At 45.6% G+C, this 144,179-nt stretch overlaps 2 protein-coding genes and 1 non-coding gene across 3 annotated transcripts; 2 read left to right on the top strand and 1 right to left on the bottom strand.

Moving 5' to 3' along the window:
- Window positions 1–19,955: 19,955 nt before the first annotated feature.
- On the bottom strand, window positions 19,956–20,028 carry Trnal-uaa. The gene has a single exon. It is a non-coding gene; the product is annotated as a tRNA-Ser (tRNA).
- A 26,580-nt stretch (window positions 20,029–46,608) lies between these two features.
- Window positions 46,609–88,362, top strand: LOC8032161 (3 beta-hydroxysteroid dehydrogenase type 7). The gene is made up of 6 exons (XM_029970338.4): window positions 46,609–46,744; window positions 49,370–49,510; window positions 50,085–50,249; window positions 66,248–66,445; window positions 87,069–87,208; window positions 87,688–88,362. The coding sequence occupies exons 1-6, from the start codon at window positions 46,711–46,713 to the stop codon at window positions 88,096–88,098; spliced, it is 1,089 nt and encodes a 362-aa protein (XP_029826198.2). The 5' UTR covers window positions 46,609–46,710; the 3' UTR covers window positions 88,099–88,362.
- Window positions 88,363–124,483: 36,121 nt separating this feature from the next.
- Window positions 124,484–142,361, top strand: LOC8032160 (NADPH-dependent 3-keto-steroid reductase Hsd3b4-like). The gene is made up of 5 exons (XM_029970392.3): window positions 124,484–124,626; window positions 125,435–125,599; window positions 127,763–127,960; window positions 129,089–129,225; window positions 140,392–142,361. Exons 2-5 carry the CDS (start codon window positions 125,455–125,457, stop codon window positions 140,800–140,802), a joined length of 891 nt encoding a protein of 296 aa, XP_029826252.2. The 5' UTR covers window positions 124,484–124,626; window positions 125,435–125,454; the 3' UTR covers window positions 140,803–142,361.
- Window positions 142,362–144,179: the final 1,818 nt, after the last annotated feature.

Here is a 144,179-nt window from a genome sequence, read left to right as displayed (position 1 = left end):
CGCTGCTCAAAATGCGGAACCCTCGCCCCAGAGGGAAGCCACGAATGTACGATGCGCTGCGCAATATGCGGTGGGGAGCATATGTCTGGTTCGAAAGCGTGCCAACACCGCTTCCACGCCCCACAGAGGGCCGCACGCAGGCAACAAACTGCAAACGAAGAAGCTACAGCACCCACTTCAAGACCTAGCATCGGAAGGCAAAGCCGCTCCAAGGACCGGCGCTCTGCCGCTGAATCAGCATACGCAAGTCAAGGGACCTCTCGCAGTCGCAGTGCGCGAAGACGTAGTCAGAGTGCGCGTGGCAGCAGTCGCAGTGCCGGCGGTGGGCGAGGACTGATCGGGCAGAAAACTGATCGAGGTGACAGTAACTCCGGCGGCGGCGAGGAAAACCAGAGACCCTCCAGAGGCTCAACAACCACTAAGGTGACCTGGGCATCGGTAACTGATCCCTCTACTGACCAACGAGCTAATAGAGATAATGAAAATCAAATGCTACGCGCAGAAATCATGCAGCTCCGACAAATGTTACAGCGACAAAATGCTCTAATTGAGCAACTTCAACGCGAACGTCAACCATTGGCATCCCCAAATCCTGTACAAGTTAACGCACCGGCAGATAGAGAACAGATGGACGTTCCGAGGTCAGCCCCTAAACGCAAAGCGGTAGAGACAGCCGAAGGGCCACATGAAAACCCGAACACTACTGCTCCACACACAGAACTTGCACCCGCTGTGAAACCACAGGACATAGCGAGACTGGAAACTATGATACAAAACATAATGACAGCCATCCAGACTCAGCATCGAGAAAATACTGTCCGGCATCAAGAAACGACAGCGCAGTTGCAAACGCTTACCGGTAACACTCTCGACCTAGAAAAGAACATGAAGAAACTTGAAACGCGTCTCACGCCACTAGAAGGGACTGTGCAGCAGATACAGCAGCAATGCCGTCCGTCTCGTTTCGAGTCGCCCTCCCGAAGTACAACACCACAAGGCATGGACCCCATGAGGCTATCGGAACCTATGTACTCCACCAGAAATATATCCCACCAAGATGACCAACGATAAATATACGGTCTGGCAGTGGAATTGCCGAAGCTACCAACGGAAAAGAGGAAACCTGCAACAACACTTAATCTCCCAACAAACTCCACCCGCCATCATCTGCCTACAGGAAACTGGGGGGACACCTAAACTCGCCAGTTACAAAACGTACCAGGGCGCAATGCCAGATAGTTGTACGGCCACCCTCGTACACCGGAACTCTATTGCTCTTCGACATGACATCGCACAATCAGAAATCGATCACGTCTTACTAGAAATTGTCCCACGCAGACCAGCGGAGCCGAGCCTATTTGTGCTTAATATATACAGTAGCCCCAAGTTCAAACAGCATCGGTTTCACTCACTCTTCCATGATACGCTACTCCGGGCTAAGCAGAACCCCTTGCTAATTGTGGGAGATTTTAACGCCGCCCATGCTGCCTGGGGGTATCGCACCGAAACACCCAAAGGAAGGCATCTATGGATGGCGATACAACAGGAAGGGCTTACCCTCCTAACGGATCCACAACACTCCACGAGAATAGGTAACAGTATTAGTGCTGACACATGTCCAGACCTCACTCTTGTTAAAAACATGGCAAGTTGCGAGTGGTTTAACACTCAGGCGTGTCTCGGCAGCGACCATTATATATTAAGCACGACAATCCCAACCTCGGGATACAAACATAAGAAAAGAGGCGTGCGGATCACGGAATGGGATCGCTTGCGTAAAATCCGACAGGAAATAGCGCCCACCACCATCGATAATATCGAGGAGTGGACGCAGCAACTGCAGGACGACGTTGAAACGTATACACAGGATATCCCAGAGGAAGCGGGTATTACGGAAATTGACAATCGACTGCTACATATGTGGCAGGCAAGACAGAGCCTCCACAACCGATGGCTACGACAAAAGCATAACCGAACGCTCAAACTTAGAATAGCGAGACTAGATCAAGATATTGAGGAGTACGCGACAAACCTCACCCATCAACAATGGCATCAAATATGCGACAACATGCAGGGTAGCTTGGGAATGGCCAAGACCTGGCACCTTCTCAAACACCTGCTTGACCAAGAAAATACGAAGGCAGAACATCGCCGCAACATGAGCCGTCTCATACATCACCATCGCGGTGACATGGACGCATTCCTACAAGAACTGCAAACCCGGTACATAGGGAACCAGATACCCACCACCGTCCCCGATTACTGTGGATCACCTAATGAAGAACTCGACTCCCCGATACTAGAATACGAGGTAAGAGCCGCCCTTCAGAAGCTCAAAACCACCTCGGCACCGGGAGCCGATGGAGTGCGAAACAAGACTCTACGGAACCTCGACGACAACTCGATAGAGGCGTTAACCCAATACTTTAACCAGTGCTGGGAGGAAGGCACTCTTCCTGAGCAATGGAAGCATGGCACAGTGGTGTTCATACCCAAGCCGGGGAAACCTCTGCAACTTGAAAATCTAAGGCCCATATCCCTCACATCGTGCATCGGAAAGTTATTTGAACATATCATACTCGCTCGCCTGCACGCCTATGTCGATGATCAAGACCTCCTCCCACACACCATGATAGGATTCAGGCCGGGGTTATCCACTCAAGACGTCCTCCTTCAAATACATCATCAAGCAATTTGCACGCTCAACCAACAGAACTACCGAGCAGTAGTGGGCCTAGACATTAAAAAAGCCTTCGACAACGTGTCCCATATGGCTATCATGGAAAATCTTGAATATCTCCAAGTCGGACCGAAGACCTATAATTACGTGAAGGCGTTTCTGACAGGTCGTACAGCCACACTAAGGGTCGGAGACACCACCTCTCAGACGATATTCATGGGTGGCCGAGGCACCCCCCAGGGGGCAGTCCTCTCCCCCTTCCTGTTTAACGTTGCTCTCTGTCGATTGCCAGAGCAGTTAAATCAAATACCCGGGCTCAAACACAGTCTCTACGCCGATGACGTCACACTTTGGGCGGAGGCAGGCACGGCTGGAAGTCTCGAAGGTATATTGCAAGAAGGCATTGACGCTGTACAAAAGTACGCAGGCATCCGAGACATGGCCTGCTCCACAGAGAAGTCGGAGTACATGGTGCTCAGCCCAGTACGGAGAGGCAAAGCGACGCGTGAACAACCTTGCAGACTGAAGCTGACTCTACAAGGCACAGAAATAAATGAGGTCGACACCATTCGCATTTTGGGTATGTTGTTCCAGGACAACGGTCATAACAGCGAAATGATCCGCAAACTGGATAGTGTCACACATCAAACATCCCGCCTCATCAAGCGAATATCAAACAAGCATCACGGAATGAAGGAAAATGATTTAATTCGGCTCGTACAAGCTTTTGTGCTTAGTCGCATCAACTACGTCGCCCCATACATGAAACCCTACGCAGTGGAACGCAACAAATTAAACACGATCATCCGAGGAGCGTACAAGACGGCCTTAGGGCTCCCTATTGGCACATCCACTGACAAACTACGAGCGCTCGGAGTTCATAACACCGTGGAAGAACTCATTGAAGGACACCTTCACTCTCAATATACTCGCCTTACCACCACGGCGACGGGCCGACATATTCTTGCCGCGCTAGGCATTCAACATGAGGGAACGACGCAGCCCAAAATGAACCTCCCAAGGGAAGTCCGGAAGCACCTTCTGGTCTCCCCACTGCCGAAAAACATGCACCCGGAATACCACGATGCACGTCGCCGAGACCGCTGCAAGCATCTTCACGAACGATACCATCAGGATCTCGGTGCAGTTTATACGGACGCGGCCGACCATGCCACGAATCCGGCAATGACGATGGTCGTCACGAACTCCCAGGGGGTACTTCTCAGCGGTGGATCCATCGCCACCACCAGTACTGAAGATGCGGAAGAGACAGCCATAGCTCTAGCCCTCACGCTACCTAACGCTACCACCATCATTTCGGACTCCAAGCGCGCAGTTCAAAATTACGCCCGGGGCCGCATATCGAGGTTCGCGGCCAGGATCCTCCGAGACATCGTCCCTACTGACACGGTCAGCATTGTCTGGGCACCCGCCCACTCCTCTCTCCCAGGCAACGACTTTGCCCACAACACCGCCCGAGAACTTGCCTACCGGGCACCGGGAGATAGGGAAAGTGGTTTGACCCTCCACAAGGATGTACTGACCACGTATCAGGAAATTACGCAGGCATACCGTCTCGCTCGCAAACGATACCCCGCCGGCCACAAATCCTTAAGCAAGGCCCAGGAACATACCTGGCGCCGATTGCAGACAAACACATATCCTCATCCCACAATATATTCGCACATTTATCCCGATAGGTACACGGGCATATGCAAATTCTGTCCTCAGCCAGCCAACCTCACCCACATGATGTGGGGGTGCCCCAACCTCCCGAAGAGATATGGAAACGTCGAAACTATGGAGCAGTGGGACGCAATGATGTGTAGCTCAGATCCGGTCGTTCAAGCGGCGGCCTGTGAATGGGCTGCGGAGGCCGCCGGGGCCCAAGGGCTCCCGGTCGCCTGATCCCATCATTTTTCCCTTCTGAATGTACGAATAAAGTTTTCAACAACAACAACAACATGCTCATAAGCGGATGACGCGAGGCCTGTACATTCGGGGGGTCAGCACGACGCGACGTAGGAATGGAACACAAGACCTACGTAAGCGTTTATTTCTAATAACTCAGATTCAGTCAATCTGTGGGCGCCACACAATCGGCTTTAAAGCACTTTGGTGTATAGAATTTTCTCGAGGCATCTGAGTGGGTTGGACCTTTGTTCTGAAGGCAAGTTCTTGGTCACCATCAAACTGAAAGTGATCGAGAAAGAGCTCACACTGAACAATTCCTCGCGTTCCGTTGACTTGCGAAAGTGACGGTGCCGATACAAGTTCATTTCAGCCATTGATATGGCAAAACCTAAACTGCTTTACGAACCATCAGATGGCACTGAATTTCGAAAAGGGTCTATTGTGTAATTTGGCCAAATCCCCCCCTTGCGTAATGTCTAGAAACGAACTTTTAAGGTATTATTAATTTTTTTTTGTTCACGTTTTGTTTTTATTGATGCCCTCACCACCTTGATCTTAGATCATTTGTGGGAGGAGATGAGCGATGGGGATGATGTCGGATGAAAATATGTTAAAATAGATGGCGAATGCCTGCCTCCCGGATGAATTTCAGGAGGGACTGAAGCACTGCCTCTCTGTCTGCTTGTTCGCCGTTGCGACTCGTCCATTCTTGGAAGTTTGTAGGACGAAGCTGATGTGATAGTCCGCGGATGACACTTCGGCGAATATGCTCTGTCGCTGTGCATCCCCAGACAAAATGCTCCCCCCCCCCCCCCCCCCCCCCCAGCGTAGCTTGCTGTCCGGACTTACACTGGTCGCACTCCTTTGTGACAACGGGTGGCGGGTCGTCTGGGTGTCCTCGCCGTCTTGTGAGGCCAAACGTATACCGAAGAGCCAGAGTCATGGCGGTGCGGGTTCTAATACGCCGCAGGATTACCCTATCGGCCCGACTGAAGCGTGTCGGTAGGGTTCCTTGAGGGTCTCGTGGTATTTGGGCAGCGAGGGTTTCCCTTCGATGCTTCCTTTTAAGGGACAGAAATGCGTCTGGGTTGAAGGGTAGGACATTATTTCCTCCTTCACGACTGACACCCGTTGGTCCTGATTTGGAAGCACCGGCGCAGATTCTAGCGCTGCTTTGGCCGCGTTGTGGGCCTCTTCGTTTCCGTGGATGCCGGAATGACCCGGCACCCACCCAACTTGAAGTGTTCGCCCATCGAGTGCGAGGAGCTGAGCGAGTGTCCTCAGCTGGCGGACCGTCGTGTTGTATGAGCTGACGTCCTGGCACTCAGCGTAGGCGTCTCTGGAATCGGTGAAGACCCATATAAAATCGAACGGAAGGTATTATGAATAACTAAATAAAAGTGTAGCGGCTGTTGACGTCTTTTCGTGACGCAGTCATCTGGCACAATGATAATGATAATAATAATGATAATATTTATTTGCACTCAAGTAGAGATGCTGGTAACAGCAGAAAAAAAAACCGCTTGGAGGCGCTCCAGTTCCATACGTCTTCCAGGTGGAAAGCTCCTCGACTTAATGCGAAAGCATTAGCCATCCCATGGAGCCGAGCTCGCGGCCTTATTAACCGCCAAAGAACGCGCAAGAAGGGGGGGGGGGGGGTGCTGCAGCCGCTTTTGCTCTTCTCGGTGCCGAGGAACATGGCGGCGCCTTAGGCATCTACATCGTCAGCGGCCGCAACCTCGGCAGTAGCGAAATGTGGCCGTCCACGCCAATGCATTGCAGACGAACTATGGGAGCGGAAGAACGACATTCATGCTGTCGCATTCACAACTCATAAGTGCTAAAGTGTCCTCGGATTTTTTTTAGTGGTTGGGAGCATAGAGTTATTACAATAAACGCTAGAGGCTCAGCTGGCGCTAGTGTCTACGGGACTTCCGGTTGCAAATTGAAGCAGACAGCATGCAGTCTACTTTTCCAGCCTCCCTGTGTATTCCCATGGGAAAACGCGCGTGATGTTTGTCTCTTCACAGGAAAATAACATGAATAACTTTTGTTTTTTCGGTTGTGCCGGATAGTACGTACCTTTATTGGTATTGTGAAAGTGTAATGCGGAGGGCAAGTTCGTCTGGTTCTTGCGCAGGGGGTAGCAGGGACGTCAGAACGCCGAGCGCTGATTGGCTGATCGCGCCCCCCTATCTAAGCGTCGTCTGCTCCTTTGCAACGTCGTCTGCGTCTGTCTTACCTTTCCTGCGACTTTCGGAATGTAGAGGCTAGATTCACGAAACGATCTTACGCCAAAAATCTGCGTAATACATAACTTAATAACAAATTCGTATTCACGAAACGAAATTTTCGTAAGTTTTGCGCAGGTTACGACGAAATCCTACGACAGCTCCGAAGCTGTCTTACGCACTTCTTACGAACAAATCAGCATGGCCGACAGCGTCGCGGTCGCGACGACCCACGGACTTTTATTTTTCTACGTGCGCTTCTCACGCGTCCCGACTTCAAGCAGCAAGAAAAAAGTAAAAAGTACTTGAAACAGACCACGACGAACAAGAACGCTGGATCCATAAACACCCGGGAAAAGCTCCAACGTCCACGATTCCACCGAACGTGACCAAGCGAGCTTTGCAGTTAGGCCTAGCAGACAGCTCCGCGACTCGGCGACCGTCTGCCCACGACCGGCTGGCGTGCTGAATGGAATATGCCAGCGCGACCCTTGTGAACCTTTCCCGTATTATACCTTGATCGCTTACCTCAATTTTAGAATAAGAGGTCAATTTCTTCCTCTTTTTGTCTCCTCGTTTCCCGAGGCAACGGTGACTCTCGCCGGTGAAAAAGCGGTGAATCTCCGACAGACGCAGGAAAGGTAAAGCAGCCATCGCTTTGACTAGCAGACGTAAAACAGACGACGTTAACCGCGCCAACCCGCCGACGCCGTTAAAGAATGAGGGGTCTCGCCGCACAGGAAAGGAGGGAAAAAGTATTTGGAAGGGAACTTGCGGACACTAACACGCTCACTCTCGGTTCTTAGCAAACAAACCTCGGCGCCTCGGGACACTTCGCCAGTGAGTCCTTTGACTTCTCTCCTTGATGCGCGTCTGCTAGTTGTTAGACAAAAACAACGTACTGCTCGAGTTATTTCGTCTGCCCTCTCTGAAAGGCGAAGTCGAGCTCGCTCGTAAAGACCTGCACTTCGGAAAGTCGCAGGAAAGGTAAGACAGACGCGGACGACGTTGCGAGCAGACGACGTTGCAAAGGAGCAGACGACGCTGAGAGGGGGGGTCGCGATCAGCCAATCAGGGCTCGGCGTTCTGACGTCACCGCTACTTCCTTTCTCATGCGCAGAAGACGAAAATGAGCCCACTTGCGAGGCGTATTGCGTTAGTTACAACATTTTTCTTTACCACTGAACGATGTTTAGTGGTCCAAAGCTCTGTTGCAAGGAGGGTATGTAAAAACGAGCGACGATTCTAAGAAAACTAATGATCGAAAGGAATGTAGAGTGTGTTCAAGGCTCGCCAGCATTTCGGTGGTGCTTATATATTGCTAATATGCCCGTCCTGTCATTGGATTAAAATGAGTCCGTCGTGCATCTTTACGATCGGTTAAAAAACATTCGAACGCAAAAAATAAAGCACGTGAGCTACGAAAGGTGTGTCTTTTTATTATTACCTATGTCGGGCAGTTTTTATCGGGCACCTGCACTCTGACTTCTCCCTATTCGCAAAGATTTGGAGCGTGCGGGTGATGATTTGAACCCAAAACAAGCATCTTCGCACATATTCATGAGCAGAAAGAATAAAGCAGCACTTATTTATTGCAAATCTGACTATATTACGTGGCTTTCAATTTATTTTGATCGTCTGCATGCACAAGGAGTTACTTATCCAGTGTTACTGCGTAGTTCTCGCCGTCTCTCTTGGTTTTCCACATGCCCTCGTTCGTTTGGCACGTATATCCCTCATGCTGGAAAGCGCCGACGCCGCGTTCGCGCTAACAGTATCCGACAGTGCACATAAATACACGTACGAAGCGGTTTTAGCACCGTTTTTCTTGCCACGAATTTCAAATAAAATTGCTATAACTGACCAATTATTTCGTATGCGTGACTGGGAAATGTTCTAATGTGCCTAGTACGTAAAAATTACTCGTGATATCTGCTGTTATAATCGAGCGCAGAGAGAAAATGCAGTCGCTTTTTTTCCTAGAAATGCATTACCGGAAGTCAATTTCTGACTGCTTGCTGTCTGCTTCAAAATGCAACAGCACACTAGCGCCACCTGAACCTCTAGCGTTAATTGTAATGACTGTATGGTTGGGAGTAGGAAAGTTTTTTCTTTGTATTTTTTTTCTTCCTTGAAAAATGGGTGTATTAGCACTCCTTTTTTCATCAGCTTTTGCTGTTGGCGCTCCCTGCTTGTCCTAAACCCGAGCTCGCAACTGCTACATCGCTGAAGCAGGCTTCTAGAAAAAAAAAACATTTTTTCGAAGACCAATGGTGCCAACCAATGGTGCCAAGGCGGATCCTGGGCTCAAGACCGTGAAGCAACTGAGCAAGAGGCAGTACTGTGGTTGAGTGCGGGGTAGATTTATATAGTACACCCAAGTAGTCCACGACTGCTTCTTTCGGCGGCCGTTTCTCCAGAACTGAATCCTGAATCGAATCCTTAAGACTCCGTTCTTTTTTAAATTTATTTCACGCCTACCAGAGGGCCTCATAGTAGGAAAGGGGGGGGGGGGGGGGGGTTGAAGAATATGTCATACGCCAAAGACACCATAGAAAACATTCAACATTAAAAAATGCAGACCTATACAAAAGTTAAGTGAAAACTTCACGACAACATTATTTTATTAAAAAAAGAGTAAGCATAGGGTAGCTGTACCAATAGAGAGTTTTAGTAGATCGTTCCCATGACTCCGATAACGATACCCGATACTCCGCCATCGCCTCCCTTGTGCATGCATAGTATCGTTATCGGGGCTATCGGAGGTATCGGAACGATCTACTAAAACTCTCTATTGAATCGGGCGGTACCACGGTGGAAGAAACACATTTAGGTGGTGACGCTGGCCGTTCTTCCCACGGGGAGCGAGCGTGCGTGTGGTGTCGTTTTGTGTTTGTCCCCTGTCCGTATCCCCAGTCTCGGGTATACAACTATGTTCAATTTACACCAGCTAGCCTGCACCCTCACCATTGCTTCATTATCAGTTCGTGTTCGGAGCTAGCCTCGAACCAGAAGTAGTTAGTTCCGTGCCACCGCGGAGGGCGCTGAGCTATGAGGTCAGTAAAGGTTCGTCCCTTGGTTGGATAGATGATGACTGCCCGGCGGTGTCTTGCGGGGCCAATCGTTTGATGAGCCTTGATCGGTGGGTGATCAGAAGAGTGCGACAGATGCGGGAGGACTTCGTCTAAACTGTTTATTTAGACGTGACGAGCTATTGTACACAGTATATTCAAAGCAAAGGGAATTCCCGTCCTCCAAATAAGTCCAAGTCCAAGCCAGAAAGGGGCTTCTCTCTCCCCCGTCGCGGGCTTTTGAAGACGCTGACCCCCTCACTCTCGGGCGAGGACCAACCAATCATTTCAAAGCTTTGCTGGAGCCACGTGATATCCACCATCCAATAGTTGGCAATGCGTCGATACACATTCGTTAACTTGCCAACGGACTACAGCCGACAGCTCCGTAACTTCGTCCATGCATCCCGTTGCAGACATAGCGGCGCCTCTCCGGAACCCCCAGGTTGAAACCCAAGAAGCCCCGTAGAATGCGCAAGCCTTCCAGATTCAAAATAAAAGAACAACATCTCTTCCCGAGGGGTCATCCCGATGGGGGAGACACAGGAAGACGCTCTCCAGGGGGCCGCGTAGGCAGAAAGGTCCACGCGGTCCCCCGTTAGAAAAGCAAAACCACACAAAACGACCGGGGAGGGAGCATCATACACGCCGCCGGTCAAGACGACCGTCGCCCGGCCGATCGAGAAACCAGCCGTCTTTTCCAGAACCCTTAAGGGCCGCCCACACTAGCGAGAAAACGCGCGTGGCACGCCGATCGCGGCAAGTAACAAAATGTCGCCGAAGCACAGTCAGCGCCACGAGCGCGTGCAGAGACACGCCCTTTATCTTCCCGCTTAACCGATTTATCGGCGCGCCGGGCGCGTTTTCTCGCTAGTGTGGGCGGCCCTTTACAAGGTCCCTCCTCGGCGGTCACGGTGTTAGCGATGTAGCGTCCTGCGGTGTAGTGCATGGTGATGGCGTGCGGTCAGTGGCTGGCCTCGTGTTTTGCTTTGGTGCTGTGTCGATCGCAGCAGGTGCCACCATCGTGCACAAAGCTGAGCCTTAACCCGAAGAAGAAGAAGAAGAAGTAGGAAGAGAACATAGATTTATGGACTCTGGCACTTGGTGGCGGCGTGGCGGCGGTGAGGTACAACAAGAAGTGGTGAACGAGGGAATGGTGGTATCACCGCTGGTAGAAACAACCGGAGCGGTCGGTTTGGGAGGGACGCCGTACTTGGGTGCCATCTACACTCTAAAAAGAACGGTATCACCTTACACCCCTTTGTCCCATATAATACACCCCAAAACTTCAAATCGACGTCAGCGCCCGTGCATAGTCGAACATACGGCCCCAAATTTTACGAGGGGCTTGATAACGGTGCGGTATAACTTTTTAACTGTACGTATCAAAGACCACACAAAGGAAACGCTGAGTTTTTGTAGTAGGGCTAAGAAAACCCCGATTTTCGTTTAGTCAGTAACACGTACATTAGCAATTTCAATAAGTTGTTTTTAATTTAAAATTAAAGTTTTAATAAGATAGAGGTCAGTGCTCACATCCGATAATTCTGGCCCTGATGTCGACGCTAGGAAGTATAAAAGAACGTCACTGAACCTGCCTGCACACTACGAGCCACGCACAAGCCTCTCGCTTGAAAGTCTGTCATGGCCACTTGGGAGTTCATGGAACGTGAACCGTTTTAGTATCAGAACTTCTAAAACCATTATTTCGAAAATTGCACGCTGTGCTGTTACTCGTCATCGCTTAGTTAGAATGCCTCTAAGCAGGGACGTCAAAACAGAGGGCAAGGGGCGTAAAGGGGCAAGGGGGCGGGGGGGGGGGGGAGGCAACCGCCCAGCCCCAGAACATAGCCTCCAAGGCGGCGAGATGTTTTGGTGGCGCCCCTCCTGTGGTTCCGCGTCCTGACATCATTACCTTCCGAACAACAAGTTCGCTGATGTATGTAATTATAAAGAAATATTTTTTATAGCATGGTGGAAGCTAGAGCCACTAAATGAGCTGTGCTTAGAGTATCGGCACTCTGTTTCCTGACATTGTTGTGGGTGCCGCCATTTTGGTGCTTGTGCATAGCAGACGCAACTGCCGATCGTCATGATTCAAAAGTGCGACTTCCTCAGCATTAGATTCGGTGTCGGGAAGCTCATGTAACATTGCTTTGGTTTGTCGCGAACTCTTTAAACATGTATGGTAGACGGAAAAGTGTTTCCTGTGATTTCAGATAAAGCTTCAGATAACTAGCGACCATGATTTTAAGCCACAATATAGGTAAGTGTCGTCACTCTGAAGTGTAGCTCATTTAGTGACACTGGAGGAAGCCTGAAATCATTACGCTCTGAAGCCAGCACTGCCAACACCGTGAAAATTGAAGTTCTTGCATTACTCTTATTTGCGTCGATTAGAAATTCTTTTCTGACGTCACCGACACCACTCGGCCAATCGTGGCAGGCCGACAACAGGGACGCTTCCAGTCCCTCACCTCGCCCATAGTGCCCAGATGTTTAAAAAACATGTAATAAAAATAAAACAATCGGGGGAAGGGTATCCCCTTCTTCTAGGCCATCACCCCTCCCCCCATGCACACACACACACACCCCTCTCTCCCGAACCTTTTCTACGGTACTCTCTGACCCCTATTTTATTTCTTTGTGTGTGTGTTGGTCGTGCCTCTTATATTTCCCTTCCCCGGCTTTTTCTTGCCATTCCCCGTCGCCCCTTTCATTCCTCAGCCACTACCAACGTCACTACACACACCGCCTCTGGGTGACCACGGCAGCGTTGTTGAGAGTGGCGGAAGATAATCAACTCTGAAGCCACGTACAATGCGCACAACTCCACAATATCAGGAAGTTCAATCTTCGCCTCGATTTCGAAGCGAACAATTCGGCCTCAAATAAGGCCTTCCCAAAGTTGTGAAACGTAACTTTGTCGTCCCCAATAACTTCCACAAACTACGATCTTGCGACGAGAGAGGTCAGAGTATTCACAGCCCGCTCAGGTGCAATCTAGACAGCATTAACGCGGCATAGGGATGTAGAGACAAGGGTGCGCAACGTCATGAGTGCAGCCGTTCAATCGGCTGGCCACACGGTGTTGCTCGCGCGCGCTCCGATGAAACCAACGATGGATGAAACTCCCTACGACTTTCTCTTTCACAATCTCGTTGGAATATTAACATGGAGAGAGTTTGGACGAGTGACATATCGTCCCGCGTAAGGCCATCGTTGCGATAGTTCAATCAGCACGCTGTACGAACTTCGACCCCAACTTTGTGTTTGACGACTTCAGCGACCCGTTATGAATCGCCCCTACGTGATGCACATTATAGACCAGGCTGGCTTAGACAGCACTGTTTTCTTACTTTACGAAGCTTGCGTAAGCTTTCGTCAAGGTACGACCGCAACTCATTTGTACATCTGTGCTTCGTATTGCGCGTGGCAAGGCCAACGCTTCGTACTAAGCACGGACTTGCCGCTGCCGGTGAGTGTCGGTCATATCTCAACGTACGCGCACGTAAGCTTCGTAACGTTTTTTTACGTAACGAAGTTTACGAAGTTACGAAGCTGGGCGAACGAGCCTTAGCTGTCGTACTGGAGATCTAAGTTAGAAACTCGGCGAGAAAGTCGGCGAGGTCGCCGTCTACCGCGATTCGCCAAAGCCGCACTTGACCTTGGCGCTGGCTAGTAGCATCGCTGCGCTGGCCAATCACGGCACTCAGTGATGTCGCCGACTTTAAGGTCAAGCGTCTAGCTGAGAGCTACATTATTCGCTAAATCCCCCATTACAGCGTGTAACAGTGTCCCTAAAGCCTGGCAAATCAAGGTCACGATGCTCAACATTTAATTACTCACTTTTTTACAGTTTCCCCTAGATCGTGTCCGTTTCTAAATGACCTGATGACACTGAATTCTAGATAGCTACCGCCATCGCTCATAGATGGCGGCAACTTTTCGAGCCTTTCTAGAGTGCCTACCTACACACGCGCGCTTTTGCTTGAGTAGTGACATCTCAGCAATTTTTCCGCCCAATCGTTGTTTTATGAATTTTGAAGTGCGTGCAATCCGGTGTCACTCAGCTCGAGCGCGTAGCTCTGGCTAATGCATAGACGCCATTTTACCACCCAAGTCACGCACCGAATGCGCTAGAGCGTCACGCGCTGGCACATTCAGGGCAACAATTAATGTCTTCACCCTGAGACAGACAGACATGTAGGCACCCTAAAGCCTTTCCACTCTGGCTTGCCGACTTGCGGCCGGCCATTACTTCATTCCCACCATAGTATACAGTTTGGCTGCTCTTCCTTCTTCACGAGAGCGGAAACGCTGAAAGTTTCTTTTTACTTTTGTTTTTTTTCTAAAGGCGAAGATAATTGACACTGTGTTCTTGTGGTTTCCGGTATCTTTTTTTTAAATATTTACTTACCCGAGGAGGGGGTTGTTAAGATCCGCAAAGAAGTAGACGAAGAAGAAGCCGGCCATGAAAAGCGACAAGATCGAAAGCGGGTCTATCTCCGCACCAGAGCCTGCTGAATTCTACAAGATCAAGCCTTGGTGGGTGAACATCCTGGCCGGCGTAGCGTTGGTCATGTGCTTCGTCACCATCGCGAACGTCGCTTGGCGCTATACCAGGGAAGCCTCGAGAGTCGCCGAAGACCAGAACGAGATGTCGGAGCCGCCCTACTGCCCGATTCCCGATCTGCACGAGCGGCCCGTCGTATGCTTCGTCAATTATGAGTACCACCGGCCCAACTTCTCCCATCGAAACATACCGGCCCAGTTGTGCCGGCATGTCGTACTCTGCTGCCTCACCAGCACGACCGAGCAGTCCACAGATCTGGCGGTGGCTCATGGAATCGAACTGAAGGCGGCGCTGAAGAGGACGGCGCTCTACATAGGCTTCGGGGGGCCCCATGTCAACTACACGGCAGTGAACATGTGGTTCAGCGACAGCACGTGCGTGGAAACGCTACTAAACCACATAGTGTACCTCGTGTTGCGTCTTCAGTTCGCGGGTGCGTCTGTCATGTTGACAGACTGGATGCTGCTCAAAGACCGCGTGATGCTCGTCAATTTCACCGACACGCTGCGACGAAGGCTGGAGGATAAAGGCGATTACTCGATCGTGATCCTGCTGCCGCCGAGGCCGATTGCCGTGTACTCCATGTACTATCCAAGCGATTTCATGCACGGCAGCGTTATACCTATAGCGCTGAGTCATGTGACGGACGTCGACAAGCCGCACATGGGGTTCTTGAGCTGTCTGACGCCCACCCAATTTGCGGGCGCCATGTCCTTTGGGTTCAACGTGTCTCTGGAAAGCATGTACGAGGGCCTCCAGAAGCAATACGGGCTCTCCTGGAAGAGCATGAGCAAAGAAATGGGCTTCTCGTTTTCGCTCGCCTGGACGTACTATAGTCAGTACGACGTATACAACAGGACGGCGGGAGCCAAGGCTCACTACCTGGGACTTGTTACGTACAACAACGCATGCACCATAGACCTGGGGTAAGTGCTACCCACTTAACTGATGGAGGCAGTTCTTTGTCAATTTCGCGCTTCAATGCTTCATTCTGCTCATACGTGTATACTACAAAGCAACGATTAAGAACGTTTGTTCTAAACATTTTATATAAAATAGTTTAACTTTAACTCGTAAATGAGAAGAAAAAGAAAACATACACAGGTTCAAGTGCGGGACAGAAAGAATGAATTATGTCATATTGTTGAAGCTGCTTCGCAGTGATCGACAGACTCGCTGTTTCCTGCGGCGGAAAATGCTAGGCCGACGAGCTTAAAAGAAAAAAAAGAAAGAAATCAAAATAACAATTGAGTTTCGACAAGACAAAACGCGCGTTCAAAGCGCGGAAACCACACGAGGACAACAAGAAAGGGGACCAAACAGGGCCCTGTTTTCGTCCCTTGTCTCATTGTCCTTGTGTCGTTTCCGCGTCTTTAGCGAAAAAACACTTCGTAGTTTTCCCCGTACACATGCACAGAATTGGCGAGCTTACCAAAGACCTCAGTCTTCTCATACAGCGACGAAGGGTCGAAATCGAAATGCCCCTGGCTCTAGGCTACGAGGCTCCGACTCCAAAGTTTCCGCGCCGTATAGTTTCCCCGGACACATCATAGGTTAGTCGAAGTTCGTAGCTTGGTATATTGCCGCGCGCGCAGCTGCCCAAGTAGGCAGCGCGCGCGTGGCCTAAGGGTTATCGCGCCTGCGTCCCACATGAAAAGACAGGGTTCGATTCCTGGGAGCGACGCATCGTTCGTTATTCCTGCAATTTAGTTTTGTGGTAAATTCGAGAACCCTGTTGCTTGTTCGAGGTCCGAATGTTCTACGCTTCGAACATTCTACGCCGACTATTCCAAAAGCTCACTCGTGTTCATGGGGCTTCGCGTAGCAAGCGAGGGTCAGTTTCGCCCAAGCTTTCGACTCTGCTCTTTCGCCGACCGCGACGCTCTGCAGTTATCTTTTGCTCCCTTTTTATTTTTAGGCACCAGTTCGCCCACATTAAACGTTTCAGTTTCCCCAGTTGTTCTTTCTTTCATTTGTTCATTCGTGACAATATAGTTGGGCTAGTTGGTGCATGTCTAATAGGGGGAAAAAATGCAATATAAACAAGGCACAAGAAGCACAGTGCTGTGTCTGTTTACTTCTCGTTCTTGTACCTCGTTTATTTTGTGCTGTTTTTTTTTTTTGTTTTTTTTTCTTTCACGTTCGCATTTCGCACGTGGCTTGTGTAGCGATCCGATGCAGCATTGTAAAGGGAAGAATATTTCGCAGCATTCTTATACCATCTCAATGGACCTTTTCCAAAATTTAACACTATCTGGGGGCTCAAATGCTGTTTCAGTTAATAATGGTGTTCAAGCGAATGTATCTCATCGGTCACCAGCACTTTCGAAAGTCAATGGCAGTTGAAAATTGGTTATTCGATCACCTCATAATTTTATCTTGGTTTTGTTCAGTTTCTATGGAATGAACATAACAACTAACCAGTAAAAAGCGGCGACACACAAACCCCTTGATTACATTTTTGCCATCAAAAGGCTTAAGAGCTGGTCTCCAAAACGTTTGACTAGGAGACGGATTAGGGATCTGTCACAATTTGGAGGGCCGGAAAATATATCTATATAAATGAGCAAATAGCAAATAAATTGACCTAAATTATAACTTAACTTTGCAAATTTAAACCTGAGAAAAATATGTAAGGTGGATAAATACACATATTAAGAAAAGTCGCTAATTATGACATTATAATAACTGATCTAGAAGCCACTCCTGGGAGAAACCAAAGCGCATAAGAACTTTGACATATTCACACATGGCAGAAGAGTAATTAATATGGTAGATCTGATAATGTTTATAAGAAATAGTTGCGACACAAGACACTAATCATGATATACATGAAAACGCAAAGGAATTTTAAAATAGAGACGTCAAAGTTGGGACTACTAACAGTAATTGTGGTGATGACAATGCACAATTAATAATATGGTGAGGGAACTCGCGTTTTGATGGGTTCTCTTTCAGTCCTTCTGATATCTTCGGAAGATCCTCATTTTGAGTGCACTTAGTCGCGCAGTGAAACAGCTTCCAGGGGTGAGAGCTCGCTCTCTTGGCGATGTCTGTGTTCCCGATCAGATGTGCAGATCAGGTTCTCACCTGCTGAATGACCAAGACAGAAAGGCCATAGAAATGACCCGACAAATAAAAGGAAGAATCCACATTGGCCTCTATTTTTTTGTCCGTCACTGCCGTGAGGACTATAACTGGAAACGAGCTTTCACGACGCTTCTGTGAGTTGCACTCAGACCACCAAGTCATCTAACCGACGAGGAGTACAAGTTTCCACTGAGAATCCACTAGCGAAGACAGGGCTTAAAAAATTAAACACGTTTTCAATTCTCTGTAGTGCCGAATTAGAGCGCAGCTCTTGAAGAGGAGGAGGGGAGGGTACGCCCCTCCTTCCCCTTCCCTCCTTCTCTTCTGCTCCCCTCCCATTTAGCGGAAAATTTTCGCTAAATTTCCCGCTAAATTTATCGGGGAAATTTTTTTGCTAAGCATAACGGGGAATTTTTTTAGGTAATAAATTGTTTCCCTAAACTTAACGGGGAATTTTTTTTTTTTTTAATTTAGAGTGGAATTTTTGCCGCTAAACTTAGCGGGGAAATTTTTTCGCTGAACCTAGCAGGGAGATTTCTCCTCCAAATTTAGCGGGGGAAATTTCTACGCTAAACTTAACGTGTGATTTTTTCCGCTAAATTGAGCTGGGGAATTTTTTCACTCACTTTAGCGAGGAAATTTTTCGCTAAATTTAGTAGGGACATTTTCCCGCTAAATTTAACGGGGAAATATTTCCGCTAAATTACGTCGACGCCGCTCAAGCCGGAAACGGGCGCTTAAGCGCGAGACTCGTGCACGTCAAAACTGTCCGATTCGACGCGCAAGCTGCCGGAACGAAGTTCGGAGGCGAGGGTTTTCGTCGCACCGGATCGTCGGACGGGGGCTCCGTCCGGCACCGGCATGCGACCAACTCGCCAGATATTCGCCGCACTGCTGTCCGATTTTCGAAGGGCTGCAGCCAATGGCAGTACGGATGGCGTGAGCGTCATTTTGTCACGTGACTTTTGAACCGAGTGAGAGAGGAGGTGCTACGTGGCCCGGGGAAGCGGACGTGGCAGTGCGCGGTGCGTCACGCAGGCTGCACGCGAGTCGTCGTTGTGAAGGAAACAGACGCCGTCGAGTTCTCCCGCGCGCACAAGACCAGTTGCTGATTTCGGGCGCCATAGCAAGCCGGTCTTCTGAAACTGATCGAGATTGTCGAAACCCGAATCTACTCCGCTTCACCTTACGGTGGACACTAGCGGACGCTACGAGCCATACCAATGCCGTGTGAGCCCCGTGTGAGCGTCACATGAACTTCGGGAGAGACGCAGCAATGTGCGGGTTGCGTATCACGTGATTTGTACGCAGTGCTTGCTTCGCTGGGATGGCTCTTGAGGCCCGCTGTAGCCCATCGTGATTAAGGGATCTTGAGCAGAAAAGTAACCTCACGGAAAATGTTCAGACACGCACACTTCAATGGAATAGCATAAAAATGTTGTGTTTGTTTTAAAGTCAGAAAAAACACGATGAGCGAGGGGAGTATTTCAGGTTTCTTAGCTAGGTGGCGCGAGCTACAGCCCGTTATATATACAGCCATTACCATTCATCCATCGATCCGGCAGAAAGATACCTGAAACTGGACGAAGCTGAACGGAACGACGCCATGACGCGTCGGATGCATACGTGTCTCGAACTCTTTAGTGCCGCGAGTTGGAGCAGCCATCGTTCTGACAGTAAGCACGTCGGATCAGAGTTTAAACGCGAATGTGTATCGCGCTCAAGAGCTGGGCTCTAAAATTGAGCAAAAAATGCGAAACGCGCAGACAGCCTAGATTAGGTCTCGTGATTTGAAGACTTCCAAAGCTTATGGGGAATAGAAATCAACGTCGTTTAGATGAAGGGAAGCGGAGTTAAATGGCGACTGACTTTCTTATCGGCAGGTCACACCGCAAGACGTACCGGGACTACCTGACGGATTGCCAGGTCATCTCGGACGGCGGCTACAGGTGGTTCTCCGGTTTGGGCGAGGAGTCCACTCAGTTCATCAGGGCGCATCGGGACATCCGGGCCATCGGCATCTTCGACCTCGAGTACGACGACGTGGACGGGGTCTGTCACGGTTTCAAGTTCCCACAATTGCAGGCGCTGCACGACGTGTTCCGACAATCCTGACGACTGTTGCAGGCGGAACGCGTATACAATCTAAATAAAGTTTTTGCGAAGACAACTTACAACCGAGGGTTGCTTATTTTGGGTCGTTTTAAAGCGACTCAACAAGTATCGTACTTTCAGATGATACCGCTCAGAATAAATCTTTGACGACCATCTAAGCTACGAAACACGCGTTGCTTTTTCTGAAAATAAACCCTGGAGAAGGGGAACAGGAGGGACAAAGAACAAACACAAAGCTCCAAACACAGCTAGGGGACTGGTGCGCGACCGAAAAAATCCGCCTGGTCCGAGTATCGAACCCGGGACCTCCATTTCAAGTGGAGCGCTCTATACCAACTGAGCTAACCAGGGGTTAGACGTCAGCAGAGCAAACAGGTTTTATCAGCTGCCACCAGTGTAACACCAACAAGGGTGAAAGGCTTGCATTTTAAGGTTATGATTATAATGCAATTGAACGCAAAAGTGCAAGCGAGCTGGACAAGAATGACGAGAATAATCCCCTTCTACGGGGATTATTTTCGTCATTCTTGTCCAGCTCGCTCGCACCTTTGCATTTAATTACATTATAATAATTATTTTTTTCCCTCTGCGCAATTGACTCCGTAAGTGTGACGTCATGGGTCCAAACAAACCGTTGCTAGGGTCGTTGTTATGGACAAATACATGAGGCCAGGTTTCGCTACGAAAACCCGACCGTTCAAAAATCGGGAGTAGGATTTAAACTTATAAAAATTGCAGATATAGAAAGCTTGAATGTCATATATGTTTCGACAGAAGTGTGCCGGTAATCGCTTGTTTCTTAAATATTTACGACTGCAACTTCCGGTCCTCAAGATGCCTGCAGCAGACGACGAATGCAAGAAGAATGCCTTCTGCCACACGGCCGCCGACCAAGCCGGCGCCGGCGTCTGAATCGGGTAAATAAAAACGATATTCTGATATTGCATCTCTTGGAAATATAATCATTTTCAGTAACTTAAAAGAATTCATAGTGTGGTGCGATGCAAAATATGGTTCATCTAAAGTCCGGGAGTCAATCGAGATGATTGTCTGCTAAAAGACCGCAATGCACCCGTGGGAAAAGCATTTCAGGTGATCGGTAGAGATCCGATATTTTGTTTGCGGACTCGCGCTATGGGAGAGTGCTTCGTACCTGGTTGTAACCATCGCGTGGAGAAAGATTCTTGCAGTTTCTTCAGATTTCCGCAAAACCCCAAAACGTGAAAGAACTGGATAAAAACATAAGGTGAGTTTATTACAGATTGTACTCTCATTGCGGGTTCGACGAAAATCTTCACCAAAAGAGCAAAAAAAAAATTGCGAAATTGCGAATTTGCGATAGACATGCAATATTTTAATAACCTGACAACCTCAATAATAATAATAACAAACGACTTACCTCGACGGCGTACGATTTGTTTCTCATGCTGGCCTTCACTACGCCGGTAATGCACTTCAGGTCGTCGTCGTAACTGATCTGCATGACGTGGTTTGATTTTACGGAATTTTCGCCCCTCTGAACAAAGCTGGCTTCTTCACAGAAAAAAACGCACATTGCGGAGGCCTCTGCGGCCATGGCGATGCACTTGCATGTGTTGCTCGTTTACCGACGCAATTCAATGAAGACGCCCGCTGCAACAGAGGGCAGCAAATCTATCGTGTCGTCTGCTACCAAAGCAAAGCGGAGTAGAATACTTCAGAAATGGCTTTCATCGTTGCAATACGACGCTGAGATGACAAGAACATCTTCATAATTAGATATCAAGAAGTTAGGTTGCTTACAAAAAATGATTTAGTTACTTATAAGCGAAAATCTTGCCTCGTGTGGAGTCTCCATGCATTAGTCCATAGCAACGCCCCTAGCAACGGTTTGTTTGGACCCAGACGCCAGGTTGTGACGTCATCACTTACGGAGTCAATGGCAGCCACATAAAAAAGCATAAACGCCTTTAAGCAGCTGAGCATGCGCTCCACCGTAACCGACCTTCTTTTTTTTTTTTTTTTTTATTCCGTTTATTTCACTTCATTATTACCATACCAAGACAGATTATTTCCATCTTAGATTTTACTGTGTCTTTCTGCCCAGCATTGGAGCCTCTTCAACGGCCGTTTCAATGGCTCAGTATCTTGGTAATACAAGAGAAGGTCAACAGTGGCGGCTCTAATCTTGGGCGTGTTTAAAGGGACCCTGGCATGGTGTTTATGCTCGCCAAGGTTTTCATTAGAATTTGCGGCTCGAAATTCATTTTCTTTCCGCCCGAAAACCGCCGATCGAAAAATGGCCAGTTTGAGTCGTGGTCCTTCTCTCCTCCGTGGTCACGTGCCGTTCTCTATGGTTTAGACACAACCGCCAAATACAATCAAAGTCGTGGGTCATCCAAAGCACACACTCAATAAAAAAAAAATATATATATATATATGGTGCACGTAAGAAAAACTCAGGCTAGCAGTTGTACTGCACTGGCTAAATTGCTCATCTACAGCGAGTGGCTCGTCGCATTTGAAATGGTTGACCAACTACACGCTGTCTAAATATCTCCGCAACCCCAATTACTGTTATTATTAGAAAAAAATATGATACATGTTTTTTTTTTCAAAAAACTGCAAATACGCTGAATGAAAAAAAAACTTTCAGCCTTTCCATTTTGGTGAAGGAGGAAGAGCAGCGGAGCTGAGGCTTCTGTTCTCGGCGGTGGCTTTCCAAGCGAGCGATCTGCTCGGTCTGCTCGCAAGGGAATCTGACGCGCTCGACGCAGTGGAACTTTAGGCGATAGCGGCCTCGCGGCGGTTGCGGAGCCATTCGCGCTGCTGCGCACATCGCCGCTGATTAGTTTCCGCTCTTCTTCCTCCGAAGAAATATTGCCGCAATCTATGAGCGACGGCAACAACTAGTTGCCTGGTTGCCGAGGCTGGAAAGGTTGCCGTGATCTATGAGCGACGGCGGCAAGCAGACAAACGGCAAACACAACCCTCTAGACAGCTATCGCCAACTATGAACGACGGCGACAACCAGGGTGTTGTGTCGATTACGGATGCTGACATTTGTTCGGTACCGGACACGATCCTGGGTAAACTAGCCGTTAACAGCTCCGCTGTAAAAATCAACAACAACAAAAAACAGTTGCCCAGCCACGTGACTTCCGGCAACTCTCTGCTCCCCTGTATTTCTTCTTCCTCCCCAGCCTAGTTGCGGTTTTAGTTTCAAGCAGTCGTGTTTGTTTACTGCCTAAAAATATACCTCATGCAGTAGTAACATATGGATTGGATAGTCCTTCTAACCCAGCAAGAAATCACCTGGCAAAACATATAAATAAAAGTGTTCGTGTACTTTTAAAAAATAATGCAACGAAATTTCGGCGCTTATTCCTTGGTCTATACGTGCTCATGGAAGCTGTATTACATCGGACAAACCAATCTATTGTTGAAAAAGACACAAAAAGAAATTTCAAAACCAATTAAACGATTAGCGAAGGCGCCTGGGCCCGTTTGCTCGAAGCGCTAACCGCGGCTAAAGTTAGCCGCAGTACCTAGGAGAGGGATTTTGAAATCACGTGACTGGCTTGGTAAGGATGCGGGGAAACATGGGCGGTGCCCCGGTGAGTGAGCGCCGCTCGCTTCTGGAACAAATATGTCGTTGTAGCTGCAATATCGGGCGCGTTAGTCAGCAATGAATGGTGCAGGAGGCTTTCGCTTTGCCTTACCTCACTTGAATCACAAAGCATGAGCAATGACCTCGCCGCATTTTTTAGATAGTTTTTCGATTTTGGCCATTCTAAGCCTAAATGAACGTGATAATTGTCGCCATGATAACGTCTTTGGAAAGTGGATTGCCTTGGCTCATTCGGCCGGGTATTCATAGCACACATTAGCCTCATTAAAATTTTCTTCCAAGTTCGAAAGAGGACGACGAATTTAAGTCCTAGAAAGGACAAGGAAGAAGTGAGCAGTGAAAGGCGGGTGGTACACCGGCAGTATGGTTGGCCAGCATGTAAGAACTGTATATAACACCATCATAAATTAAAAAACCTGTAATTCCGCTCCAGTGAAAACAGACATATTTGTAAATTATACCCCTGTCAGACGGGCTAGTTTAGTGTCACTACAAGCGAGTGCATTTTGCCCTTAGTGTCATTTCTGTAGTGTGCCACACGGCTCCTTCCTGAGGAACACACTTGGCTTGGAGTGAGTTTGACGAACTCACTTCGCTCGATCGAGTGCGTGGCATCAAAAGGAGTGTTTCCACAGTAAAACATAACAACACAAAAACCAAAAGCGTGGCGTAAGTTTTATTTTATAAAGAAAAATAAATTCGTGAAAGATACGACATGTAGAAGAGTGGCATTGCAAAAAAAGAATAGTGGGGTGGACTTGGAGTTTAGGCTGATCTGAATCAAGATTACCGGAGCGCTGAATTGATAAAAGACGACGACAAAGTCAGTCATTCATTGCTATCTTGGTTAGCAGAGAATGATAGAACCTACTTTTGTTTCAGCATGTAACTATTCGAGACAACACGATAATTATGATCTGATTAGGCAGTGTCAAGGCCTCCTCGTAGACTTCCGTAGAACGAAGCGGAACACCGAAGTTGGATATGCTTCGTTCTTTATCTTGGCTTGCGATGATCGATCAGAATCATCCAATTGGCATAAAAATCGTTCATTAGTGTAGCGTTTTTTTAGAGCACAGCCCCTAGGCACCCGTTTCTGGGTTGAGCGGCGTCGGCGTAACCGCGCGTTGCATTAAGGACTGTTCCCAAAATTACGTCACACGTGACGTCACGTGTGTCGTCACGTGTGTCGTCACGTGTGACGTCATGAGGGTAAAATTTTCCCGCTAAATTTTGCGGTAAAAGATTTCGCTAAGTTTGGCGGAAACTTTTTCCGCTAAATTTAGAGGAAAACTTTTACCCGTGTGACGTCACGCGACGTCACACTTAAAATTTCAGATGACGTGCCATGTGACATACATGTCAATTCAGCGGGAAATTTTCCCGGCTAAATTTAGCGGGAAATTTAGCGAAATTTTTACGCTAAGCGGGATGGGAACAGGAGAGGAGGGTGGGAGGGTACAGAGGGAGAGGAGCTGGTATACCCTCCCCTTCGTACCCTTCCTCCCTCCTCCTCAAGAGCCGCGCTCCAATTCGGCATTACAGAGAATTGTAAACGTCAAATTTTTTTAACGTGTCTTTATTAAGGGGTATTGGTGGCCGAGTGGGCTAGCGCCCACCTGATCGAAGTATGTGGAGAGAAAGCTCGCGCTGGAGGAGAACCCAGTGATCCTGAGCTCAATCCCCAGCCCTGCCTGAAGAGCACACTTCCAATGAAGTGAGTTCGGGGAGCACACTACGCTCGCTCCGGTAGATTAAGTGTGTAATCTCGATAGCAGTGTTCAAGGAGTTAAAATAATAGAAGAAATTAACGCTGCGTAAAATTAGTATTATTTTGATAGGAGTAATATTAGATGCGCACTTGTTTCCTGTAGGCAGGAAAGTGGTGCATTGTAGAAAAACAAGCGGCTAATCTAGTTTTCAGCCTTGGCCCCTGCGCGACGGCCGACGAAGGCCAGGAGGCACCTGCACGACTCCACCAGGAATCTGAAGGTGGCAGGAGAGACGCGAAAGGCTTGCTTGAAACAGAACTCGCCCAAATGGGGCAAGGTGTCTTCGAACCACCGTTCGTGCCTCTGGAAAGTCCACCGTTCTCGACTAATTACGGGTAGGTTGTCGGTCATGAGAGCGGCTATGGTGAAGGCATTGGCCTGCAGCTGCTGATGGATGTCACTTGAAATTCTTGCCTGTGCGTCGGCATCCAGGTCCAGCTGCTTCTTATCTGAAAGGCGTTGGGCTCTCACGGAGAAAAGTGCCCCAACCATGCGCTTCCACTGTCCAACATCGCGGATATCGCCCTCCAGCTCGTCCTCCACAGACTCCATGATGTTTCATTGTGGCGAGTGGCGAGTGGCCGAGTGGGCTCGCGCACACCAGCTCGGAGCACGCGGAACGAAAGCTCGCGCTGCAGAACCCAGGAATCCTGGGTTCAATCCCTACTTCTGCTCGTTTCGGTCTATACTCCGTTTCACCTTATGTTGTACCGCAGACAAGGCTAGATTCGCGAGCTCATAGCGTTGGAAGCTACTCTTAAAGCACGAGAGCTCGTGCCGCCTTGATGTGCACTAGAGCAAGGAGCTCGCGCTTGTAGCCTTTTCTGCGGTACATCATAAGGTGAAACAGAGTATCATACCGGCGTGCGGAGATGTATCACTGGCTTGAAATCACTGATCTTAATGATCAAATTGGATTTAAATTTGGATTCAAACTCGTGATTTAGCGCAACAATGTGTGGTAACGTGTTTCTGATAAGACGACGAAGTTATTTATAAACAAATGCGTATGCACTGTAATATGTTGCGTGCCCATTACTTACCCATCGTTATTGCCATCGTTTTGAAGTGACACTAAGTTTTCCCGTGTAGCACCAACATACTTAGAGTGTGTTTCGACGGGTTGAAGTGCACTCGCTTGTAGTGACACTAAACTAGCCCGCCTGACAGGAGTATTACCCAAGCATTGAGGAGAACGCTGGAAGGGTAATTCTACGGTTCGCGCGCGCTGGCCTTCCTCTTATAAAAGATACGAAGTAAATAATCATAATAAGGCTTTGACGAGCGCGCGTGCAAGACAAAATTTGTTTTAGACTTTTTGCTTTAGAACAATTACTACTGCTGACGCCAGCACGTGCAACGCGTGCAACTACACTCGTAGCATGCATCTCGGTGCTTGGGAAATTTAGAAAAAGGTTTATTGGGAGGCTGCCTGCTTTTGTGTGCTATCAATACCCGGCCGATTGAATCAAGGCAATCCACTTTCCAAAGACGTTGCCATGCCGACAATTATCGCTTTAATTTAGGCTTAGAAATGGCCAGAATCAAAAGACTATCTAAAAAATGCGGCGAGGTCATTGCTCATGCTTTTCGATTTAAGTGAGGTAAGGCAAAGCGAAAGCCTCCTGCACTATTCATTGGTGACTAACGCGCCCGATATTGCAGCTACAACGACATATTAGTTTTAAAGCGAGCGGCGCTCAGACACCGGGGCACCGCCATGTTTTCCCGCATCCCTACCGAGCCAGTCACGTGATTTCAATATCCCTGTCCTAGATACTGGGGCTAACTTTAGCCGCGGTTAGCGCTTCGAGCAAACGGGCCCTGGTGTATGTCGCTAAAGCCTGGTTTGTAATGCCCGTCTAGGAATCATGACAGGTGTTGGCAATAACTGTCTCGCCTAGAACTATATATACACGCTTTGATCCTGACGTTTTCCCGCCAGCTCTCCGGCCATCCCGAGAAAAAAAGGGAATGAGGAACTCCGCTCTCACCGGGACTCTTTTTTCTTTGTTTTAGACGTCTCTATTGTACTCCTACGAGTTTATACAAGATTAACCCGTCACTCAAAATTCGTACAAAAGCAGCTTTAGGGTTAGTTGGGGTGCCCCGATCGCTGGCGTGCTTCGGTTGCTTTGGTGGCTGGAACGGCTAGAGTATCCTGTGGACCTCAGCCTTGCCGTAGCTTCGCTCGTCTCGAGACAATCTACGTCACGATTGCGCCGGATATCACGTGCTCTCCGCTGGCTGCTCGCTCGCCATAGCGGGCGTGTATAACGAAAAATACAGCCATCAGGCTCAAAATACAAACGTGCGACTGTCATTTACGGATATTGTGGATCGTATTCAACCTATTTTCGAACACGACGGGTATATTTCAAATTTCGTTGAAGTATCCCTTTAAAGCGTTTGCATAAAAACGTTCAGCCTTTCCACTCAGGTGAAAAAGGAGGACCAGCGAAGCTGTACCGGGGTGGGAATGAAGTAATGGATGGCCGCAAGTTGACAAGCCAGAGTGGAAAGGCTGGAAAGGTTGGCGCCATCTATGAGCGACGGCGGAAACAGGACAAGGCAGCGAACACAACACTCTGGACAGCTAGCGCCATATTTGAGCTACGGCGGCAACCAGGTAACCGGGTTGCCGCCGTCGCTCATAGATGGCGGTAGCTTTTCAGAGAGAGTGTTGTGTCGACATATGTTGAGGTGGCGGACATAATCCTGGGGAAACTAGCTCTTAACACCTCCGCTGTAAAAAACGAGAAGCGTTTACCGCCTCAACTCGCAGCCAGAACAAGCGGCCATATGAGCATGTCCTGATTATTGGCGACTCCAGAGAAGTCAATGGCACCAGGCGGCTAGCAGAGAAAGCTGCGGCGGCAGATTCGCTCGCCAGCCCTCTAGAGCGAATTCCATATCCCCAGCGCCTGGCGGCCTAAAGTAGGTTCTGTGCCGTGGAAGTAGGTTCAAAAACACGTGATGAAAATCGTCAATAAGCCGACAATGTTCATCATACCCACGTGATCAGTTTGGCAAAAAACAAAACAGGTGCTGAGTAGTTTTTTTTTTTTTCGCACCGTAATGAGGGGGTTTGACAATATAGTCCCGCCATTGCAACGATTGGACGTGATCCACTACCCGCTTGCTTATCAAAGAATCGATTATGAACTGCTCATGCATTGCCCGTGTCGAATTCGTGAGCCGCCACTACAGAGTGATGCACGTTAAAGACCCCAGGCTAGCGGTTGTGCTCCACTGGCTAAATTTCTCATCTGCATCTGGGAACAAGTCCCTCGTTGAGGGTGACTAAGTTTTAGGCTGTATAAACATACACACACCCCAATTATTTTTATTCCATGAGCCCCATTTGACTATTGTCACGAATGCGTAATAACCCCGTAACCATGTCATTAAGTTCTGCATGAAGAGAGTAAAGAAAATCATTGCTAATCCCATAATGCAACACAAAAAGCGCGCACACTAAAAATGCTATGCCGCGACGGATACTTTGCATTTGATTGGATCAATTGCAGGTGACACATTCACATAGAAACACGAACATTGCGGATATCTATAGCACATTCTTAGAAGCTTGATTGGCCCCATTTGCTCATAGCTTTAGTAGCACTCGGAAATAAAATGAAAACGAAAGTGGTCAATCCCAAGGTGCCTCTGCTCTCTCCGCTGTACGTGAGAAATTCAGCCAGTGCAGAACGACTGCCAGCCTGGGATCTTTAACGTGCATCACGCAATAGGAGGTATTCACTGGACGTCATATTTGAGGGGGATGTTTAGAGCGCATGCCCAGAACGAGCTCACATTAATAGCCTGCTAAGACCGGCAACCTTCATGGTGCTAAAGGCACGCTCCAAGAGGACTGCGGCAGCTCGCCGTCAGCACGCGCTCAACAGCCGCGCACACAGATATGGCCGCCAGTGAATACTCCCTATAGTTAAGCACGGCCTCATGCTGGTACAAAGCTCACCCATGCGGAAACGGGCAGGGGTGGAGACTGAACACATGATCCCCGGGTTCTCACGCGAGCTTTTGCAAGGAAAGACCAGGAAAGACCCGTGCTCATCGATCTCTCCTACAGTCGGAAGATATATACACAGAAAGAGCAGTATGTCCTCAGTTGCGTTGGATGTTCATTAATGAGATTTTATAAACCGGGGAGTCACGTTAAATATGGCGGACAATTTATCTCGCCTACCAAATTTTTGAAAACACTGACCCAAATAGACCTGTTTAGAAGACTGCAGATTCAGCCGTAATGCCGAAAAAAAATGCGGAAACAGTCAGTACATAATTGTTATCACGGAAATTGCCATGACCACCAGTGCATAACCGTTATCGGTTCTACACTGGGGATACACTGGAGACCACGTCATCAAAATTCGAGGAAGAAAGGATAAAAAAAGAAAAGCTAATTTGTATTTTTTTCCAAAATTGCACCGCTGCAGAAAAAGAAGCCGGGAAACCTAGGGGCAGGGTATGCAAAATGGAGATAATTTTAATTCCGTTTCGTGAGAGGATACCTAGCTTTCGCTCTCGCTCTCGCGGTTATGGGGCACAACTTAGCCGTCGTACTACAATGGTGAAATCGTTTATGTACAGCGGAAACACTGTACACAGCCATAAGGCACTATATACGTTGACGTAGTGCGGCCGCCAGATCGTTCATGTACAACGGAAATACTATACGCTATCGTAAGCTTCTCGCTGTGTGAACCTCTATAAAGCAAGCTTGTACGTCCCTTATAATCCGAGATATTGAAACAGAATAGTGTCATGAAAGTGCCCGAAACTGAGTTGAAAGAAAAGCAGAAAGTTTAGAGCCTAAAAGCAGAAACACTGGAAGAGGAGACATTCCCCTTTTCATTTCTCCTTCGACTCCAAACTTTTTTTTTTTGTCAACTGTCTGTGGCAGTTACATAAAATGATAAATTTCCACCTACTTTCCCGCGTTCTTACCGTATTTTTTTTAATTAAAAATGATCCTGCAATTTCTGAAGGTACAACAACGGACCACTTCCTGATCACGTTACAAAAACTAACCCAGAGTGTTTTTTTTTTTTTGTTTTTTTTCGATGTTGGTTGAACAGAAGGGGATTTTCGTCAGAGACGACATTTCGTCCACCATGTTGCAGACCTGCGCGTAGCTAAGCTTATCTTCTTAGGGCGTCTACGTACAGACGCGACCGAGGCAACCCAAATATCCGACTGCATCTATTTTTTATTTATTTTTTTGTTACACGATCAGCTCTGTTGCTCCCAGGATTTACCATGTCACGACGCGGAAAAGTGTCCAAAACATGGCTGTACGGTGTCACGCGAATGACGATCTTTGAATACCTGAAAGGCGCCGTGGCCCTCCTGAGCCAAAAATAAATACTGCTATCACTAGCACCAACGGATACAACTAAGGTTGATGGTCGCCGTGGAAAGCGCCGACCCTTCGTAAATTACAATGTGTTTGCGGCTTTCAAGTATCATCCTACCCCAGGGTTGAACGGGATAGGCCTTTTAAAAGCTAAGGACCGAAATTCCTCTTAGGAAAAAGCAAATTTACCTGTTGCTGGTGTGCTTATTGCTCTGCCGTCCTGACACAACATCTAAACTTCTTATATCTGGAATATTTGGTTTGCAAATTAAGGTAACAAACACGCAAATATAAATATATATATATATATATATATATATATATATATATATAAATAAATATATATACCCTTAGCGAAAACTAATACGTTTGAAATATACCACATTCTAATTTGAGTGTGTTTGAAATACAGTTCATAATTGTAAGTAGACGAAAAATATACCGAAAATATAAACTTCTTTTTTTTTTACTTAGTACTAAAATATACTTCTAGAAATCATTTTAAAATACCTTTACTTAAACTACATTTGAAGTTCCCTTCATGCGTTTTGAAATATGTAAATACTAAATTAATAGGCACAAAATACCTTTCACATATATTTCTTGAAATATTTATTTAATTCATGCAAAATATACTCCAACCCTAAAAAATGGAGCAATCACAAATACGTGCAGAATACTCTTAAAATACCTGAAAATCGTAAATACTGTTGTGTTATACTCCAAGTACCTTTTGACTGCAATACTTTGGTAGTTTGACTTAAACTACCAAAATATTGAAAAGCTCCCCTTCTGAAGTTCACTTCAAGCAGATACAACATTTGATTAGTTTGTCAATTGAATTGCGCAGCATCGCACTGATAAATCAGCCAAGTTTATGTTATTGTTTCCTTTTTTCTATCAAGAAAACACCTGATCAGTTCCTTGCACACCAATCACAAACGGGGTTCGGGAACTACAACCACAACATTTGCTGATGCTGGAAAGCTTCAGCAGGTGCTGTGAACAGATACGTTTGGCGTGGTTTTGTTAGCACAATGTTAGTTCACTGAACGTGTACACTCACCATTGTACGTGATGTGAATAGTGACTTTAATACAGTGACATTAACTACCATATTAAATAGTCAACTACTAAAAAGGAAAGGCAAAACAACTACTGTAAAATATTTATTTTTCGCGGGCTCAATATTTCGCGATTTAGGTCAAAGTTGGAGTTTTGGAATAATTCGTAAATTCTAATTTTCGCGACGCGCTGGGATCGCAATATAGATTTTAATGTTTTTACATTTTGCTGGAATTGTTCACGGGACCTATTTTTTTGGAATTGTAGGCGATTCGCGAACTTTGCGAGAATTAGGTCCTCACGAAAATAAAGTCGTTTACAGTATTTTAAAGTGAAGAAACTGCCTTGATTCGCTTCGTCCTGAGTGGTGCTACGCAGAGAAGCAATAACATGTATTTTATGAGCCGTTTGTGTGGATATTGTTTTAGGGACTGTGCCGAATTGTTATTAGTTGTACAAATGCCTTTTTTGTAAGAGATATCGTCCACGAACTTCAAAACACTGTTTCCCCTTTGACAGACTCCCGAGGAGAAGATCGAATACTTGGAACCTTAATAAGCGCATAGGTGGTCACCGAAAAAATGATTACCTTCAATGTGTAGGCTATATAAGGCTCTAGAGCAGTCAACGAGACTGTGAATGAACTGTTCAGTGCGTCATGGCGTTTGTGTTTGTGTTCGTTTCTAATGTAGCTTTGTGAGATGTATTTAGTAGTGCCTTCAAATACCACAGGGACACCATTTGCTGACAAAATCAAAAATAAAAAAAATCGTGTAACCGGTTTTTAATGCACAAATGGCATCTTGAGTGTGAAGGAATAATATTTTTGGTATATCTAAAATATTTTTTGATTCATATTTATAATGTATTTTGAATACATTACTCGCGTATTTCGAATGCGGCCAAAATAATACAGAATAAATACAAAATGAATATTCGTACTAAATATATTTCAACTTCGTTTGAAGTACGGCCTCTTTTTGCTAAGGGTATATATATATAAAACTGAGAAGAAAAAAACCCTTAGTGAAAAACAGCAACAACGGACGATTTAATCTTCGACGTTTCGTCCGGAGGCCGGCCTTCGTCAGGAAGCCAATATATATATATATATATATATTGGCAAAGAACATGACATCCATGCTTCTTTTCATCTTCCGTCCTAGCGGGTTTAAAAAAAACGAGCTGCAACACATATACAAACGCACAGACTTAAATAACGAGGCCACCTACGACGTATCCTTTGCTCTTGATATGATAAGTTGGCCGTGAAACACGAAACATGCCGTGATCTAGCGCTTTTTGCAGAACTCAATTGGCTCTATTGACTCGAAGCGTTGGTAGCGCTCGGACTTATAAACAAAGCTCAGTCGACTGTGTTCCTTGCGATACCCGCATCCGTCACGGTAGCCAGCGCAGCAATAGTTGTGACTTTGAACAATCGCATTGCGTGCCTTTTTTTTTCGAGGAACTTTAGTGGCAACGTCACTGCCAGGAGTGCTGATTTTCGCTGAACATGCTCGACATTTGGTTCGGTATCAGTCCAAATCACAACGTCTCAGTGGGGCGGTTTCCCCAGCGGGCCATTGCGCTTGCGCGAAGGTTACTATAAAAAGCGGCTATCTTCGCGCCAGGCTGACACTAGTAAGAGCCTCTGTCCCTGCCCTCCAGCAAACGTCGAGAGAAATGAGCCCAACCAAGATGTTCGTCCTCCTGACCACGTTCGCTGCAGCCGTGCTCATCCGGAGCCAAGCGGCAGCCCTCCCAAAGACAACCCCAGGGGCTGTCCTCAGCACCACGCAACAGCCGATGAGACCCTTCTGGGGTATCTGGAAACGCGACCTCAACGCAATCACCAGCACCATCGAGCTCCAGACTCTAGCTTCAGCAACGGCTGACTCCGTCCACAAGCGTGACGCCTTGGATACAATCGGCACCTCTGTCCCCTTCCGGACTTTTGTTACTCGTGACGTCGAGAAGCGGGAAGTCGCATCTTCTACGGGTACTACCGTGGAAGACGTCAGATCGACTGCTGTATTGTCTACAGCTCCCGGCGTATCCCTTGCCCCACGTGAAGCTGACGAAGAGGACGACGAGGCGGCAACCAAGGCTTCCTCGGGCAAAAGCAGTACCAAGGAGGTGTCTGAACGTGATGACGAAGACGCCTCTGAAGCGCAGTCTTCAACTAGTGAGGCATCCACCTCCGTGGTCACCCTGCCCACAGTCATGGCCACACATCTCCAGCAAGGTGCTGTCACTCGTGGTAATGTTGCCGAGGCTTCGACTGCGGCATTCGTAGCCACTGCGTCGGAATCCGCAAGTTTGAAACCTTCTAAAGTTACATCCCCCTGAGCAATATTTACCTGTCACCAGCCGTCCTTCCGTATGCTTTTATGACAATGCTGCTTCTTGTAGATTACGTTTTAAGAGCTGCTGGCCTCCAGCTGCGGCCAACTGGTGTCAATAAAAAAAAAAAGACGTCCTTTCACCTTGCTTTTGCTCAGTTTTGTTTCTTCTGCCGGGCGCAAATACTTCCAGTGATCGGTATGCTAAGAAGTTCCCCGACGGCGTGCCTTGTAGAGGCACCCCTTCTTGTGGCACACTGTCGACTGTTCCGTCGATAAGAGTTGTCAAATTCGCTTCGTCGTGCGGTGCTATTTTCTTTTACAGCTGTCTTGCGCTCTTCGACTACTCCAGTGTGTGTTTGGTAGGCATATTCGAGAGGTATTAAGGTCATACTTAGCTGGCTGCGTTTTATTATAATCGCGCCGCAGCCTGCTTCGAAATGCTTGAATGAATTGTATGTGATCTTTAAACGTTTTAATTATCCGGTCGTGAAATATGTTTTACTCGAATAAGAACTCGGCTGGTCCTCAAGAGCTGCGACGGACTTCTACAATTGTAGGAATATTATTGGGCTAACCATATTGCCGTCGTAAAAAAGCTTATCACGAGATAGCAGGCAGACAGGGCGTTTTGCAGTCTGGAACGCCAGTATTAGATAGCATATCAATAGTCTTACTAACTATATTCGGGTTGATGCGTTCTTTCTATCGTCCTACGCCGTGCACGACCTCGGCTCGAGTGGAAACGTGGCATGCATATCAAGATGTTTTGAGCGAATGCTTCAGGTGATATCCCGTCGCCAGTGATATCACGAAGAGACAAGGAAGGAACAATCCTTTTCCAAGAAATACGCTTTTTTATATTTTAGCAGCACCTTATTTTTAAAATATTTCATGTTTGGCGTCGAACTAAACTATTAAACGATAAACCGGACTTAGTCGGTACCTTATTTGAGAGGACTAACTCCGAAACGGTGCGAGGATTCCGAGCGGCGCGCCTCTGAGGGCGTCGGACGAGCCACATACCGAATTAAAGGGCAACTCCGGCCAAAACTCAAAATGAATTAAATTACTGGTATCGCTTTAGTGACACAAAATACGACCCCAGCCAAAATTTCACGTCCGTGGGACGCCGCAATCTTAACTAATGCCGATAATAAAAACGCGAGCCGCCGCTCCTTAGCGGGCGGCCAGCGGGTTGCCGATCGCTAAAGCAACATTGGGCCGTGATGTCAACATCGTTCTCTTTACTCCGTTCCCGAAGGGAGCACGGCGCAGCCGTCGCGCGCGCTTCTTTGTGCCGCTACCACCGCTACTTCGGCTTGTAATTGCGTGTTTAGCCGTTGCTTTTACCTGTAGCCCGTGTAGCTTCGGTATAGCCTTTTGTTTATTTGCTTGTGAGGTCTCCTAGACTCGTTTTAGCGAGCAACTCGGTGCGCCCTAGACTGCCCAGCTGTTCCTCGAAAGATGCCGAGTACAACTTAAAGCGCTGTGGGCTGCTCAAACAAGCCGCTGCGCAACCCGGAGGTGCTTTTTCACAAGTTTCCAACGGATCGGAAATCGGAGAAGGTGTGGGTGAACGCTGTTCGACGAGTGGACTTTGGAAAGCCTTGGACGTCGACCCCCAGATCGAAGCTCTGCTCCGATCATTTTTCGCCGGAGAGTTACGAACGAAACCTACGGGTGTTGGTTGCTTGTGGCTTGTCAGCGAAGGGGTCGAGGCTTAAAAAGGATGCCGTGCCGTCGCTCTTTGCCCATCGTACATGTACAGAAAAGGTAAACATGATAAAAGTATCCTGATCAATAAATAAAACAGTCATTGTCAAGTGCAGTGTTGAAGATTGAGCATTCATGCTCCATTGAATGTCTGTTGAATGGGGAATGGTGGGCATCTAGAGTACAACCACGAACTAGCTCCAAACACTGAAGCTTGTAATGAAAACGAAAACAATGTTCTGCTTTGCGTCACTGCTTGTTTACTACGCAATCTCGTGCGTAGTATTCAGGTCCGTAACGACTACTAGCGAACAGCCGGCGCGTGAAGCTCATGCGATATAAACATTCGCCTCCCAATCGTTCCAACCCGTTACGCAGCAGTATTAATTAACATTGTGCTTGTGAATACCACAAAGGACTTGAAAGAAATCGCGAAAGTTCGGATTTGTAAGTTACAACTCTCTAATTTGCCCGAGTTCGGCTGGAGGTAAATATAATATTTAAAAATGCAAAAAAAAAAAAAAAAGTCTTAGTCAAAAGTTACGAAAGAAAACTTAAAATCCTATGTATTCTAATAAAAAAAAATTGTTGTGCGGGGGGGGGGGGGGGAATGCGGAAGGGAAAGAAAGTGTTCTCACTTTGCTAACGTTCTCTGTTTTCCTTTATCACTCACAAAAACTTTTGCTAGCTTTAAAAAGAAAATGACTGCCCACAGAACTTTTTTTTTTTTTTTTTTTTTTTTTTTAGTGCGGCAAGTTTTTTTTTATTTGTACAAAGATTTACTACCTGGACGAACTTATATGGTGAATTAGTGTCGTAGCTTACAATTTCAGCTTTTACGCGCCTGAGGAAAAAAATAACGAAAAAAACAGACGTCTACAGCTTGACACACGTCCGTTCGGTTGTTGCGGAACGCGCCGGAGAGCCTCAAAGCTTCGTGTCTGGGACTGACCCGCCGCGCGAAAGCGCCAGCACTGTACGTCACTGGCAGCGCGGCGTAGAGCAACGCCGCTCCGTCCACGGAGCCCCGATGACAATTTAGGCCTAGCGACGAGTGCGGGAGACCGCACGCACGCCGACAGGTGCCGAGTACGGCACCGAACGAGTTCACTCGTTTTCTAGTCGCTAGCTTTTGGGTATATACAAGCAACGAGTACGGCACGGCATAGCGCACGCGCGGCGGCGGCCGCCCAGTACGCCATCGAACGAGTTGACGGGTTTTCCAGTCGCTAGCTTTTGGGTATACGCACTAACTCTTGCTACATATGCTGGATAACTACCACCTATACAGAATTAAAACAAAATCAGTTTACCTTCTATCTTTAGACGACTAGCGCAACAGAGGTAGGTGCCGCTTGGACTGTGTACTCGCTGAACGAGAACGATCTTGGCGTCACGTCCACATAGCGGCTGATTTCCAGTGTTGCCGGAACCTCGAGCGGCTAGTTTCGGTTTTGTCGGCCGTGCCCCAAACAAAACTTTGAGACGTCGATATCTTTAAAACTACGCACAATAACGAGAAAAAAATTCCACCTTGCAACTCAGGGGCGCTAACTGCACTAAAAACAGCCATAATCCCAAAATCGAAAGTATGGACCGGAGTTGCCCTTTAAGAAAGGGGTCAGGTGTGTGTGTGTGATAGAGGGGGGGGGGGGGGGGGGGGCTCATTTGTACACATAAAGGTAGATCTTTCCTGGCGTCATTGATTGACTGCAGTTATCACACTATCTTTATTATTGGGACCATTATCATTACTCGCTCATAAAGTAACCAAGTACGTTATACGTTACTGAGATTAAAGAGTAACACGTTACTCGAGTTCAAGAAGTAACGAGTTGGTTTCTTGTTACTCTGGACGTGACGTTTTCTCAAGCAGTAGCCAAGTTCTCGTTTTCTTTTTTTTTTTTTGAATGCATCAAGGATCATCTTTTTGTGTTCTTGCTAGTGCTATCTTGAAGTAAAGTCACAGTTGCGAGCTTGGGTGAAAATCGAATAAGGCAACTTGCGTTGTGCACTTCCCTCTCCAGAAATAACTTAATACCGTTACTTGGTGCTCCATCGAAAATAACGAAAATACGTTTCGGAGTAAAACAGCGAAAAGGAACAAGGACGAAGTAATGACGAGACGCGGCGCTGCGTACTGTCACGCCGGCACTTCGTCCGTGTACCATTGCGCTGTTTTACCCCGAAGTGTTCATCAACCTACTAGCCCAAAGACACCTTTTTAGAAAAATACATTATTCGTTCCTTCTCTCGCTAAGTTCGTTACTTAGTTACTATAAAAAAAGTAACTCCATAGAAGTAACGCGGTGAGCCCGATTCACGTGGTGCTATTTTGCTTGCGAATTGGCAGCTGCGACGTCGGGCACCGTAGCTTCCCCCGGGCTTTTCTTGTCGCACGAGAGACGTCGTATGGCAATATCGCAAGTAAAATCGCACCATGTGACTCGGGCTTTACTTGTAACGCGTTAAGGTCGGTTCACACAGGGGCGTTTGCGTACGATTTCTTACGTTACGTGATGATTCACCGGGACTTTCGTGTTTCTTTTGTCGCGTGCAAAGCTGCTCCTGGAACCGGTCGCCATGCTTCATTTGAAGCACGGATGTCCCCATGATTCATGATGTAAGCGGTCGTAATGGAACGTAATGTAGGGAAACGACCATGTGTAAACCGATTTTTACGTACATGCTTGAATGATCACTACATCGGCTCGTTGTTTCGAACATCTGCTTCAGTCACAAACAAGCCGAAAATTAGTGTGGATGTCAATCTTGCATAAGCCCAAGACTAGTGTGCCTATGTTTACAGCCTGAACGTAATCTGCCTCAACGGGTGACTTGTCTCTCAGTCGTAAATAAGTAAGTTAACCAGTGGGGTACAACCACTAGGCTGCGGTCTTGAACGTGCACCACGCAGTAGTGATACATGACCGCACGCCTGTATGATGCTCATTCAGATCAAAACGGGGAGGGATGAGGATTGAACCTAGAATTTCTGGGTTCTGCAGCGCGAGCTTTCGGTCCACGTGCTCCGAGCTGGTGTACTCTAGAGCCACTCGATATGGCAGCGTAGCTGCCAAAGTAGCGCCACGCTTTTCCCTGTGCCGCCTCTCACCGCGATTGGTCACACGCAGTACCATAGCAACGAGCCGAGCTGGCTCGGTTCCCGTAGCAACCGAGTGACGACTCGTCACGTGACTTCTCAAGAGCCGTGATGTCATCGGTAAGATGGCAGCGCCCAGAGATGGTGGATGCGAGTTTGTTCGGTGCCCATAGTCGTGATGTGCCGCAGCTTGCCGACGATTTAGGGCTTCTTCGTGCTTTCTGGCCTAGGTATAACGTGAAGATCTGAAAGAGTGCTACTTTATACCCCTTCTGTGCAAGATCGCACTGGATATTAGCACCTGTGCGACAGAATCATTAATATCGCCTTACCTGTGCTCGGGCTTCCGGACGTGTTTGAGGATCGATAAGACATTTAGCATGCAATTTTCGCATTCTCTTAGCTTTATTTGAACGTTAGAGTGTCTGAGAATCTATGCGTCTCATGTTGGGTCTTGGGAAATTTGTTTTTGCCTTAGGTAACCGCATGATCACAAAGTTCTAGCGAGGAAGCTTTTGTGATGTTTACGTTTTGTACTAATGAACCATGGAACCTGGGTTCAATCACCATCCTTGCCCGTTTCGATCTGGATGAGCATCGTACCGGCCTGCGGTTGTGTATCACTACTGCGTGGTGCACGTTAAAGACATATACACCCCGGCCAGGCTAGCGGTTATACTGCATTGGCTAAATTGCTCATCTACAGCGAGTGACTCGTCGCAACTTTGAAATGGCTGACCAACTACACGCTGTATAAATATTCACACAGCTCCCAAGTAGGCAACGATTTTACGATATCGCAGCGTAAGCGCAACCACCTCTTTTAGTAGGGGTTGTGGTAACGTCAGAACGCCGAGCTCTGATTGGTTCTGAATACAGAATAGTGGGTAGACCTCAAGGCAGCTTGCTTTTAGGTCTACCCACTATCCTTTAATCGGAGCCACTCAGATCTCGGCGTTCTGACGTCACCACAACCCCTGCAAAAAGAAGCAGACGAACTTGGGCTCCACATAGTTTTTAGGATAAAATTTTCGCATTTTTTTAGCTTCCTTTGAAAGTCTGAATTTCTGAGAATCATAACGAAAGGTATACGGCACGTGTAGGGCCTAGGGGAAATTGTTTCAGTCCTGGGTCACCGAATAATCACAGCATTTCTTAGCGAGGAAGCTCCTGCGATCTTTAACCTTTTTTACTAATCGCCAATTTTACGAATTGGCAGTTCTGCAGATTTTGCTATAACTTGCTTTCGTTGCAATAGCTTGCATTTGATCGCAGTGTTTTTTGGTTTGTTTTTCAAGTGAAAAACTGGCGTTTGCTCAAGTGACGTATGTGAAATGTCCTGCTATATGACAATGCATCAACACATACTATTAAACTTAGATGCTCAGAGGTGTGTTCGTCTTTGTAATTAACAAGTTACAGACGTATCTATTTCTTACGAGTGTAATATTTATTTTCTGTAGCTGGGCCCGTTTTGTGCTCCTTAATATCAGTGTGCTCTGACGTTATCATCATGTGTGTATGGTTCTAAATATCCTCTTTACAATGCCTACAAAGGCCAAAATGACGTCAGCCGACCCCAACTCACGCATTGGACGCGAAAACTGCGTCGCTCGGATGTATGCGCTCGTCAGCAATCGATTCGTCCATGGATATTTGAATTCGCGTTCCTGGCAAATGAATGCCCTAACGGAACTTATTATCACTTGCGAATGCCAAGTTCTACGGTGTGCTTAAGAAGCACGGTGAAAGCTTGGGGTCATCGCACCGGTGCCCTAGCATGTCACGACTGCGTGATTTCACAGTTCTCTTCTGAGTTGAGGATTACAGGTAAGGAAGAAGAAGTTTAAAAATAATTTCGTGGCCCCTTTAACACGGATATGTGTGCTACACCACATAAAAATATTGACCTTTCGAATGCCGGTAAACATTCGAACGACAATCTAGCCTGTCGGCAAGACCATCTCATATCCGGCGTCCGTCTCCTTTGATGGCGTCAACAGTTCCCTAGAGACCACCATGCAGTCCTTCTTGGTTGAACCCCATCGACGTCGCTCCTCACCAGTCGGTGAGAAAATCTCATCTTGAAGGGATGATCGGGTCTTGAAGAAGTAGGATGCTAAACATATATACTCGCTCACTATGGGGCAGTCGAGCAGCAGTCATGTTTCGAGCCAATCGTCCTGTCGTGGCCGGCGCAATCGGATTTTGTTCCATCGGAGCGAAGTCCGAAAGTACTAGGACGGTACGTTCGTCCCATGAAGCGGCCGCCATCCCGGCGGCACTGAAAACCACTCGCCTTGTCCGTGCACGTACAATACCATAGCAGCTCTCGTCGCCCGACAGTCCCCGGGCTGCAAATCGTCTCATTTTTCAGAAAAAAACAGGCACCGTTCCTCCAGAGGTTCTTGCCGTACCGCGATGCCAAGCGTTTTACACCACTTTTAAATGAACGAATGGAGATATCAACTAGACTACAAAGGTTGCCCCCCGACGTCGCTAGAAGCACGGTTACCATGGCAACCTCCCAGGCCCAAAATGGAGATCACTATCAGCGCTTCTGACGTCGTGCATCTAGATGATTTTGCGTCGTGTCGCTACTCTGGCAGCTACGCTGCCACATAGAGTGGCTCTAATCTGCTCTAGCCCACTTTGCAACCGAGCCCTCTATTACACAAACCGAAGATCGTGTACATATTTAGCGGTACTACATTACGATGCCCTCTCGCGCTTGAAAAATATAGTTAAACGTGAAGCTGCGAAAAAGCCAACAAACGGATGGTTGGACTACAGCCCGATTCACATGGTGCATTTTTGCTTCCGAATTCGCAGTGCCACGTCGGGCACCTCAGCTTCCCCCCAGGTTTTTCTTTATTTTTTTTATTTCCCGCACGAGCGACGTCGCAACTACGAAATCGCCAGTAAAATGTGTGAATCACCCCACAAGGCGGCTGTCGTCGTAGCAAACAACGCCGTACCACCGGGACAACTCGCTGCCCGTGGGCGGAGACCTGCGCGAACAACCAATCCTACAGACCAGAAGCCCGTCAGCTCAAAGGAACCGCAGCGCCTACTACGAGCCAGTCCAAGCCAGTCCAACGCCGTGTGAGTGTCACGGGATACTCAGAAGTACTATGGTGCCTGGAACGCGTCTCCGACTGGTGTGTTTACCGCGGCCAAAAAAGTGGTCCCTCGATTTCCGCCTGATGACGTCATAAAAATGTCATTCTGTCGCCGGTCGCGACCCTGGCGGCGCCCCAACAGTTGTGGTAAAAGTGGCAGACGCCTGTTCTGCTGCAGGTCGCTTTCCACTGTGACAGTTCACGGAAGCTGGAGCAGCCGGAAGTTGGGACGCCTAAAGGTACGCCGTGACGAAAGCGACACTCGCGTTCGCTCGTGCTTTTCGCCAGCATTTCTACGGCCAACCGCCAGGATCACGACAGGCAACAGCATGACACTCGCGTCATTTGTTGCCACATTGGGACCACTTTTGATGTATGGGCGGGATAGGGCGCTAAACACACCAGTCGAAGACGCGATCGAGGCACCATAGAAGTACTCAGAAGGAAGCAACATTACTATACTCTGTTTCACCTTGTGTTGTACCGCAGGAAAGGCTACAAGCGCGAGCTCCTTGTTCTAGGGCGCATCTCGGCGGCACAAGCTCTCGTGCACCAAGGGCAACTGCCGACGCTATGAGCTCGCGCTTCAAGCCTTCACTGCGGTACAACATCAGGTGAAACGGAGTATAGACAATTGCAAGCATGGCGCCACAAGTGGTGCCCCATGCGTGCAAGCGCGTGCAACGCGCAGGTGAACGTAGCTTTGGCAAGCTCGTAATCGCACGGGCGTGCCTGCTCGAGCAGAGACATGGCGGCGGCCAGTCGCCCAGCTTGCAATCGTCTATAGAACCGCTCAGTTGGGAAACTGCCACAGAGCTTGCTCTGAAAAAGTGGCACCGATCCGTACTCGAGAACCGAGCTAATGTAAAGCCCCTCCTGGGAAAAGTGACGCCTTTTATTGCCATGGAAATGCTCGAGACACGTGCCGCGCGCCACTTTTGGGAAGAACATGGCGTCTGAAATCTATACTTCGTTTCACCCAGAGCCTTTTATACTGGGGGAGTTCGGCGGTTCTTTGATCCAGCCGCCAGTCTGGCAGCACTGATCAAACAGTCTGGCAACTGTGCGCATCCGCCATGATGTGCCTTGCCGTCTAGCTTGATTGCACCTTTGCATTTAATTGCATTATAATTTTAACCTTAAATTGCAAGTTTCGACCCTACCGAAAAGTCCGGTATAACTTTTCACTATCCGGATTATGGAACCGGAAATTTGTTTCTGGAAACCCAAAATTCAAATTGCTGACAAAGGAATAATCTCTGAAAAACTAAATTCCAGATAGAATCCGAATAGATTCCAGATAGATTTCCGGTTCCATAATCCGGATAGCGAAAAGTTATACCGGATTTTTCGGTAGGGTCACCCTTGTTTGGTGTGAGGCTGGTGGCGGCTGATAAAACCCGTTTGCCCTACTGACTCGAGCCGGCAGTCGGCTCGCTAGAGTCCATGGAGCGAGAGACGACGATGAAAATGATCGTTCTGCGCTGCGCTCTGCCAGACGTTAGATGAAAAAGAAATGGGGGGCTGCAGTGCCGTTGGGTGCTCGAACAACGCGAAAAAGGGGTTCAGGATGTACCGGTTCCCGCAAGGAAAAGAAAACCGCGCAAGGCACAAGATCTGGGAAACCAAACCAAGAAGGGCTGACTGGAAGCCGAGTTCTCGATTGTGCGAGGTAAGTTTAGGATTAACGTATGATTAACGTAACAAAATGCGTGATTTTTCGACTTTCTCCTTACGCCAACAAAAGCGCAAACGGCAAAACCTACACGCGTATACATCGCATGTCAATGGGGACCCACTCGCCGGGAGGCACATCATGGCGGAAGCGGCGCCCGCTGAGTCCGCTAGATCTAGCGGGCCGTAAGCCCCTCCCACCCGCCGAACTTATGTTGTACCGCAGCGAAGGCTAGAAGCGCGAGCTCATAGCGTTGGCAGCTGCCCTTAAGTCACGAGAGCTTGTGCCGCCGAGATGTGCCCCAGAGCAAGGAGCTCGCGCTTGTAGCCTACAGTGCGGGACACATTTGCCCGCGCACTGTAGTAGGTCTGCAAATGCGAGCCACGCTTCGGTGATACCAAGATTCTCGGTAGAAGCAGAATTCAAAGGGCACGCGAACTGCAAGAGGCATATTCTATCAAGAAGAGGGGACCCCAGTGCGTCAGCGACACGTCAATAGCATTGTATAACGCTGAGATTCGTTTTTTCGATAAATACATGTAAACGGTTTTATGCTCTTGTATCTCGCGCATGAGTAGCATGGGTGACGATAAGTGTATCAGATATATATATATATATATATATACAACACGGGCACTTCACGTCATCGTACGTGGTCTCCGAGGAGGATATGAACGAATATGTGCAGATGAATGAACCGTACTTAATCCAATGAATTAAAGAATCCAAGTTTTCAGGAACCCGCCGAAAGCCGAAAATTGGCTGAGCCAGGATTTGAACTCTGGGCCTCCCAATGTCCGGTCGGTGTGTGTAGTGGTTAGCACACCCGACCGGACATTGGGAGGCCCAGAGTTCAAATCCTGGCTCCGCCAATTTTTGGCTTTCGGCGGGTTCCTGAAAACTTGGATTCTTTAATTCATTGGATTAAGTACGGTTCATTCATCTGCACATATTCGTTCATATATATATATATATATATATATATATATATATATATATATATATATATATATATATATATATATATATATATATATATATATATATGTAGTTCCATCTTCCTTTCCCAATACAGTTGTGAGTAGCGCCCGTGTTTGTCTTCTTTCTTGTGTACGTCTTTTTTAGCGCTTTTAACCATGGTCCAATTCAGTCAACACCAACTAGCCCAACAACAAGTTCTTTTTGTAGCCTTTCCTGCGGTACATCATAAAGTGAAACAGAGTATAGCACTGTGCTGCGCTGTGCCGCCATGATCTTCCTAGAGCCACTAAATAAGCTACGCTTATTCAGTGGCTCTAGATCTTTCCAAAGGGCTGTACGTCGCACGTGCCTCGTGCATCGACGCATCTTGCGCTACTTTTAAAGCATGAAGGGGCATTAAGCTAATGGCGATCGCAACGCCACCATTTCTCCCCCAGCGGTCACTCGAGGAACTGCACGCGACTTCGATTTTGGCTTTAATCGTCTATTTTGACGGAACATATGGGAGAAGGGGTTTGAGGGGTGCCACCCCGTCTCCTAAGCGGACGCGCGCAAATTACTTCCGAAATTTGGATGCGCCTATACTCCGTTTCACCTGAGGTCCGAGCGCGGATGATGTTATCAGACGAAGGGCCAATCAAACAGTGCGAAAAGCGCAACGTCATGGCGTGCTCTCTGTGCTTAATAGGACTAGCCGGCGGAGGATCATGCAAAGAGAGCCTGCGAATACCGGCTAGTCCTATCAATTACAGAGTATACGCCATGACGTTGTGCTTCTTTCGCTGTTTGATTGGCCTTTCGGCTTATAACATCGGCCGCGCTCGGACCGAAGCTGAAACGAAATATAGGTCGGGACGCGCTGCCTGAAATCACCGCTGAGACAGGATTTTATAAAAACAATATTAATTGTGCCGCAAAACCTTGCAAACGAAAGATATTAGAAAACATCACGCGCCCCTTATTTTGTATAAAACTCTAATAAAAGTTACTACAAAAATAGTTTTTTTTTTCTTTTGGTTTTTACGCAACAACATGCTTTCTAAAAGCTCAAGGTGAACGCAGTAAAGACAAAAGACTAAGAGTGGCGCTGTTGTTGTATTCAGCTCGGTCTCGGTGGACGCCAGCTGCCCAAGTCTCAATGGTGAGTTTCCCAACTGAGTGTTCTAGAAACATTGGAAGGAACGGACGCAACCACACACGGAACGCGCAGCCATGTGATGCGTTCCCAGCGTCGGATTGGCTTGGAATGGCTCGTCCGCTGCTATCCACCCGGCCTCCGACGTCACGCCGCCGTGGTGGCGCTACTGTCGGCTCGACGCTTCTATTCACGCGAATGTAATTTGTGCGCACGGGCAGTGAATATTCTTGGTGTGAGCAAACGTTGTTTGGAAATCGCTCGTTGGTCTATAAAGTGGCATATATGGAGGTCCCGAAAATAGCTACCCTTTCCGTAAAAGCGCCGCAGGGAGTTAATCGTAATTGTTTTATGTGTATGTTTAGACAGCCGAAAGTTAGTTGGCCGTCACGGGCATCTGGTGTCTCAGCTGTAGATGAGACGTTTAGCCAGTGCAGTGCCACTGGGGTCTTTAACGTGTACCACGCATTGGTGATACACGACTACACGCCGGTACGACGCTCATCTGGATCGAAGCGGGCAGGGGTGGGGATCGAACACAGGACCCCTGGGTTCTGCAGCGCGAGGTTTCGCTCCACGTGGTCGGATCCGTGGTGCGCTAACACACTCGGTTACCGGTTCCCCGCACAGCGTAAGGACCTCGCTGAATCTTCAACTTTGGGATTCCTGCAGCGCTAAATCGTCATAAAAACCATGACGTGATCAAGCTCTGAAGGCCTCCCTAAAAACGACCGGAAGTCTCTTCTAAGGCAAGAAAGGGACTGCCCGTGTTTGTAAAGATGGAAAGGTAGCGGAACCGTGGTCGAAGCGGCCAGCGCCCGCAATGACCCGACTCGACGACTGTCCCACGTACGTCGTAGAGCACCCACCTGGAAAGCGCGGAAGGTGCGTGCGCCCTTGAGCCGAAAGGAAAGTCTACATTGAAACGTGGTCTGGGCGTGATCGGGGCTTTTAATAGTTCGAAGGAGCTTGCCCTCGCTGTTGACGGGGACGACTCGCCGATAAAAACCGGTCGACCTCGCGCGACGCCTCAAAGTACCGTCGCGCTTATCGGTGTCGAAGCGGCGTTTACTGCCTCGTCGGAGGCGCGCAGTCTCTACTCAAAGCGGGATCGTGAGCGCGCGGTACAATGACCGGAGGAGCGGCGGAGTGCCTTCCTTTGGGTAAGCCTTTCGTGTGTCCTGCTGCGGACTATAAGGCGGACAATTTCGCCTGCTCTTCGCGCACCTCGTGCCTTTGTTTACCAGCCAGATGCCCCCATCCGAACTCGACCAACACCACCTAGAGACTGATCGCTAGCATTGTGCGCAAGAATTTTGACGTCATCACCGTGAGATCGAGCGAAGACACCGATTGGATACGAGTGCTCCGTCACTGCTCGGCTGGGCTGCATGGCCAATTAACGCCTCGACGGACGCTCGGGCTCGGGCTCGGGCTCGGGCTCGGGCTCGGGCTCGGGCTCGGGCTCGGGCTCAATTGCTGAGCTGTCACCATCCGAATGTTATGACGCTCCATACAGGAAGAGAGGGGAGTCCGGAGGCCTTCAGTATTCTGGAATGGGTGGTGTTGCCCCGACCCGACCTCGATCAATGACGGCGCGCGTTGGCTGCCTCGTCATCGTGCGTTCCCTGTGCGCTCTCTATGGGTTGGTGTGCTCCTCCGCCTTGCGTTCCGATCTGCCAAAGACGCCTTTTTGAACACCTGCATAGAACAATATTTTTGCTTTTTACAGCACTTTATGCATTCGGTGGATTTGTTGGGGCTTCGTGACTGCATTTCTGACTTTCTTGCATTACGAAATGTGCGAAGGTTTCTAAAAAAATGAACTCTCGCAAACAACGCAGCCCCCTTACTCTGTCATGCCGTAAGCATAAGCACACATGAGGGTGCCCGTGAAACAGAGCAGACACTGGTCTATAGACCCCCTTAAAAAATTTCGTGCTTTTACGGTCGATCCAAAAAGGCTGTAAAGTGGCGTGCGCCAAAGACACCATAAAAATGAAGTGAGTATTACACCCGTTCCAGACGACACTTTGCAGTATTTTCACATCGATCGTAAGAGGGCATTCTTTTTGAACGTGTATATTGGCTTTTGTGCTCTGCCATTTTCGTGGCTGTGGAACGGTTCTGGGCATGCGCAGAGCCTCTCTTCTGCGGCAGCTGCTGATGCTTAAAACGCCTTCCTGCAGCCTTGTAAACGACTATAGAAGCGGGCAAAAGCTGAGTATTGGAGTGTGGTATGGACAGCCGCCATATTTATTTCTGACATAGCTTGGTCGGGGCGAAGTTCCAAACAACTTAATTTTGCCGCCCAAAAGACGTCACACTAGTAGTTTTTGGAATCTCTGCATTCGCGCATCTACAGCGCCTATCAAAGCTATGCACCCACACTCTTAGTATTTTGTTTTAAATGGTCAAAAGTAGGCGTCATGACTGGTTTCAGTGCGTGGGAATACACCTGACAACCATGCAATTGCACGCGCTGTCCACAAGACCGACACGCGCTTGGCGGCTCAAAAATCCTTGTATGATGTCACGAATGGTCAAAGGTTTTTTATGTTTTTTTTTTCTTTTTTTTTTTGTTTAGTTACGTCTTCGAACAAAACGATCACTGATATTCAGATTCACGGGATACAAATACGCCATAATTCACCTCTAACTAGTTTTTTTTTTTTTTTTTTTTTTCATAAAGTGTTTTATTTTTTTTTTTTTAACTTTGTGTAAGTAATGCGACGTGCGGCGATTCATTTCGCGTGTGAACGCTCTAGAATGGACGCCACAGCATAATTTTGATTATGAGATTCCGCTCGCTATTTTCAGTAGTGACATCGCTCGAGCTTCAAAAGCGGTGACGGTAGCTGCGATACTCGATGTCGATACTGAAAATCGCAAGCAGGATTGAACCAAGTGAATCACGCATAACACGTCGGTGATGGCCAATGGTAAAAAACGATCAACATCTCCTTATATCTACTGCTCACACCGAGCCTACTTAACCCAACCTCCAAACTTAAAAAAAATAAATAAATAAATAATGATTTGAGGCCCGCACTTTTTATTACAATTTCCGGGTCAACATTTGGTCTACGGGTCGCTGTTGTTTGAACGAGGAGACGACAGTTTGAACAAGCAGACGAGAATTTGAACGGTCAGACGGTCGTCTGAACGTGAAGACGCACTGAACGTAGTCTGCAGGTGTTCCGTACAACTTGACGGTTTTTCCACGTTCATGTTGGAACAAAACAAGTAAATCTGACGACCAAGAAGTATCTGAGAATTCAACCGAGAGTGCTTCCCGCACGAGAAATTGCAGTTCGACGGTGTTTGGTCTTCCCTTTTTGCGACACCTATCTACGTTCTTGAACGAACCGATCAGGTAGAAAACAGATGAAAACGGATCTTCACAAACTTCCCGTTTTTTTTTTTTTTTTTTTGTTATAACCCCAGTCGCAGCTTTTTGACGAGAAGGAAGGTTTTATTCTGGTGTCTTCCAAAGCAACAAAGGAATGCCCGTCCCACATAACGACTTCTTCCAACGCTCCCAGACCGGAAGTGCGCCCGAAGCGCCACCACCACCGCGGTGTGAAATCACACTCTTTTGTCGTTAGAACGCTTTCGAAGGCTTGTCCTTTGTTGACAAAGAGGAAGGGGTCTGTTTAAAAATCTAACCAAAAACGTCACCAGAGATAATGTGTACATTCAAATCCGTTCATTGGCAATAGATGATGGTTTAAAGCTGTGACGTGGCAAAAGTGTGACCGCCTATCCGACATTCGATGCGCTTTCAGGAGGACGTCCAGTTACAGTCGTCCTCGTGACCGGTTCCAGTGGCTTCCTGGGCCAACACGTCGTGAGGCTCCTGCAGGAGGACCAGTCCAAGGTCAGGGAAATCCGACTCTTTGACGCCAGGCCCTACAAGAACAATCTGGGTGAGATCCTTTTCGTATCATCAGCTCCTATCGGAAAGCCGCTCAATGACGCGTAGCCGACGCTACGAGGTAATGGTGCCAATCAAGCACCGTCAAAAGCGCAAGTCACTAGGCATTTTCTGCTTATGATTGGTTCAGCGATAATGGAACACGTAACATGACGAAAACCATGATGGTGGCCGCTGTCTGATTGGTACCATCAGCTCGTACGTCGGCTGCGTTTGGACCTAAGGTGAAATGAATTAAGTGCGGCACCTTGCCCAAAATTTTATAAAAACAATATGCGTCTTCAGGAGCCATCCAATCTTCTACGGAGCTCTGTGAAATTTCGTCCTCCAATCTCCACACGACACCAGAAATGCACCGTGAGACTCATGAAAACATAGACATGGCTTGCACTGACGTCATATCAGAGGTCATTGTTGTGGCTTTGCTGTTAAGCGCGTACCTTCTGTTGTGATCATTTCGCATTGTCGAATTCGCTTTCCTTCGTACTGGTAAGTAGAAATGACCACAATAACGTCAAGATATCGTCACGTGCAAGTCGTGTTTTGACGTAATGCTAAATTCGCAGGACACCGCACCGACAAGCCAATGAGGGAGATCGTAGGCACTATCTGCGACGCGGAGGCAGTGGCGCAAGCGTTCTCCGGAGTGGAGTGCGTTATCCACTGCGCGTCCCTTATAGACGTCAACTTTTTCAAGAACGTCGAAGCTATGGAAAGGGTCAACGTCCAAGGTATGCGGTCAGCGCCATTCTCATTCTCTATGATCCTTTCCTATATTTTGTTTCCAAAAAAACTGTCAAGCCCTGGCTTGGGTAAAATGACAGCGTTATGCCCTAGTCCCACTAGAGCGACAAACAGAAACCACCGACACCCACAAGCCCCCAACACGTGCAGCGTGCGCACGATGGTACCTTTGGTAGGCTTGCGGTATTTCGGCGCTCGTGAAGCAAGCACGAGTGATTCCAAGCTTTAGAAAGCGCGCTTATACTGCACGTGATGGAGGCATGTCGGTGTCGGTGGTTTCCGTTCGTCGCTCTAATGGGAACCGGGCATTAGGAAGGCGAAACGGCACCAACTCACATAAACTGTAAAAAGAAAGCAGCGCCCTGACGGAAGTGTCTTCTGACCGAAATCGATTAATCGATCAACTAACCAATCAAATAGACTAATCGAACTAACTCGGCGAAAGTATATGTTTACATGACCGTCGCATACGCACAATACCGACCACACTCTTCACTGGCTAAACCCATTCGATAGAAATGATTCGTAGGCGTCTTATTGGCATGCAGGCTTCCATTGTAGCTGTGCGCATGTCTATGTATGTTCCTTATTACTGTGCTTCTTTTCTCAGCAGAGTAGCCTCTCAGAGCATTAAGCTTATGCCAAACTCTTTTCGGAATTCTGTTGCGATATTCGTAAAGACCGCTTTTTTTAAATATTTTTATTGCAGTTGAGGATTGCCTTTGCGGAGCCGTGGGGTGACGCCAGCACCGGCTGGATTCAGATGTATCGTACTGCCCTTCCGTTCGTGCCCGCCGTACAAACAAGCGGAGATGTCTTATCTGTGTTTTGACACGACGATACTATTAAACATTGCCGGTAAATATAGGAGCCGAAACTTGAGACCTAAAGTCAGAGTCAGCGAATGAGAGGGGCAAAGATGAAGTGATGTCAGATCTAACAAAACGCGTTACAGCCCGTTGCTACACTTGAGTTTGGCTGTAGGAGCTGTTCTTGCGATGTCTTATGGCGAGAGAACACTAGCGAGCCTGTGTTACGAACAGAGTCCTACTGCTCGATCAAGGTCACGTGGTTTACGGGTCGCGTTTGCAATACGAGCGGCGAGGGCAAAAGGGTTGATCGTCTGCTAACGTCTCCGCCTTTCCGCCGGTTTTCCTCCTCGCCACGCGACAACGCAGCGCATGCACACTTGCGACCGATCCCCGCCGGAGGCATACGCCATTAAATCGGAAACTCACCCCGTGGATTCAGACGGACCCCATCTTTAATCTAGGCTGTCAAGAGGACACACTGGCATGCTGGTGCCACCCGTGAGGAGACCCTGGAACTGCATTTCACTAGAGCGAAGGTTTTTGCGGTATTTGCGAGATCGAATGTGCCTACGATCTATGAGAATTGGTCGTTTAGATCATTCTCAAACGTCCCGTATATTTCCTCTTTCGTGGCTCAAAAATATTTTGGCAATGTTAGAATCGACCATTTCTCACAGGTAGTACGCACATTTGACCACGCAAATACCGCAAAACCTTCGCTGTAGTGAAATGCAGTTCTAGCGTCAGCGCATGGATGGCGCCAGCGTATACCACCAGGGTTGGGCAGAAGTACTAAAAAATGTATTTGGAAATACAAATACTGGGATACATTAAAATAGTAGCTAAAATACTGATACTGAAATATATCTGTGAAGGTGTATCGCGATACGTATCGGAATACATATTAAATAGAGGCAAAGAGTCTTTGGAAATACAAAAACAGGAATACATTTTAGGGAGGGCAGAAATACAAGTACACAAATACTGATACTGCAATACATTTTTCATATATGTTTGAGACGCTAGATGAGATGAAGTTTAAAGTCAGAAGTGGAAGTTTGGGATCCGGGAATTACTTTCCCGTAGGCTTGGCACTTTGCCTTGAAGGTAGTGGTTTCAGACGACGAGGAGTCTTCAATAGGCTCAAAAAAACGTTCCACCAAGGACTGACCGCGGTCTCTTCCCTGACATCGACCTCTAAATAAATTCTACGTCATCCCAAATCCCATCAAAACATCACCACGCCCCTGTCCAATAAGGACGTCACTGTCAACATTAATCACATGACGTGACGGTGAAAAGAACTGGTATTCTTGATCTGTAGTTGTGGCCTTGAACATGCAACTTTACTATGCTGCTGTATGAAAGTTGAAGATCGTGCAGGCGGTGGCATTTTGAATCTTCGAGAATAGTGGACCACCTAAAGCATTCTGGAACGCATTTCTTATCTTCTTTTATGGTTGAAAAAACGTTCCGGTGGCATCCCCGTTGTGAAGATCCTTCCTGCCGACCCTCCGTCACCGACGCATGAATTTCAGTCCTCCAGTTTCGCCTATCATCATCCAAACAGAGGCCTCGTGGATTGCAACCTGATATTGCCGGCGCAGTTGCGAGCTCTCCGAGAAATAGCGCGCTCGAGACGAGTCGCAGGTGTACGAAGTCTGGGTCGGGACAGCGATGCCACGTCTCGCCTCCTTCCTGAGTTTTGGATCACCAGAGCAGAGGGTCAACGTTCACGTCGGCTGATGACGTACCCTTGAGCCGTGCAATATTACGGGCGCAGCCGCAGACGCATTCTAATATGTGTTGAACTTCACTGCTGAGTCATCCTACTATTTGAAGTCAACCCCCGCCAGGCTCGTTCTGCAACGGACTGTGACTCAGCTTTGCCGGCTGGGTGTACTGTCGCTGTGTTTGCTAAGGGGAGAGAGACGGTTAGCAGTGGGCACTGGATGCCAGCAAACAATGACTCAAGAAATCCCTACCTAATTACCTGCGGCAAAAGATGCTCTGACTCCACTTGTGGCACGCCACCTGGTTCGAGTCCCCGACGCAACCTTACTCAGAAGAGAAAAGAGGACGAATAGAAAAATAGTTCGGAGAATCGGAAAGAGCTTTGGTCAGCATAGTAACCATACCCCAGCATCTCCTTAACCCTACTGCCCACAGAAATAAAAAATAAAAAAAGTTCAGGTTTTTTTTTTTTTTTTTTTTTTGGGGGGGGGGGGGGGGGGAGGTGTATTTTCAAGAAATGTAACGAAATACATTTCACCTTGATTGTTTCGCGATACAAAGAAACAATCCAAATGTATTTCGATACAGGAATACAGATACTGGTGAAACAAAATAATTCGCGATACAGAAATACAGATAAAAAATGTATTTCTGAAACACTGTCGCGATACATTTGTAACGCGACACTGCCCAACCCTGCGTACCATTGTGTTCTCTCGCAAGAGATTTTAAGAGGTTCTAAGGCACTCGGTTCTAGGGAGTCGCAAGTGTGTAAACGGGCCTGAAGCCGTTGCACGTGCGTGAACCAGCCTTCACAGGAAAATGATCTCAGCCTCAAGCGCTCTTTTTTATGTGTAGTGTTTTCTAAAAAGAGCGGCACGAATGCAGGGCTATTTGAAGGGGCACTTTAGTGCTTTTTGTAGAAGCGTGATTTTGATGGCATATTGTTTGGTGGGCTTTAGTGAAAACTGGCCAGTTCTGGATGGCGAGTTTTCCTATTAAATTCACAGCAATAGCATCACACGAGCAGTATTTTCTCTTGGGGCGGGGGAGACATCCTCGGGTCTTCATTACCTCCATAAAAGTTTGCCAATGAAAATGGTTAATTGACTTCGTAAGTGATGACGTCACAACATGGCGCTCCGCTCAAAACAAACCGTTTCTAGGGCCGTTGCTATGGACAAATGTATGGGGCTCGACGTGAGGTTAGACATCGTCTGATATAAAAGTAAATAATTTCTTGTAAGCATTGCGCCTCCTTGAAATCTAATCTTGAAGACATTTTCTACCGTTTCAGTACCATAAAGCGATGACAAAAGCTCATAATAAAGTTTCACTACCTTGCCAGCAGACGACACCATGGCTTCCTGTGTTGGGTGGTTCTTTCCAGGGAAGTGCGCGACTGCATTCAAATAAGCTGGTGACGATCGACAAAACTTCAATTCTCGGAGTGAACTTTCTGTGGGATATCGAAAGCGAAAAGTGCCCGTACACACAGGTGTGACCAGACTTGAACACGTTACTAAAAGAAGAGTAAGGGATTACATTTACAATAACAACATGCTAAATTGTAACTAAGTACAGTTACAATTACCCTTGTACAAAATTACGTGACCGTTACTACAAAAAGTAATCCGTTACTTAAGCGGTGTTACTTTTTACCTTACTGTCCTATGGTAAGACAAAAAATACAAGAGGTTTATAGAAGTGTTTATTGTTGCCACCAGTCTCACTTGTGTGACCTTGAGCAACAGCTGGCTCTCGAACAGTGATTCCCTTACACCCCCCTACGGGGCTGTACTACCCTCCCCCCCCCTTGTTCTTCCGAAGGCACTCCCTTAATTCAAAACAACTCCTCTATTCTCAATGCCACCTCTAACCCCCTCCCCCCCTCCTAAAACTTTAGACCCCCCCCCCCCTAATTTCAATTCCTGGGGAAACTCTTGCTCTCGAAAGTCACGTCCGACTCTTGCCTCGTTTTTAAGGGAAGGTGTCTTCCGCCGTGCTCCACACCCTTTAATTGAGGCAATCACGAATGCTTGACGCACTGCATTGCGTGCTTCTTGAGAAAAATGGCACAGCTTCTCGCCCTGGTGAAAGCACAGAGCTTCGTTGTTACATCCGGAGTTTGATGGGGCTAGAATCACAAAGATATAAAAATTTTAATGGAAATAATTAAACATCGAATAAAATCAATACATGTAAAAAGATTATAAAAACATATTTTAAGACGGCAGATATCACCAAACGGTGGTATAGGAAAATAGCAGGACACGGCAATTACGCGTAATAATTAAATTATAGATTATATTTTTATATTAATTTTTCATTAGCTCTGAACACATGTCGTACCTTGGTTAAGACGTCGGTGAATAAGAGGATGGAGTTTTTGGGATATATAACCAGCAAAAACATCAAAGGATCCCTCAGAAAACAAGAATATAATGTAGCACGAGTCGGCCGTACCACAGTTTAGTGTTCCTCAACTAAATGTCAGGTAAGGAAACGACAACGCCCCCCCCCCCCCCCCCCCCCCCCCCCCCCCCCCCAGCGAGAGCAGTGATTCTGATTCTGTGAAATACGAACTACGTAAGAGTACGTCTTACCAGATACTTCCACGTGTGGAAGGCGTAAGCAAGCACTTTCATTCTGAAGTCGCTCATACAAGAGCTGGGGAACGCGATTCTCAGACGGCGCTATTACCATCGCGGAAAGTTGCCAAATATTACCAACAGCGTGCTGTAATATTGTAAAAAAAAAAAAAGAAGTAATGATGCACGAAAGGGGTGACGGGATATAAGCAACCTGAAGCATTTAGAAGATTTGGTGAAACGCCGCAAAAATATCAAATAAACATTCGTGGCTCCCAAAGATGATCAGTGTTTTAATATCTTTTGAGCAGCATGCCAGTTAATGTCATATCCTTTTCAGTCTATTTCTCTGTTGTACATTATGCAAACTGTCACAGTCGCTATGCCCCGAAGAGGATATAGCTAATTTTCTCAACCTTTTGGAAGGCGCTCAGTGAGCGATCGTTCTGTGTCTTATTCGCGTCATCGAAAGCAAATGAGTGGAGAGACAAAAAGGCGCGCACGGGTTCCCTACATCAACTCGCGTGCACATTGGCAGTTTTTTTTTTTTTTTTTTGGAAGGAAGCATTTTTATTTTGTGAGTTTGCCCAATATTGTTTGCACTGGGGGTCCCGTTCTTTGCATCAGTGTGTTTCCCCTTCGTTGTGGGCGAGCAAGCTGACGAGTTATAATTTGCCCTTAACCAAGCCACACAAAAAAAAAATATTCCATTTGAGGTTTTAGGCGGCGTGAAGAAATGTTTTCAGTACCGGAAGAACGCCAGGCTTTGAGTTTTGTATGTGCAGGTGACAGCGTGGTTCCAGTAAAGCTTTCCCTTACAAAAACAAAATCTTTTTAAGAACGATATTTTTGTTGTTGGTATTTTATATTCCCGCTTTTTTTCCCCGTGATTGAAAACGAAAATGTAATAGATTACAATCATTCCCTTACGTCAAAAAGCAGAAAAATGACATTACAATTACTTTGTAAAATATGTAATTATCTCCTTACAAAATTACTCATAAATGTGACGGATAACGTACAAGTCTCGCTGTTATCGACGCTTGAGGTGCGTTAGTGCCCGAACGTCTTTCCGTGGAACTCCTTTCCGTAATATTTGAGAAGGTGAAAACAGTGTGAAGCCAAATAACGTATATATATATGTGTAACCCGCGCATCCGCACAATAGGGTGGATAGATCATAGAGTGCAAGCCTTATCACTGCAGTTTAATTCCTCTTGAAGCGATAGTGTCCGCGGTTCTGCTTGTTCTTCCGTTTCAATCGAGCTAGTCGTTGCGCAAGCTAGAAGACTTTTTAATTTGCGCGGCGCTATTGATGGCGCTCGTTTGGGGTAAGGCCGGTCAGAAAGCAGGAAAATGGTTTGTTATTGTTACTTTTCTTCTTAATTTTATAGAAGTGTTTATTTGAAAACGAATGCCTACTTGGTTGTGCCTTCTCTGTCCTTCACTCGAGCTAGTCGGGGCGTGAGCTGAATAAATTTTAAAGTTGAACGGAGCTATTGATGATGCTCCGTTGGAGGGAGATACTGGTGGGAAAGCAGAAAAATATTTTGTTATTCTCACTTTGTTTTTTGTTGAAATTTTAAGGGGAACATTGATTTATAAACTACGGGTGTTTAATATTTTTTGGGAGGTGTTCTGCCGCCCAAAGGAGGGTTGGTGCGAATCTCTGCAGTAAAATAAGGAGTTCCTGCTGATTTTGTAGAACATGAGCAATTCAGAAGAGGGGGAAGATGTGGGGATTTTGGACACCTAGAACCAACGTTGCCTAGAACTTTGGCGATGATGCGGCCGCTCTCGGGGAGCAAGGGCGGGACTAAGGCACGAGGCTCGAGGCGCGTGGCCAGGGGGCAGGATAGTTCAGCCGGGTTCGAACACCGGGCTCGAAGGATAAAGATGTCTCCATCATGACTTGGTCCCTTTCTCCGGACAAGCGGTGTGCGATATTGTGTGCTTCAGCGAAGGGCGTGTCATGGTCTTTGATTTGATCTTTAATAAGAAAATTGGCCCTTACGAGTGCAAGGTCGTTTTTTTTAGGATACTTAGGGCCCGTAGGCTCAGTTATTAAGGCTGCGGTCCCACGGCAGCCATCTTGAACAAGGCGTTAGTTCAACCAATAGATGGCGACACGCACCCGTGGGGTGGCCGAAACATTGGTTCACAGTGGGATGGCTCGAGCATCATCACGTTCCCCTCGTGGCCTTGCTCGCGCCGCTGCCAGCTGTGCTCAGCTAGCTCAAGTAGCGTGGCCCAGCAAACGGATGTATGCGAGAATGGCTGGGTATAAATTGTTGTCTGATATTGGGGAGGAGATCGAACAGTCACGCCTCTAGCGGTGCGCTTCAGCTGTGGGGACAACAAACCCCATTTCCTTGTTTGTTTTTGATCTGAGAAATCGAAGAAGACGATTCGAAGGCCGCTCCTCGTGCGACCAAAGCACTGGTCAAAGCGAAGCGCTCGTGCCCAGACCGTGCTCGACGAGGTTCAATTTCTTTGTTATGCTGTGTTGGTAAACACCAGGCTGTGGGGACAACAAGCTCGATAAAGCGCCCCCTATAATTCGATCTCCTGCCCAATAGGGAGATGCGGTCGGCGGTTGTAACGTGCTTTCGCAATAAATCTTACCAAGAAGGAATCAAATGTTGATTGACGTGTCAATATTCTATCAATGAAAATTTCCTCTGCAGGAATGCACGCTCAGTAGACTCAACCAGTGGAAGCGGACGTCGAGTAAACTGCTTCGCGATTTACGGTACTTACCTCACCATTTTAATGACGACTAAAATAACGTCACGAAATATTGTGTTTCACGGGGTCCGAAAGATATTGTAAAGGTTGTTACAGTATAGTTCCCGGAAAACAAACGCCGTTGCAATATTTTCGGAAGTACCGACACACATTATGTTGTAAGTACAGCTTAGGGAAACCATCAGAAGAAATAGGAAGACGTTTATTTGCAATGAAGACGCTATGAATGAACGGCGTTTAGCGACGGCAAGTTATGAGCGTTCGGGAATTTATAAGTTGACGTGATTGCTAACCATGGACATGCGGACAATGAAGACCAGTTTTGTCGGGAGATGGTGTTGTGGTGATGACCGGATATCGGACGACTCATGGCAGACGAACAAGCAAGTTTCTTCTCAGCGATGGGTAAGTGTCCAGTTTCAAGCACAACACGTGGCTACCGACGTTGTCGACGTTTCGAACACTTACCGCTTTCGACAGAAGTCCTGGCACCTGGGCTAACTTTGTGGAAAGACTCGAACAGTAACTGAAAACGATTCACTATTCAGTCGGTGGGTGGCGAAACGTATCCACATCTGCGGAGTCATGTACGATGCGTACTCTAAGTGGCTGGAAGTTTACACGATGCCTGCCACGGCGTCCAAACACGTCATTGACGTTCTACGGTCTCTTTTACCTACTTTTGCCCTACCGAAAATACTTTTCTCTGATAACGCGCCAAATCTTGCTTCAAATAAAATAAACAAGTTTTTGAAGAAAAAAAAAACGGCATTAGGCATCACATTAGTGCACCATACCATCCTGCAACTAACGGGCAAGCAGAACAGATGGTGTGCGAAACGAAAAAAAAATCCCTTTTGAAGCTTACGGAAGAAGCAGTTCAGTGAAGAATCGCCAGGTTCTTGTTCCGGCAGCACGCGTCGGTCTCATCTTACACGGAAAAAAACCCGCCGAAGCAATATTCGGCGGAAGAATAGCCACACCCCTCGATCTCATGATACTATCGCTTACGAACAAAGATCGAGAGATACCCACATCGGGAGTAATGGCAGTTTATTCGGTCGGACAACTCGTCTACGTGAGGAATTTCAGCGGAAGTCTGGCCTTCCATGTAAAACTTGAGCAGAAAAGGCTCTATGTTGGTTGACCAGGAGGTGTCATCTCTCTGAATAGGTTGGATATCAATGCCCTTAAGTGTAAATATAACTAAATCACAAACCTTTCTTTGTGTATTGTGTAACTGCCCTTGTATTTGATAGTAGAAGCTACGGTGGTGATCTGGACCTTTCACACCAGACTCCTTTTTCTTATTTTTCGCCTCATACTCCTTTGCGGTTTAAGTATGCTTCAAGAATGTTTTGGAACGGGGACACTTTACGTCAACGAGGCCATTTGTTCCAAGTAGTCAATCAGGGAATGCTGCTAGAAATCCGTCCCTAATATTAACGAGTAAGCCGCGCTTCTGCACAGTGCAGTTTTCCTGTTCCACGTACAGTTGTAAAGCAACATCCTCATTGATTCTACCATATACTGTTGCGGGTGAAGAAAGTCTTTGGGTACACGATACTTGAAACAACTTGAAAAAAAGACGTTGTGGTTCAACACCCATTAATGTCGTCGTCCTTATAGAGCCTCATCAATTAATCATTACCTCGTCACCTCATATTGCTCTTCATCAACAGTAAGTACAATAGGCTACCGCCACATTACAATCCAAGAATTGAAAAATTAAGTCGTTCAGTCCTTCAACCAGTTTATAATTTATATAATGTTATTACGTTACATTACCTCGAGACGATCGACGTCCATTGTCGATCTTCAAATACTTATACCTGTATATAAATTAGACGCACAAGGGGGGGTTGGTTGCCGAGTGCATGGTCTAGCGCACACCAGCTCGGAGCACTGGGAGCGAAAGCTCGCGCTGCAGAACCCACCCCGCCCCTGCCCGTTTCGATCTGGAAGAGCATCGTACCGGCGTGCGGTCGTGCATCACTACTGCGTGGCGCACGTTGAAGACCCCAGGTTTTCGGTTGTACCGCACTGGCTAAATTGCTCATCTACAGCTGAGACACCAGACGCCCACTAAGGCAGACTAACTTCCGGCTGAATAAACATACACACAACAATTTGCAATTAGACGCATAATAACAAAGAACACAGTGTGCCGCCTCTTTTCTTTGGATGCCTTTTTTTGTAAACCAGCGCAAGCTCGTGCATTCTCTCTTTTGAGACGGTTAGAACGGTCGCGTATAAAACCCGCGTTTCTACTACCCGCCCGCTTCCTCCTCTCATTATGTGTATTTGGTTATAACTAAATAAGCTATAATAATGGTGTATTATTCATATTTACTTTCAGTTTCAGTCAGGGAAAAGGAGTTTCGCGGCAACTAGAGCCAATAAATGAGCTGCGCTTAGAGTATCGGCACTCTCTTCCCCGACAGTGTTGTGAACACCGCCATTTTGGTGCTTGTGCAGAGCAGGCGCAACTGCCGATCGTCATGATTCAAAAGTGCGACATCGTCAGCATTAGATTCGGTGCTAGGAAGCTCATGTAATGTTGCTTTGCTTTGTCGCAAACTGTTTAAAGTGGGGGACGGAAAAGCGTTTCTTGTGATTTCAGATAAAGCTTCAAATAACTGGCAACCATAATTTTAAGCCATACTAAGGCCAAGCGTGGCTACTCTGAAGCGTAGCTTATTTAATAACACTATTCATGCTTTTGTTCAAGACGCTTGTAATACCTAGTGTGCCTCAATGTCCTTCTGTTTAGGGTGATGCCACCCTCTGTAGTACCCGATGCCGACAGCACGCGCTCACGGGGAAAATACAAAGAAATCGACGAAAACAAAATGTCGCCATAGCACAATCAGCGCCACGAGCGCGTGCAGGGACACGCTCTTTCACGCGCTTCTGAACAAAAAATAAAAATAAAAGAGGGGGACAAAATGGCCAGATGTCGTGCTCCACCCTAAGCAAAGGGCACATGAAGTGCTCCACCCAGTAATACATGGAGGGGCCATATCGTAAGCCCCGTGGATTCCACAAGCCACTACCTTTTGACGCCTGCCTCTTCTTCATTGTTCCCGCTTGTGCCAGTAAATTAGCTACGGTTCAGAGTAACGACACTTGGCCATATTGTGGCTTAAAATCATGGTTGCCAGTTATATGAAGCTTTATCTAAAATCACAGGAAACGCTTTTCCCTCCCTCACAAATGTTTAAACAACCCGCGACAGAGCATTGCAATATTGCATCAGCTTCCTAGCACCGCATCTAATGCTGAGGAAGTCGTACTTTTAGATCACGATGATCGGCAGTTGCGTTTGCTCTGAGCAAGACCCAAAATGGCGGCGCCCAAAACAATTTTGGGGAACGGAGTGCCGATACTTTAAAGCTCATTTAGTGACTCTAGGCATAAAGTGAACTCGGGTGTATTCTTTTCCTCTTCGTCTTCATTGTTTATTGATTTCAATCATATCGAATAATGAACACATTATATCACGCTACGCTTGTGTAAATATTGGTCTTAGATTTATTAGCCTGACCCAGTACTTAAACCATTCAGTTATCGATAGTAAATCTTCCAATATATTTTTTAAATGTGAGGGTAAAAAGACACGGAGATTGATGATGATACAGACGCCAACGCCGCCCTCGGAAATTTTTTGAACATTAGAAATCAGCAGTTTGTCTGCCATCCGCCAGGTAGCGCAACAAATCACCCAAACAGTTTTTAATTGTTTTTAAAATTAGCTAAGCTCTACACCTATTAAGAAACCAAAGAAATATCATTGTGAAAATTTAATACATCGCAATGTATATCTATTCCAAACTATAAATGTTATTAAATGCCAATAAATCTGTTTGATGTCCAAAACAGATATGCGTCAAAACAGGTAAGTTTGAAGGGCTCCTGGAGCGTTATGACTTTGAAAATGAAAAAAAGCCATCGTCCACCTTTTGGGGAACCATTGTAGCTCTAAATTTTATAAAAGATTTTATCATAGTTTAATTATTTCTTCAGCGGCATTTGAACTACCATGACACGAAGCACAAAAAAGTGCTACGTTTGATATAAAATATCTAAACAAAAAAAAATTTACACAACAATACATTTTTTTCTGCATATTACCAATTATAAGCACTACATCTGTAGCTAATTTCATTGCCCTAGCTCTTGTCATTAAAACATATTTGTGCGGAAAAATGTCAATTTTAGGGCAATATTTGGAGGGATGAAAAAAACAAAGTAGTGCAAATATCAAAAAAGTGGATCGTTAGATTCTGCTCCGACATCATCTTAACAAAACTGCTATATTGGAACCGTGCTATCTCTAATGGATCGTTCATAAAACATGAACTAGCGGAGCAAGTGAGGGTCCGCGCCATCATATTTGCAACGCTACAAATGCGCATGAACAGTAAAAACCAACACATACATAATATCAAATGAAAGAGGATTGCATTGCCTTTCAAATGACATCAATCCCACAAAACAGTATTTAAAAGGAGATGAGTAATGGCCTGCCGAAAAGTACCTAAACTGCCACATTCAGTGGGACCGTGGCCTTAACATTAATAGACGATCTCAAAATCCACTTGAGTGCTGCTTTAAAAATTGTGTTGCCCCAATAGCACCGTTTTTTTTTTTGTTTTTTTTTTTGCTTTTTTTATATTTTATCTTGAGTGGACGGGGGGAAGGTACGTGGGACGTTTAGAATTTTTTTTTTTTTTTAGTTCGCAAAATCTGCTCTAAAATGCCATCCCCCCACGTAAAGTTATTTCTTCCCCGTGATCAACAGACTCGAACTCATCATAACCCAATTGTCATCGGGAGTCCTCGGAGCCCCAGGAAGGAAAAACCGCCAACTCTATTTGCTTAAACATTTTCTCAATCTCCAGGAGTCTTTATTTCTCCTAGAGCTAACGAGTGTCTTAGTTTTCAAAAAGAGAGTGCAACGATTTTTGTTTTCTCGGTAGATACCGCTTCGAATAAATCCTTGACTCGGATCACCTACAAACCTCGTAATAGTTTTTGTGACAAATCAGTTGCAGTGGCAGATAAAATTAGTGAAAACGAGTAGCGTTGTCCCTGTCGATTTTCAGTCAGGAGGGCCACGTGATGCGGTTCTGATTTTGGGCCACCCGTGTTCGCCAACAACTATGCATGTACTTTGGCAAAGTTCAGGGTACATGCCGAGGTCTGAACAATGTTAGGGTTTGGATGTTCCTGTCAACGGAACGACCGAACACCAGGGCCGTAACCAGGAAGGGGGGGGGGGGGGGGGGTTAAGGGGTTCTGACCCCCCCGAAATTTTTTTCTGGGTACGGCCCTGGTCGGTGCACTTGCAGCCAGCCGATTTTAATCTCCACCTCTGCGCACGCGCAGTGGCGCCTGTCGGCTACCGGATACCAAACCGGGACCGGTTCTCCGGTTTGCTATAACTCTCCATTATATGCCACCGATGCTCATGATTAATAGGCTAAAATAAGACTATAGACATTTTCAAAATGGCCGCCGTTGTCCCCGAAAACTCCCCCCCCCCCGAAATTGTTTTCTGGGTATGGCCCTGCCGAACACTATAGTTACTACGCAACTGTTCTCGATCCTTAAACGAGTGCCCACGCAGTGTTAGTGTCCACTACCTGAGGTGCATTCGATCATCATCACCAAGAGGTAAGGAGCGCGAGTACGTCAACATTATGATAGCCGCAACTATTTCAGTATATTTTGCAAAGCGAAACATTTAGCCTTTGTCCTAGAGATGTGACCGGGCCGTTTCTGTCAGTGGCACTGCTGCGAGTGTCCTTGGGTGTGCCAGTTTGCTTGTGTAAACCGAGGAACATCTCAACTGAATATCGTTTCCTGTGCAGCTTAAACTGTTCATACTTCTGACAACCTCAAATTCTTTCACGAAACGCCGTAGATAAGTACATGGCTGCTTAGCGCCTAAGACGCTGAGCTGCTTGCGCGCTTGATGCGTAATTTATATCATCAAGGGTACAGGGTGTGGCATTCTTTAGGAGGAATGTCGTTTAATCCGATGTAAACAGCACGCTTAAATATGGCGTGGAGTGTGAAGTGAACTGCTAAATCGCTTAAAGGGATTATACGGTCAAATTTCGTACTAAAGAAAACATTGAGACCTCATTGTCAATGGCTGTCGGAGCATCTTCCACCCAGTTAAATTAATTGGGATTGTGTGAATATTTACACAACGTGTAGTTGGTCAGCTATTTCAAAGTTGCGACGAGTCACTCGCTGTAGATGAGAAATCTAGCCAGCGCAGTAGAACCACTAGCCTGGGGTCTTTAACGTGCACCACGCAGTAGTGGTACGCGACCCCACGCCGGTGCGATGCACATCCAGATCGAAGCGGGCAGGGGTGGGGATTGAACCCAGGATCCCTGGGTTCTGCAGCGCGAGCTTTCGCTCCACGTGCTCCGAGATGGTGTGCGCTAGCTCACTCGGCCACCGATTTTCCAATTTCCGGTGGTTCCCTGGACCAGCATGTGTATTTTCAAAGCAGCGGAGGCTCTGACGTAACATCAGGCAAAGAACGCGCAGAAAAAACGTCTCTCAAATGAAAGCAGAGCGGGGACAGCGGGGATGCCTCAAAGATGGCGCGGAGGTTGGATAGTTCGCGCGGCCGCCGAGAGATGGAGCTAAAAATGAATGAAGTCTATTAACGTCGGGTGACCTAAACACCGCCTTAGTTTCCCCGCTAAGTTTAAGGAAAAAATTGACATCATGTGATCCGATATAACGTCAGTGCTAAAACCTCTTTTATTTCTTGTGTTTATTAATGATATATCCTCGACCATTAACTCGTCTATAAAGCTGTTTGCGGACGATTGTGTTTTGCATAGCAGGGTCCACAGTGTTGGTGATTCGGATTTTTTACAGTTGGATCTGAATAGAATATCGGAATGTTGCAGCATTCGGGAGTTAGGCCTGAATGTGGATAAGCGTGGACATGCCATTTTTGGGAGGAAACATAACCCTGTCCTATCATGCATTTTATTGATCATCATAAATTAAGTAAAAACGCTGATGTTAAATATCTGGGAATTACCTTGTCAAGCGTACTTTTTTAATGTTCATGTCAGTGAAACTGCCAAAAAGACCGGCCGAACTTTAAATTTTCTTATTCGAAATTGACGCGGTGCTCCACAGAAACTAAGGCAGACAGCCTACTGTTGTTTGGTTAGACCAACACTGGACTACGCATGTGCTTTGTGGTATCCGCACCAAAAGTACCTTGCAGATAAGTTAGAGAAACTTCAAAACCATGTGCCGACATTTGTAGGAGTAAATTGTAGTAGAAACAACAGCGTTACAGAGATTAAAAATGTACTTGGTTGGGAAACTTTATCGTTAAGACGCAAAGATTTTTTATTGAGGTTCATGCTCGCAATTTTTAAAGATTTGACAGGTATTGATGAAAGCAAATACGTAGAATTACCTAACTATATTTCAAATCGTGTGGATCATTCCAGAAACATAAGAAAAATTTTCTGTAAAACACCTTATAAAATTTTTTTTTTTTCCACACACAATCGCTCAGTGGAACCTGTTACCCGAATATTTGTTTTGTATTAATGACGACGTCGGACCATTTACCACAGAGAATGGTCTTGATTTTTTTAATGTTGTTACTTATGTTTATTGTTTATGTATTATCTTTCTTGAGCCGAGGTTGTATATTCAAGTGTTCTGTTTTTAGTACTTTACAGAGCGTATTAATCCATGGGCTGTACCTGCTATGCCGACGTTTCCTCGCTGCATGTTTTCTTATGTAAATAAAGAAAATAAAGTGACGTATACAACGATTTAGTGTCCCCGCTTAATTTGGCGGGGAAATTGATGTTACGTGACATTTGCACCATAGAAGTTTCCCCACTAAAGTGATAACATATAGTTTCTTCTTCACTCCCGGAAACGACTCTTCAATGTCTTCTACACAAATTTAAACGATTCCTCCTTAAATTTAGCGTTTCATGGATTGTAAAACTTAAAAGTTAAAGTTTTCTTTTTTTCTGTTTTATTATCTGTTGAAGCAGCTTCAACTTGGGTTGTGCCCATCTTTGAATGCAGGCACTAGGAACGTGATCGAGGCGTGCATCGCACAGAACGTTCCGCACTTGGTGTACACGGGAACCGTGGGAGTGGACGACGGCACCGGCGGTTGGGGAGACTCCGTAGTCGAGCACTGCCACCAGGGACCATACGCAGACACCAAGCACAGGGCCGAACAACTCGTGCTGGCGGCGAACGCACGTCTCCTGGCAGACGGTAAGGAACCCAGTCAGCACGACGATCGGGAACATCCCTTGAGATGTATTGAAAACTAAAGCCACGGCATGGGCTGTTTAACTTTACCTCGAAATACAGGGTGAAACAAGGAGACGGTAGGCTCTTTAAATCGACCGGAAAATTCGGTTTCTTAACCTATCGCGCTACACCTTTGTGCAGCGTTGCCCACAGATGGTGCTTTTTTTTTTTTTTTTGTAAAGTTTGCGAAGAGCGAATTTACCTGAGGAAAAAGTAAAGAAAGAAAAAGGCTTAGCTCCTATGGAAACGCAGCGAAGCTACCGGTCTTCAAACAACACGGCGCCGTTTCGCACGGGACACAAGAGATGGCGCAACGAACGCCGCCAACGAACGAGCATACGGCGCCGAGAGCCAGCGTCTTTAGCAGACAATCTTTTCGACTCAAAAGCGGCTTGCGTTCCGCAGGCGGCGACAGTCGCGGAAACAAAAACAGGCGCGGCAACAACGAGGAACTGCAGTTCCTTGTCTGCTAAATACGCCGGCTCTCGGCGCCGTATGCTCGTTCGTTGGTGGCAGTTGGCGTCGCGACCGCTTGCGCCATCTCTTGTCTCCCGTGCGAAACGGCGCCGTGTTGTTTGAAGACCGGTGGCTTCGCTGTGTTTCCATAGGAGCTAAGCCTTTTTCTTTCTTTACTTTTTTCTCAGGTAAGTTCGCTCTTTGCAAATTTTACAAAAAAGAATGCACCATGTGTGGGCAACGCTGCACAAAGTCGTAGCGCGATAGGTTAAGAAACCGAATTTTCCGGTCGATTTAAAGAGCCTACCGTTTCCTTGTTTCACCCTGTATTTATTTTAAAAGATCGAGGTACTCATAAGAAGTGCTTAGGTATACCTGACCAGGGTGTAAGATAGACAGGTGGGGAAACGAGAGCCAAATGAGCGACCAGATTGTGTCCCCCTCGGGTTTCTCTTTGTCTGTGGCGCCATCTATGTGGAGCACCGCGAACTCTCACTCCGGGTAGGCGACCGGTGGCGACCAACTAAACTGACGGAGATGATTTCTCGTGGATTTTCAATGGAGGACTGTCGTTGTCTCGGTTTATTTCGCACACTCTCCCATTGAGTTCCATGCAAATCCGATTCCAATTTTTTTCCTCTCGCCGCAGCGCCATCTGTCGCAAATCGGGGTTGCTCGCAAGCAGACGAGTACACAATCCGGTCACGGCGCTGCGGTAGGCTTCTATGGGTCGTTTCCCCACTTGTCTTTCTTACACCCTGTACCTGACGCTGACTAGAGTTCCTGTATAGCTACCTACGGTAGCAGAGTTGCGCATTCACCCTCGGCGCGTGGCCGTAGCGCCGGCTTTCCCACACGAGCAGGATGCTTTGCTCCTCACGTGACTAAATTTGGCGAATAGCGGCGGCGCGCGCGCCGCCGCGCATGGAAAACAGGAGAGGAGGAAAAGGAGGCGGAAAGCAGGGAAACATACGCCGGGGCAAGAGAAACGTCGGCGGAGCGACCGTAAAGGTGGCTTTCTTGCACGCCAACGGATGCTTTGCTCCTCACGTGATGGATCTCGGCGAATAGCGGCGTGGCGGCGCGGGGAAAACAAATGCGCAACTCTGGCTCCCGTAGGGAGCCTATACAGGAACTCTAACGCTGACGGAAACACAGCGCCATGAGATGGCTGGTCGTTGAAACTGACGCGCAGTGTCAGTTTCAACCACCGGTCACCCCATGGCGCTGCGTGTCCGGCGAATGGGAAGCTTGTTGACGCGCGCTAGTCAATCGGATCGCAGCGGTGTAAAAGGTGCCGTTGGCTGTAGACGCGCGCTAGCAAATGGGATCGAAGCGGTGTAAAAGGGCCGTTTGGCGTGGTTTCAAAGCTGATGACGTCGGCTCGCTCCATGAGACAGTTAATGCTTATATTTATTTAAAAAAACGAAATCCGCGAAAGGTACACTACTGTGGTCTGTTCAGTTGAGTTAGGAGGTCAGAAGAACAGAATATAGGAGGTTGACTAATCGTCGCGATAAGTAAAAAAATTAACTAGAGATCGGTAATTAGCTTTTAAATTAGTGAAAAGAAACGTAGGGCTTCATTTAGAAACTTGCTGAGCGCAATCTAAAGCCACAAAATCAGTGACTCGCAGAATAATCTGAAGCATGTGGTAAGCGTGGAGGTGCGTATACAGAGCTTCCACTCTTGCCACAGGGGCAACACTGGCGGTAAGCAAACGCCGATGATAGTCTTTACATCTGCGTTTATGACCGCCAGCGTTGAGCCTGTGGCATAATCTTCCCACGGCCGTAAAATACACCCTTTTCAACGATCTGCGCCATCGCCTGTCCTCCATTGCTTTTGACCACGTGCTCTGAGCACGTATTGGACACGAGGGGTGCGGCTGTGTTAAGTGAGCACTTGGGGCCAATCAGTGCGCGCGCTTCGTGTCCATGGATGGATGGATGGATGCTAAAGGCAATACCCATTGTAACGGGCGGTAGCTTGCGCCACCTAGCCTAATGGCGACCGCCAATGTTACTCGATGTACTTTTGAAAAGAGTCTATTGACCAGCACAGCCCGCGTCACTCTACCTTTCCCCGCTTAAACAAATATGTTCGAATTAAAATTAAACACCCTGTATAAACTACGTCGCTCCATTCACCGCTTTTCTTGTAGGGGCAGCAATTTTGGTGCTCGAAGCATAGACAGAGCATTTCGCGGTCGTTACGATTTGAAAATGCGACTTTCTGAATTTCACGGTTGGTTTCAGGAAGCTCAGACGATATCGCTTTGATTCGCTGCTGACTGCTTTAAGGTGCAACCCCACCCTTGGTTAGTATGATTCCAAACCAAGAGATGGCGGTGGGATCGCCTTCCAGGCCTGTACATCACTGCGAGAAATCTTGTCTGGTGGCGCTCCGATATAGTGGGGTATTTTTCTATATTCTGAATTTGACATTACTAGTCCCTTGCTTTTTGTTTTCTCTGCACCAGCATTCTTTGGAACGCGCACGGCCGCGGCAGTTCTCGTGCAAGGGGGCTAGTTGCCTACGCTCCGAGCAGAGCCGTATATGTAGAGAGTTTGGCCATTCGTTGGGAAGTATAGGATGCAAATGAGGAGGCGCCATTGGCCAAAAGCGGGCTGGGCGTGTTCCAGGGCGTCTTCAGAAATTCGAACGTGACCAACCAGAAGCCGGAAATAATACCCTGGCGGTGGTCGCGAGAAACAAACCTGATAACTGCATTGGAGTAACTCTCGATGGCTGAAAATATGGTACACGTGATGTTTCAATCACGCTCATCCAAAATGATGGTGGAAGAGTGCAACTAGCGGAACGATCGACATAATCCGTACGCCAAGCGCCGAGCGCCGGGAATCTGTCGTCCGAGCGGTCACACTCTGTCCGCGCCAAACAGAGTTGAGCAGCGCGTTCGTTTCTTACATCTTTCTGCATGATGATGATCAAAACAACACGTGCATTGTATTTTCAACCACGAAGGGTTGCTACACCTCACTCTTACGCGCTTATTAAAACCATATACGAACATAGACCTTTGATCAGAACTGTTTCTCGCTACCACCGCTAGGGGATTCTTTTCGGCTCCTGGTTGGTCAAGAGAGCAAGCCAAGCCCTCTTTCCGAGACTGCCGCACGCCCTGGCTCTGCCCGCGCCTCCCATTAACCAAACTCTCTACATATACGGCTCTGGCTCCGATCTCACGTCTCCAGCAAATGTGGGCAGAACAAAACACGAGGAAGCAAACAGAAGGCTGGAGAGGACTGGGAAACCTCTGTCAAGCATTCCGTCTGCTTCCTCCTCCCCAGTCTCCCTTTCCATCACCCTATCTTCTTAGACTGTAACTTACTTTAGTGGTGAAAGTGCTTGTGAAATGCAGACACCTTCAGTGGTGCAACTTTTTTAGAGCGCAGCTCTTAGGGGCCCGTTTCCAGCCTGAGCGGCGTCGGCGTCGGCGTAACCGGGGGGGGGGGGGGTCACGTGACCCCCCCAGGTCACGTGACCCCCTCCCCCGAGATCACGTGACCTCCCCCGAGATCACGTGACCCTTCCCGGGGTCACGTGACTACCCGCAGGTGACGTGACCCCCCTCAGTACCCTTCCCTACTCCTCCTCAAGAGCTGCGCTCCAATTCGGCGTTACAGGGATTTGTAAACAGCTTTCATTTTTGTAGTTGAAGTATATCATAGGCAAAATGGCGAGATACATGCACAACAAAACCACTGACGCGTTGAAAAATATAAAATTGGCTGTGCGCCGTTATCGGAGATTGCAGAGGCCAATTACACATATTTCAATGTGATCAGATTTATATTGTCGCGAATGAAGGTGACGAGAGGACGAACAGTGAACTGAAAAATAAAGGTTTAATTGGCGACCTTGTGCCAAAGAAAAAAAGTAAAGAAAGAGCGTCGAGGCAGCAGAAAAGCAGACGGCAATTCGGCAGCGTAACAGAGAGCGAAAGCGAGACTGACTCGACAAGGTCTAGTCTACAGTGCGTCACCATCTCGAAAGCTGAGAAAAGAAGGTTCGAGCGTCGCGCGCTCGGGGCTAGGATGAACTGGCACTTTCGAGAACAAGAACACAGGGCGAAAGTTACGTCTGGTGCAAGGATGAACGCGAATCTTCTGGAAGTCCGTGACCGGGCGTTGCTTTCTCGGCTCTGAGGGCGGCATTATGACGGGCCGGCCCTTTTGTCGTGCACGTCTTCGGCTCTTTGTCGATTTCCAGGAAAACGTGATGACGTGATAGACTTGGGATTCCAAAATTCTAGCTTGAGGAATTAACTGCCTAAAAAATCAAAACAAATTAACTATTTTTTGGGCGGTCAGGTGTCTCATTTAGGTAGCTGGGTGTCCATTCTGACAAAAACCACGAGATTGGAAAACACAAAAAATGACACTCATGTTTAGATGTGGAGTTTGGTAATCCCAAAGTAGGGACTGGTGCGGGAGTCATAATAAGAAAAAAAAATGCCGTGTTTAATAATTAACTTACAGCAATAAATGATAAGAATTAATTTTAATACGAGTCCAGTGGTAAATGCAGTGACTGGCCAGGCAAAGATTCTGGGTCTGTGGATAGCTTTTGCACGTAGTTTAAGGAATGTACAGGGTGTAACAAAAAAAAATTACAGTTTTTTTTTTTTATTTTACCGCAAGAATAAACTACAGGCTTCGCCGAACGCTCATTCTCGGCCCAAAGGTAGCGCTAGAGGTTACAACCACATGTAAAAGTTTCAGCCCGATCAGATACCTTATTAAAAAGTTATAAGTGATTTTCTGAAAAGTTCAATGTGAAAATGGCGGCCGACGGAGTTTTTGAACACATGGGGCTCTATGGCACCAGAAACCGAAAACAGACAAAAATGGGCTCCATTTTCCAACTGAAATTTTCAGAAAATCACTTATAACTTTCGAAAAAGATGTCCGTTCGGAATGAAACTTTGGCATCTGGTTGTGACCTAGCGCTACCTATGGACGGAGAATGAGCGTTAGGCGATGCGTAGTTTATTTTGGCGGTGAAATAAAAATACCTGTAATTTTTTTATGACGTCCCATACCAATCTTAATTTGGTGATTTATGCGCGCAAGTAGTGGTGTGCATAAATGAAAAAGATGCAAACGGGTAAAGTGGGTAAAGTTTGACGTTGTATAAAATATAGTGTAAGCACGCACATGGTAGGCTGATTAAGAATGAAACAGCCCTACTTTTTACACTAGCGCTGAGCGTATCGAAAGTTAAGGGTGCATCAAAAGCTAAAGCTTGTACACGTATACTGCCCAGGCCGTTATGTTTGAATGCTCATAATACTTTATTACCCTCAGATTTGGTGTAAGTTGTCTCTTGATTGAATACAACAGAAAGAAGGAAACATTCTAACTCTGGGTTGATAGAAAAACTCCACCTGCTGTCAGCTACCAATCATCTTGGCGCCAATTATGAGTATTCACTGCATGCCACTGGTCGCGTGCTAAGAATGGGTTTTTCTCACGTGATTTCATACAATCGCAATTGTTCTTAAAGAACAACAATGTTGACTCAGGCAAGCGGTGACATGTGAAGTTTAGAATATTTTGTGTTGATTGTGGCACACGTGGAAAGTTGCCTAGGTTTTTATTTTTACAATCCGCGATGAATGCTCCTGGGTTACCTTGGTCTCTAATGCATGTAGCACACAAAAGAGCACAAAATGAATCGCAGTGGGAAACGAAAACAATAATAATAAACTAGCGTATAATCGCGCTAAAACTAAAGGAATTGCACGTATACAGAAAGTAAACTTTGTTTCACTAAATACATTACCAGTAAAGTATTTGGTTTTATCGTGCGAGCGAAGCGGAACATACAAGTGCGAGCATACTGCCCTGAACTACACTTCCTGTGAACAAGCGCACCACCCGAAGCATCGAGCTCGCTTTTATACCTTTTGGTACGCTCAAACCTTTGGAAACACAATTATAATCAATTCTGGTATTTCAATTATTTTTATTAAGTGCGCCTATGTGTGTGTGTGTGTTTTTTTTTCTTCGTGTTTTGCGTTCACGTGCCATTTTTTTAGTTATATAATAATTTTTCAGAAGTCCAACAACTATAGTCTGTTTCATCATAAGTAAGAGCCGCATAATCAAAGATGTAGACAAAAAAAAGAAAGAACACGAACACGCGAACACACATTAGAAATGCAATGTAACGGCACATTCAAAATTGGTCGTTAGTTCTTTAGAGAGCAGCAGTTTCGTAGGGCGACATTGTTACCCGTTGAAGATTATAAAAAGTGCAGCACAACTGTTAAAGCTCGGGGTCTTTAATGTGCATTACGCAGTATATGTCGCACACGATCGCACGACAGTAGGATGCAGATGGGTGACTGAACCCAGGGTCCCTGCTAAAGCCCCTTGATAAAAACGTTTTTTACAAGTACCGCCAACCATTGCTGTGGAAACGCGCGAGACACGTGCCACGAGCGGGTGCTCCGCCGCCATCCGCTTTCAAGGGCAAGTCATTTCAGTGCTGCGCCGCCATTTGCCTCCAAGGGCCGCTCTAGAGACGGGCCGCGTGCACTGGGACATTTGAGGTTGCTTGAAAAACCAACGCAAACACGTCGAGGGGATTTAGTCCCTACAGGTTCTGCAGCGTGATCCCCGTGCTTTGAACGGAGCTCGCGCTCGAGCATTTCTCCACGTGCTTTGATCTGCGGTGCCAGAACACACTCGGCCAACGATCCCCCACCGTACTTGGTTTAGCCTGTGAGCTAATCCAAATTAGCTACGCTTAGGGTATCGGCACTTTTCACCCCGATATTGTTGTGGGCGCCGCCGTCTTGGTGGTAAGTAACAAATCAAACGCAACTGCCGATCGTCATGATTGAAAAGTGCGACTTCCTCAGCATTAGTTTCGGTGTCAGGCAGCTCGCGTAATATTGCTTTGCTTTGTCGCGAACTGTTTAAACATTTGTGGAGGACGGAAAGGCGTTTCCCGTGATTTCAAAAGCTTCAGATAACTGACACTCATTATTTTAAGCACCAAGATGTCTACGAAGCGTAGCTTAATTAGTTGTTCTAGTTTAGCCCGACCGCATAGGCAGAGAAAGAGAACAAACAGCTTGACCTCAAGCTCTTGGCGCTGCTTCAGTGGCTTTATCAGCCCGTAGCGTTGGCTGCGCTCCGAACTAAGGTAAAGCAAAGCAAATATTCAGATCTTAGGGTTTCACAAGCCGAACCAACAAAAATCACTTAACTTGTCCCAATAAAAAAAAGCGGGTTTATTTTGACTAACTGGAGATCTTTTGACGTGCAACCAAAATCTCAGGTTGGCCTCCGTCGGATTGCGGGCACCTCGGCCGATATTTGAACCCGACAATTATGAATTCATGGGCCAGCGCGTTGGCTCAGAGACACTGAGACGATTTAATGTTTTTTGTTTTGTTTTAATATCATTGCCACTTAAGAGCCATCAAGGTGGTTTTTGAAACAAAATATAGTCAAACCATTCCGACATGCATAGTTCGATCGCGAAAATGATTTTCGCAAGCGATAAAAACGTTAAAATGTTTTCGCATACGTAGCTGAATCTGAACTAGCAGAATGCATTTAATGGTGCCTATTTCATTTGGATCGCGCCGGGCATGCGTACCGACGCACAGTAGAACGTGCACAAAAGTAGCTGTGGTGCACCCGCAGCCTCGGGCTTGTTGTTCTGACATCTCCGGCTTGCTCACTGCGGCCATCCAGGCATCTGACACCCTGACATCTGGCGCTTTTTCTATCTTTCATGTGGCGTTCCAAGCGGCACACGACGAAAAATACACATCAAGCTGTTCTTGAACACTGTCGCCATCTGTATTTTATATTAAGAAACTACAATTTGCCGTAACTGAATGGGAAAAGTTTGAGGTCTTACAACATTCTTAACGTGAAATATATCGATATGGAAGTCCTGGAAAATGTAATATCGAAGGATGCTTCATAATTTAATGTCTCGTTATTTTGATTAGTTCACGTGATTCCGTTTTTATAGCGCCATAAAGTAATATCATTTTAAACTTAATTGTTTATTTTAAAATATACATTATTTGTACAGTTCGCTGCTTACCTTTTCAATTTATTGCATCCAACCAAACGCTCACGTAAAATACCGTGGACGATGGGACGTTACAACTCGAGAAATAATTTGTCCAATATTAGAGACCGTGGTTTATTAAAAGCTAAATAATTAACTAACAACTAAAAATAATCGTAATATCGAGACATTAAAGTATTGTTGAAAAACAGCTCTTTAATTTGACATTAGCCTTATAATTGTAAGATACATAGAAAAAAAGTTATAGCAGTCAAAATAGCACCAAAACGTCATGCACGGTGGGGTTGCACCTTTCGTGCGAGTTCAAACGGAGCTTTAGATGACTAGCAACAATGATTTTAGGCACCAAGATGGCGGAGATGACGTCACCCTGCAACAATCGTATACAGGTTATTCGAAGAAAGTAAACGATTACAATCACTCTTTGTTAAAAGTATGGCTGGACAATTCATCGGTTAACATACTGATTAAGAAATTGCTGCTTCAATCGCGATTTTTCTAGCCGGTTAATCGGCAACATTTTGACGAACCAAAAGGAAGTAAAAGTTAGACGTTTTCTCCGCGCAACTGTGGACGAGTGCACCTGTATGAAGAGCAAACCTTAGGTAAAAGTTTAATATACAAAAAAACTGTAGGGGTGATATTTGTAACTCCAGACAAGGGGCGGAAGGTTAAATGTGTTCTAGCCACTTGAATGCCGTGTGGATGTCCGTTTAGTTCAGCAGGGCCTATTGTGAACAATAAAAGGACGTCGCTCTTGCCGAGGAATATCAACGAACAGCTTTGCCTCATGCAGCTGAATTATTAATCTGTGGGTGTGAGTCTCTTTTAACTGTTCTAAACTACACATCGAGTTGAGGCTTGTGGAACACTAAGTTCACTATCTATCTACCAAACTCTTGTTAGAAAATGATACAATCCTGACGAAAAAAATCCACAAATCAAACATTTGCAATTCTCTTAACCGAAAACATATGTTTTAGAAACATGTCAGGCAGAATACAAAGGAAATGAATAATATATGTATATGTAGTGACATCGTTTACGTATAGCCTACTTTCGAAGTTGCACATCTGTTTTAAAACCCTTTTCGTAAATGCTACTCAACATATTTTGTCTACGGGTAAAAAAAAAATTTAACAATGTCTCTTTCCAGGACTCAGTGACTATCTTTCATATTAATACGAATAAGGTCCTAGATGCAATCCCAAAGCTTTGGGCAAAGTTATTAATAGGAATAGATATGATGCCAAAATATATTGTCAGGCCTTGTGCCAATCGCTTTGCACCTGCTTTATGTCACATAATTAACCTCTCCTTGAAATCCGGTGTTCTTCCATCACCATGGAAACGCACTGTTGCTATACCAGTGCACCAAAGTGGCGACAGTTGTAAGGTAAACAACTATCGACCCATACCTCTGTTATGTACCTTCTCAAAGGTCTTTGAAATAATCATACACAAGCGTCTATCTTATTACTTTGTACATGAATTTAGTAGTGTTCAACTTTTGTTTTTGAAGGCCGTTTGGTGAAAACGAATCCTTTTTTATTTCTACGTCACTCAGTTCTCATAGGCCTTTGTCGAGGAGAAATAAATATTTTTTTTTATTTTTACATGAATGCGTGTGATAAGGTAAGGCGTAATGTTCTGTATATAAGTTGTCCTTATATGGTTTCTCTTAGAATCTTCTAAGTTGTTTTCAGACCTACTTGACTGATCGTCAAAGTAGCCGCGTTAGGCTATAGAACATCTTTATACCCACATCTGGGGTACCCAAGGATCTAACCTAAGGCCCATCCTGTTCCTCCTATTCGTAAACTGCCTTGAAGTGTGCATAAGAAATTAACGTCCGTTTGTGTTTGCTGATGACATGAAGATTTTTCGAAATATACGATCGTGCTGCGGTTGTAGTATATTACAAGAGGATATTGATAGTGTTTCTGAGTGGTGTTCAGCAATTTTCTTGACACCTTATCTAGACAAAAAAAGCTACTGACAACGTCATGAAAACGCGAGATTTTATTTTACCCTTATGTTCTTCAGTACGCTACATCATATGTGTCACCATGATTCGTGACCACGGGATCTATTTCGACGCCAGGCTTTCTTTTTCTTGCCATGTTACACAAATTGTTTTCCTCCTCTGTACGAATGACTGGTCTATTTTCTCGCCTGTCATGCGACTTTGGGAATTATCTTTGCATTATACGTTACATCTATTTCCCTGCCTTATGCGAACAAAACTTGAGTTCGGTAGTGTAGCAGGGAACTCCTTCACAGCTTTTCATGTGTCGCAAATGGAAACTGTACAGAACGTTTTATTCATATTATATATGACAGGTCTTTCAACAGAAGATGTCATTATGACGACGACTACGTAGTCAAAAGTCTGCATTTATGAAGTCTATCCACTCGCCGACTCGCCCGTGATATTCTCTTTCTACGCAAACTAATTCATGGTCACTTTGATGCTGACCTGCTAATCTCTGTAAATTTTCATGCACCTGCTCGATTTTGTAGTCACCACTCTCTATTTTAAAGTTCCCTTCAATCAACAATATTACCATTAATTCGCATGCAACATTCCTTTGACGATTTAGTATATCTTTGTTTGGACATTTTTGATGAAATAAACTCTTGCAAGCGTAAACTTGCTTTTGAACTTTTTGATGATATAAACCATTTTCGATTACTTTTTGTGCAATTTATGTTAGGGAAAATTTTTTAATGAATTGTTTTTTGTATTTAATTTACTAAAAAGCGCGAACTTTTTTTCTGGTGTGAACGAGCTTTGTGTGATATGTTTATGAACTGCGCGTGATGAGTTCGACCTTTAAAATTTTCTATCGTTGTTAAAAGTATAATAATGGTATATCTTAAATTTTGTTTACATTGTGCTACCATGTCAAAATCGCAAGGTTGTACTGGGTGCAGAAGAAAATTAAGTTAAATAATTAGTATACTGCGCCGTTAATCACATATTTAAAAAGAGATTTCGACTTTCTAAAAATATTATGCAAGGGGATGAACGAGACGACGATTAATTGGGTTGAAATTTTAATCGACGCCCAGCCCTAGTTAAAATATATTCAATCAAATTACTTGATTACTTAAAGGGTAACTGCAAAGAAAAAAAAGTTTTTTTTTAAACAGCCTAATTGGGACAAGCATGTCAAAAAACAATTTTTCTGCGAGAAAAAACATTTTTTACAGCAATATTTATTGCGTGAGACTCATTTTAGTTTGCGGCTATTTCGTCCGTTTTAAATCGCGCGCCACGAAGTTGTGATTATGTGACGTCAATCCCAAAAGGTTCTCATTGGCTAAGAGTTTGATTGACAGCTTAGATCTTGGTTGTTAAACCTTTGTTATATGTTGCAATTTCCTTTTGAGCGGCATATTTTTACGTTTAAAGAATAACCCATGTGATGAGAGTTATTATTCTTTACAAAAGGTTTACAAGACGGGCACTTCCGTTTGGATTCATACAAACAAAAGCTTCGCCATTCTTTCATGGCCGCCGAAGTCTCTGCTGCCGCCTGTCTCGCCTACCTCGACTAATCGTTTCGCCGAAGTGATCAGTGTTTCGTCGTTTCGTGCTGACCCAGGTGCTTGAGTGAGACTTCTTGAAGTGAAGTAGTGTGTGTTTAGCAGCTGTCGGAGGTGTCAGTGATAGGAAGTGACGCAGTGTTTTGACATTCATAGCGCGGTTCTTTCGTTTTCCTCTTTGCTTGCTTAGCGTTTTTTTTTTGTTTTTTTTTTTGTTTGTTTGTTTGCGCGTGCAAATGCTGACTTTTCGGAGATGTCAGATGCGTGATCCCGACAGTGAGCCTTCCATCAGCCATGTCGCCCCGAAAGGAATGCTATTTGGCTGGAGGCAATCGGGCGCTCGCGTAGCGACCGACGTGTCTAGTTACGTTCTCGTCATATCGCTCTGGAGGCCGTCGAGATTCGCCCCGTGTGCACCTAACGTCCGCGACTGGACAGAAAATAAAGAAGCACTATGTCTACTACGTAAAAAGTAGTCTCAGTTCATGCATCTGTAGGCAGGTACGAAATCGTGCCCAAATTTATTCACACCGCACGATGCAACACGTCGCTGTGCAAACGCAGTCCAACACGAAGCATAAAAACGGCAGATTTAGGACAACAATGCGGAGTCCATTGTTCAATTAAAACGACGTAATTTTGTTGAAAACGCCCGCAGCTTTTTACTCACGGTATGCGTCGGGAAACTTCCACATTTTGAAACAGAACGAGGCAGATTTACTTTTAAAAACGCTCCCAGCGTCCTCCCGGACCAGTTTGACTGGATCAGCTGACGACGACGGGACTTAACTGGTTGAACGTCAACCCCACAACCAATTTGCGCTCCGTGTTAGCACCGCATTACACACCACGAACGTTTCAGCTCTGTCGCATCGCCGTGTTGCACCAAACAGAACGAGATCGCCGAAACCAACGCAGCGCTGTCGTGAACCCTGGCTTGTGGTTGCGCACTCGTCGATTCTGTGACTCCCTTCGCTTTCAAAGCGCGCACGACGATTACGAACGATACTTTCCGTCATCCGGGAACATCACAGGGGCACTGGGGGCACTTCTCCGGTCACGTCTTCGCTACATGTGCTCGCAAACCGCGTTAAACCATAACAACCAAAACAATACCGCGGCCTGGCGTAGTTGCCAGATCTTGCCGGAAGTCGAGACGCTGCGCCGTTCAACGGTTCAACTCCGCAACGCAAGGAGAGTGAGGGGCGGGGCGTACTCCTCTTCCGCGGGGGTCGAAAGAGCGGGAGTTTCAAATGTGGAGAGGTTCTGACTCTTCTAAATTACGTCCTGTGGCGTAAATATTGATAAAAAAAAATAATTTTTTTCGCGGAACATTTGTTTTGTGACATGCTTGTCCCAATTAGGCTGTTTAAAAAAAAACTTTTTTTTCTTTGCAGTTACCCTTTAAAGGAAAAGTATCCGGCGTTGTTTGATAGAAGTAAGCGTTACTTCTCCGATTACTTCAGATGTTCAAAACAGGTGTTTCTGCCGGTCTGAAAATGGGTCTTTCTTCCTGTCCTTTTTTGGGCTAGAACCATCGAATTATGGACCGCTTAACTTCTTAACCAGCCAATTTTGGTAAACCATCCTCTTGTCGGAGACTTGATCGAGCCTTTCTCGGTAGGAAACACTGTAGGAACAAGGAACGCCATTAGAAAGGGAAAGAAAAATAGCATCGGTTACACGTAATTTGTTGCACTTGCAACAGTAATCAAAACACTACTATTGCGATTACTTCGTGATGAAGGTAATCAAATGATTACAAAGTTACTAGAAGAAGTAATTGATTAAAAGTAATTTCTCGTTGTAAGTACCGTTCAAGTCTGCAATCTGAAGCGTATATAGCTTATTTAGTGAGCCATAGCGCCTTCCGTGCGCGAACAATGGACCGTTCGGTCGCTGCAAAAGAGGGAGAGGCTGTGGAGGGGCAGGTGAGGAGGATTGGCAGCGCCACATATGTGTCGTATGACGAACCCCTCTTTCTTCTTGTATTTTATAGGAGATACGAAAAACAAAAACTCGACCGGCTTCACACAATCTCAACGACTTATTTTCGTATCCCAGCGTTTTCCGAGAGGAAAGTGTGGCTAAAAAAGAAGAATGCGCCGAGGGATTGGGAAAGGAGGGTGAGCCACAGGTGGGGAGGGGTGACGTTACGTACTACCGTTTTTCTGCGAAAAACTAAACAAGAGGGGTGTTTCGGAAAGTGGTCACGGAAGCGCTCTCCTCTCAATACAAGGGTTTTGTTAAGTTATTGTGTTCTGTCATTTCTATTTCCATTGGCCGGATCTGAAGCGGGCGGCGCAGGATTTTTCTCTCTATGGGAGGCTCTACTCCTGTATATTCGATAGACCACGTTTACTTATGTATTACAAACACGGAACAAAATATCCTCAGGGCTCACGATATTGTTTACTGTTGATAGAGAATCCATGGAACAAAAAAAGTTCCTTTTGCTACTAAAGTAGTCAATTGTACCGGTGGCGGCGCGTCACACACTAATATCCACAAAAATTGAGAAGTAGGAGACTATGTCCATATCACTGAAAAAAGTAACGTCACTTATTATACGCGGCTCGTTTGATCGTTCCAACTGAACAGAAGTTAATAAGTTACAGTGTACGTACGTAAAACTGGATTACCTCGTTATAGAGGGTGAATATCCGAGCGTAGGGTATGGTTTCTGCGGAAACTATATATGTATCTCTGGAAACGGGGTGGTGTTTCTGCAATGCTTCGCTATACAAACTACCTGGAAATGCGGTGTACATACTGTAGGTTGTCTTCTGTTATGTCTGTAACATTCTGCGTGTCAAACGTCGTTTTCTCTGCTCCGGCGTCTCTTTCTTTGGCACGTGGAGCACGGTCATATTCAGCACGTCGACGCTTCCTTTTGGCCCTTCCCGCTTCAGTCGACGCCTCTTTCCCGCGAGGCGTTGTGAAGAACACGGTGACACATCCAGTGAGCGCATCGACACGCGCATGCGCCCGATAAGAAGAGGGGGGGGGGGGGGGCGTGACGGGGGAGGGGAGCATAATTAGGGGAGAAGAGGCAAAATCGTTTTGTGTTACGGATGAGAATTGTGTGTGTGCGTATGTGCGCGTGTGTGTGGGTTTATGTGCATGTGTCTGAGAGAGAGGGGTGTAGTGGGGTAGTAAACCAAACAATACTAACATTCTAAACTTCACTTGACCTCAATATTTATTTCGAATGTTTCTGCGTCAACATAACGACTTGCTGAAGGAATTCCACCGTACCACGTGGTTGAGTTAAGTTGAAATAAGCATAGCCTATCTTTTGGCGCGAGAGTGAGTACCAACTACTTCCACGGTGTTGGACTTCTCAGAGGGCACCGAAAACATTGTCGTCCGTGGTGGTTCGCTCTATGCAATGATAGGGACCTCCTGACTTCCTGAAAATGCCGAAAAAACCTGTTAAAGTTATTCAAGCAAATGTTGCACGTGTTGGCGCAGCAGACTTGAGCCTTTGCATGGCAAACGAAGTTTTGTTGCCACCTAGCTGATTAAAGCATGAAATACTTTTTAACACTAAGCCCATCCCGAAATTTTGTTTGTGCGTCCATCCGCCCGGTTCGAGCATTTTCTGCTAAATTTAGCGGGAACTCTATTCTGAAGTAACTAACGATTCTGCTGTCACTACGATCTGACCTTGAAAGTGTTTCTCGTTGGTGTGATCAAGGGCAAATGAAATTAAATATTAGCAAGTGCAAGTCAATGAGTAGCACGTCAAAATAACACCTGCCCCTCGTACCAAATAAGAACTATCGCACAGTAATTTGTTTTTTCATACAAATATCTTCTTGTTCATATTGCGAACAACCTCTCATGGAACATTCACATTCAGTATATAATTAAAAATGCTAACCGCATGTTAGGCTTCCTGAAAAAAAAACTTCCCACTAGCCCCACTGTTCTTAAAACTATTTATGTACAAAACATTGGTCCGCCGCAAACTTGAGTATTCTTCCGCTATCCGGGACCTCGGCGCATCGCTTGCATCATCACTAGAAGCTGCTCAAAACCGTTCTGTTTGATTCATACTCCATAACTATCATCGCACATCTAGTGTAACAGCAATGAAAACCACCCTAAGCTTGCCTGACCTCTCCCTCCCTGGAAAGATATGTCGCCTGCGTTTATTTTATAAGATCTACCACCCTAATCAGATCCTCCGTCAGCATATCATACCCCAACCATCTTATCTCTCATGGCGTGTTGATCATCAAAATAAAGTTGGCATCCGCCACTGTCGCACCTCACAATTTTATCATTCTTTCGTACCCACGACATTGTTGAGGTGGAATCGCCTTCCCACGCTTATTGCGAGCATAGCCGATAGCGCCGTGTTCAAAGCTGCACTAAGAGAATACATTTTGGGGTTTGTTAACAAAGGTTTTGTGTCGATTGACAATGTTCTGTTTGGATTTTATGCTTACATTTTATACTTGTGTGCAATTAGAAGTGTATGTCCACTTCCCTCTATGATGCCTTCGGGCGCTAAAGGAATTATTAAGTTTAAAATAAGTGATGTGCCGTGGCCTGTACACACCTTAGGGGAATTGACAGCAGGCGACCTACACGTAAATTCTGTTTCCCCGCTAATTTGGCGGGAAAATTCACGTCTTATTACCTAGAAACCAATCCAGTTTCTTCCTTAAGTGTAGCGGGCAAAATCGACGTCACGTCACGTCACATATACAACCATTCAGTATCCCCGCTAAATTTCGAAGAAAAATATACACCACGCGACAACCAATTATCTCACCCCATCCCTCCTACCGCCTAGATAACCTTAGGTGATGTTTCTCCAGCATTTCATGCATAATAGAATTGTGAAGGTAAAGGTGTCACTGCCAATGTTTTTAGAGCGCAGCTCTGAGGCGGCCGTTTCCGGGCGACGTAACCGCGCTAAATTTAGCGAGAAAATTGACGTCACGTGACCTCAACATCAATTCAATTCCCCGCTAAATTTAGCGGGGAAATTAAGTTTCTCCGCTAGCTTTAGTGGACAAGTTCAGTTTCTACGCTAGATTTAGCGGACAAATTCAGTGTTTCCGCAAAATTTAGCGGGAAAATTTACGTCACGTGGCCTCAATGCCAATTCGTTTCCCCGCTAAATTTAGCTGGGATTTCAATTGGTGTTGAGGTCACGTGACGTCAGTTTTCCCGCTAAATCTATCGAAGAAACTGAATTTGTTCAAAGGTGATGGGACACCAAGTCATGTGACGTCATTTTCCCCGCTAAATTTAGCGGGGAAACTGAATTGGTGTTGAGGTCACATGGCATCAATTTTTCAACTAAATTTAGCGGCGAAACTGTGGGAGGAGGGGAGGGGAGGGAGGAGGAGGAGGAGGAGAGGGTGCAGAGGAGTAGGGGAGGATGTGGAAGAGGAGTGGAGAGGGTACGGAGGAGGAGGAGGGGCATACCCTCCCCTCCTCCCCCTCAAGAGCTGCGCTCTAATTTCACATTATAGAGATTTGAAAACGTTTTCCATTTCTTATCCTTCGCGTCTATTGGCGTAATTCTGGCTGCCATGTAAAGGACCTCAGGCTCGTAGGAGGTGCATTTAGAAAGCAGGAATTTACATTACGGGTTCTAAACTCGTCAAACACAAAGTATGGGCAGAAGTTCACGGAGCGCACCGAATGGACTATCACGACGATGACTTCGCGCTTTTGTCGCCGGCGTCCAATCGGTGCGCTCAGCGAACGTTCGGCTCCACATTTGTATTTGACGAGTTTAGGGCCCTAGGCGTATTTTTTATTATCATCATCGTAAACTTTAATATTCAAAAAATGAAAGGACCTTGCAGTCCCTGGTTGGTTCCCTTAGTCCAGGGCACGGTGTAGTCCAGGGCTCCGTCGGCAGCCCAGATTCGGCGGGCTCGCGCAACCAGTCGCTGCTCGTCATCGAGCTATGTGGCGGATAGGGCCGCCTCCCATGACGAAAAGGTGGGGGAAGGAAGGCGGGTGATACCGTCACCGGGGAGGTGGGGACATTGCCAGATAAAGTGGTACACATTGGGGTGCTCGCTGCCACCTTCCGGACAGGTGCGTGGGTAGCGGTTAGGGAACCAGCGATGTCGCTAGTGGAGGGTAGGGAACGTAAACGTTTGAAGTTGACACCAGTCCGCTGTTTCCGCCCGGGATAGCTCCCGATGCGGAGGGGGCAGGACCCGACGGGTTATTCGGTAGTATTCCGTTACCAGATGGTAGGTGTCAAGGTGTTTGTCGCTTAGGGTGCGTAGGGACTGGGAGTCCGTGGGTGCGTTGGGCTCTGGGCCCGGCTGTAGCTTGATCCCATCCGACACAGCCCGGTTTGTCGCTACTGCTCGAACTAGTGCGTAAGTACTTTCGTTGCCGGATAAGCCTGCAGATGTGCAGGGGTCCAGATGACCCGGTCGGCCGGTATTTGTAATTAGTCAGTGCTTATAGCGTTGATGAGGTGTGCTGTCCGTGGGTAAAGGGCGTTGCCCGCAAACGCTGTGCACGCTGCTTGCGAGTCGGTGACGATAGTTATATTATGTTCGAGGTCAGTGGTGTCTCTGCGTGGATTGCGTGGGAGATGGGCCGCGCTCTGTCATCTTCTCCGCCTCCTGAATTAATGCCATGTTTGATATGGAGCCCGAGCTGTGGCAGGTGCCGTCTCTGTATGTTACTGCGGTGGTTGCTGCTCCAGTTCTTTCCCTGGGGAGACCAGCACCTGTGCATCATGTTTGTGGGTCTGGGCCGTAGAGTTTCTGCAAGGCCCGGATCTTAGCCTCTCTGCGCCCTGTGTTTAAGTCGGGGTGCATGTTCCTAAAGATAGGTGCCGCATGTGCGCGGTTCAGGATGTTCGGTTTCAGACGCGCTGGGTCGGAAAGCTCTTCCTGCGTCAGATTGGTGTAACCAAGTTTGCGCAGCATTGCTCGGCCCGATCGGGTGGCTTTGAGGCGTGTGAGCTGTCTTGGTCTTTGCGATTCTACTAGCTCTTCCACCGTATGGTGGACCCCCAGCATCAGGAGTCGCTTCGTTGATGTACTTATTGGTAGACCGAGGGCTGTCTTGATCGCCTTGCGGAGCTCAGGGCGATCAAGCCAGTCCATTTCGGTGATGCTGAAGTTGTGAGAGGGCGCATGATATGTGAACCGGCTCAGAATGAGGGTTTGAAAGATTCGCCGCGTATCTTGTTCACTCAGCGCCCCTTCCCGAATGGACACCCGTCGGATGAGGTGGGCTTTTTGGTACGCTTGTCTGCGCAGGAGCTCCACGGTGTGCCGTGCTCCTCCGTGGTTTTGGAGGTGCATGCCAAGTACTCGTAGGCGCTCTACCCGGGGTATAGGCGTATTTTCTAGCCTTCGGCCGATGGTTGGCGCGTGTTTGTTCAGTACTGAGCGTTTTCGGATCACCAGGGGCTCGGATTTTTTATTTGCGCAGGTTAGCCCTGCTGCTCCCGCGTAGTCTTGTGTCACGTTGACTGCTTCTTGCAGTCTGTCCTGGATTAATCTTCCTCCAACACTGTGGTGGTCCACACCGTAATATCATCGGCGTAGAGGGCGTGTCACAAGTGTTGTTTTTTGTTGAGTTTGTGCTGGAAACCCGCCATTGACACATTGAACAGCAAGGGCAATACAACTGATGCCTTAGGCATCCCGCGCCCAGTTAGGCGAACGGGGTACGAGCGGATGTCACTAATCCCTAGGGTGGCGGTTCGATCCATAAGAAATATTCGCACATAGTTGTATGCCCTCGTACCGTAGTGGGTCTCGGTGAGGTTGCGTAGTATAGCATTGTGCGAGACATTATCAGAAGCCCCCTTGATGTCGATGGCTAGCACCCCCCTCGCCTGGGCTTGGCTTTGTGAGTCCATGACCTCTTCCTTGAGTTGGAGGAGGACGTCTTGTGTGGAATGCTGCGATCGAAATCGATACATGGTATCAGCAAAGTAATCTTCTTCCTCGAGATATGGTTGTTGTCATGACAAGACTACGTGCTCAATGAGCTTCCCAACACGTGACGTGAGCGAGATAGGTCGCAGGTTTGGAAGTCTTAGTGACTTGCCAGGCTCAGGAATGAGTGTAATGTCCGCGTGTTTTTAGTCCCCCGGGATTCTTTCTGTCCTCCAGACCTCGTAGAAATATTGGCTGAGCGCCTTAATGGAAGCGTTATAGAGGTTACGCAGCAAACCCCGACACTGGGGCTAAAAACGACACATACACTGTAAGGTCTCAAGGCGATTCTGCTGCCGTCTAATGATTTTAGTCAATGACGGCAGTCGGCCGCACTGCAGTATTTGTGCTCATAATGCTTGACCGAGCCCACGCTTCGGCGTAGAAGCTTATCGCAGCGTTGATTCTGAAAAAAAGAAAATTGCGTGCACGTGTTGTTTCTACCCGCAGTCTCGGGTGTTTCGTCATGCTTAATATTCAGAAGCTCGCTCGCGCGCTTACATTGAGTTCATACTTTTTTTCTTCACTGCCGAGAGCAGGACACTCCCAACTGCGCACCGTGGTACTCCGGGTGCTGCCCATCTACGGCGAGCAAGATCAAATCACCTGCACGCAATACATGCGAATGTCCAAACTGACCATGGGGACCGTCGTGAGGATGGCTGCCCCACGCATGCAGGTAATGAGTGTAAGGCCAAATACGCTGTTGAAATACTTAAAGTGTCTGACTGCACATTGTGATGTTATGCACGCGGAGAACTTCATTCACAAATTCTATAAACGTTCGACAAACAGATACATAAATCTGGAAAATTGTGTACGTGTCTATACATTCAGGCACAGATTCACATATGAGACACACTCCCATCTCCGACGAGCACCTGCCGATGGAGAGGCAGGACACTTCAGCCGAGTACCACAAGTGTCTGAGTTTCACTGCAGGCACTCATACGGACATTGCGAGCAAGCAGCACTATACATCCTCAAAACCTCCGAAAATAGCGTCAAAGATTGGAGAGAGAAAACATTCTTAGTAATTACTCGCCTTTTGGCTTGTGAGAATGTAGCAAAGAGGCGTTACGAAAAGACACGAATTTATGTTGTTACCCGAATCGCCGGCAGGCCTTACGATCCTCCTGTGCCCCGTGTTCAATGCAGATGTCGTACGTGGGCAACGCGGCGGCAGCACACATCCACGCCATGCGCCGGCTCGCGCGTGATGGCGACATCTCCGGGCAGGTCTTCACGGTCACCGACGACACGCCCACGGACGGTCTCCAGTTCATGCTGCCCTTCGTCGAGAGCCGCGGCCTTGCAGTGTCCCGCTTCGCTCTACCCTACAGCGTCGCCCTTGTATTCAGCCTTCTGTTGACTTCAGTGCTGACGCTCTTGCGCCCTCTGTACACAATCAAGGTGCCGTTCCCGACCCCGTCGGATATCCGGTACATCTTCAAGGCGCCCTTCTTCGACGGAACTCGCGCCAAAACGGTGCTGGGCTTCGAGCCGTGGTTTTCAGTGGAAGAGTCTGTGCGGATGTCCATGTCCTACTACCGCGCCATCCAGCTCTGAGACGCATGGCGAATTACCTTAGTTGATTTGGGGTGGTTGTGTATGGCTCGTCTGTTTGTATCCTCCCCCGCGTGCAATTATGTGCTCGCATGTTCCCAATGTTAGTAGATCAGCACAGTTGTGGAACTCCCGCGGTAGGGGCTACCCCCTTCTTGGCCTCTAGTCCGCCCCCGTCGTTTGAAGCGCTATCTAGAGTTTTGATTCAAATCTGTGCATTCCATAGAGTACGAGGAAGCACCATCTCGACGCTGTGCTTCAAAAGAAATGGATTTTATGGGCGTCCGCAGACTTCGGCATCAGAGAGGGCCGAAGATCGTAAAAGCCATCACCCCACAGTAATTCCGGAAAAATGGTCTTCAATTCATCGGCACACATTTACCTTATTTATGAGGTTTGATTCTTTCTTATGATGTGCCGACGTGGACTGTCTGCCATACCACCGTGTTTCTTGATCAAAACTTCCCCTAATTTAATATTTTTTCTTCCCTGTGAAAATTGCAGCAGACAAACCAACAAAACAATATACACTATTCGTATAATGGGGTCCGGATGCTATTACAAGACACAAAGTTTGACTAAAACAGAGGCTTGAGAACTATTTTTTGTATAATACCAAAACAATGCTAATATTGACACTTCATAGATTGTTATGAAACTTAAAATTGTAATTATATTAACAACCTAAGCAATTATTTCGTCCTTCAAAAATCCTATGTTATTACTTTTAGCTTACTTCGTTTATACAAAATGGTCATAAATATATAAAACGTTTATTTACACAACTGGATCAGAAGATGCGTCGATGTCAGTGCTTGTCTTCTCTATAAATACTTTTTCAATGTCGAAGGAAAACCCGGGCAACTTTGTAGAAGGGGCTGTACGTGGCATCACCGGCGTTTGATTCCAGGTGCGTGACATTCAATTTGTTCTTACTCCGGTCTGCAATATTGTTGAAATATTCTCATTTTATATACCTGTGTATTGTATTCCATAAAATACACCTCACTTACCAGAGCAGCCGTCCCTAAAACTACGGAGCATCCAACGGCGGGATGCGGACCGTAGAAAGTAAGGGGATCCTGGTCGTGGAAGCAGCTTCAATGGGCAATTTCGTAACTGAGTTAATCTAAAGGGAGGTCCAAACCAGCCCTCAAAACGTCGCCCAGAATAATGCAATAAATAAAACCCCTTTTTTTACTTTTACAGGTCGGAACAGTGCTGGCAATCTCCTCTGTCGTTTCTTCTCCGATCCTTATGCGGAAATTTTCTAGATTTTAAGAAAATATGTTCCTTTGCGTCAACAATGAGATTATCGTAATGAATAAAGTACCTTCAGGCGGAGGTCCCACGGCGGCCATCTTGAACAAGCCATTAGTTCAACCACTAGATGGCGGCACTCATTCGTGTGGTCAGAAAACTTGCTCGTGCCCGCTGATGTTCCTCCTCTGCTCTTAATTTCCCCCTTTCTGCTGCTCGCCCGTGCACGTTCAGCGCTCAGCGCGTGCTCTCGCTGACACATCTGCCAGCAAACGTGCCAGTGATGCAAGCAGTGCCCAGTTCGCACAAAAGCAGAGCCCAGCTAGCTCATTTACCCGAGCAAGAGTGCCAAGTTGGGCAAATTTTGTTCCTTGATACTAGCTTTGTTCCACGCTGCAGGATTGGCAAAGCGATTTCGTTAGAGGCTCACGAGCCAGTAGCCATTGTTTTACCTATTCAAGAATTAAAACATATTCAATCAATCAGTGAAGAATATTATCACACGATAAAAACATAAATAAGACATGCCTTGTCAGCATTTTGTGAACGAAAGAGCTTTTGCGCGACATAAACGTTTAAATTTATTTTCACTGTAAGTCAGGGCGCAGCCGACATAACAAGTCAATGAGGCCAATCAAGCAGAGCCAAAAAACACTATGTCATAAAAATCGAGGTCTTTTAGTGCGTTTTTTTCACCGGTTAGATCAATCAAGCGACAACCCTGCACCTTGACCATGCGCCTTTATTATGCGCGTTTGTGCGGTACCTTGTAGTGACGAAATGAATCCCTGGAGAAGGGGAACAAGAGGGACAAAGGACAAACATAAATCTCCAAACACAGCTAGGTGACTGGTGAGCGACCGAAAAAATCCGCCTGGTCCGGGTATCGAACCCGGGACCTCTCCATTACAAGTGGAGCGCTCTACCAACTGAGCTAACCAGGGGTTAGACGTCAGAAGAGCAAACGGGTTTTATCAGCTGCCACCAGTCTAACACCAACGAGGGTGAAGCTTGCAAATTTAAGGTTAGAATTATAATGCAATTAAATGCAAAGGTGCAAGCGAGCTGGACGAGAATGACGAAGTGAATCCCTGGAGAAGGGGAACAAGAGGGACAAAGGACAAACATAAATCTCCAAACACAGCTAGGTGACTGGTGAGCGACCGAAAAAATCCGCCTGGTCCGGGTATCGAACCCGGGACCTCTCCATTACAAGTGGAGCGCTCTACCAACTGAGCTAACCAGGGGTTAGACGTCAGAAGAGCAAACGGGTTTTATCAGCTGCCACCAGTCTAACACCAACGAGGGTGAAGCTTGCAAATTTAAGGTTAGAATTATAATGCAATTAAATGCAAAGGTGCAAGCGAGCTGGACGAGAATGACGAAATGAATCCCTGGAGAAGGGGAACAAGAGGGACAAAGGACAAACATAAATCTCCAAACACAGCTAGGTGACTGGTGAGCGACCGCTCACCAGTCACCTAGCTGTGTTTGGAGATTTATGTTTGTCCTTTGTCCCTCTTGTTCCCCTTCTCCAGGGATTCATTTCGTCATTCTCGTCCAGCTCGCTTGCACCTTTGCATTTAATTGCATTATAATTCTGACCTTGTAGTCTTTGACTTCATTTTGATTTATGATAAAACAAACAATAGCAGATTATTTTTTTTTACAGGATGGGTGTTCAGAGAGGCGCTCTATATAACTCATCATGTTGATGATAGTTTGACTAAACTTTATTAAAAATTATCTGACCTTATACATAACAACCCTAATATTGTTAAAATAGTACACCGAAGTCGAAGAATCCGCATGTTCAAGAAAAGAGTAAAAGCGTATTTTTTATCCCCAGTGACTTAAACTTAAAAATTGTTTCGCGAATGGGTAGGAGATTTCTAAGAGTTTCCTTTTTATTTATTTATTTATACTACTGGTCCTTGTTAAGGACCATTGTAGGAATGGCTATATTCATGAGGTTACAAAATAACAACCAAAGTTTTTTTTAAAGTGATTTTGATATGTTTTACGAATAATTATTTATTTTGATAATTTGACCTTGAAAAAATATACCAAAACTTTCGTGCATCGTTAAATATATTTTCTGTTTGAATTCAACAGAAATGGAGAATTTATGTTGCTAAACTATAGGGAAGCACGAGAAAGCTTCACGGGTTGTGATCCTGGACCGGCTTGCTAGAACAGCGTCTCGGCTGACACTGAGTGGAAGATAGCGCTGCAAAGGGTGGGGCGCACGAATGTCTTGACACGCTGCTTGGGTGCCGCTCAGCTCGTGCGCTGGCTTTGGCAATGCTTTCTTTCCCCCCGTCTCAGTTGAGACGCTGTTTCTAGCAAGTCGGCCCTGGCTCCTTATCATTAGTTGCAAAGGGCAAGACTTTGTGTTTGTCCGTCCCTTTTTGTCCCAGTCTCGGGGTTTTTGTCGAAATGGCAAGAGTCATAGTTGGTGTAAAGTACAAATTGGAAGCTTAGAGTCGTTGCATTATTAAACCAACACCATGAAAGTTGATCGTCTGACCTTATTCTTATTTCAATAAATGAAATAAAAAGTAATCTAAAGAAAGGTGACATAAAATGGGTTTCGCTTATGTGCAACGCTTTTGATAGCGCACTTCATGGGAAAGGGGTTTATTAGAAACTTTTCCTGAGTTTCAGATTTGAGCCACGATGACTAGCTGTTTGTTGCCTTACCGTGAGGCCCAGTCACTGCCAGTCACTGCGGTTTGGACATGACACTCTCCGTAAGCTGTCTACGAGTAGAAAAACGTTAAAACTCAAAATCTCAAATCTTTGCACGATGAGGCGCAAAACAGAACCGGCGCAATAGACCGATCTCACCGGCCAGTTTGACTACGCCACCGCTGCCGCAATGCAGCGAGGGAACTTTAGTCTTTGGGCACGTGCGACTACCTCGCTGGAGCTCTTCGCGTGTAGAGCACGAGAAGGCACGAGCGCTCGCCTGCACGGCCGTCTGCCTCCTGCGAACTAAAGTTATGGCGGCTTTACGCATGCGCCCAACGCTTAGTGAGATCGTTCTATTGGAAAGATGGAACCTAAAAATAATGTTTGTTCGCCTATCATAAAGTGAAGGAAAAGAAATTCCACTACGCTGTCGTTATCATATGGAGTTCAATATTTGCTCCTTTCGTGGCGTTAGAGCATGGCTGGCAGCATTGAATAGCTTTTTTTATAGGCACTAGATGTGTCGATAACTTTCTCGTGATCCTTGTGACGCGGTTCTAATTTTTGTCTCTCGCAAGACTAAAGCCTGGTTCAGACAGTTGCGTTTGACTGCGTTTGACTGCGTTGCGGCTGCCAGAAACCAGGACATCCCTGCTGCTTATATCGCGTGCCAAGATGATTCCTTGAATTGGAGTCCACGCTTCATACAAAGCACAGATGTGCCGGTGACTCGCTTTCGGTTCTCGACGCAACGCAGTCAAACGCACTCAAACGCAAGTGTCTGAACCGGCCTTAACTGTGATTCACTGCAAAATCGAGGAAGAAACGCGAGAAAATATTTGAGACGAGAAGCATTTGCGTCAGGGACAGAATCAGAGAAACTTTTCCTTAACTTCGCAACCTCGAATTTCAGCCACCTTTCAAAGTAGGGCACAAGTGCGCGCCGTCTGCTACAACATAAGTCCTTTTAAACATTTAAGACAAGTGGTATACTTGAAAAAAAAAATTACAATAATAAAAAGTGCTTTTAATTTTAAAGAGAAGTACTCTAATTAAAGATTCGTTGCTTAAATAGTTGTCTTCTTCTCTGAAACCGGTTTCTAGCGTACAGCGTCAAGCTTCAAAATAGTCCAGAGATTAAAAAAAAAAAAATTTAGAACAAATCTGAATATACATTCAACAAAACAAGCCTTACAGACAACCAGCCCAGTTACTAGCATACAATTAAAAGAAATGAGATCAGATGCCGGAACGCTATTTGAGACACCAAGAACGCGGGAACGGAATTCTTCGAAATTTTATCACAATCAAGTGGTGTTTACAACAAAAAAACTGCTGGAGTTGCACTTTTAATATATTTTTTTATGCTGAGTTTCTGTATACCAGGAGCATTCCCTTAAATGTCGTGGCTGCCTTATGACGTGAAACTGAGGTATGACAGTTCAAAATAGCGTGAAAAAGGCTTTTTTTAATAGATATTAAAAATGTAAGTGTGCTGATTAGAAAAAAAAAACACGGATTTACGGAACCAGACGAGTTTTTTCTCTATTCAGTAAAATAATAAGAACGCGTCTTGTATGCATTCCAAGTCTTGAAACTTGGAACGGATTGAGGTATGTCTTTGAAAATATCAAAACTTCTACTTTTTGTTTTCTTATTGTACGTTAAGTTTTAAAAATATGCATATCAGATTCTACACTAAAATAGTGATGATGAATTGGCAATTTATTTGCAAGAATGAAATATGTGGCACGCTCACAGACGCGACATTTGCACCGCGAACAGGAGCGTTAGCAGAGCTGCCACCGGCATTATGGTTGGGGCTGTGGAACCGCCGCCTTAAGAATGGATTTCGGCAGTTGAGTGGCCGTTAAAAGGTTAAATTTGCTTAACTGGAACCTTTTTACATCATTAAACTGGGCAGTAAAAACTTGAAAACAAACTTAGTGAGCTTCTCAAACAATGTTTATTGAACATTAAAAACCCATCCATAATAAGAGCAGGTAATGATTTAAACTACCGGTTCGGCATACGCGCTAAAGGCAGCTCTACACAAAGGTAGGGTGCCTCGATGTGCGTCGATCTGTTTCAGGGTGAAGACATCAATTATTGCATCGATGTTCACCAGGGTGTTCAGAAGCAAGCAAAAATAAACATGGAACGGCGAAACGGCACAAAAGCGCTGGCTACAGCTAAACGCAAAACGCATAACAAGAAACGTTTGCTATCCTTCCGTGTCTTCGGTAGCCTTGAACCAGCGTAGAACTCGGGTTTCCATCAGAGATAAGAAATTGCTGTAGTTGTATTTAAAAAAAAATAAGAGGTACTATTAAATAATGGCTTCGTGGCTTTCATGGCTAGCTTCTTTATGCCTTCTGCAAAAAACACCAATGGAATCCGTCGTAAGAAACAAAATAAGGTGATAGTGTAGTGATTGCGCAGGCGAGCTGGTGAATGTTAACAATTTTGTTCGTAGCCCGAGACTGAGGCAGGAAAAGATGAAAGTTTCAAAGTAGAAGAAAAATGAACTGTCGAGGACACGTCTCGGGCTAAGGAAAAAAAAAATAAAGTGCTTCCCAAGGGCTCTGAAAGCAAGCGATAGGTAGAACTACCGGCACCGCCAGACGTTTACCTGAAGGTAAGTACTTTCTGCATACACAATAATGCGTTACGTCATGCATTGCCTAATTCCAGATAGAGTCTGGAGAAAGAATATGCAGTCTGTTTCGGGCTGCCCTAGCTCTGTTGATCTCGAAGAGCTACGCTGCACATAATATGTATCTAGATTTGATTTCTTGGATTAAGAGTTTTTTTTTTATAACATTTATAGTGTCGACGAAACGTGTGTTGATGAAACGTGCATCTACGAAAGGTTGTCTATGAAACGTGTTTCCACGAAATTTGAAGATATTAAATGAGTCAGTATTATATTGGCGGTTTGGAGATCGAATCGGTATTTACCAAGCGTTCGAACGCCGATTAAAAAAAAAACTTAAACGTGCAAGCTAGAGTAGCTACGGGTTAGATTGCAAGCTCGCTCTCGTAGCGGGGTAAACAAATAAACTTGCCGTCAATAAGACTGTCCTCGGGGAAGCCCAGAGGTTGATAAATGTCGAAAAAGGTCCACGTTGACAGCGGCTTTCTGGAAGTGAATTCCGCGTAGTAAAGCCTTCAAGCTTGTCGTTTGTTATACCAAACTCATCGAAACCGCCATCGACTCCGCGTACCTCTAGGTAACTCTTGTCTCATTGAGTTTCACTCTATAGCAATTTGACAGGCTTCCCAAAAGCTGCCAAAAACTTTTAGTGCCAACGACCACCTAGAAACGGGGGAAGCGACACTTTTTGTCGTTTTTCCGTAGAGTCCCAGGCATTAGCTGAAGTCAAGTGATGGCTGGTGGTGGTGCCGCTCGACCCCGGCAGGACAAACCTGGATCCGCGATCCAGACTACTACAGTAGAGTTTAGTGTTTGCGCTATCGTATATATGATGTTTAACCAACCAGCTCAGCAACTGATTTTAACAAAGGTGAGACCTTGCTCCCGTAGCTTTCAATGCACTCCAAGCTAAGAGAGAACCACCAAGCAGCGCACGTTGCGCTCGTTTTGCATCCAGTCAGCGTCTGGCCAATTGTGCCAATTAAGGAGACAACGATGAAGGGCACCAGCAACGGAGGGGCGTTCTTTTTTTCGTTTTAATCGTGAAAGAGTGCCTCGAGAAATTGAGGGAGAGGAGGAATCCAGAGAACCAGGGTGTCAAAGCGCAATAGTAACTGAGCCGCTTATTTTGCCCGAACCAGAACAGAACCCGAACCAAAATGTTCGGCGCCAATTTGGAGTTGAACCTGAACCTGAAAAAAACAAAAGAACCGTTCTGAACCGGTTCGCCAAACATTTCGGTCGCGAATTCAAGCTACTATTCCGGTAACGGTAAGACTGTGATGCCGCAGTTGAGCTATGTTGATTTACCATTTTTTGAACCACCTGAGACTGGGTGGAGAATTTAGAAGAACCAAAAGTGGAAGGGACAGGAACAGAAAGACAGAAGGCGTCGTCTCAAACACAGCTGCAAGTTTATTTAGTACCACTTCCCATATAAAGCAATACCTCAAACTTCGACAACCAATCACCCAATTAAAAAAAAAAAAACTTTAGGTCTAAAGTCCAACAAAGGACATGACCTCTATCCCGGAGTTGCAATCGTCCTAATACACACAAACGCTCTTGCCTTATCTGCCAGCAGTCCAATCTTTTACAGACACAAAGAACCCCCTACACTGTAGGAAATGCCTATGCGTCTACTTACCCGCAAAACACGTAAAGAGCCGATCTCTGCGATCTACGAAATCAGCTCAGCGAATGATGAGGTGGAACATCTGTTTGGACCTAAAAATGAAGTCTGCGCTGTGGTATTACGTAATGCAAGCATGACATTTTGCATTGCGTAATGCCACAGCGCAGACTTCATTTTTAGGTCTAAACAGATGTTCCACCTCATCATTCGCTGAGCTGATTTCGTAGATCGCAGAGATCGGCTTTTTACGTGTTTTGCGGGTAAATAGACACACATGCATTTCATAGAGTGTATCAATTTTTGAACCCTGACCGAGCGTGCTGAAAATTCGACCGATAAGCACCCTTGTTTGATATATATATATATATATATATATATATATATATATATATATATATATATAGTTTACTTTCAAAGCGAAAAAACCCACACACAACAAGCACAACCTCATTATACACGCAAAATTCCGTGCGCTGTGCGCCTAGAATTTTGAGAGGCTTAGTCAGCGCTGCGGGGCAAGGTGTCTCCACGTATGCAAATATTTTTGTAAGCATATTTGACGAAAATGAAGGTCAATTACTGCTGTATACTGACTCAAAAAACCAGCCTGAGCCGCTGAAAGTCATCGCGCCCACTCGCCCGGCAAAAAGCCGCCGCCGTAAGTGCAAAGACGGTGAGAGTGCAGGCGAGCTGGTGGCAGCTAATCATGTCGTATTACACCTGAGAGTTTGAGACGTTCTCTGTGTCTGTTCCTTCTATTGAAAGTTCTTCCGATTTCTTCCACCGCAGTCTCAGGTGTAATACGACATGATTAGCCGTAAGTGCCGACGGCATGACGCACCGAATCGCAGCGGAAAGAAACGCACCAAAAAATTCGGGTTTACAACGGTCGATCGAACGCCATTTCATCAAAACACGTTGTAGAGAACGGGCTCGTTTTATCCAAGCTAGGTTTAGGGAAAGCGGATCTTCAGTTTAGAGAAGTGCCGATTATCGAAAAAAAGACGCCCTACTTCGAGCAAGTCTCATGACCGAATATCCGCATCCACAAGGCGCACCAGGCCTCGCAATGGTGATTTTTTATTAAAAAAAAAATGACATACACTTGCGTTTTTTTTTTTTTTTAACACAATCTATTTGGGAAATGCCTCACCCGTGTCGAAGATTTCCCTGCTGGATGGATAGAGGCCAGTGGCTGCACTCTTTATTGCAGGCGACTGCTTGCGATACCTAGCCTAGAAATCAAATGTTATGTATGATTCATCTCCTCGCCCTTCTAAGACAAGTTGTTCCCTCTCTCCATTTTCCTATCAACAGGCAGTGTAGGCTATCGCCAGGATGACTTTTGGGGATCGGGCTAAAAACCTAAAAAAGTCTCCCCCGCCTCCTCGCCCCGCCAGGGGAGTCGCCTATTTTCCTTTGGTCAACCCTCTTCGGCGTTACCCCCCAAAACTGTGCCCGCAGGGAGACAGGGTTGAGATTTTGGGCCGGAGCCACGCGGGAGGGAGCCCCAATTTTCCTTTGTCCCAACCGTGCTCAACTTTGCTAGTTAGTTGCACTTTATTCAGTTATCTCTAAGTAATTTCCACCAATCTTCTAATATATTCTATGTGATTGTATAATTATTTTCTTCTCCATTCTCACCAGCCCATCTCAGCACCCTTGCCAGATGCGTTACCCTTTCAGAAAGGGAAAGGGGAAGCGCCGTGCACTTCGAAACCCAAAGTTTTAGTGCCTCACCATGACAGACGGCACCCATAACGAGTCTATTTCTTCAAACTTAGCCCTATACGTGTTTTTCCTTAACACTTCCGTTCTCGCCTCGAACAGCAAACTTCCAGGTGAGTAATTCTTTGTTATGTCCTGTTTTTCTGGCGCATGGATTGTTAAAGGTGGTTTTACTTGCCTTTTTTCACATTTTTTTTCCTTTTTTACTGAACTGGTCTGCTCAGCCCCATCACTATACTGTGTATGTATTGATTTGTAAGCTTTCGGGTTCGGTTTGTCTATCTTGTGTTTAAACTTTTCATGTACAAATACTTGAATACTTTCCGTGGCCACCGGGCATCCGCTTCGGTTCACCTTTGTTCAAATTTCGATTTGTTGATTGCCTCTCTGCCCTCAAAGGACGACCAGTTCATGTCCCCCTCCACTCCTTCATTCGGTGCGTTCCCATGTACTCCCAGTGGCAATCTGCCCACGCTCCTTTGGCGAATTTCTAAGCCTGATTGAACCTCTGACCTCTTACATGGTACCGCATTACCAAAAGACAGTCCTGGTACCATCACTCCTTTCCATGTATCCTCAAAAAGGGCTCGGCGTCGATTAATATTAATTAACCCGATTAATGGCCACCCTTTAATCGAATAATTAATCGATTAATTGGACTCGTTCATTTTCACGTATAATATTGTTGTTTTTTAAGTCAAAATTACTTTTTTGCATATTATTTGATAAACGGCGCAATGTAGAATTTCGATTATAGATCAACCTTGATGTGTATTTGGGGAAAATTGAAAGCCACTCACACTCATACATTATTACTTCAGCAAATGAGTCAAAGAGGTTCGCTGATATTCTCCGCCAAGAGTGACCTTCTTTGATTATTCACAATTGGCTTTACTAATAGGTCACTCCTAGGCTATTGAAGTGGCCAGGTCACGTGTAACATTTTCACTTGTCTTTAGCTACAAATATCGCCCTTACAGTTTCCATTAGGTTGGAACCTTACCTAAAGCTTGCCCTTCATACAGGTGCACTCGTCCACGTATGCGTAGTAAGAGCGTTCAATTCTTAGTGTTTTTTTTTTTTGATTCATGAACGTTTTACCGAATACCCGGTTAAAAATTAATCACAATTAAAGCATTAATCGATTAATTGATAGGTTAGTCGACCAAATTCCCAACCCTAGTAACTATATCATATCTATTACAGTTTTACAACATCTTAAGTTTTATAATTGCTGAATTCATTTTTCCTTTCCTAATTATATTTCCCTCGTGTTTTTCTAGGTATTTCCTTCCCTCATTGAGCCAAACCCCAGATATTTGTATTTCTATAAACAAACAATTACGTTTTTTTTTGTTTTTTTTTTTCCTGGTATGCCCGGGAGCCCCCTTTTCTCATCGTTAAATACCCTTACCCCAGACTTGTCACTGCTAAAGCTATGGCCCAAGGTTTTTCCTTCCCCTCCACATATCCCAATTAATTCCTGCAATAGATCCCGGCTATCTGCCATAAGAACTATGTCATCTGATCTATCCGCCATAATATTTCTTACTTTACTTGTCTCCCCTATTCCATATAAGTCACGTCGAAGCCTGATTCCCTCAGTTCTAATATTTATTTATTTTCATCTCGGTTAGGTAAATCATAAAAAGCAGGGGTGACAGTGGACCACCCTGCCTAAGCCCTCTTTTTATAGCTGCTGGTTCAGTAGTTTCTGCTTCCCATGTTATGGCTACCTTATTATCTGTTTAAATCTCTTGTAGAAAACTAATCAAGTTTGCGCCAAAATCCTAATCCTCATCTTGGCTAAGAGTTTTCTCTGATTAACATTATCGTACGCTCCTTTAATGTCCACAAAAAACTATTCATAAAGGTCGCTGACTGGTCATTGCTATTTCTATATATTGGGTGATGAGGAATAAGTTATGTTCTAGCCTAACAATCTCTTCGGAATCCGTTTCGGTGCTCCCCAGAACCTCCATTCTTTCTGCTAGCACACGGCTCGAGGTTGCCCTTCCTGGCCACCAGATGCTCACCGAGGCGTCTCCTGTGTGCTGTCCTGTTATGTGGCAACCCCTTTGCGTGCACTCGGTGTAAGTAAACAATGTTGTCCGTGCACCCATTCGTCACGCGACAGCTTCCTCGTTACATACTTGTGGTCGCGTTCCCCCACTTGAGATAGCATTCATCCAGGTGCAAGTAGGAGACATATGAACCTGCCTGTGGATGCTGATAAGACCGCAGTGAAGGAGCAGCGTGCAGATATATTCGTTTGTTAACTGAAGTGCCACATCGGGTGACCCTTTTCCTTATCGAGGAAGATCGTTTAAGATATTTCTCTCGTCCTTCCCGGCTTGACTTTAGTGGGTACATTTTAAGGCGTCGTATAACCGAACGATGCACTTTCCGGAAGTCCCCACTGCCTACGGCAAGCAGTAACGAGCAGGCGTGACACAAACGAGACCTCCCTTTTTGCCCCTGAAGCTTCATTACCATTGGAGCTGAAGACCGACGGCCGCTGTTCTGGTCGGCGGAGGAAGATCAAGACGCTACTGTAGGCCTGAGTGGCAAGTAGAACAAGTTCTTATTTTTCTCTTTTACTGGTAGCTTTCCCAGCAGGTAGGTGGCGGGAAATTTCATGCATCATCTTCATTTTCTTAGGGGCCGCTGAGCTTGTCGGAAGCTTCAGACACTTTTACATTGAGCATGAACAGCATCTCGTTATTGTTCTGACGGAAAGTCAGTCGCCGGGTCTTTATGTGTCTTTGAAGGGAACTAGGTGGTTCTGTTCCTCCGAACAGTGCCTTCATCGGTGTCTACAATTTAAAGGACCTCGGTTCCTGAGCTTGCTGTTCCACCGCACCTCTCTCCCTTCCAGGTCAAATACCGAGACATCGGTACCACCTACGATGTTCGCCAAATCGCGAATTCCGTGGCGGTGAATATATGCGTCCAGTTGCTACTGTCGAGAAGTTTGCTCGCATTTCTTCAATTGTTCTTAATCATGGAGTTACTACAACCTTACATGTTCAAGATATGCTCCGCAGGTATGTACCGGTTGCTTAAAGGTGTTTCCCTAAAAGAGAAAACTCTTTAATGGGGGTCTCCACTTTTGGAGATTGATGTTTTGTCAATCTTTACCGCAGCCTCCGCTAATGCACTTTGAAAATAACGGGGGCTAGATATCACGTGTCCGAATTTATATTCGCTAGTGAATGTAGAGAAAGCAGATGTCGCTACGCAAGAAAACTGAGAACCGTTGTCAGAGATAACGACCTCTGAAATATCATTATAAAAAATGGCAATGGGTGATAACTGCTTTAGCAGTCAAGCTTCCTAGCGGTACGATTTTCAGATAGCGAGAAAAGTAATCCGCCATTCCGCCATAACAAACCACCAGCGGCCGTCATAGTAAAATATAATCATTGCAACCCCCTGCCACGGTCTTGCAGAAAACTTCCGAAGAAGCAGAGGCATTTTTATCTTAGTTAATTTCTCAAGGCAGGGGCAACATATCTTCACTGTTTCTTCGACATCTTTCACCAGTACCGGCCCCCATACCGAGATTGTAGCCCTTGCTTAACGGGTATTCACACCAAATACTTCACTAGGTTTTTGTTCCCACCAAGGAAATATTCTTTCCATTGCTCCCCGGGAAGCGCATCACGTGGTAACAGTGCCACGTTTTTGCGCGGAACTGTGCTGATGCAGACATCCCTAGGGGATGGGGGAGCTTTTGTTCGGGCTGCCAAACACTCCTCGCCTTGGCGTGGGATCTCGTCATAACTGGCAATATTTTGTTCCCGTGTCTGGCAATTTTACATATTTTTCCCAGGGAAATGCCGGCAGTGCATCGCCTAACTTGAGGACCGCCTAACGTTTTGTGGTTTGCGCTGTTATGGTGGGCTAATTCGTCTCACCTTAGCTTGGACTAGTGCCACTAAATAAGCTACGCTTCACAGTAACGACACTTACCCACCTTGTGGGCTAAGATCATGGCCGGCACTTATCTGAAGCATTATTTGAAATCTCTGGAAACGCTTTTCCGTCCTCCACGAACGTTTAAAAAGTTCGCGACAGAGCAAAGCTGTATTTCATAAGCTTCCTAACACCGAATCTAATGTTAAGGAAGTCGCACTTTTCAAAAATGACGATCGACAGTTGTGTCTGCTCGGCAAAAGCACCAAGATGGCGGCGCCCACAACAATATTGAGAACAGAGTGCGAATACTTTAAGCGTAGGTCATTTAGTGGCTCTAGCTGGGACTAGAGTAACTGTATATGCTCTGCTTGCAAAACCAGAGTATCGCGTTCCTTTTATTTTCGCCGCAAACTCTGTATTAGCGAAGAAGCAGTCACGTGCACCAAGCTGGATCCGAACTTCGTGCGGGAAAGAGTCCTTGCAGGCGCCGAGTTTCGGGCAAATCATGTTTCTCGCTTTGCGTTTGCGAAATATAGATTCTACACTAAAATAGAACGAACTGGAAGGTTCCTTGACCATTCAACACTATGTGTAGCCACTTAATTCAGCATAATCGCGTTGTTTCATAATGCGAGCGATAGTTTAAAACATGTTTTCAGAGTCTGGGAAGAAGACGACAGGGAGGGCAATCGCCTAGCTCGCGCATCAGGGGCTCTTGCAGAAACGACGGTTGCTTCCCGTAGTGAGGCCTTGGATCCAACGTGGCCGCCCTGGAAGCACCATTGCGGTACTATGCTTAGCAGGCGGAGCATATACAGTTACTCTAGCTTGGGCTAACTGTGAAATGAAGGCTGTGCAAGCGCAAGCGGTTAGCCTTGCCTTCCTTGACTGCAGCACTCACTGCACGAGCACTCGTGCAGCCGCCGAGGCTTCCTCCAAAGAAATTAGATCGCGCTTTTAGCATGCGCGGCTAACAATAGTCAATGCTATACTCTATCTCACCTTTTTTTTTTTTCTTCTTTATTGGTTTTGCGGATTTTAATCCGCAAAAAGGGCAGAGATAAAGGCATGATGCCTGACAGCGCCTCTGCCCCCTGCAGTTCATACAGCGGAAATAGCATTTCAAAGAAGTCATAGTGATAATAAATAACAAGACAGCCATCGTCATAAAAACAAATAGAAACAATTATTATAGAAATATCTGAAAGCACATGAAATACAATGACTCAACTCGAACTTAAGATGTACCGCAGTTAAGGCTACAAGCGCGAGCTCCTAGCTCAAGGGCACATCTCGGCAGCACTAGCTTTCGTGCAGCAAGAGCAGCTGCCAACGCTATGAGCTCGCGCTTCTAGCCTTCGCTGCGCTACAGCATAAGGTGAAACGGAGTATAAGGTGAGACGAAGCATAGAAGGGAGAGGTGCGACGATCGCGCTTGCGAAAGTGACTCAATGGTTCAGCATGGAGAGCTGTGGTGGCTTTCAGAGGGTGGAGAGCCATCGATAAGTTATTGACAGCAGCGCCACCCTGGACTACAGTGAAGAGAAAATGAAATAAGTACATCAAGGGGCTTCACATGCCCACCCTAGCTTCACTGCAGCGTCAAGCTCAATGTACCGTGCCCAATTTTGTTATAGCTAACAAGCAGCGACAAAAATACTGTTGCATCCAAGGCTGCAACACATGGGTATGTATCCTCGAGATCTGCGGACAGAAAGAGGACGTTGTTTGGTGTCCAAAAAAAGAACTCGAAAGATTCCGAACACCGGGGGTGGGTTATAGGCCTCTTGCACTTGACGCCACTTCTGGTTAGATTCTAAATTGAAACCAACATTGCCGTCTGCTATCAATGCCTTGGTGTCATGTTGGAGGCATTCGGCGTCTTACTGTGGCAGCAGTAGTGCCGTAGACACATAGAGCCGTCTTTCTAAAACCACATATTAGAATAATTTCTTGCGTTAGACAATTGCAAAGACGTTCCTCACTTGACACGAAGTGTAGTCTACAAAGCCTTAGATGGGGTACGAAGCTCTCCCTTGTCGAAACCATAGAGTTAATATCATGATCTAAAGCGAAGAGTCCATACCTTTTGCCGCCTCGGAACGGCGGGCAGAGATGCGGACATCGGCGGTCCCGATGAGCCCATTTCGCTGGCGACGCCTTAACCAAAACATCACTTTTAAGGTCTGTACCTTGGTATTTTCTCTCTTACTTTGCAGAGACGCCGGGATCGCTCATAGACAAACTATATAAAGTTGACAAGCGCTCGAGCAACTTCAGCTTGTCGCGACAAAACGAAGAGGCCTAACCTTTCGTCTGCTTTCCTTTTCTGCTCCTTGGTCGCTGTCTTCCTCATTCCTTCTCACGGGACCGGAGGTGTTAGTTCCCAGGATTTGCCGCGTTCTGCTGCCGTCTTTACCCGCCTGGTCTAGATTGTGCCGGCGTATTCTTTAAATTCATTCATGACGAAGGAGAACCGATTGCTCGAGCGTTGCCTTGTCCTGGTTACTAATGATTGCCGGAATTCTAGGAAAACGAATACTGTTGACCGTGGCTCCGTTTTATCACCGACGTTTACGGCTAGAACAATTATGGCACAACTGACCATTTTAAACCTTAAGTGAGCGGACAAACTACAATGCGAACATGGCCCCGAAGCACACAAAACAACGTAACCGTTACGAATGCTTCCAAGATGGATTCCGGCGGGTTCCGGTGAGATTTACGAACCGGTAGTAGCGTTGCATCATGGCCTCGTGCAAGGACCCTATACTTGGCGGCGAGAAATGCTTAGAACCAAGGTCAACATTAAGCATTCCGAAGAAAGGTTCGTTATGCGGCACTTGACGGTTCTGACCAACGGTGAGGACATTTTCTTCTCCTTTAGTGTTCACAGTGCGGCGGGGTGCCATTGCGGCGCTGCTGCGGGTATTCATATCGATGCTAATGTTGCGTGCTGAACAGCCTTGCCATTTTCTCCAAGCTGGACGAAGCTAGAGATAGTCACACCTCTCCTTCTAGCCCACCATAGCGCTGATGCACATGTCCGAAGCGCCCGAAGGAGACTTCGATGTACATGAATGCCGTCCTCAAGCCGATCTTCATACACCTAGCTTTGAATGTCACGTTCTTTGTGTTGCATCCATCCATAGCGATAGATGCAACACAAGCATCTCTTTTTCTTTTTTTTTTTAGCAGGAAGCAGTTTGGTGTTTTCTGCACCAAACAGCGCTGCTGCCCTGATTCCGTATCGCAGTTATGGTGTCGCCGTTTTATGTACGCCTACATTTTTCTACTTTCGTCTGCTTTCGTCGGGGTGCACCGACCGAGCCCTGTTGTGGAGAGTGCGACTGCTACATCCGTCTGATAACACTTACGTCCTAGTGCCACTAAATAAGCTACGCTTGAGAGTAACGACACTTGCCCATATTGTGGGTTCAAATCATGGTTGCCAGTTATCTGAAGCTTTATCTGAAATTACAGGAAACACTTTTCCGCCCTCCAGGAATGTTTAAACAGTTCGCGACGAAGGAAAGCATGGGCTTCCTAACTCCGAATTTAATGCTGAGGAAGTCGCACTTTTGAGTCATGATGATCGGCAGATGCGTCTGCTCTTCATACGAACCAAAATGGCGGCGCCCACAACAGTTTCGGGGAACCGAGCGCCGACACTCCGAGCGCTGCTCATTTAGTGGCTCTATTACGTCCGTCTCGACTACCTACCCTTCGTGTGAATGCTGGAGTCGGGGAGGTTTCCGCCGATCACTGACGTTACGCACATCCTTTCCTGAAAAAACGTTTCTCGTTTGAATACCTCTGTAAAGGAAAGCTGAAGAGGTTCTAGAAAAAAATCGAGTTAGAGCTTAATTCTAGAGTTTATTTGTCCCGTGAATTTGAATACCACGAGCGTTTGACTCCAACATAACTTGAGGCTCGAGAAACACCGAAACAGAACAACCGGGTGTGACGTCATTCAGAGAGTTTTCAACTGCCTTGCGCGTCCCGCTTGTGAGGGAACGCAAGCCACGTTTTTGTCTGCTAGGGCAAAGCCTCATATAAACTTCTCGGTTTTTGTGTCTGTCCTTTATTCTTCTTGCTCTCCTTCTCTAGGAATTATTGTCATTATTCTTGTCCAGCTCGCTTGCACCTTTGTATAAATTCTATTACCATCATAACTTTAAAATGTCGGCCGTTCACCATTGTTGGCGTTAGACTGGTAGCAGCTGTTAAAACCCGTTTGCTCCACTGGCGTCCAACTCCTGGTTAGCTCAGTAGGTAGCGTGCTCCACTGGAAATGGAGAGGTATCTGGTTCGATAACAAGACCAGGCGGATTTTTTTTCGGTCGCGCACCAGTCACCTAGCTGTGTTTGGAGAATTGTGTTTGTCCTTTCTCCCCCTTGCTCCTCTTCCCCGGGGATTATTGTTGTTATAGTGCAGTTGGCGCCTTCGCAACAACCACTGTCAAACATGTGTGTGTCGTGCGCGACACGTATTGCAGATGATAATTAAACCGGAATATAGAGCGGCCGCGTCCAAGGCTTGTTGTTGTCATGAAAAGATAGATAGAGACGCGTGCTCTGGATTGAGGACAGCTGCACTGCTGAGCGGAGGTTATCTGCACTCGTCGAAGGCGGTGCCACAGTCACCGTTGCTCCGTGGCCGTCTCCACTCTCCTACCTTTCCATGCCGGCCCTGGTTGCTGGAAGAACAGCAATGTTGTAGTGATCGTGCGTTCGTTCCCGCGACTATTTCCAACGCTTGGCCACCCCTGCAGAAAGGTACTTACTTCACGTTTCCAATCAATGATGCTCTCGGGGTCGGTTCAGCGCTGTGTAGTTCAATCACTTTAACAGTCGAAATAACGGTCCGTGTTGAAGAAGCGTTGATACGTATACTTTGTTTCACCTGAAGTCAGATCGCATCTACGAGGTGACAAAACTAATCAAGCCGCGAAAAAAAAAAACGCAGTCAGGCGCTCGTCGTGTTTCGGTGCGTAAAAAGATTAAACAAAAAATTATCTTTCTTTTTTAATTAGGTAAATCAGATTAACGGTATTTAAATTAAGATTTTCTTGATCTATGTCAGATTAATTTCGTTCGCATCAGTATAGCTATAAACTAGTGATTCCTAGTCACTACAGTCGGTGATAGGTCAAGAACGAAGTGGAAGGAGCTTCCACTGCGTTCTTGACCTGTTACCGACGACAGATATATTACAGAAAGTAAAGAAAACAATTCAGAAAAAAATAAGCGCAGCAAATTTAAAGTACTGCTTTATTACCAACATTTTTATTAAATAAATCCCAATTAAGTAAGCCCCATATAGTAGAACAAAAATAGCTTGATTTGTCTATGCTAGGGGTTTTTTTTTTTTGCTTTTTTTTTTTGCTTCTTCTTTCGCGTATTTTTATTTCAATTAAACTTTTTTTTGTGTGTTCGTGTTTCTTTTTTCCCCATTATTATTTACACGCAATAAGAGGCTACGTAACTGATGAACGAAGTGGTTAGTATTTAATAAATCCCAAAGTTACGATGTCCTCAAAAGACCGCTGCTTTGTGCGCGTGTAGGTCTGATATAAATCTGTTTTCGTCGGTGATTAATTATTTAAACACGCAGCAAATTCCCATACAAAGCGACAAAAGGTAGGCAAACGGTAGGTAAAAAATATTTCCGGGATTATTTTTGCGGGAGAGTTTCGATTTAAATCGTCGCAGTAAAATTGATCTGGTATAAATCACAACATAAATCTTTTTTTTTCCCTCATTTTTCCGCGTAAGTTACCGCCGGCTAAACCAAACAAGCGTGGGGCTTGTGTCGTGACCTTGAGCTTTCTAGACTGCGCGGTTATTTTCATCGACCGCACCCTGACTTATAGTGAAACGAAGTGTAGAGCTCAAGGGGAACCATCAACCGTTGAACGCGCCTCCGGGCGTGTTTCACGTAGGGTCGTCGTGGCACCAGACGTCGCAGCGTCATGTCCGATACGTCACAGTGGACGGGATGGTGTCACGTCACGTGACTTCACGTAACAAAGTCACCTAACATCGTCTCGTGACGTCACAGTTTTGTGTGACGTCACGGGGCAACGCGGTTTCAAGTCGCACCGTGGCGTTTTGCGGCAATATTTCTCCGCGAAAATTAATCGGAGAGTTTTATTTGCTACGTTTATCGCGAAAATGCCCCCGTGTGGAGTGCGATTGCGTGCATTTTGTGTGCTACAGACTTTGCAGCAAAGCCTGCATCACCTAAACGATTTATAGCTATGCTCGTTTTCACCTCAAGAAAAAAGGACGTTTTGCGCATTGTTCATACGCCGGGCGAAGTAGTTCTTACAAGATTTGGTTGTCGGAGGAAGAAGCGATCCTTTTGGCGTTTGAAACGTATACGTCTTGATTAGATAACATATATCTCATCTAAAATGTACCTACGTATATATTAATTCTCCTCGTAAAAGGGAAAATTAGTAATGCTCCGCGAGGAGCCGGACTTTTTTTACTTCGGTTCTTGAGGTGAAAACGGGTATAGTAGAAACGAGGAATTTAACAAATTTTGAAGCATTAAAAATATTGTTCCTCGATATTTCTTTTTTTACGAGGTTCTTTACTGCGCGCATAGAGCTCAACACTCTTCAAAAAAACGATGTCGCGGAAATATGTGGATACAACCTTACTGGCCAGTCGCGACAAACTAGCGATATATTTTGAAGTATAGTGTGTGACTAAGCAGTCGCGAGCAAAAGGAAGAATCAGCGGGATCGACTAGTTCCTGGTGTATTCACGGGCTTGAAGTTAGCGGGTGACCATACCCAGGGGTATCGAGCGGAAGGGACATAAATAACGCTAGGTCACGCATGGGCTTACTAAGACGCCATTGCGTGAATGGGATCTTTCCGCGTAAAAAGTCATATTTAAATATCTATTAGCAAAAATAAATAGTTATAATGAAAGCCAAATCTTCCAAAAAAAATTACTTTAAAAATATTTTAATAACTTTACGTGGTTTGCGAGGACTCGTACCGCGGATTACGTCGCTTTGGGTTCCTCCGGCGGTGGAGCATGTTTTCGTAGCGTCAGCCGGTTTGCTCCGAGGTCGATTACGGTGAAATACTCGCAGAGAAAGTTAATTTCCAGGATAACCTTCCTCGCACAGTCTTGCAGAAAGACGAACTTCACAGGGCACACCTCACTGTGGATCTCGACGCGAGCAGTGCATCTCCCGACTGGTGCGATGAGGTGCCCTCCGGCGGGCCTTATTTGAGGGCCTTTGCACATCGTTGTCACTTTCTGAAAACGGCGTGAAAGCCTCTGCACCTAAGACGGAGTAGTCTTCTCCGGTGTCCACGACTGCCGACGCGTCGCGGTCGTCGATGGTAACGTTCAGGCTCTTCTGCACCTTTGCAAAAGCGTCACTTTGATGCACGTCGACGGTCGAGTGGGAGGCCTCCGACACTTTCGGAGGCTCCTTACGTCTTCGGTCTACGGCAACTCCACCTCCAGGGGTTGCCGCGCTTTGTTTTCCCTGCGCGACAGGGGCGAGAGGTTCTCACGACCAGGTCGGTGCGTTAGCGACGCTGGACGTCGTGGCGGCGGCGACCGGGACCCGCGGCGTGGTGCAGGCGGGGCGACTGAGGTCGTTGGGGGTACTCATGTATCTCCCGCGGTCGCTCACCATAGCGTGGGCATGGGTGGGTTCGGGAGAAGCCGCGGTTTACCCTGCAACCTACACCAAAATATCACGAATGAAAATTGATGAGGCGACGAATGACTGAATAAACTAAACGTTTAATGAGTCGAACTTGTGCCCAAAAACAAAATAGGAAAAGGATAGCGTCGCAGGCGTCGATGTCTGCCAAACAGCAGGATCGAGCGCTGGGGCAAAACTGACCAGCGTTGCGGAGTTGCCACTCCGGAGTTGGAATGATTCCGGAATCATTCTGAATTTTCGCGACCCCGGAATGGAATGGCGGCAACGTTGAGGGAATGGAGTGTTTAAATTACGTGTTCTGTTTGTCGTCTTTTTATGGCCCCTCCTCCCCTGGGGTTCTCTCCGAACAGGAGAGGACACCAAAATTTATGACTGCTGCTCGGAATTTTACATTTATAACGGTATAATGTTAATAAAGGCACCGTGGCTGTGCTATTTAGATACATTGGTTAAAATTAGCGTCGGAAATATAATAACAAACACATAATTGCTGACCGCTCCAAGGAGAGCTCAAGGCCTTTATTGAAAGGGCTCTCCTTAGAATCCTCAAGTGTAAAAGACAGAAGGGCAGTCTTCTCGACCTGCCGCCAGCGAGCGGATTTTCGTCATAATGAGCGCTGCTTCTCAGGTGCTTGACTCCGTTGTGAAGACGACAATCTTTAAGGTTCTCTCCGCGTTTCTTTTTTTTTTTTTTCTATGTGCACCAGTTGCCACCGATCCCTGCCACTCGGGTTCACTGTTCACCAGAAGCCTTGTCAATCCGTGACGTTAGCAGCAGCCGCAGCTCCTCTTGGACAATCACGGAAATGGCGTCACTGATTGGAAGGTATGTATTTCCTTTCTTTCTTTCTTTCTTTCTTTCATTCTTTTTTTTTTGTGCCGGAACTTAGCGGGGATGCTATTAGATGTTTACAACATGTTTGCTACATAAACACAGCACGCGTGAAGTGCAAGAGTGTGATTGCGCTAAAGTTACCATTCGTGCAGCAGGCACAAGGCTGGCGATGTGAAAATGCAGATGATGAGAATATCATCCGCGTTTTCGAATCACCAACCTTAGCGCACCTCACACCTTACATGTGCTTTAAGTCTTCCTAAAATGACTGATTTGTGGGTTGTCAATGTCGTTGAGCAAGTTACTAATTGTACGCTTGTTTTCACTAATTAAAAAAGGTAATTCGTAGACCTTAGCTTAATATCTAGCTAATTAGTATGATTTTTCTACAAACCGTAGCGTCCGCAAAGTGGCTGAAAATTTGTTCCCGAAAAAATGGGTTTTTGTTGTGTGTGCGTTTTGTCTTCAACCACCCTATTGGTAGGATTTTTTGAAAGTTTTCGCTAAAACGACCGGTAGGTTTGTTAGTCGCGCTTAAACTCGAAGGTCACATCTATTAAAAACAACTGGATGAGGCATTTGTATTAAAAGCATTCACGAGAATATCGAGCACGTGCAGTTTAAGAACACAAAAACAGCTTGGCAACTCTCTTGTCACTGATTTGGTGAGGTTGACGAAAATAATCCCTGGAGAAGGGGAACGAGAGGGACAAAGGACAAACACAAATCTCCAAACACAGCTACGTGACTGGTGTGCGACCGAAAAAATCCGCCTGGTCCGGGTATCGAACCCGGGACCTCTCCATTACAGGTGGAGCGCTCTACCAATTGAGCTAACCAGGGGTTAGACATCAGTAGAGCAAACGGGTTTTATCAGCCGCCACCAGTCTAACACCAACAAGGGTGAAGCTTGCAATTTAAGGTTATAATTATAATGCAATTAAATGCAAAGGTGCAAGCGAGCTGGACAAGAATGACGAAAATGTGTTTGTCCTTTGTCCCTCTCGTTCCCCTTCTCCAGGGATTATTTTCGTCATTCTTGTCCAGCTCGCTTGCACCTTTGCATTTAATTGCATTATAAATAAAAATGGTGAGGTTCTCTTTTTTGTTTGTTTCAGAATTTATGTAAAATAAGATTTTTGTTCTAATTTTTTAACTGACATTTTGTTTCAAAACCTAAAATAAAGCAGTTCGGTTCGTAAAAAAAACATACCACAAATTAGGTGTTGTTTTCTGTTAATGAGGGAAAGCTTGTGCTCTTGAACTTTCGAAAGACACAGTTGGTCCTTGAATCTGCTCTACTCAAGCTGGGGCTAAAAGACTTGCTTGTAATAAATATAGGTTTGTCTAAAAAAAGGGTAAAAAGAGAGGCACTGTTTAACCAGGGTGCACTAACGTGTCTCAAGATATCGTAAATAACAATGATTTTTTTTGTTATTTAATATTTTCTGCGCTGTGCCAAGGCCCGTTACAGCAGGAGGGTCTACGAAGATGGGAAAAACCATATTTATTCTAACGCCACACTTGTTCTTCTGTGAGTCCATTCCATTGTTTAATCGTTCGAACAAAAGAAAAAAATTGGCAGACACGATTGTCTTAATGATAATAATAATAAATTGTTTTATTTTTAACGTGCCCACAAACAACTTCTCGATTTCCAGTGGGATGCACTAAACATACATGGAGTAAAACGTAAAAATACAGGAATCAACAAAGTTAAATCAATTAAAGTCATGCAACATAATCATAATGAAATAATTGATTCTTGATTAGCTGACAGACATCCAGTCAGGTAGATTTAACATAAACTCCTGAGTGGGTAAAAAGACGTTGATATTATTTTTTTATTATTATAAGCAATTTGTATCCTTGACAATGGGATTACAGCGGACAAGCAAGATGGATAAAAAGTTGAAATGTTTCGGCTCGGGCAAGAGGGAACGTGAAACTCAACAGCTTGTAATAAAGCCGCCGAATTTACCTTTCCATGAACAACTTTGTGAAGGAATAAAAAATATCTGTACTGCTTTCTCAAGGCCAATTTCTGCAGCGAAAATTTACGAAGCAATGTTTCATAGTGATAAAAACATCTCCTTCCAATGTAGCGGTCATAAAAAAATTCTTACCATTCGTTTTTGCACACTTTCAATGGCTAGCTCTTGCGACAGAGTCAATGAATTCCAAACGACTCAGGCAAATTACAGCCGCGATCGAACTAGAGACTTAAATAAGAGTAGCAAGCAACAGGAAGCTGAACATTGATGACAAATTCTTGAAATCATTCCTAGCGTCCTCAACGCTGCATTTACTGTAGCGAAGACATAATTGTTGAACGAAAGTGAGCTGTCGATATACACTCCAAGGTCTCTGATAAAGGAGACTGGAGGAACTAATTCTCCACCCAGGTAATATTCAAAACAAATAACATCATGCTTCCTGGCTTACACCGGTGATTTGGATATCAAGGGGTTAACAAGCTGTTTTCTAAACACCATCTCGAAACACGACTTAAATCAGCTTGGAGAAAAGAGCAGTCGGATAGTGACTTCACACTTAGAAATAACTTAACATCGTCTGCAAACAGAAGGATGTTAGCATTGCTAACACAATAAGCAATGCCATTTACAAACAACAGGAACAAAAGCGGGCCAAGAATTGAGCCCTGTGGCACGCCAGATGTCGGAATAAACTGTTCGGAGAAGATACCATTCACACGAACAGAATTGCGAAGATCACAGAAGTAGCTATGAAACCATCTACACAAATGCGGGCTGAAACCATGTGAGGCCAGCTTGCTCAACAATAAATCGTGCCTAACGCAGTCAAATGCTTTAGACGTGTCTAGGTAGATGGCGTCAACTTGACCTCTACTAGTAACTATTGGTGCGATGCAACTTCAAAACACACAAATTCTGCTCTACAGACCTACCTCTTAAAAAACCATGCTGTTCATCAGATATCACCGTGTTCAGGTAAAAATAAACACGCTTATAAATTACTTTCTCGAAAACCTTCGCGAACCCACATAATATTGACACCGGACGATAATTACTAACTAAACAAGAATCACCTCATTTTCATACAGGGACAACCACGGCGAACTTCCCAAGCTCAGAAAAAAGTCCTTGTTTAAGTGATAAGTCGAAAATAGGACACAGAACACGGCAAACATAGCACTGCAACCTTTGATAATAAAAGTGGATATGCCATCAATACCTGTAGAAAATTTGTTTCCTTTGACCTATTGCTTCGATTGTATCTTTAATGCCGACAGTAAAAGAAGACAAAAATTCATCACGTTCTACACCCAAGGTATTAATACTACTCACTTTCTAAGGCAAGTAGCAAGAGCTAAAGAAGTCAGCAAAAGGATTTGCTACTTCAGCCGGTAAATATTTGTACCCAGCACCATCACGAAGGCAAATGTTCAATTTCTTTTCCCGAACGTGTTGGTTCGCGTACCTCCAAAATTCTTCAGGATTTTTAGACAAACTTCTTTCAAGGCCATTAAGGTACATACGCTTGTCCTGTTTATACAGTTGTTAAACCAGGCATCGATAAATACTGAATTTCTGATACCAAACCTCTAGTCCTGCCTTTTATATAAACGATGATAGTGCAGCTTTCTCCGTGAGGAAATCTTTATATTTCTAGAAAACCAGCTAGAATAGTGGGAGGGGAACATAAGCCTTTTCGGAACACAGACATTAAGTGCGTTTTTAACAACGGAACTTAATCTTCTAGTAGCTAAGTCGACTGTTTCATCAGTTAAGAGCTCCGACCAAGGAATCTGTATAAACCAAGATAATGTCCCCGGGAATAACAAAAAGCGACTTAACTTTCTTTCGCATGTGGCGGGCCAGATAAGGAAAATTTTGTTATAAACGGCGGATGGTAGACATCAACTCGCACAAGTGGGTTATCAACCGGCATTGTCCGCTCAAGTGGGGAGTTAGATAAGCACGAACCAAGAACATTACCGCATTCATTAGCTCTTTCATTATACTGAGAAAAATGATGATAGCCACGATGCTTTACTTGAAGTCACGCTTGTTGTACAGGAAGGAATACCAGTTGCCCAGTTAACTTCAGGTAAATTAAAATCAACATAAACTTGAACCCGAAACTTAGAAAAGTTTATGGTTGTTTGGAGGGCTTCGAAGTGCGCTATGAACTTTGCCTCATCAGAGAGGGGAGGGAAATATTAATATCCACTTAAGTAATTAAAACCATCTCTTGTAGGTATTTCAACCCAGGTGCATTCTTAATAGGATTCTAAGTCCTTCCTTCAGTGAGACTGAACTACGAATTTAACCGCAACAAGAACCCCAGCCCCTAATTTCATTCCCCTAGTATCATATCCTCTGTCTTGTCGATACAAAACCTAATTAGACGGAAAATAGTTGAGACTGGAAATGCCAGCACAAAGCCAAGTCTCGGTCAAACAAATGATATCGGAAGAACTCAGCAGTATATTTGACATAAACTCATTGGACTTAGTACGTAAGTCCCGGTTATTTTAATAGTAAACCTCAAGTGCCCGAAACATTTTCACTTGTTACACATTCAAGCTTAAATACTCGCGAGCTGTCCACCTTTCAAAAAAAAAATTACCGCATCTGCAGGTGGTGAGTGATGTTGATTGCAGCGCAGCTCTGGTGATGCTAATGATACTGATTTTGTTCATAGGTAGTGCTGATGGTGCTGATTTTTTTTATTGCTCATATGTAGTGCTGAGTTCCGGGTTGCGTTTCGCGTTCATTATAACTGCTTTATGGTCGGTGAAATGCAGAGCCGGTGGCTCTTCTAGCGGATCAGTGTGGATCCGCTAGAAGCCATGGGAACGAATCTCCACCGTTTAAGTCAACGGTCCATGTCAGATAGAGAATGTGTGGTATGGAACGTAGTTATATACGCATTTGAGCATTTGATCGCAGCGCCTTCTCGTCTATAAACGTTGAGCCAATGCATGCAAAGTTTGACACGATTATATACCCATTTGAACGCAGCGCCCTCTCCTGTATAGACGTTAAGCGGCTACATGCCACGTTTCATTCATGACATCCCCAGCTCTTGAGTTACTACCATATCTCAGAGCCCCCAACTGGTCCCGCAGTCGTGGCCGAGTGGTTAAGGCGATGGACTAGAAGTCTATTGGGGTCTCCCCGCACAGGTTCGAATCTTGTTGACTGCGAAAACATTTTCTTTTTTTTAAGAAGACAGATGGGATGGCAATCGATGTGAGCACGGACGCCGGACGGACAAGGCTAGACCCTAAGGAGCTTCGCCCCTAGAAACTTAAGAAATATTGAGCCCTCAGGGCAGAGTCCCGGCTGGTTCACACTATCGAACACCGACTGGTCCCCCGAAAGGTGGAACGAGGAGTAAGAGTTAAATTTCGGCTGCCACTTGGTAACTGTGACAGCTTTGTTGTCTAGAGAACGGGGTAACAAGATCCTCAATATCAGACACGGTAGTCATCGAACTCAACCTAGACACAAAGAGTGCCTTGGTTGACGTTCGGCGGGGTACCGCAAGTACCTTTTCAGGCCTCCCAGCTTCAGTTAAGGCCGGAGAACGTCGCTTTCGCTGCACAAGCGTGAATCCATCAGGTCCGGTCGCCTGAGCAGTAGAACGATTCTCACGTCGGGTACCGGGAGCCTGTGCAGAAATGGCGGGAAGCTCGGAGTCCGCCCAGTTGCTGCACGTCGGGGCAGCGCTTGTGGCCTCGAGCGTAGAAGGCCTCAGAACCTCTCCTGAGGCAGAAGGTAGCCCACCTGACGAGCCAGAAGACGCTACTGCTGCCGCTGAATACAATGCGCGAGGTCTCGAAGCAAGAGGCAGACGTTCCAGCACCCTCTTGTTCAGCAGGCCGAGTTCGGAGCGCAAGAAGCCATTTTCAGCCTTGAGGCAGTGATGCGTCGTAGCTCGGTACTCTCTGTGTTATAAGACAATGATCACTCCCACTAGATACATGAAAGGGTTGTTTTAAGTCGTCACTATTTATTCCGATTCAATTTTTGGCTAGAGAGAAAAGAAATTTTAATCGCACTTTTTCCCTACGCGCGGAAAGTTGTAACCAATTTAACACTTTTTTTTTTCATATCTGTTCAACTTTCTCTCCTCTGTATCTTCAAAGAACGAACCTAGCCACCCCCTTTTTGAGTTTTCCCACTTTATCAATTAAACTTCTTTGAGTTGGGTCCCAGATGGCACAGGCGTACTCTAGAATGGGTCCAAAACATGCCAGATAAGCAGTTGTCTTTAAGTGAGGTGTTGAACATTTTAACTACCGTTGAATGTAATTAACTGCCCTGGCAGTTTTTAGTATTACATCTTTTATATTAGCATTCCACGAACAGTCAGATGACAACGTGATACCTATATATTTCTATTTAAGCTTCTTAATTACTGGATTATTATTTATAAAATACAGGGATGGCGATTTTTTTTTTCTTTGTGAAACAAGTATGAAAATGCTTTTTAGGATTTCTCTTCATTTTTCAGGTTCAGCACCAACTACAGATAGTGTCTAGGTCTACTTGAAATTGGGCGGCATTATCTGAACTTTCAGCTTTTTTATACACAATACAATCATCGGCTAAAATCCGAATACAAAAGGAGATTCCAAAAATGATATTGTTAACATAAATTAAAAACAAAAGCTGACCCAGAATAGAGCCCTGTAGAACTCCAAATGGCACATACCCTTAATCTAAAATTTAGACCTTCAATACCCCACATTGGTGACGCCGAAGCAAATAAATTTCAATCCATCTAAGTACCGTCGAATCTATGTTTAAAATTGTCAGTTTATTAAAAAGAAGTCAGCGCGAAACCGTGTTGAACGCCTTTTAAAAATCCAAAAATGCAGAATCAATTTGCCCTCCTTGGTTAACATCAGAGGCCCTGTCATTGAGAGTCTTAAAACACTGTTTCTTTGCAGTATTTATATTTAGTTCGTATTCAGGTGTAATCTCAGCCAGTTTGTCCAGGTGGTTATTACTTTTTTGTTTTATTTAACAAATGCTTGCATTGACTTTTGGTTAATCTTGAGAATACTTGAAGTTACCCACGTTTCCTTTATTGTTTTAACGTTCCAGAATTATACTAGGATCATATTTGTCCGTAATTTAAAGAACCTTTTTCTTAAAAGCACACCATAATTGGTGAACATCATATTTTTCCCATGGGCACTAAAAAACAGGTAGGTGATTAAGCATCTCTGTCAAAATAACAGAGTAACCACCCTTCTGAAAGTAAAAAAACTCTCCGCGATGTGCGTGGCTTTGTACGGATGAATTCTGTTTGGATGTGTGCTATAGAAGCGTGATGGTCACTAATACCTAGGTTAATGTTAACTGTACTAACGAAGTAGAGAGAGCTGCAAAGCAAGAGTTCTACAATGCTATTTTTTCTTGTAGGCTGAATCAATACTGCAAGAGTTCAAACCTATCTAAAATGTTTTCATCTCAAGGTTGGATTGGCTACTAACTGTGCACACACAAGTGCCGTCCCTCCACTCTAAATCTGACAAATTGAAGTCTCCCAGAAGGAGATTTGTTCGGCATGAGGCCTCAGAAACAGTCTCGTATAGCGATTGTAGTTTTCTGAAATTTGAATTTGGTAGTCGATAAAACGTTCCGACAGCATATGAGGAGTTATCAGGTAGGATGATTGTGAACCAGATTGACTCAACAGCATGTGACCAATATTGAGTATGAATGGCCTCAGGGATGACTGAATAAGCTGAAAAGCACCTTTGTCAAAACGCAGCCTATATTTTTAACAAGCAACATATTACATTGGAAATACTTCGCTATCACTAACGAAAGGGTGTAGCCATGATTCAGATCGAAACTAAATGGCAGCCTTTGCAGACTCGAATAAACATTGTTAAACATTAAACAAACACAAAAACAACTTTGTTTACGATACTTCTGCATTTTATTACGAACGGCAACAAGGTCATGAAGAACACGCTTCTCTTCTCTTTTTTGTTACGCGTCAATCTTTCGCAACAGGAACAACTTTAATCGTTTCTTTATCCCACATAAAATCTTTATCATTTACAACTACCTTACCAAAGTTTTGCCTCACCCGGTTTCCACTTTCTGCCTTTTTAACTTTTGCAAACTCCCAGGTTTTCTTACGAATTTCACGTGTTTTCGGAGAATAATCTTGGTCCACGCAGTAGTGTGAACCTTTAGACTCCTGGGCTTATAAAAAAATTTCCTGTTTTTCCTTGTAGGAACGAACGTTTACGAAAATTTGTCTTTTGAACTTTTCAATATAACGACCCACACGATGTGGTCATTGTACAATTTGTGGATCTATTCCTGACTACTTTTGCAGATACTTTTGATCATATTTTAAGAAACATTTTACGTCTCCAAGCTATTCGTGTCGTCCACACTATTGAACACAAAGTTTTTCCTAAGACTTCTGTTTTCCAGATCAACATTCCTGGTTTGCATGTCCTTGATTTGTCTTGCCAGAAGTTTAATTAACTTTCCCTCTTCCATTATTAGTTTATTGACAACCTTGATCTGTTCTTCCTTCACAACAAACTTCTTATTTACTTTCTCGGCCAAGTTCTTTTTTTTCTTGCTTTGTGAATTTGTTATTGTTTCGCAAGTTCCAGCTGTGGTAGTATCGCCGTGTGGCAATCTTGTTCCCGTGTGGCTGATAGACCAAAATAAAGATTGCGGCAAACGTTTCTCTTAGATGAGATAACATTGCTAAGGTATAATGACGCTGACATCTGACTTTGGGTCACTTGGGCATCCCAAACCTAGACGCAGGTCTGCTGTTCCACGTTGATCACCCACATGACAGCCATTTTAATAGGTGTCAGCGCAACCCGTTTAGGCCGAGAAACTCGCGGATAGAGTGTAGCTAAGCAGGTTAATTTATTCTTTGTCTAAAGGACCGGGGTTGAGTTCTACATCTCTAGAAAGCAACAAGGGAAACTAGTAAAAAGCACGATTTGCAAAGAGGGGAAAGTATTTGCGGGACACTTACAATCTCACTCATGCATTTTACACGGCAATAGCACTTGAAGTGGGAGGAGCCGGCGGAATCGCAACATTTCATCGAAATGTTGCGATTCCGCCGCGTAATAGCGAGGCAGAACTTAGAATATTGCCCGACCTGCAGCCGCGAGCGGCGGCCGTGAGAAACACGCTGCGTGACGTCAAAGGGGAATCTTGTAGAAAGATAGCAAGTTGTGCGAATACCTGCTCGATAAAAGGTAACGTTTCTATAAATCTTGTCGTTCCAACATATATATAAATGCGTCAAAAACCTGGTATCATCGACAAAACTTTTATTATACGGAGCTTTAGTGGCGCCATCTATCCTAGGTCCACAAAACAGTCAGCTCTCTCTGTTACCGCAAACAGCCGCCAGAAGCCAAAGGGGGAGGGGGACAGGGCCGGACGGGTATGGCCGGACCCGGATGAGACTTTCCTCCTTTCACCATATTGTTCGCGCGGCGCCCGCCAGCACGTGGTCACGCGGTCGCGAGCAGATGAGTTCTCGCTGCTCACTGATGTCTCTAAAGAGAGAGCTTTTCCGGAACCCCGCGCCTACCCCATCAACGTCACTGCGCACGTGACCCGGAAGACGACGTACGAGTTGAGAGGCGGCAAAAACCTGGATCATTTTCATTTTTTTTTAAATAAAAACTAGGCTATCCAGACTGCTTTCTGTAGTTCACTTTAGAAGTGTCAGGCATCAACTTACACAATAATTTAAGCAAAGCCCTGAAATTGTTGCACAGCTCCTTTAACGGTAGAGTTAATTCCCTAAGAAGAAGACGGCTTGCTTTCCGCATATCCACGAATTTTACTCGAGCCTGGAGACCTGCGCTCGCCTCTGACGTCCTACCGTTGCGGTAACACTGCCGTGAGCGCGGTGCACCTCCGACGCTTAACCTCACGCGAATCAGTTTTTGACGTGAAACGTTCTTTGGCTTTTGTTCCGGATTTTGTGAAGCCGCATTTCTTGAAGTGACATTTCACGAAGCCGTGGCCTGTAACGTGCCATAATGCAAAGCGCGCAGTGTTGCATTATGGGACGCCACAGATCCACACGCCAATTCCGCTAAATTTAGCGGGGAAGTTGAATTGGCGTATAGGTCACGTGACGTCAATGTTACCTCTAATTTTAGCGACAAAAATAACGTCACGTGACGAAGACAAATTCAGTTTCCCCGCTAAATTTAGCAGAAACATTGATATCATGTGACCTGATGTCACGTGATGCTAGAACGTGTCACGTATGCAACACAAGGGACCAGCGATTTGTCATGCATTTTTTATAGGTCGTTTCGGTCAACAGCGAGGGTTAATTTACCCCTGCACTGCTGCACTTCATCGTATCATCCTCTCATTGATAACATGACAGTCATTGGGAAAGAAAGGAGGCGCTACAGTCTTCGTTGTTTTGGGCGTTGTTTCATATACTGGGCCTCAGCGCTTGCGAGTCGGGATGCAAAGATGGCGGACGGGGAAGGCCATGGTTTCGGTGGCCGGCGTTATCACCGGCGCCCACATCGGTGAATTCCGTTAGCTGATGAGCGTCCTTAGGGCGGATCTTTTCGCTAAAAGGGTCATCAGACAATATCGGTTTGGAATGTTCATCACATTACAGAGCTGTGCTGGTCCTAGTCTGGCCCAAGTATAGTATTCGCACGGACCGCCACTGATTCAGAAGCTTCTTGGTCGCGGTGAAATTGCGAGGATAAAAGGGAATTCTTTTTTCCAGTCTTGCCTTCGGAAACTTTTGATGGCGTAATTGTGGAATTGAAACCACCTGCCTGACGACATTCGAGCGCGGTTCAGGGATTGGACACGAGAACTGCGTGAGCACTCGGTGGACACTTGGGTTCTGGCTTGTATCCAACCGCTGCGGTGATGACAACAGCCGAACTCTAACAATACCTGGAGCTCGGCGCGCGTTTTCTACTTTGCCAACCCGAGCGCGTGGCTATGGTTAACGTTGGTGGCCCAGGCCTCTTGGCCGCTTGTTCTTGCTCCGAGATGAGGGGATGAACGATGCTCAAATTTCTCGATTTTTTTCAGCGACTGCCCTTGTCCAGAAAGAAAAAGTAAGGCAAGTTTATTCGGTTGTTAACGTTACGAAGTGATTTTAAGTAGTACTTAGCGAAAGTAAAAAAAAATCATTTTATGGCCTCTTTAACAATGACCTCTCGACGTTTGTGAAGATGGACACACGTGTGTGCACGTGCCGGGATATACATTCAGTCGAAACATTTATGTCGCCTTCCAACTGTTATGCTTGTGCGTCAACATGAGGTCGACGTGCGGTGCGCTTGGTGTCTTTGTGTCAGTAATGTTTTGTATGGATGTACACGATGATTTCATTCGCAGCTTTTATAGGTGATATATACGTACCGTAATATTAGCTCGATTTCTGTAGATGAAAGTAATTCTTGACAAGAAGCTCTCTCATCCGCCTGCATCCACACACACATTTAATTTCTGAAATTGCGTTGTTACCCACACTTGCTTTAAAGCTGGTGACATTATAAATCACTACGTTTTGTACCAAGAGAGATGTCTTGAGTCTTCGTCAAATTGATTTCTGCAAGACACAGACAAGTTGATGTGATTGGACCTGTATATAAACAAACAAAGGTAATAAATTTGCCACACCAATGTATCCACAACAAAGTTTTAATGACTACATTACTGGCTAATCAGGAACCTTCATGCATGGTACGAACGACAACCCTGTTTTATCCTGTTAATGTTGCGGTGTAAGCTCAAAAGCTTTTATTGGAAGAAAAATCTTCGATCCTTGAGTTGGAAGACATAGGACAAGATTTTAAATAATTCTAGCTGCGAAACGAGGCGAACTCCGCTTTAGAATAAATAAAGTTTTTGTATAAATATTGTGCACAAACAACAAACCTAGGCCAAAAGGAACATCGGACCACTAGTTTTTGCTTTTAAATACACTGCTGCGTTATTTTAAGGTAGGAATGCAGTTAATACATGCGTTTACTAAATCAACCGTCTTGGTACCGTGATCTTTAACGCCGTTTTCAGTCATTCTTTATGATGTATTTTTTGGCAAGTATCCTTCATAAATAATCCATCGTGCGGGAGTATTTACATCGTTCAAAATTTCGTGCTAAAATGCAAACCCCCTCTATCTCAAGATCTAGTTATACACCTACCCTGTTCTTGCATTCTGCATCAGTGATTTTATGCCACGATAATTTGCCAGTCTAAGAAAATCTTCCTATCTGAAATGTTGCGCACAGTTGGCATTTAGGGAAATAAACACGATTGCATTGACACTTATCCCTAAGACGGCTTGAAGGCGAAAGCCCAAGCACCGATGCATTAAAGACAGGCACATAATTTACTCGCTGAGTCATCCCTCTTAATGTGCTTAATCATCCTTCTTAATGTACTGAATCATCCTTCTCAATGTGCTGAGTCATCCTTCTCAATGTGCTGAGTCATCATCTTAATTCGTGTAGTCATCTACTGAGTGGTCACGTAAACGTTTTGGTACTTTTCGCGTCGCCGACATGTTTTCGCTCAAGGACTTTGAAGGTCGACTGAACGATGAGACATATAAGGCTTTCGCCTTAATAATAGCTCGTTGCTATGAAGGTAAACCCACGCAGAGAGCCTTCTTTACCACGCTAAAGCGCTGCCCCAATCGCCTTCTTTTTTCGGCCATGCGGGAAGAGCGCTGAGGCCTTCCAAGTCTAGGGGGTGTTGCAACATGGCGATCATTGGTAAAGGAAAAGATTATACAGTCTTCGTTTTTTTGCGCGCTGGCTCATATATCGCTGGTTTCTGCGCACACGGAGGGACCTCACCCGGTGTGGGAATACCGGGCTCGTCCGTAAGTGTTGGTTTATATTAATATTTAAAAATTTTTTTTTAATATTAATATAACCGAAAACCGACGCACACTGGACGCTACCTCCAGTTTCAATCCAACCACCCAGCCAATCATAAAGCGTCGGTGGTCAGGACGCTCTTAACCAGGGCAAAGACCATCTGCTCATCAGAAGAGCACAAAAGAAAGGAGGAACAAACCGTCATTGCTGACCTTAAGAAAAACGGCTACACGAGCAGCTTCATCCATCGCGTTGCGCGCCGTGTAGGCCGAAACCAACGACACGTGCAGCAACAGTTAAGTGCAAATTTCCGCCCAACCTCCCGCATCAGCGTTCCCTACATCAACGGAACAAGCGAGGCACTGGCACGTGTGCTTGCGAAAGAGGGTATCCAACTAGCGCACAAACCTGTGTCTACCCTTGGACGACTCATGCCACGCCCAAAAGATCACCCTGGCAAAGAAAGGGCCCAAGGCGTTGTATATAAGATTCCGTGCGGGGTTTGCGCGGCCTCATACATCGGCGAGACGAAGAACTTCCGAGAGAGAATCCGTCAACATAAAAACGACGTGCGCAAGTTCGATCACGAGCGTAGCGCGGTCGCTGAGCACTGCGACGTCAAGGACCATCGCATCGACTTCGACAACGCATGCATCGTTGACGTTGAGACAAATGCGCGAAAAAGACTGTTCCTAGAATCATGGCATATTCAAACAACGCCACAGAACATCAACAGATCTCTAGGGGCTTTACCATCCGCCTATGTGAACGGGCTTCGTCACATTATTGAAAAAGGCAGAGCCGTAGAAGAAGAAGACCAGACACACGCCGTAGAAGAAAAAGAAAAGGACACTGCTCCTCAACGGCCATAGCCGTAGTCGCCCCTGAAGAAGAGGCCGAATTGGCCTTGAAACGTTGGGTCCCTACAGAAGGGCTTGGTTGGTGTTCAAATTTTTTAATATTAATTACTCCCAACCAGACAGATTTCTGTCAAATGTTTACTTTTAAATTTTTAAGTGTTGGTTTATACTCGGTTTTTTTTTTTTCGGCGTCTTTAGTGAGAAGCGGCCAGTGCGTGTGGTCCTCGTGACCGGTTCCAGCGGCTTCCTGGGACAGCACATCGTCCGTCTCCTCCAGGAAGGAAAAGAACTGCCGACAGTCCGGGAGATACGGCTCCTCGACACCAGGCCCTACCGGAACAGTCTCGGTGAGCGTACTCCGCCGACATCGCGTTTCTTTTTTAGCAAGAAAGGAAATCCCGATGGGGACCTGGTCTTCCAAGGGGGGTAGCAGAGAAACTGAGGAAGAAGGGAAAAGCATCGCCTGCACCACTTTTTTTTTTTTTTTTTTTTTTTTGTGGCGGCCGTTATGCTGAATTATAGCGCATATGAGTTTGGGCGAAATAGCAATTCACTCTATTTGTGAAAAGACGGTGAGAGTGCAGGCGAGCTGGTGGTAGCTAATCATGTCGTATTACACCTGAGACTGCGGTGGAAGAAATCGGAAGAACTTTCAGTAGAAGGAACAGACACAGAGAACGTCTCAAACTCAGCTCCAACTGAGCTGAGTTTGAGACGTTCTCTGTGTCTGTCCTTTTGGGTCAGTTGTTTATTGCTCCATTTGTTCCTTCCTCGAAGATAGTGAGACCTTACTTTTTTTTCTGGCGATGAGCGAAAGAAGAACGAAGCTCGGCGGTAATAAACGTCGGAAAAGTCCAAAGTAAAAAAAAAAAAATGAAAATGGTTTGATTACTTTCAGTTGCAAGGATAATGCCGAGCGTCTTCTGGCTCTTTCGTCACACTTTTGTTTTAATGGATTCGTCTAAGCGCGACCCCGTCCAATTTTGCCCCCTTTCCACAAACTGCCCAGCCTGCAAGTTTCTGTATGACTAATGGGACATGACTGCCATACAAGAAATGAACGGGTCTCAGACAATGTCTGCGAGACGGTCTTTTGAATGATTTATTTGCAGTTTAGTGCGGCTTCAAAGCGATTAAACTGTTCTTTCACTCCAGGACACGGGACCAGCGTGCCTATGAAGGAGACCGTAGCGAGCGTTTGCAATGCTCAGGCGGTGAAAGCAGCCTTCGAAGGAGTGGACTGCGTAATCCACTGCGCCTCGCTCATCGACGTCGGCTTCTTTCCGGACGCCAAGCTCATGGAGGAGGTTAACGTGCAAGGTACCGAACTGCCTCGTCTTTGCAGTCGATGTTTGGGGGCATGTTAACTCTTGCTAACCTCTAATACTAGGAATGTACGCGCAGGCTTTAACTCTTCCCGCTTAATGCAACCTACAGCAACCAAAACTCTGGGGGGTTGCGATGATAACCTCTGAGCAATATTTTCGGAGGTTTTAATCTTGGAGTTATGTAAAAACGCAAGTCTTGTCTGGTGCCAGCTTTATCTGTAATTAGCGGTGATTGTCCAAGATTTCCTTTGGAAAGTAGATGAAGGGCATTCTTCCAAGTCAGTTTTGTCTTGTGTTGTTACTTGCTACTTGAAAAGGCTTTCATACATTAATTCGTCCTTCTAAATTATTCTTACCTTGAATACATTCTTTTTTCATGTGGTATATCCGCCTATGAAGTTATGACGACCGAAAATCTTACCTTTAGAGCCGTAACATCCTTTCTAAGCACTAGATGCTTATTACAGCGCAGTCCACTTATAACGATACCACAAATAACGATTTCCTGTTTATAAAGATCAGTTTCGAGACTGTCTAGACTACAAACGCCCAGTTTCTTGTCCGAATACAACAGTCATCGGTTATAACGATTTTTCGGGTTATCTCAATATTGGTATCAGAGTTGGCAGTAATAAATTTACTGTAATTGAATTACAGTAATTCAATTGTAAAATGAAAATGTAAAAACGTCAAATGAAGCGCAATCACTACATCGGCGTGCCCTCTCTCGGGGTACCGCGTCACTCTACATTCCTGCCAAGCCAAATGTGGCACGGATTCGTTGCCACGCCGAGTTCTTCTTCAGACCCTCGTTCAAATCGGGGTGCTGCTTTTATAAAAAAAAAAATAGGTATTCCTTAATATTGCTGACCAAAGCCGCTGAAAAGACCTCTGTGGCTGTGTACCCATGGCCACTACCGCTACCCAAGGAGTTGGACGGACGTGTTGGTTGCTTGCCACTTGATTCTCTTACAGAAGTTCGGAGTGCCGTATGGAAACAAACACGAGGCGCACCACACGTCACTTTTGACGCGCAGCTGATTGGTTCAACCGCCGGGCGACTCGGTGACTGGTCGCAAAAATCAATCACGTTTGCGACTTGCGACCGCCGATTTTCAGACAATAGTTGTCGCACGACAGATGTGACTTGTAAGTGTGAACGCGCCTTCAGAGTGCACTGGAGTCATTGGATCCTGAGGGAGTAGCGCCATTGCCTTCTCTACTTGCTAGCCGAACACAAACACATACTACCATACAGATGACCAAACCTCGCAAGGTGATTGGCTGATCGGTCTCAGTTGCCATGGCAATTGCCTTTTCAGTCCATTCAAATCTTCGAAGCTTCGAAAGGGTCGTCTTGAATCAGTCGTACCAAAATCCCTATGGAGCATCATCATGCGGAAAGCGGTCCTCGCCAATATAATCGTTTACTTGGCGCTGTGCGTTCAGTTCAATTATCTATCATGCCTATCTCCACAGATGTCTTACTATGGTATTGTTGTTCTTGTGTATTTTTAATAAAGAAAAATTATTTTTCTATGCCGCCAAGCACCGGCGACGCAAATGGAATTTTTGCGCTTGTTTCGCCGGAGTGCGGATAACGAAATGTCGGTATTCAAGGAACGTCTCTATAAAGCTACCCATCACCGGAGAATTCAGGTCGGCTCACAAAAGGTGGAGACGTCAAGAAGAAACTGTTCATTTTATTAATTAATATGGCGACCATACGGAGAGCTTGGTGCTACTTTCAGCAGAATCCAGTAACATTAGGGTGCACAAGGGTATCCAAGCAATACAATATCATTTTAAGTTAAACTTTCTGTTTTTCCTTTTTGTTTATCCCTTTTTCTCTTCTTCCGGAGAAAAGATAGAAAGGCAAGTCACTGCTCTTGCTATAATTATATGAACCAATTGAGTGGTGATCGGCAGCTGGTCGCAATAGCCGCGCGGCCTCAGTGGCAAAAGGTATGGATGTCTTTCTTCCACAAAAACTGCGCCATTAAGTCACGATACCGCTCTCACCGTTTTCATTGACTTATGATCGGCTTTTCAACCGTATCGCTGTGCACTATGCGAGGCTTTTTAGAGTGTACTACTCAATTCATTTGCACAGAGATGGCACCTATATTATGAACTGCTGGGATCTGAAATACAGGCACGCAAAACGTGATCGAGGCCTGCGTGGACAAGAACGTTCCTCTTCTGGTGTTCACGGGCACTGTTAGCACCGACCACAACCCGTCCAGCAAGCGAGAGTGCTCGGAGATGCACTGCTACCGGGGGCCCTACGGCGAGACAAAGCAGAATGCGGCCAAGTTGGTGATTGCCGCCAGCGGACGGCTCCTGGCCGACGGTGAGTGGCGACTCTTGAAGCGGCGTAAATAATCGCTCGCGCGTGCTTGTTTCACTGCTGTGATTGGTTTCCTGTAGAACAGGCAGAGAGCAAGTAACCGAAGTGTACCGAAATGAAAACTTAGCGGACGATGAGGAGCAGGTTACGTTCTGAATCATACGTGCATCAGGTCTGTACTGGAAAGCTTCAAGACCCGCTTTACCAAAGCACGTCGTCCTTACCAAAACGCAATTGCCAGAGGGTTTTCCTTGGTTTGAGTGACTGGCTCTCGTCATGCTTCGTAGGGAAGTGTTGGATGCACGAGCATTTCTTAGCGTGATGTAGACCATACGCGGGCGGAAACTGAGGAAAAGAAGGAGGCGAGAGCGTGCGGGCACGTCAGAACATCGAGTTCTGGTGGGAATGATTAGTGGGTAGACCTAAAGCTAGCTGCCATTGTCTTCATTACACTCGTTGAACGCGTTAGAACGCAAAACGCCGGCATCCGACGTTTGGCTTTCACATCGGAACGCGTTCAATGAGTGCAGTGGAGACGAAGGTAGCTAGCTTTACGTCTACCCACTAATCCTTCCAATCAGAGCACGGCGTTCTAACGTCCCTGCACGCTCTCGTCTTCTGCTTTCCTTATGTTCGCATAATCATTGTTCACTTTGCTTTCCTTATCAGGTAATGTTGGGTTTTCGTTCTACACAGTGTCAAGAAAGATTTATTCTGTTTTTAAATTTTCGACTGTTTTGTTGACGCTTTAATAAAGTGATGTCCTGCTTTCCAAAGCGTGCTAGTGAATGCAAGAAGTTAACATGTTTGATTTCTCAGAAACGGGATGCGCAGGAGTTTTGAAACGCTAGTGGGAGTCGAATGTATTATTGCGCGAAGTAGAGCGGCTTCTATTATTTTGGTCTAGCAAGTTCATTTGTAAGCTGCTGTCAGTTCTTTGTTGCCACACACACCACATACAAAAAGGTCGGGCCACTTTTAGAAATTGATTGGTTAAAGTTAACTACTCCCTGAACTTTCCATATTCAATCCTATTTATTTCCGGACAAGGGAATTCAGCAGCATATGTAGAAAGAAATAGCGCTTTTGGTAAGGATAGCACGTCAGGAACATGATGTCCTTGGTGCACAGGAAAAACACGTCTCCGGACGCTGATTCTACGCCAGACTCCAATCTATGGAGAGCAAGACCAGATGTGCATCACACATATCATGCAGTACGCCGGGCTGACCATGAACAAGCTGGTGAAAGTCGGCAAGGGCTTTCAGGTGGGTGGTAGCCAAAACAAATTCCCGAGATAGAGTTCGCATGTTACGAGCACCAGGAGCTAATTTATACTTTGGTCTCAAGTTATGCGACAGCGATTTTGAGCACTGCGGCTGGTGCAGACATGCAAGTAACGGGGCAAGTAGGATCGATACCGAATTGGTCTCGATCCTACTTGCCCCGTTGAATTATCAAAGCATAAAAAAAAACCTTGGTTGCCTCGACCGCTGGTATCCGCGGCAGCCAATCAACAGTCGACAAGGAAGGATTCACCATTATCCAAAATAAAAGGAAAGTCAGGCCCGCCACGGGCACAAACACTGGTAGAAGGCTGACGTCTGTACCTCCCCCTCCGTGAAGTAGGGCGCTCTTCGTATCTTGGCCTAATGCTACAACGACTGTTTACGATATCATAGAAATGCTCAGCACCGTCGTTATAACATATGTGCGTACCAAACTTCCGTTTAGACATGAGATCTAAGCATCGTTCCACATCGCTCTTGAGTGGGACGATTTCGACAAGATTAATCACGCGTGTGGCTTACGGCTTTCTCTTTAGGCCGTTTTTTGGGTTGCTGAGGAGAAAAGAAGAGGATGCATGACGAGCGTACAGATTATTTTCAAGACGTGCGTGAACTAAAGAACTAAAGAAGACGAGTTTTTTTTTGGCCATTTCAAGCACGTGTGCGATAATATGCCTAACCGAAACTTGCCTAATCAATTGATTTTCTAGATCGAATTACTTTCCGCCCACATACGAGGCTTTTAGACGAAATCGAGATTGTGAAGAAAACGGAAAGAGCTTGGGTATTGATTGCTGCAGATAGGAGTCTGAAAGTTCATAGGACGAGTGATCTTGAGTGTTATCTTGAGAGTTTGTGGATTGCAGTTATGTCTACCGACACTCGCAATTTTCTTATCTGTGATTACCACTTTCCGTCTATGTTTGATCCCATTGTCTTCTGTGAACATATTACCTTCCTGGAAAAATTTTCGTCTCAAAAGTTCGAGTGCACATGTACGGCTATTTCAACCTTCCTGGGTACGATTGGGAGTCGGGTAGCTTCTTTCTTGGTAACACGAACGCAAGAATGAAGCTACTTTGTACGTTAGACTTTGTATATTTCGATGGTTTTAAACAACGTAATAATTTCCGCAATTGCTGTGGAAACATACTTGACCTCGCTCCGGTCACCTCTGTTGTTGATATTAGCCTCACCAAAGTACAACAATGCCGGGTGGACAAACGTCATCCACCGTTTATTGTACAATTTTTCTTCCCACTTGACAAGCGTATTTTTCATTCACGATCATGGTTTTACTACTCAAACGGTGAATGCCATTCCTTATATCAGTATCTTCGGGACTATGACCGGAGCAGTGTCTTAGATGATCAGTGTTGAGTCAACAGTTTGCACACTTTCTGCTATTGTTCAGGAAATCATGAAATTGTTCATACTGAAGATTTCTTCTAAAAATGACTATCCCCCATTGTTTTTGAAGGAACCAATACATTGCTTAAGGCGCAAACTACATTATTATCGTCTCTCAAGAGGAAGTGGACATGCCGATTAATACACGTGATTTTGTCAATATCGTGCACTGCAGAAACGATTGAGTCAGCAAAATAAGCAACATCACGCTGACAGTTGCGGAAAACTCATTGAGCACGCAGCCGCAGTGTATGGGGAAGTTTGTCAAAGAAAGCATTAAAGAGAATGTCACCACGATCACGTTGCGAGATAACGAGGATTACGTCACTGGTCAGTAGATGTATTCCCTCTTTCTCGCGTTTTGGAACGTGGGGGCACCAGTTTGCAAATAGCCCCCAACCAGTTCCGGTTCTGAACTGGACGGCTGGTTTCGCAGTCTTTGTAAAATCAAATATACACGATCTTCTGGATATGGATATGGATATAAATATGGATACGTCAGACTTAACTTGCTCTTCTGATGAAATAATTATGAGTAAAAAATTGGGCTGCCCGATAGATGACGCCACTGAGTCTGCTGCTAAACAAAAAAAAGGTGAATAGCTAATATTTTTAAAGTCATTTTAGTGTCTGCTCTAGTACGATTGATGTCATATCGCCAAGTTCGAATATAAACTAAATGAATTTTCTTACCGTTGCTCAAATTAGTACACATGAAGTTTGGAAGACTATTAAAAATTGAAACTAAAGTTATCTACGGGAGCTGATGGCATTCCAAGTTTGATTGTAAAAGGCTCTCCAGTTTTAGTTCATATATTCAACTTATCAGTTGAATCTGAGACATTTCATGTCGCTTGAAAAATCACTGTTGCCGTTCCATCGCAAAAATCTAGTGATCAATCCATGGTTAACAACTATCGGCCTTTCTCCCTCCTCTGTAATTTGTCGAAAGTATATAAAATTGTTCTTCACATCCGCCTTTATGCATATTTCTTACGGAACATTATTCCCGAACAACATGATGTCATGAAAGGACGTTCAGCAGAAACAAACTCATATTCTCTCCCGAGTGAAATAGTACCATCTGTACACAGCGGACAAAAAGCGGATGTAGTGTACTTTGATATGACCAAAGCTTTATATATATGAAACCTTCAACTACTGTTGAGTAAACTCTCTAGTTACAATCCGTTTACTAAATACTGTCGTTTGTTTGATACCTATCTGTCTCATTGAGTAAACTTTGTCCAAGTATCCGGTCACTTATATGCTCTTTCTTTATCTACTTCTGGTGCTTTCCAATGCAGTATCCTCGGTCTTTTACTGCTCGTGAATGTTGTGAATAATCTCGCGTTTCGTATTAAGCACACGCAGCTAGTTGCTGGTATCATTTGATGAAATTAAGTTGTTTACGATAGTTAAAGTCGTTGAATATTGTTAATGTTTTCAGCGTGATATAGATTCTATTTCGACGTGGTGTCTTTCAAATTACCTTTTCTTAAATAAGTCAAAGACGGAAGTTATGTCTTTTTTTAGAAAGCGTGAAATTCTTAATTTTCCATATACATTAGATTCCACCGATATTCTTCGTGTAGAGGTCGTTCGTGATCTGGGAGGTTTTGTGGCTATTGCGACTAATTTAAATCATCACGTAACTACAATTAAGAATGCTTCTTTTAGAGTTCTGAGGGCATTAACGTGTATAACACGCAGTTTTTCTAAACATTTAATTGTTATCTTTGTTTCTTTAATGGTGCGTAGTTGTGTAGAATATGCCTCAACTATATGAAGCTATATTGGAGCCACTAATTTAAGTGTAATTGAGCGTGTTCAACGTAAATTCACTCGGGTATTGTTGAATCGTTATTTTCAACCAAATTATTTCTACAGTTACGAAGTGATTTGTTAACTCGTGAAATTGGACACGTTGCACAACAGGAGAACGATCTGTGAGTTGATGTTTCTGTATAAGATCGTAAATGGTACAACTGATTCACCAGCGCTCCTAAGTCACGTCTTTTTGCGCGTTTCTCGCAAGTCTTGTAGACTTTGTTCTTCATTTTATCTTTCTAATTTATAGCACTCAGGACCAGAGTGGTAAACCGAAATTTTATTTGTTCGGTTCGGGTTCATGTTCACGGCTTTCGGTTCAGCTCCGGCTCAGTTCCAGGGAGCAAAAATAACGGTTCGAACCGCTAAACTGAGAATATATTTTCCGTCCTGTTTTGACAAAAGCTGTATTTCAACCTTGAAACAAGTAATTATATAACTTTTTTTATCATTCGTACAATCCACTTTCATTTTCAGGTACCGAACATTTAAAAAAAAATCACAATATTTCTTTTCGACACGACTGTAAAAGAAAAGCTTGATCGATAAACTAACGTGTCTGCACGACTCAACATCGATTTGTTTACTTTATTCGCAGTCGCATATATAAGGTGTTTCTTTTTAAGCTTAACAGATTTGTCTAAACAAAAACGTGAAAGCTCTGGTTCTAGTTAAAAACTTACTGAAAGCCATCAAACCACTCGATCACTCAGTATTAGAAAGACTTGGAGTACGTGGGAAGCACGGTGAAGCGCTAAAGTTACCACCCGTCCAGAAGGAGCGAGGCCGCAGTAGCGATAACGCACCCCCGCTGTTTTTGTGGTAACTTTAGAGCACTACGCGCCTCCCACGCAAACAAATATTGTTTCTAAAATTACTTTTTAGTGGTTTTAAAGAAGCTTAGCAAGTTTTTAATTGAAACCATTTGTCTATTTTCGCTAATAAAAAATAATTAACAAATCTTAGTTAATTATTTGACTTATCGCGAAGATTAGCCCCCTATATTATCTCCTTCTTGCCGTATAACTGACCTGCACAAACTGCATTAGTGTGGCTTTCACGTATTTTTTTAAAGAAATCTGTTAAGCCTAAATAGAAACACCGTGTATTTTTCGTGGATTGAAAGGTTGTCAGCCTGGCAGGTCGGCTAAAATACCTGTGTTTGGTACAACTTGGCGACGCAGTAATAGAGGCTGAATCCTAATTGTGCTCTTAAACTTCCCTCACAAAACATTTTTTCAAGCAGTCTATATATATCTTATACACATTTAACGACTCTTTCAACTTCCTCTCCAGTCACGTCGTATCGAGAATTATCGATAGGCTTTCTATAGACTTTCTCTCAACCGAAGTCTATAAAGACGGTACAAATGCTATAAAATTTCTATCACCACGTCTCAATAGATTTTTTATCGCCACCGTCCTTTAAAATTTATGTGTACTGCAATCGATAGAAGAATAAGATGCACTGCGGAGAAGCGACATCACACCCAATTGGAGTATCCTAATGGAGGCTTCTTTTTTCGTCTGTGTCAAATAATGATCGCCACTTGCATAGTGTTGAAGACAGCTTTATAGATGCAGTTCACTGACCCCTACAAATCACACTTCGTACAAATCATGTGCACAAAAAAAGCAACATACTTGTAATCTTTTTTTAATCTTCTGGTTTTGTCCTCGTTCAAGTGAATGTCTTTCAAGTGTACGATACATATAGCTGTGGAGCACTCAACACTTCTGGATTACTAATGCTAGGAGTGCTTCCTAGAGTGTGTATCTATATCTCCATATGCGCAAACAACATGTGGCGAGTGCATGTTTCCAGGGACGTTTCGTGATAAACTAAAAAGATAATATTCAAAATTATATAGTTTTTCGCGATAAAAAAACTGACCTATTGTTGTTAGAAAGGAAATAGAAACATTCTTAAAATTTCTATCTCTTTTTTCTACAATTTTTATTTGATCTCTATACACCAGGATCTATAGAATATGGACAGAAACAATGCGGCCAAAAAGTTATAGGCAGTGGATGGAAAAATGGATACATTTTCTTTAAAATATCTACAGCCTCTATTCACTATTATCTATAAAAATGTCGTAGAAAGTTGATAACAAAAACTGTAAGGGCTAGGAGTTAATTACAGTGCATAAAATTGTAGAATGGGAACCCCCTCGACGTGTATATCGTGAAATATAGTTTACGAAATAGGTTTCACAATATATATATAACGACGACGCAACCTAGATAAAAGCAATAATATTTTCAAAATGTCGCAAAAATTTTAGAACATGCCCTTTTAGTCTAATTTTCATAGAAACACTGAGCGGCAATCACAACTCTTCTTCCCCTAACCAACATTTTTTTTACATTCAGCGCCTTTATGCAGGCGAATAATCATGCATAAAAAAGTTATCACAATCGTTCACTATAATCTATACGCTCCTTCGTACTCAAATCAAATTTGGGCTAAAATTTCACATAACCCGTTAATTTTTTTTTTTTTTTCGGCATAGCTCTGAATTTGATATTTGTTCTTGACAAGATGCCGGTCAACTCATTTTGCACACAAGCATCACCCTTGCTACTTGGTTATTTTTTGTTAAATAGGAGTAATTGGTATTGCATACTTTGCTTGACATTGCAGCTAGTTAAACTGGTCACTTTCTGATGGTCTGCACGCATAATCTTTATATTTCCGGCACGCTCCCCTGTGTACTTTCTTTTTGTCCGGCCAATAGATACATGAAACTGTCGTTCATTATATAAAAAAGGCAATAACACACTTCTATATGTTACAGAAGCTAAATATGTGTCAGGAAGACATACTTATCTAGATCAAGTTCTAAATAAAAAAATTTCTTTAAGGCTCTTACGAATCCTTAATAGATGTGCCTATTGAAGATAAAATGGCCGGGAAGAATTGCAGAAAATATTTAATATAATTTGGGCTGTATTTACTTATAATGTATATTTCTAAGGTGATCGGTCCTTTATTTTTGTTGTCACATATTTATTGAGAAATTAAATATATTTTCATAATCATCAATCAATTTGACAGTATGAATTGTGCACATAACCTTTTGAGACTGACACGCGAGGACGATACTCGAAAATACGCCAGCTGTTCAGACTGCAGAAACGTGATTTGTTATTAGCTGCTTAGCAGGGTGAAACACCGGGTCGCGGGGTCCGCCAAATTTATTGTATGCTTCAATAATAGATCTTAAGGCTAGTACACGAAATATGCAGAAAAAAAGACAATAACTGGCATTCCTCTAAATAAGCTCACAGAGATGCATACAATGATATTACTAATTACACATAAATAGAGTGAAGGACAGACACTACATTTTTAATATACAGGGTGAAACAAGGAGACGCCAGGCTCTTTAAATCGACCGGAAAATTCGGTTTCTTAACCTATCGCGCTACGACTTTGTGCAGCGTTGCCCACAGATGGTGCTTTCTTTTTCTTTTTTTTTTGTAAAATTTGCAAAGAGCGAACTTACCTGAGGAAAAAGTAAAGAAAGAAAAAGGCTTAGCTCCTATGGAAACGCAGCGACGCCACCGGTCTTCAAAGAGCACGGCGCCGTTTCGCGCGGGACACAAGAGATGGCGCAACGAACGCAGCCAACGAACCAGCATACGGCGCCGAGAGCCAGCGTCTTTAGCAGACGATCTTTTCGACTCAAAAGCGGCTTGCGTTCCGCAGGCGGTGACAGTCGCAGAAACAAAAAAGACGCGGGGTAACAGCAAGGAACTGCAGTTCTTTGTCTGCAAAAGGGCCGGCTCTCGGCGTCGTCTGCTCGTTCGTTGGCGGCAGTTGGCGTCGCGACCGCTTGCGCCATCTCTTGTCTCCTATGCGAAACGGCGCCGTGCTCTTTGAAGACCGGTTGCGTCGCTGCGTTTCCATAGGAGCTAAGCCTTTTTCTTTCTTTACTTTTTCCTCAGGTAAATTCGATCTTTGCAAATTTTACAAAAAAAAATGCACAATCTGTGGGTAACGCTGCACAAAATCGTAGCGCGATACGTTAAGAAACCGAATTTTCCAGTCGATTAAAAGAGCCTGGCGTCTCCTTGTTTCACCCTGTATATATCACATTTGGACATCAGCTTGCACGAGCTCGACATTTGGCAAAATACTTTCTCGGGAGGCTAATATTATATTCGGTTTTACGTGCACTTGTTTTGGGCCCTCGCTTTACAACTCTGGGATTTATCAGCCACGAGCGCATTAACAATTTATTAGGCTGCAGCCAGACGGCTATGTATACACCTTTTTCCACGAGAACGTCGCGCTGCAGAACCCAAGGATCCTGGGTTCAATCCCCACCCCTGTCCGTTTTGATCTGAATGAGCTTCGTACCGGCGTGCGGTCGTGTATCACTACTGCGAGATGCGCGTTAAAGACACCAGGCTAGCGGTTGTACTGCATTGGCTAAATTGCTCATCTACAGATGGAAGACTCGTCGAACGTTGAGGCTGACCAAGTTCTAGGCTGTATAAACATACACACAACCCCCTTTTTTTTCACGGGGGCGCAGTCATTTTGAGTGTTGTCACTTCTAGTATGCGGCAAAACATCGCTTTGATATCTCTACGCCGCTGGAAGGTGTTTACAAAAAAAAATGCATGATTGTCACAGATTATTACTTTGACTCGCCTATATTTTCTCGCATATTCCAGGGTGAATTTCTTTTTCGTCCCGCATACCAGATACGGAACCCACACGATTGAGAACGATAGCAAACAGAAAACGTCTATAGTGCACATTTACGATTGAGACATACACTTCTCCTATAGTTGAGAACATCGCATTTCGCCAGAAAGCTGAATTGTAGAACGTGGTTTTCCCTTAACTTCATCGCACTATATGCTTGTGGTCATTGCGATTTGTTCTTGCTGAGAAACTCAAATCCGTTGGTCTAAAATGCCCACTACGAAAGGTTAGCGCTCAGTGCAAGTCGTGTATTCGAGCGTCACAAGCTAACCTTGCTTGGTGCAGCGTCCTGAGGAACGGCGCGAGCGTCTGGCACCCCTAAAACGCACATTCTTGCACGAGTGTTTACAAATAAAGAAGTTTTCGGGTCCACGCTTTCTAGTTTGTGCCGAAGGTGCGGAGCAGAGGAACCTTTACAACACTGTACAGTATTTTTTTTTTTTCCAATTCCTTTTTTTCTCTTTCTCTCCTGTCCCATTTTCTTCCTTTTGTTTTTCTTCGATGCTCCTCCAGAGAATACTTTTCATTCCTGAAGGACTCCCTGCTCAGTTTAGGGGTTTAAATTTGACGATTTTATTCGTGAGAATTGTTAACACTAATCTTCTATTTGTTTTATTTTGCACCCACAAACAGTAAGTTTAAACAAAATACTGAGGTTTTTAATGCTTGGTGTAAGAACTTGAGAACAGCACTCCTGTGAGACTTAGAGCGGCTACCAATGTTTGACTGTCCTTTTGAGGCCACTAGGACCTTTCTTTTCGGGTTTCCTTCCCGTACACATTTGTAGTTATATTTATCGTCGAATTAAAAAGTCACATTTAGTCCTTTCAGTGCCTCTATTCTCGGGAAAAAACTTTCTGAGACAGTTCAGCAAAAACGATAACATGTTTGGGTACCTCAATGCTGTATACGTGTAAAATAGAACATGCAACAATTTGTGCACTTTCAGTAAATACCGCTAAGAGCTAATCCCTGACGTTGATAACTTGCAAAAGCACCCATTAGTCTTTCTCTCCGCTCAATAGCAGACGCAGAAAAAAAAAAGGAAAGAAACGGCTTTCCGTTCCTCAACTCGCCATTAGACCAAGCGATTACTGAATATGACGCTAATTGTATACCGCCAGTGTTTATCATATTCATGTTCTGGGGTTGGAGAAGAATAAAGTGTGGGTTGGAGCTTTAGACACTGTTAGAGTTCGGTTACTTTCATTTTTGATTGAACAAGAGCCATTACCCGAATATTTTGTTGATGCTGATTGTCATGAATCCAAACACTCGACTCTGTCTCATGACAGTCGAGTACGTCACAGTGTCACGTGACTCGTGGTGAGGGATCGTGAGGCCTTGTGACGTCACGGTGTCAACTACGCTAATATATGTGGTGACGTTTTCCATGAAGTAGACTTGACGCAGTGAGCCACTTGTATACGCCACTGGGCCACGTAGCGTGACATTTTTGACAACATGTCTGGACACCATGACGTCACATGACCACGTGACATGATTAACTATAGTGCCAATACAAAAGTGTCAAAAGAACCCATAATGTTTTATGCACACATTGCAATTCGGTATATGACAATTTGATCACTATCAAGAAATACCCCCAGCTGCCAATTGTCCTCTCTTAAAGGGATACTGAACCAAGGAATTTAGTGTCCATAATAAGTGGCGCACGTTCTTTCCACGAGCCAGCAGCCGCCGATGTGCGCGAGCACACGCAACAAAAATGACGTCAAGGGCCTCCATTCGCGGTTGAGATGACAGTGAAATGTATGGGCTTCGGACCAAAGGAGAATAAAGACAAGTTTTTCATCTACACAGTGGTGTCTAGCGTAAAAGGTAAGCTATGAATTGGTCTAACAAGCACGTAGCTTTCACTTGTAGAGATGAAAAGCCTATCTTTATTCTCCTTTGGCCCGAAGGCCATGCATTTCACTGTCCTCTTAAGCGCGAATGGAGGCTTTGACGTCATTTTCGCTGCGTGTCCTCGCGCACACCGGCGGCTCCTGGCTCGTGGAAAGAACGTGCGCCACTTATTATGGGTACAAAATTCTTTGGTTCAGTATCCCTTTAAACACGTATTTTTTAATACCAAAAAAAGAAAAAATTACCGTGAACCGTTTTGAGTCGCTTACGGTTATATTTTTTTCCCATTCATCTCTGGTTCTGTTCCAACATGCCGGTGAAGATTTCGGTTCAGTTCAGTTCCGGTTCGGCTAAAAAACGGTTCGGTTCCGGTTTTCGGTTAGGTTCGGCTTCGGTCTGACAATCTGCTCAGCACTTATGTCACGCCTTCGACTGACGTACAATTATTTAGACCAGACTTGCTAGAAATCCATCGCTATTACACCGCTCGCTCATATGAACACCGCCATTCGCTAAAGTTTCGTACGATGAGATATCATGGGTGGGGCTTCGTTCACTAAAACATCGTTCGATCAAGTAATTGCCTCCCAGGTCGAACCCAACTCAACGTTAATCACGGCACATGGTAGTAGGTTAATACTTCAAGGTTTATAGTTTGTACCATGTTGAGAAAGTGAATAGGGAAGTACCTGTAAAAAGTAACATAGCTTAGTTACAAGTTACTGGAATGTGTACCTAAGATACAGAAACAGATAAGAAAAAATGAAAGTACCTAGGTTTGCACCTCAAATACAACGAGAGTACCTAGATACCAATTTCCAGTTACTTGTACCTAGGCACTTTAGAACCCATTGTTGCTATCATCGTTGTGTGCTAACATTCCTTTTTTTATCGTGCTCCACTAAAGAGGCGTAAAGCTGTTTTTAAGTCACCCAAAATAAATAAAATATATAAATAAATAACAACGCTGTAGAGGTTAGAGGCGTGAGTGAATAGCTATTTGAAAGGACGCCTATTGAACAGCGCTTGTGCTGTCTTTCAAGGCTAAGCTAGCAAGCCAATTGTAAATGAAACAGGAAAATAAGTAAACCGGAACGAAATGTTTGTGCTCCTTAGAGCTCGGCATAACAAATTCCGGTTGGAAATGCCTGTGACTTGCACAACTTGATAGATAACATCTGAAACAAAATACCGGGTTCACATTTGTTTCTTCGATTATTTCATGCAGACTACTGAAAGCAGATGCGAAAGTACCCTGCCTGCAAATGCGTTCTATTTCTTTTCACTAAACTGTGGGCCCACTCGACTCGCAGATCATGTACGTTGGAAACGCCGCATCGGCGCATCTTTGCGGAGTGAGAGCGCTTTCCGAGAACCCCACGATCTCAGGGCGTGCCTTCACCATCACCGACGACACCCCTGCGGACATGTACGAGTTCATGCGGCCGTTCCTGGCGTGCCGCGGCTTCGACGTCTTCCCGATCGCCATGCCCTACCCCGTGGCTCTGCTGCTGAGCATTTTGCTGACGCTCCTGCTGGTCCTGGTGCGGCCCTTCTTCAAGCTCTGGACGCCCCTGATGACGCCGTCGGCGGTGACCTACACCTGCTACGCGCCCTTCTTGGACGGCAGTGACGCTCGGGTCGCCCTCTCCTACAAGCCTCGGTTTAGCGTTGAAGAGTGTGTGCGCAGGTCGCTGCCTTATTACCGCACGGTAAAGCTCTGAACGCGGGACAGATCGTTCACGCGACGTGCAGTCGTACATTGTGTGGATGTCGCACTGGCACCTATTTTCCGTCCAAAACAAGTCGGCTTGGACCCTTACCACATAGAAGACAAGGCTCGCGCCTTTCCCCCCTCGTCCATACTTGATCACTAGTGGATGCACGCAGTGCCACCCACCTTGCGTCAGCACCGCCGCCAGCGAACCTAGCGTCTCCCAACGAAAGTAAGGCTAGCACACGATGTCGTCAAGACAGAAGCGTCTGCTTCTCTGCTGTTGCTAACTTCACAGTGTTTGCCGCTTGAGGTGGGTCGTATCCGCTAACAATGACCACATGCGCAGGCGTTGTCTTCTATAGGAGGCATTGGTTGGACCAGTAGCACCTAGAATACAAAGTCTATACCAAACATGCTAGTGGGATTGCCACTGAGTGTCGTCGACTACAATGTGGTTGATCTCACTCTTAATAAATGCCTGCTGCAGCTTGACTGCGAAAGAATAGACCTATTGCTATATTACCCAAGCATCAAGGAGAATGCAGGGATTGGTGTTCCACGCGTCGCGCTTGCTTGCCTCAGCAGTAGTAAATTTTCTAAAGCAAAAACCTAAACAATTTGTATCTTGCACGGGCGTTCGTCAACGCTTTATTTTGGTTATTTACTTGGCACCTTTTATACGGGGAAGGCGTGCGCGTGTGGCGCGTGGAACACCGATCCCTGCATTCGCCTTGATTCTTAAGTAATATAGCAAATGGTCTATTGCCGATGCTCCGCTTCGTAAGTTGAATCGGCTCTGTGAGAACATACCGTCACAAGTGGTCTATAGAAGTTTAGCGATCGACGTTTATTTACATTATGTACAGTTCAGCTGAACTGCTGGCCTAGTCTTAGAATTCAATATGCCTCAAAGCACAATAGTTCCCTTGGTCTTCTTCCTTTTCTGGTCACTGGCGGGCCTGATAGCCGCTACAGTACTCCTTTAGTCGGCGAGACGGTTCTGGGAAAAAAATGGACGTAGCGGTGTGCAGGTTTGCCCACATAAGTTATCGGTGAGTTGGTATCAGGTGATTCAATGTGCGCAGGTTTGAGCCTGTCGATTGATATTCTCTCAGGCTTGCCGTTCAACAGTATCTCGAAGTGTTGTAGAGTTATTTTGAGAACTGGGAACGGACCATCAGAGGGTGCGTGAAGGCAGCGCCGCAAAACGCCCTTCCGCATGAAAATATGGGTGATTACAGAAAGGTGTCTATCTGCTAACGAAAACGGTGCCTGTTGATGAGTGTCTTGCTGGTGTGGGATATAATTGCGACATAGCATCTTTGAAACAGTGAACGTAGCTCAATAGGTCGGGGGTGATCACTGAGTCAGGAGGGATGAAATATTCCTGCGGTAGGCGAAGTGTCGTTTCATAAACCACTTTGGCGGCTAAGCATGAACGTTGACCTCTGAAGATTCTTCAAAGACCCAAAAGCACTAGAGGCAACGATTCTGTCAAATGGGATTCAACCTGTAGGGCAATGAGGGCGGTCTTGAGATGGACGATTAAACATTTCAACTAATTCATTTGCTTCTGGGTGATAAGATGTGGTTCTTATTCTGCTGATATCAAGGAGAGGTGTGATTTGATTAAAGAGTGCAGATTCAAACTGCCGGCATCTATCCGTGCTGATAGTTCCTGGCACGCCGAATCGCGAAATCCGCATCTGTAGAAATGCTTGTGCAACTGTGTGAGCCGTGATGTCTGCAATGGGAAGAGCCTCGAACCATCGCGTGAAACGATCAGTAGCCGTAAGGATATATTTGTGGCCTTGTGATTCCGGCAAAGGCCCAACAATGTCCAGATGTACCTTTGCAAAGCGAGTTTCAGGAAGTTAAAAAGCGCCTGTCAGGCTGTGTGTGTTACGCTGAATTTTCGCCCGTTGACATACAAGGCAATTTTTTTACCCAGCTTCTGACATTGATATCTATGTCTGGCTAAACGTACCGAAAGGTTGGCAGCTTTTGAGATGATATCATGCCTGGATGCGAAAGCCCGTGTAAAAAATCAGAATTCCCACATTAATAAGAAGGGAACTAATGGGCTTGGAGAACCGGCAGAGTTGTCGCAAGTCAATGGTTTGTTCAGTCCAAGGAGAGATATGTCTTTGATGCGCCATGCACCTGATGAACTTCGGAGTCTGTGAAGCTCTGAGTCCACATGATGTGCCTTCACGAGTGCGGTTGCAGTGAGAGGTGGGGCATTACCACCAGTGATCTGGGCCACTTCCGGTCGAAATATAGCATGTCCCCAACTGCACTTTCTTTGCCCTTTATGTGTCGGACGTAGGGCCTAGGGGAAGTTGTTTCAGCGCGTAACCGCATAATCAGAGCAACCTTTAGCGAGGAATCTCCTTCAATCTTTAACCTTTTGTCCTAATCGACAATTATACAAACTGGCAGTTCCCAAGATTATGGTATAATGTGCTTTTATTGCACTAGCTTGCATTCATTCGCAGTACTTTTTTTAAGTAAAAAGCTGGCGTTTGTTTAAGTGACGTGCACGCAAACTGTTACAAAGCATTCGAACCAGTCATTCGGAAAAAAGGGCATTACTAACGTTCATAAAACAGTTCATTTATTCTCTTGGAACTCAAAGCATAGTTAGCAAGTCTTCAAATTTTGATTGACCAGTGCACAAAATGTTGCACCCAATGTCCCTTAGAAAGTAGTATTAGTAGGCTCTTTACCTTGCCGATCGATATCAATAGTCCACAGTACCCTCCATGCGTATAATTAGACTCCTCTTAGATGGTTGTCTAATCTATCATTCTAACATCTAGAATCTTAAAAAAAAAAAAATGCAGCCCCACTCTCTTGATATCCAGAGATAGCACCACACATATGATCATTTCGTTAAATGTGATTTAACTCGGAAATAGAAGATTAACTGCACATTTTTCTCTTTCATAGGATTTATTGCAGCAATCTTTTTTTTTCATCAAGAGTGCAATTTATTAGTCGGTCAATTATTTAAATGTTCTAATTACCTGAACAAGGCGACTTATATTTGTGTTCATCCCTTACACAAAGAGCAGTCTTGTTGCAAAATGTTGACTACCATTCTTTTCAGTCTCTTCAATACCTTTTTCAAAAGTGTGAGCCGCCTATAGAACGTTCCACCATAACTTGGTGAAGGGCAACCGCCACAGCCCCCTCGAGCCAATCAGATAGACGGAGTGAACGTATGGGACAAATCTCTGCAGAAGGAGAGCGCTCTGATGATGTGTTGTCACATGCCTCTTTCCAACGTGCATATTGGCTCACTAGGACTATAGCCTTTGCTGTTTGGCAAATTATGATGAAATGAATTACAGTCGCCACTGCCCTAATTACCCAAGGCCT

The sequence above is a fragment of the Ixodes scapularis genome, unplaced genomic scaffold (genome assembly GCF_016920785.2).
Source record: "Ixodes scapularis isolate PalLabHiFi unplaced genomic scaffold, ASM1692078v2 PGA_scaffold1__304_contigs__length_218370807, whole genome shotgun sequence".
In the NCBI taxonomy this organism is placed as follows: domain Eukaryota; kingdom Metazoa; phylum Arthropoda; class Arachnida; order Ixodida; family Ixodidae; genus Ixodes; species Ixodes scapularis.
Note: the sequence above shows the minus strand (reverse complement) of the source record. Positions and strands in the feature narration are given on the sequence as shown.

Bases quoted from the DNA above. Each gene is read 5' to 3' on its own strand.
- LOC8032160 (XM_029970392.3), top strand. From the start codon at position 125,455: ATGAAGGAGACCGTAGCGAGCGTTTGCAATGCTCAGGCGGTGAAAGCA. The intron at 127,961-129,088 runs GTGAGTGGCGAC...CTTGGTGCACAG, and splicing joins CGGACGGCTCCTGGCCGACG to GAAAAACACGTCTCCGGACG. The intron at 129,226-140,391 runs GTGGGTGGTAGC...CTCGACTCGCAG, and splicing joins AAGTCGGCAAGGGCTTTCAG to ATCATGTACGTTGGAAACGC.
- LOC8032161 (XM_029970338.4), top strand. From the start codon at position 46,711: ATGACCGGAGGAGCGGCGGAGTGCCTTCCTTTGG. The intron at 46,745-49,369 runs GTAAGCCTTTCG...ATGCGCTTTCAG, and splicing joins GGCGGAGTGCCTTCCTTTGG to GAGGACGTCCAGTTACAGTC. The intron at 50,250-66,247 runs GTATGCGGTCAG...CTTTGAATGCAG, and splicing joins GGAAAGGGTCAACGTCCAAG to GCACTAGGAACGTGATCGAG.